The sequence below is a fragment of the Macrotis lagotis genome, chromosome 2 (genome assembly GCF_037893015.1).
Source record: "Macrotis lagotis isolate mMagLag1 chromosome 2, bilby.v1.9.chrom.fasta, whole genome shotgun sequence".
NCBI lineage: Eukaryota > Metazoa > Chordata > Mammalia > Peramelemorphia > Peramelidae > Macrotis > Macrotis lagotis.
Window position 1 is genome coordinate 324,216,596 of NC_133659.1, and position 120,631 is coordinate 324,337,226.

A 120,631-nucleotide genomic window follows, 5' to 3' on the forward strand; every position below is an offset into this window, starting at 1 on the left:
TGTGGGCAAGTCACTTAACCCCACTGCCTTGCCAAAAAAAAAAAAGGAAAGAGCTCAAAATTTTGGTCGGGGACATAACTGGGGGATGCTGCACAGTCCTGGAATATAGACTTGCTTTTTTGAGACATCCAGAGGGGACCTTCTTTGTTTGACTTAGCAGAAACTCAAGATAGCAGCAGTCCCTGAATCTGTAGCTAAGAAAGAAGAGCTCACCTAAGGGTAGGTGTTTGAGATATATCAGATGCTATGAACAACAAAGCAGGAAAGTAGGAAGTATCAAATGGAAGCATAGTGACAAGAGATAGAAGAAACCAGAACTCAGAAAGGAATACTATCCTTGGAATTATAAGACTCTCAGTAGAAGACAAGCATTGAGGATCTCCACATGGTAGGTGCAAGGGAATGATCCACTCATTGTATGCTTGAGGTGATATAAGTGTCTGAAGAAGGGGTTAATTTATAAGAGATTTTAATATGACTTCTGTTTATTTGTCATTATTTAAGGTTTGTGAATCTTGTGCTTGAAAGGGAAGTTGGTGACAACACAACTGGAGAGTGATAGAAAGTTTCCAGATTATTTGAATTCTGATAGATGATCCAGAAAATAAAAATTCCTTCAAAAATGTACTTTGGTCCTGTGACACAAGCTTTGCCAAACTTTTGTAAGATACCTTCTTTTTAAGAAATTGCCCTTTCATATAGCACAGCTTAGCACTGAAAGGAATAGAAAAAGTATCAGCAAAAAGAAAAACATTGAAATCATCTGGTAAAGGATGCTTATTGCTATTGCTTCTGTTATGACTGAATCTTTTGATGCTTGAAAAGAGAAGGAAAAGAATTTTGGTTTAATAAAAACTGCTAAAAATATAGGTAAGGAAATAGTTTTTAGATGGGCTTGAGTAGTTTGGGAAAGAAAATAACTCGTATATATATTAAAGTTTAAAATCATCTATAGGATAGAAGGCAATGACTTGTTTGTATCTGAATAGTCTAATGGTTTATAGGGGTTTCCTGGGTTTATTAAAAACTGGGGAAAAGGTGATCATGAAGGACTGGTTTCTAGACCCAGAATGCACAATTCTTGACCAAACTGAGATCTGATTAAATGTCTGGGAATTGTAGGTTATTGTGGTACTTGCATTCATTTGCATGCAACTCTTCAAACATTTTAAGGGTCAAAACTTACAAAATGAAAAATTATATAACTATCCAGAAACTAAGGAATGAATAAAACTGGTCCAGCTGGTTTTATAGGGGAAAAAATTGGCAAATTGTTTTGACATAAGTGAAAGGTACATCACTTGGTAACAGAAGACTCTAATTTAATCCTTGAAGGATATAGAAAGTAGAGGCCAAGAAGCTATCAAGATGAAGAGATTGAAGAATGGAAAAGAGAGGAACATTCCTTTTGGTTGAAGTTTTTGAACTGGATTCCAGTTATAGTCCTTGAGCTCTGCCTAGTTCTTGCATATTCGCCTTGCCTTGCCTGTTGTCTAGACCCAGGTAGGTAATTCGCCCATTGGACCCTGGAATCTGGTCACGCCTTACTGAGGGAAGGTGACCTTGAGTTCTTAAAGGTTGTGCCAAGGGAATGCAAATTCTAGCCAGTCCTACCAATCTCTGAAGACCTGTCTAACTGCTAATTGAAGAATAACTGAGCTTAGTGCAGAGATATTTATGGGGTCGAAGGATCATAAATTTATTTGGAAGAGATCCTAGAAGCCATTGAATCCAACTCTCTCATTATATAAATGGAGAAACCAAGGACCTGGGAGATTAAATGACTTTTATCAAGGTCCCACAGATAGTAATTGGTGAAGCGGGAATTTGAATTGAAGTCAGTGATTTCTGGTCGAGAGCAGTAACTGCAGTGACCTCAATAAATATATGTTGGATAAATGAATGGATCCATTAACTCAGATTATGAAGACTGAAAGGGACATTAGAAGTCTTCTATTTTGATCCCCCTCATTCTGTAGAGAGAAAATTGAGATTTAGAGACTCTAGATGACGTGCCTAATTCTAGTAGCTTCCTTCCATTGATTATCTGAAATTTATCTTGTTTATATATAGTTGTTTGTATGTTGGCTCTCCTGTTAGACAAGTTCTTTGAGGGCAGGGACTGCCTTTTTTTTTGTATTCCTCAGAGTTTAGAACAGTGATTGGCACATCCTAGGCACTTAATAGATGTTTACTGATTGACTCATTAAGGTCACACTGGCAGTGAGTAATAGAGATAGGATCAGAACCCTGCCTTCTGTTTCCCTTGCACTATTTCTTTTACCCAAAGAAAGGAAATGAGCCAGAGACCCTATGATCCTTATGATCATTGGAGATTGTAAAGAACCTTGGGAATGATGTAGTCCAAATTCCTCATTTGACAAAGGAAGTAAAGTCTAGGGATGGAAAATAACTTATCCAAAATCACACAAGAGGTGCTAACAGTTAATCCTAGGATTGGAACTTCAACACAGGTTCCCTAGCTTCCCAGCTAAGATCCTCTTATTCCTTTAAGGACCATTTATAGAAGTGTTACTATGTCCAAATATGATACAATGGAAAGACTCATATCATTATGGAATTTGAAGAGTAGGTTGATGTGGGTGGAGGTGGGGAGGGATGAAAAGGGAAGTCTTTCCAGGTTGAAGAGGCAAACAACAGATGTACTGTTATCTGCTATTTGTTCTTGGGTTCAGACAACTTCTCGCCTCCAAAAAAAAAAGTGGATTGATCAAATAAGAGCAATAGATACAGGGAAAAGGGTGGACAAAGAGGGAGTGACATTTTGATCCTCAAAGAGTCTTGTCACATAAAAAGGAAGGCTTTGAGGCAAAGTCTTCAAAGACTATCTGAGATTAGTTTCCTTTTTTTTTCTGTAAAAGAAACTGAAAAGCTAGTCTGGCTATAGTATACTGGGGCTGGGATTCTCCAGTCCTTCTGATCTCAGATCCCCAAAAGATATTTGCTGAAAAGTTAGTAAGGAATCCACTAGAGACGTTATATGGCAGAGAAGCAAGATCTCCCATGGAGGAGTCTACAAAAGTGCTTAGTGGTGAAGGGTGGTGAAGGTCACTGACCACAGGGTCATAAGAGACTTCAGAAGCAATCTAGTTCAAACTCCTCATTTTATAGACAAGGGGACTGAGAAGTTGTGATTTTGGGGCTTATATAAGATCAATCATAGATTTAGAACTGGAAGGGACCTTGGACAATTACCTCATCTGTAAGAGGGGAAACTGAGGCACAGGGAGATTCAATGGCATGGCCAGGGTCAGTTTTTCCTGGTTTTTCACCCTCTACAACAATTCATATACATCTTCACATTTAAAGAATTTTCCATATTCTTCTTTTTAAGCATTATTCCATTACTTTCATGTATCACAATTTTCTATTCCCAAATCAAAAGCTAATTTTAACAAATTTATAATTAAGGAAGAACTGTTACACAAATAAACAGGCAGTGCTGATAAGATCATGTTATATTTATTATACATGAATTTAAAACAAGCTATATGTAATTCATGTTTCCTTACAATCCTTACTTTCTGTCCTTTCGGTATTGCTTTTCAAATTGATGAGTTAAAAAAAAGTCCCTATTGAATCTTTGATGGCGACCTAGCCTAATTCCACTTCTGATTTACACACACAGAAGTACACAGAATTGGCAAGTACCTAAGATACTATCTAGTCTAAGCCATACCCTCAAAATAATCTCTTCTGTTGCATTCCTTCTCTATCTTTTAAAACTGAGGGGGGAAAAACACTTAGTGCAATTAGACTTCTATTAAAAACACTATTTTCTTCCCCACCATGTTTTTCTCATAATTAAGGCCTTCTTTATTGTTCAGTTGGGTCTGCCTTTTCATGAACTCATTTAGGTTTCTTTGGGTTTTGTTTTTTTGCAAAGATACATGATTTGCCATTTTCTTCTCAAGCTCATTTTCTAGATGAGTAAACTGAGGCAATCAGTGTTAGTGATTTGCTCTGGATCAAACAGCTACTAAGCATCTGAGGTCAGGTTTGAGCTCAGGTCTTCCTTACTCCGGGTCTGGCATTCTATCTGCTCCATCACCTAGTTATTCTGGAATTAAGGCTAATGTTAAGCTAACTCATTGTTCACAGTCAACAGAGTTAGACTACGCTTCATACCTTCTGGTTCCAAACATGCTGCCATAATGAAATCCCACTAGAGGCTGAGGAAGCATGGCAACCAGGGGTCAATCACATCCTCTCTGGCCCTCAGTTTCTCAACCAAAAATAAAGGAATTTAGGGGCGGCTAGGTGGCATAGTGGATAAAAGCATCGGCCCTAGAGTCAGGAGTACCTAAAAAAATAAAAATAAAAATAAAAATAAAAAAACAAAAATAAAGGAATTTGATCAGAGGATCTCTAAGATCCCTTCTTTCTAACACTAGCTTTACCCTAGTGTAGGGGTTCAAAAAATATTTATTAGCTCATTTCTAGAAAATCACTAATAAAAATTCTTTCAGAAATGACCCATAATCCTCTCACTCTTGAAACAGAACAAGTAATAAGAGAGCATCAGCATGATACTATCTGAAAGAGCATTAGACTTGGATTTAGGAAATTGGCTTGAATTCTGCTTAGAGGCTTACTACCCGTGTAATCCTGTACAAGTCACTTAATCTCAATGAGAGTTTATTTCCTTGTGGGTAAAATGATAGGGTTGGACTCAGAATACTCCACAGCTTGTTCCAATACTATATCAATCAACCCTATGAATAATAATTGTAATAGGGCTGGGGCTTGTCCAGATCACATAAGGAGGAGCCACCTATTTGAGAGATAGCAGGGAGCATCTTCTGGAAGGAGACATTCTAGGTTGACCTATCATGGGGTAAGGAGCAGCCTCTTTCCATTGGCCATGTAACTGCAATTTGTTGCATCTTTAAACCTATCTGATGGACATGCAGTTTCTTTTTTTTCTGTTGGTTTCTAGGGATGAAGACCTGCTTCCCTCACTGCATAGGTACCATTTAGTAAGCTAAATAGAAAAGAGCCATCTTCCCTTTCTCCTTAGAGTCTGTGACCCTAAGAGATAGGCTTGGGATTTTGGTTTTTTTTCATTTGTCTTTGTCAGTTCTGAGGGCAGGGAGTGGGGTCCCAGACCACTTGGGACCTAGAAGTCCAGTATTCCAGGCCAGAGTTTGCAACCAACCCAGTATGGAAGCCCTTTTAAAACCAAGGCCCTTGGATGCAAGCCTAGAGAGAGAGAGAGAGAGTGCTTTGGACTCAACTTGGTGGGATGATGGCTAAGTAGGAATTGAATTAAGTTTATGCCCTGCCCCCCCAATACTGGGTAGCATTGTTGGTCTCTTTCTTCTCATTAAACCTTTGAAGCAAATATTCTTTTTAAAAAAGCTATTAAGGGGCGGAGCCAAGATGGCCACAAGAAAGGATCCTGTCTTAGGCGACCACATTCAGATCCTGATCGCAGTCTAGGACCCCCATAGAACAGCAGGGCCCCCCCACCTCAGCCCCATGGCAGAGGGGGGTGCTTATGGTCATTCAGACCATTCAGACCAGGAGGGAGGACAGAGCCTCACACACTGAGACCCTTGTGGGAGTGTTCCAAAAGCTCAGGAAGCACCCCTAAAACCAGTCTCAGGCTGGAGAAATGAGTAAGCAAAGAAATAAGATGAATATTTTGAGAAATACTTTGCAAATGAGCCCAAGAAGGATCAAAATACTCAGTCTGAAGATAAGGAAGCACAAGCTCCTGCATCTAAAGACTCCAAGAAAAACAGAAATTGGGCTCAGGCTATGACAGAGCTCAAAAAAGACTTTGAAAATAAAATGAGGGAGTTAGAAGAAAAACTGGGAAAAGAAATGAGAGAGATGCAGGAAAAACATGAAAAGTCAGCAGCTTAGTCAAGGAAATCCAAAAAAATGCTGAAGAAAATAGCATGCTAAAAACCAGCTTAGGTCAAATGGATAAAACAGTTCAAAAAGTTATTGAGGAGAAGAATGCTTTAAAAAGCAAAATTGGCCAGATGGAAAAAGAGATAAGAAAACTCTCTGAGGAGAACAAATCCTTCAGACAACGAATAGAATTCAGGGAGATTGATGAATTTACCAGAAATCAGGAATCAATACTTCAAAACCAAAAAAATGAAAAATTAGAAGAAAATGTGAAACATCTCATTGAAAAAACAACTGATATGGAAAACAGACTTAGGAAAGATAATTTAAAAATTATTGGAATACCTGAAAGTCATGATCAGGAAAAGAGCCTTGGCATCATTTTCAAAGAATTATTACAGGAAAATTGCCCTGATATTCTAGAAGCAGAGGGCAAAATAGAAATGGAGAGAATCCACTGATCCCCCTACCAAGAAAGAGATCCCAAAAAACCAACCCCCAGGAATATTATAGCCAAGTTCCAGAATTCCCAAGTCAAAGAGAAAATATTACAAGCAGCCAGAAGGACACAGTTCAAATATCGTGGAGCTGCAGTCAGGATCACACAGGACTTAGCAGCAACTACATTGGAAGCTCATAGGGCTTGGAATATAATATACCGGAAGGCAAAAGAGCTTAGAATGCAGCCAATAATGAACTACCCAGCAAGGCTGAATGTCCTCTTCTAGGGAAAAAGATGGACTTTCAATAAACCAGGGGAATTTCAAATGTTCCTTTTGGAATGGCCAGAGCTAAACAGAAGGTTTGATCTTCAGATACAGGACTCAGATGAGAAAACTGAGGCAGAGTCTACGAAGGCCAAGCACACAAATGGGATATGATTTGTATCAATGAGGAAGGATGCCCTTCTGTGATGTCACTGTCTCATCATCCACTGTCTTCAAGTTGTATAACAACGGGAACTTGGATTCAGGAGACCTGGGTTTGAATTCTACCTCAAATACTTGCTAGCTGCAAGGACATTCAGGTCTCGGCACCTCAGTTTCCTTTTGGGTAACATAATAAGCATTGCAGAACTTAGCTCACAGTATTTCTGTATAAGGAAAGTTCTTTGGAAAACTGAAAAGCACTCTAGGAATGGGAATGGGAGGCAGTTGGGGTTTGGATCATCTAGGCCTTCTCAAAGTAAGCTCAGAAAATGTGGGCAGAATATGGGATTGGGAGGGTCCAGTCCTGGAAGCAAGTAGTCAGACTTGGCACTAGCTCCCCCAGGAACCATTTGACTGTGAGATCCTTGAGAGCAGGGACTGTTCTTTCCCCATTTCCCCAGTTCTTAGCACAGAGCTTTGCAAATACTTAAAAGATATAAGTTCATTTGCCTTAAATAGCAAGGTAAAATTGATGGAAGAGCTTTTAGAAAAGTGTTGGGAGACAAGCAAACTAAGGGAAAAGTGTGTGTGTGTGTGTGTGTGTGTGTGTGTGTGTGTGTGTGTGTGTATGAGAATATGTATTTTATATATATATATATATATATATAATTATATATATGTGTGTGTGTGTGTTTTAATGGGGGGAGGGGTAAATTGACGCAAGGCCTGCCATTGGCCCCTCCACTCAGACACCTCTGGGATAATTGAAAAGGTCACAATATAAAGCCTGATGATGTGGCATGATGTCCCTAAGGCAACAGTAACTTTACAGAGCTAGGTGTTTTCTCTTCACTTCATTGCTGGAGGGGTAAAATAAGGATGGAGTTCACAGCAGAAGATGGATTATCCTACCAATTTCATCAAGTTAATCTCTCATCACCTGACGGAGGGGAGTCGGATGGCACTGCCTTGACCCCCGCTGACTCTGAAAGTGGAAGTGTCCTTACAAAGGAAGATACCACACCAGCATCTGAAGATCAAGAAAGAAACTCAACCTCTGCAATAGACGACATGCTGACATGCAGGAAGAAAAAACGATGTGGACATGGAAGAAATAGATCGGTCGGAACAGAAGAAACAAGACTCCGAGCACTGAAAAAACCTGGTTTTGGACACAAAAGAAAGAGAAGATCGGCCTGGGAAGAAGCAAAACTGAAATCATGTTGTAAGTCTGATTTTCAACACAAAAGAAACCACTTTGCAAGCATGGAGTGAGCTTGAGGGGGCAAAGTGGGCCATGATGAAAATCTGGATTGCAGTACAAGATAAAATGGGTTACCAGCATGGAAAGATCAAATTTCTAATCACATAAGAACTCATAGGAATTGGAATAAACACAGAATTCAATAACCCCCTAAAAAAAAGCTATTAAGGGGCAGCTAGGTGGCACAGTGGATAGAGCACCAGCCCTGGAGTCAGGAGGACCTGAGTTCAAATCTGCCATCAGACATTTAATAATTACCTGGCTGTGTGGCCTTGGGCAAGCCACTTAACCCCATTGCCTTGCAAAAAAAAAAAAAGCTATTAAGCTGTTATAAATGAAAACCGTATTACTTAGATTCCCCCACCCTCAATGGAAGAAATATAATCAATGGGGACTCAAGACAATGAGGGCCCTGGGAGGAGGCAAAAAATGTGATATACCTGTGGGGGGAGAATAATAATCACTGTTACATGAAAATAATAGTTTGCATTTATAAAGTTTTATGATTGCAAAGTACTCTATTCACCATAACCTCTAATTAGATGGTAGAAACAATTATAACATTTCTATGGGGCTCAAAGCTTTCTTCAACCTTTGTTGTACCTGTTAAACCTGGAAAGTTCAAGTATAATGAGTCAAGGCTTTCATCGGTAGGAAGGAACTTCCAGCATGAGAATCTCCCTTGTGTACCCAGCTCATAATCGAAGTATGGCCTAGAATATATTTTACATCAAGTTTAATTCTCTCCGGTTATGAGTCTCAGAGATATTAACTTGTCTATAGTGACACAGATCTTTACCTCTGCCTTCTAGCTCCAAGCCTAGTCCTCTTACAATTATACCACCCAGAGGTCTCATTAGAGGCAAAGGAAGAATGAGGCAGAAAGAGGCAAGAGAAGAATGAGGAAGAAGAGGTAAAGGGGGAAAAAAAAGAACCTTGAGCCAATCATTTATCCTCCCTGGATCTCAGTTTCCCCAATTATAAAAGATGAGATTAGATAGCTTAGGGTCCACTCTAACTGTAACTCTCATCATCCAACATTCCTGGGCAAGTTAGGCACACAGGTCTGAGCAGTAGACCAACCAACGAGGTGTCTAATCTGGAACAAAGGCTGAGAGTCGGTGGGAGAGAAAGCAAAGGCACAAACTGAAGAATAGAGGCCCCTAGGAAGGAAAATTCTGCCTTGAATGCAGTGTGTGAAAGACAGGGGTCATAGGGCTAGCCTTCTCAGATTCGCTCACACACAGCAGAGGGAAGGGGAAAGAGGAGGAGGCAGGGGGGAGTTCAGCCTCCAGTGGCCTCCCCCCTTCCATCCCAAGGACAGCTGTCTGTGAGAGGAGGACAGGGTCACTGGCGGCCGCTCTAGGCTGTCCTTGCCAACATCAATGAGGCGGCCTTGATCTCTAAAGGTCCCAGCCCAGTCTGATTGTACTTTATAGAAGAAAGGTACTAAGCAGCATTAGTCATGGGAACTGGGGAAAGCCATGGCCTCCGAGCTTGGAAGAAGTCAGTTTAGGACAAAGGGAGGAAACTGCAGTCAAAGCTGCTTCATCTGTCATTCTCTCAATGGGAAATCTCCTTTAGCTGGTACTTGCATGCTTGGCCAATACCACAATGATGGATCCCAGTGGGGACACAAACAGACTGCAGGGTTCTGGAAGGCCTGTCTCTGAAACGTTAGCTAAAGACTTAGGAGCATTCAAGGCTAAGCAGATGATTCAATCTTGAAAAGGCTGAATGTGAATCAGAAGAACTGAGTTCAAGACTTAACTCTGCTTAAAAGAAAAAAATTATTTGTATTTTCAAGTAAAAGATTTTAAGATTATTTTAAAATAAGTTATTTTTACTTTTCAAGTAATAAGTAATTTAAGTATATGTTTCAAGTAAAAAGTATTTTGATTATTGAATTACATATTTTAAGTAATATTTTAGTTATTTATGTATATTTTTCAAGTAATAGCTTTTTTAATTTTTTGTTAAAGTATTTAATTAAATACTTAGTTTTCAAGTAATAAATATTTTTTAATTATTTAAGTAATGATTTTTCAAGTAATAAACATTTTAAAATAACTACTTATTTTCAAGTCATATTTTTAATTAAGGATTTTATTTATTTATTTATTTATTTTTATTATTTTTATTTATTATTTTTTTTAGGTTTTTGCAAGGCAAACGGGGTTAAGTGACTTGCCCAAGGCCACACTGCTAGGTAATTATTAAGTGTCTGAGGTTGGATTTGAACTCAGGTACTCCTGACTTCAGGGCAGTTCTATCCACTGCGTCACCTAGCCGCCCCACATAATAAGTATTTTTAATTATTTAAGTATTTTTAAGTAATAAATATTTTAATTAAATTTAAAATTTTCAAAATTAAGCAGGTATTCTTCTCATTATTTCCTTCCCCTTTTGAGAAATGAACAAACAAGCCCAAAAGACAAATCTTTCCATAATAGAGCTACATGCATAGCACAGTAAAATAGATCCCCATATTAGCCATGTCCAAAAGCTTTTTCCGATTTTCAAGTTCACTGCTTTGTTCCATCTTCATTCTTTTTGGATGGATCCCTTATGATTATGCTGAACAGAGCTACAAAATCCTTCAGGGTGGTTTTTCTCTATGTTATCTCCATATAAATTGTTCTACTCACTTCATTCCATATCACTTCACAAAGGTCTTCCCAAATTCCCCTGCAATTGGCTATTTCATCATTTTGGAGGGCACAATAATGTTCCTTTTCTTTCATATGTCCTGGTGGCGAGATTGGTCCAGTACAGGATAACATTTGTGCTGTCACTCTCCCTTTGTGACCAGGTTACCTCCTTTTCCAATTCCCTATTTCCTTGGATCACAGGGCCTGAAAGGATCCATCTGGTCCAACCTTGTCATTTTACTGATGAGGAAATTGAGTCCCATGGAGGCAAAAAGACTTCCCCAAGATCACATAATAAGTAAACATTGTTGATTTTTATTTTCTGATAAAATATTATTTTATTTTTTCCAATTAATTCCATGGAAGATAGTTTTCAACATTCATTTTTATAAGATTTGAGTTTCAAATTTTTCTCCCTCCCTCCCTTCCATCCCCCCTCCCAGACAGCAAGCAATCTGACAAAGGTTATACATGAGTCATTGTGTAAACATATTTCCATATTAGTCATACAACAAGTAAATACTGAAGGTGGGATTTGAAACCCTTTTCACCCCAAGCCTACTTATATTGTTTATTACAATGCACTTTATTTTAGGTTTTTTGCAAGGTAATGGGGTTAAGTGACTTGCCCAAGGCCACACAGCTAGGTAATTATTAAGTGTCTGAGGCCAGATTTGAACTCAGGTACTCCTGACTACAAGGTCTGTTCTCTATCCACTGCACCACCTAGCTGCCCTACAATACACTTTTTTTTTTTAGATTTTTTTTGCAAGGCAAACAGGGTTAAGTGGCTTGCCCAAGGCCACACAGCTAGGTAATTATTAAGTGTCTGAGACCGGATTTGAACCCAGCTACTCCTGACTCCAGGGCCGGTGCTTTATCCACTACGCCACCTAGCTGCCACCTAGCTGCCCCCTACAATGCACTTTTTAAAAAAAATTTTATTTAAGGAAATGGGGTTAAGTGATTTGCCCAACAAGGTCACACAGTTAGGCAATTATTAGGTGACTGAGGCTACATTTGAACTCAGGTCCTCCTGACTACAGGGCCAGTGCTCTATCCACTGTGCCACCTAGCTGCCCAACAATGTACTTTTCTCCAGTTGGTAAACTTATGGTAGAATTACAGATATAAAGCTGGAAAGGATCTCAGAGTCCATCAATTCCAACCCTCTCCTTTTAAGGAGACAAATAAAGTCTTAGGGAGGTTCATAGGATGCTAACTCTTGAGCTATAAGGAATCTCAGAATAAGAGCTATAAGAATCTCATGTAATCCATCCCTTTCATTTTAAAGATGGATAAGATCAGGAGTCATTTGGGGAAATCAAATTGCTTGGGTCTTATTATAGAGTTGACATCAGAAAGAACAATAGTGATCTCTCTCATATGTCCTTCAGTGTCCAAATCAGAGCCAGGGCTGGCTAGAGAATGGATTGACCCAGTTCAACAGTTCTCCCATAATGTCATCTATTAACATGAAATGATATGTTCTATTCACACAGGCTTTTCACTTTTTCTTCCCTAATATTAATTCTCCAAAGACCATTTTCTTTTTCTCTTTCCCTTCCCATTTATTTCTTCCTTCTTCTTTCCTCCCTTACTCTTCCTCTTTTTTTTCTGTCTGTATCTGTCTCTTTATGTCTCTATTTTCTGTGTCTCTGTCTCTGTCTGTCTGTGTCTCTCCCTCTTCCTCTCTCTGTTTATAAAAGTATCAATAGTCCAGCTTGAGACAGAAAGTGTACACACTTTCCGAAGCCAGAGTCTGATATTCATTGCAGGTTCCAAGGGATTAACATAAATGACAATGGACAATATTTTTCAGCCATTAAAATACCTTCCTGTCAATGTGCAATTGAAAAGTCATTTCTCAGAAATAGAACCCAGAGGCCGTTTTGAGAAATAATAATAAATAAGGGACTTGAAATGGGGCCGAAACTGTGCAGCAGATCCAAGCAGAGAATATTATTACATGCAAAGCACAGTGAAATAGGCACAAATTCCCCAGATCCTTTCACTGCCCCCATCTTCCCTTCCTTCCATCCAGAGGAAGGTTATTTGGTTGGCTTGACAACCTTTGGGGAGCTTAGCTGGTCTTCATTTATGCCTTCACATCTCAATCCCCAGTTTTTGAGCCAGATGACATGTGGTTCAGAAAGTTCACTCTCCCCTGAGTGGGGTGGGGTTCTCTGGTTCCATTTTGCTTGTGTGGCAAAGAAGAAACCCTGGATTTGGAGTAAGAGAGCATGGGTTCATGTCCAGGTTTATTTATCTGTGTGATTTTAGGCAAGTCACTTTCCATCTCTGGGTCTCAGTTTCCTAATCTGTCAAATGGGAGGCGAGAGCTTGGAACCAAATGACTCCTCACATTCCTTCCAACTCTCAGTCTATATAATCTCAATGAGTGGAAAGTTTTCTAGGTCTCTGCCTTTATTTTCTCTCCCTGCTGTGTTCCATTCTAGATTCAGAGTTGAAGGATGTTAATAAATTAGGGAATGTCCAAAGAGTAGTAATGATAAGAGTGAAGGACCTTGAGAGTGGTCTTGGAGGGCCTTGGAGGATCACTTGAAGGACCTGAAATCTTTAGCTGAAGAAAAGACTCAGAAGAAATATAACACTTGTCAAGTTTAGTAAAGAGAGGGCAACTCAGTGCTGCCATAGTGGATAGGGTGCTGGGAAGACATCTTCCTAAGTTCAAATCCAACCTCAAACACTTACTAATTGTGTGACCCTAGGCAAGTCACTTCACTTCATTTATCTTGGTTTCCTCATCTGTAAAATGAGCAGGAGAAAAAAATGTCAAGCCACTCCAGTATCAGGACTATAACTGTAGTCATGAAGAGTTGGGCCCACCTGAGATCACTGAATACCAATGAAGGGGTGAAGGGGGGTTCCATGGGCAAAGAGGATCATATTTGTTCTATCTGGTCTCAGGGAAAGTTAGGGGAAATGGGTAGAGATTATAAAAAATGTAGATTTAGACCTGAATTAAGGAAACTAATAATAATAATAATAAATAATGACTCACGTTTTTATAGTGCCTTAAAGAGGTGACAAGAATCTACAAAAGACCCAAAGAAGAAAGATCTTAACATCACTGATAACCATGCTGGTATAGTTACTGATGGAGAGGAACATCTTGAGCTAGATATTCCCTGGAGCATTAAGTCAAGTGAACCTTGGGAAGCATTGCTAACAAAAAGGCTAGGGGAAGCAATGGGCATGAGCTTAGAGAGGGAAGGACAGAAAGACCCGGTGCCTTATGGTCCATGGAGTCCTAAAGAGTTGGACTTGAATGAACATGTCCAAGTGTCATATCTTATTTGATCTTCACAACAACCCTGGGAGGTAGATGTTATTATCTCAGGAAACTGAGGCTGAGAGAGGAAAACTGACTTGCCCAGGGTCACACAACTGGTAAGCATCTGAGGCAGGATTCATACTCAAGTCTTCCTGACTCCAAGTCTAACACTTGTGACATTTAGTTGCCTATAAAAGGTACTAGATTTTCCTTCCTTTAAGGTCTTCAAGCAAAGATTAAACAGGAGGTGGTGTCATAAAGGAAATTGTCACCCATGCACCAGTTGAACTGGACGGTGTCTGAAGTACCTTCCTACTCTGAGCATCTATAAGCCTTCAATACTGTGGAACAAAATAAAAAATAAAACAAAATAAAAAAATAAAAAAAATAAGGTAGAAAGGTAGTGAGGAATAATGGCCAGAGTTCTGGGCTTTAATTCTGGAGAACATGGTTTCAAATTCCTCTCCCAGTTCTTAAAAGCTGAATGACCAAGGAAAATGGCAACCTTTCTTTGGTTCTTCATCAGTAAAGTGCAAATAATAATACCAGTATCATCCACCCAAGGTTATTGTGAGAAACAAAGGAAATCACCTTTTCAAAGTATGTTGCAAATTTTAATGTTCTTTAGAAATTTCTATTGTTATTTATTAATGCAAGATGGAAGGGTCTGGGGAAAAGAGAAGTAGAGGGCTGTAGGAAAAATGAATGAAGGGTGGCTAGGTGGCGCAGTGGATAGAGCACCGGCCCTGGAGTCAGGAGGACCTGAGTTCAAATTTGACCTTAGACACTTAATAATGACCTAGCTGTGTGACCTTGGGCAAGCCACTTAACCCCATTGCCTTGCAAAAAACCTTAAAAAACAAACCCAAAAATGAATGATTGAGTCTGGACAAAATTCTAAAAAACAAAACAACCTGAGACAAGAACCAAAGCAAATTTATCATTTATAATTTGCTTCTTCAAGAACCAAAATTTAAAAAGTATCAACTGATGAAAAACCCACCCCAGCTACAGCTCTAATGCCTTCTATTCCCTAAGCCCCTGTCTGTATATTTGAACATTTTTTTTGTTCAACAGATTTATCTCCTGTAAGTCCTTGCAAGAGGGTATGATTTTCACCAACATATGTCAAAGTCTGTACCCTCCTCCCAAAGTCCTTTGTTAGGGGACTCTCTCCTTATTGATGGAAAGGAATGTCACTTCCTGGAGCATTCTCTCTTCATGTAGCCTCCTCTGACCTAATTGATGAATTCCTTCTAGAGCTTTCATTTTGGGGAGGTGGCCCAAGTTGGCCATTTTTTCTTCCTCTGCCTCAGTTTCTGGTTTCCTACACAAACAGTTCCTCCATGAGAATGTAAGCTTCTGAAGGGTACACATATTTTTATCTCCAGATTTTGTTCCAGTGTCTATATACAATAAGTATTGATTGACTGAATGATCTCTTAGGTCACTTGCAATTCCAATTACCATCATTCTCTGCTTACAGGATCTCTGAATCCTTTTTAATCTTTACGATTCATCAACAATGATAATTAACATCTATATAGTGCTTATCTCATTTTAAGCTTATAACAACCCTGGGAGGTGGGAGCTACAATTATCTTCATTTTTTTTTTTTTGCAGGTTAAGTGGCTTGCCCAAGGCCACACAGCTAGGTCATTATTAAGTGTCTGAGACCAGATTTGGACCCAGGTACTCCTGACTCCAGGGCCTGTGCTTTATCCACTGTGCCACCTAGCCGCCCCCAATTAGCTTCATTTTACAGATGAGGAAAAAGAGGCAAAGGTTGTGATTTGCCCAGGGTCATACTACTAGGAAGTATCCAAAGCCAGATTAGAGCTAAAAAAATTAAAGTCTTTCTGACTCCACTATCCACTGTCCTATAAAACAATAATTATAACAACAATAAAAGATGGGTTTATACCTAATAATTCAATTACAAAAATCAGGAATTTTAACCACATGCTCAGTAGTAACTTGTCCTAGGCCTTTTTCCATCTCAATTCCATCAGATGAAAAATGAGAATAAGAACATGATCACCAATAATAATCTAGATTCACTTTTTTTTAAGTCTTAAATTGCCCTTAAATTAACCAATTATAAGATTAAATGTCACGTCTACCCCATGGGATGTTAAGTTCCTTGAGGGGAGAGACTGCTTTGTTTTTGTTTCAAAAACCACAATTACCTGTCATAGTGCCTGATACCTAGTAGATATTTATAAATGTTTGTGGATTGATTGATTATGTTTGAATAGAACTTTTAGCATGTGCAAAACATTTTCTTGTCCATTAATTTATTAGATCTCCAAAATTATACAAAATATAATTAGGGCATATATTCCTGTCTCTGTGATACAGATAAAAAAACTAAGGCTCTGAGAGGAGAGGATTTAGATAACGTCATACATCAAGCATCAGAGGGAGAACTCAAGTCCAGATCCTGTTCCCTGTGAGTGCCTTTTTCATTAGATAAAACAACATGAATCATGATTTTTTTAAACTATTATTTGCTTGTTTATTTATTCCAAATGGGAAGTTTTTGGAGTGCAAACAAGTTTCCCTCTTTGGGTTTGCAATTCATCTAATTTATACATTCCTGGAATTATTACTTATATAATTTATAATATATAATATGTATATTATATATTATGTGTTTATTATATATTACATATTATAAATTTACTGGGTTCCTGAAATTTTAAGTGAATCACCCAGGATTACTCAGCTGGAATATGTCGGAGATAGGACCGGAACCCAGGTCTTGCTTCCATACCTCTTCACACGAATAACTGTCTTACATTTTGAGAAAATGATAGTTTCCACTAAGAAGAGACCCTTGGCCATCTTGCTGCAGAGCATGGCCTAAGAGGTTAAAAATCCCAGGGCTGGATTTCCTGCCCAGAGTTGGCCTCTGGACATTTGAACTCATTTTGCACCATGCTGTCCCTTCCCAAAAGAGACATCACATCAGCCATGCTGAAAGCATATCCCCAAGGAGGCTAAATGAAAGCAGCCCAGACCAGAAGGGCAGAATTTGACCTCCTGCAGCTGTGTGCAGGCTTTGAGTGACCAATGGGGTGGTCTCCTAGGGAGGACTGGAAGACCGAGCAGTTGAGGTGGAGGAGGTGGGGCAGCAGGGGCAGCACGTAGCTGCCGAGAAGCTGGACAGCTCCTCAGATCCTACCCTTGCCCTAGTGCGAACCTCCTCCCCTCCCACCCCTGCTTCCATGGTTCTCTAGTGTTCTTGTCTGGGAGAGGAAGACCCTCGGGTTGGTCGAACAATCCAGAAGAATTTCACTTAATAATTAATTATAACAATAATATAATTATAATTATTAATTAATAATATATGATTGTTTGTAATATAATTAATAATTAATAATAACTGTTATTATTATTATTTAAAAGGCCCATAGAATACCCAAGAAGCTTTCACCTTTGCAATCATCTAAATTGCAGGAAGGATCAAAAAACCTCCTAAGCACCACAGACCATAATCTATGTAACTGTGGTATGAGAGGGCAGTTCATATTTGTTCATTCTTGGGAACAATTATTATGTCTGAAGGGTTTGTGAAGAATGAATGAAAAAGCCTTTATGAAAACAGAAACTAGGTTAAGCCAAAAGGTAAGACAATTCCTGCCTAAGTGGTGGACAGGAAGAGGAGTTTTGGTTTGGAACGTTGCTGGAAGAGTGAAAGGTGTCAGAGAGGAGAAGAAAGATAAACCCTTGCTAATAGCAATTGCCATGCTGTGGTGGTTGCCCCAGGTTTCAGACAGGTTTCAAACCCTGAGACTTAAATTTTCTGCCTTTGCTCCTGCATCAAGGTCTGGAGAATGGGGCAGGGAGGAAGAGACAGATTCCTAAAACTGGCTGGGTTCACTTGGTTGTCTATCCTGAATCAGACTAAGTTGGAGTATTTCTGCCTGGGGTTTGCCATCAAAGAACTAAAGAGATTTTTTTAGAGATCAAAGAGTCCAAATTCAAAAAGAATTCATTAATTACTCACTGATGTGTCCAACACTATGTTGGATGCTAAAGACATTAAGACATTAAAAAAAATCAAGTGAAATGATGCTTGCCTTCAGGGGTACCATTCTAAACACTCCTCTTTGTCTTTGTATTATTCCCAGCACCTGGTACAGTCCCCAGCTGTCCAATATGTTCATTTAGAGAATGATTTTTATTGATATTTTATTTCCCCCAATTACACGTTAAACAATTTTTAAAATTCATTTTTTAAGATTTTGAGTTCCATTAATATTTAAATGACTTTTGAACTAGGTTGAATAAGAAAATGCCACCCAGGGACATAGATGGGTTTTTTTATTAAATATTTTATTTGTTTTCCAATTATATATAGTAGTGGTTCCTACCTATCATTTTTATAAGGTTTTGGATTTTACACCTTTTCCCCCACCCTCCCTTCCCTCTCCCCTTCCCCCCAATAGATGTTTTGAACTAAAACCAAATCTGTCTGTTTTCTTAAGTAAAACTTGATATGTTTTCCCCCTTCTCAAACCCAACCAAACTCCATTTTCTCTCCAATGAGACCTGCAGGATGCCAGCTGTTCAACATCTCCATTTCTGTATGTACATAGTTGTGAAATTAATATTCTATCTGTTCTGTGACTGGGAAATGTATTTCCTACCCACTTTCTTCATGGAATCAATTGTTCCTTCACCCATAAAACATATGTGGCAGGTGTGAGTTTGGGGATTTGTGTTCCATGTCATTTCCTGATGCCAGGTTATAAAATCAAACTACTTAATTGAGGCAGGTGGGGTTTGGGGTTTAGGGGTACCAGGAGAAGGGAGGAAGGGAGCAGGAGAAACTTTAATGAAAAACTGATCATCCGTCTTCTAAGCCAGAAGCAGCTGTTTAAGGTACTCATTCCAGAAAGTTTAATCCTTATTAAACAGTTGCCTTTAAACTAGAATCATAGTGGGGAGGTGAGAGGAGGGTGTATTAGAAGAAACTTTGGAGTCATCTAGAGTTGGGAAAAGCTCTCACTCTCTGTCTTTGTCTCTCTCTGTCTCTTCCTCTGTCTCTCTGTCTCTTCCTCTGTCTCTCTCTCTTTCTGTCTCTATCTCTGTGTGTGTGTGTGTCTTCTCTATCTCTGTCTCTGTCTCTGTCTCTTTGTGCAATGAAATGAGAACACACAGATCTCCTAGTGCTGTTCTCAGCAGTATAAACTGTTCCAGCCGTTCACTCATCTGTTCCATGGGACTTTCACATGGCTCAGCTAGTCTTTGTGTTGGCAGCTCAGCCTTTCCTCCCCTGCCCATTCAGTCTCAGTGGTGGTGACACCAACTCCTCTCCTTCTCACTTCCCTCCTCTGCCTGTCCACAACCCCCATGTCTTAGGTCTCTAAGACCTTAGTCATGTTCTCCTTCCTCTCCCCATATTTACTCCAGTGCATCTTCCTTGGCAAGGTCTGTTTTCCTCCTCCCTTAGGAATAGAAGAAACTGAAATCTTTTGGATCCAGTAGATAAACATTGGAGAATTCTTTCTTTGATAAGGCATCCAGGGGCAGTTAGGTGGCACAGTGGATAGAGCATTAGCCCTGGAATCAGGAGGACCTGAGTTCAAATCTAGAATCAGATACTTAATAATTGCCTAGCTGTGTAACCTTGGGCAAGTCATTTAACCCCATTGCCTTAAATACATAAAAAAAGAAAGAAGGCATTCAATTTGAGATGTCCAAAAGACAGTTGGGATTGCAGGATTGGAGCTCAGGGAGGAATGGAAGAAACATTGGTTAGGGATAACCTCAGAGAGAGTCTAAAAGCAAAGAGTTGTGGAATCAATTGAAAAGAGTTAGTTATGGAACCGGAATACTGTTTACTGGAACACCATTGAAGAGTTCACTCTCTTTTACCCTTGTCCATCTGGGAGAGAAGGAAAGGAGAGTAGGAAACTGCTCGCTCCTCTCCCTTATCCATAATGTCTCATAATAGAAAATCAAGGCCATAGGCCATACAAGGCCCAGCAAACATCAGACCCAGAGAGTTCATCTGCACAGTCAGTAAGAGGAGTCTGGTTCTTGGAGTAGGATCCTGCTTGGAAAGTACCAGTCCCAGAGTCGAGACTCCTTCTGGTTATCTACAACCAAGAAGAAGAGCCAGTCATTGTTCAGATCAGGAGCAGTAACAAGGATCCCAGCAGAGATGGCATGCCACATGGAGAAGAGCACAAGAATTTCATAAGAAGAGGGCCCTGTGGTAATAGAATTGCAACTTGTCTTGGCCACTTGTCTTGGCAGCTAGGTGGTATAGTGGACAGAACACCAACCCTGGAGTCAGGAGGGCTTGAGTTCAAATCTGGTCTCAGACACCTTGCCACTTACTAGATGTGTGACCCCGGGCAAGTCACTTCACCCTGATTATATCACTTCCAGGGTCATTTGATCCATATCTGGCCACTGGACCCAGATGGCTCTGGAGGAAGAAGTGAGACTACTAACAGCACAGGACTCCCTCACTCAAACCTAATTCACATGCATGTCATGGCATGGCATCATGGTCTTCAAGAATGAAGGATAAACAACAAACAACAGCAGCCTTGGCCATTTATTCATGTTCTTTCCATGTTTGCCTCTACATGTGTGGAATCTATGGGTATGGACACTCTTCCCAATGACACTCTGTGCATTTGTAGGAGTTAGCCTCAGATATGTGGAAGAGATATTTTTCTTAGTACTGTCCATAATATGCCATTTCAACAAATGTCTTTTCTTTACCTGATTGTGACTTCTGAATGACCAAAGACAAAGTAAACAAACACACCACTAGGGACTCAAGAGTTGAAGTTTTAAGAATACAGATCTGCCATCACTGATGGGACCCAAACTAAAAGTACAAATGGGCAGGGGGGAAGCAAAAGAAAAATGTTGCAGTGATGTATGCATGTCCATAGGTATGTATATAATACATGTTATTTCCTGCTTCAGTATGAGATCAAGGACTGTTTCATGTCTGTCTTTGTATTCCCATGCCATAGGTGGAGAATAAATGCTTGGTGATTGATTGATTGATTGATTAATTAGTGACACCACTGTTTGGGCTTTTTATCTTGTTCTGGTTTGCCCATTCTCCTTTGGAGGAGATAGATGGGTAGTTCAATGAATAAGGTCTATATCTTCTTCCAGTTAGGGTATGAAGTTGACCACCCTGGGTGACTGGCTCATTACCAGGAAGAACTGGAACACTCTCTCCCCGCCCCATCCTGCCCCACTTTCCATCTTATTCCTCCTGTTCACAACTCAGCAAGAGGGGAGACATGCAGGGATTTGTGATAAATGAGGCATCTTTTCCTCTGCTACTAAAAAGAGAGACACTTATTGGAATGGATTCTCAGGCCAGAATCCATTTCCTCTCCTTTCCCCATTGCTGAGCAAGATGCTTTTCAATCCTTAGTTACAAGAGGGTGCCAGGTAGACTCATGACTGACTCCAAAGACTACTCAGCAGTCAATTATTGATGGTGAGTGAAATAATAAGGTCAGTTCACTGACAGCTCAGAGTGAAGGGGAAAAAAGGGGGAAAGAACTTGGATTCTCCACTAATAACAAATATCCAAACCCACTTGGATCTGTGATAGAGTGCACAAGGCTGCCGACAGAGAAGAAGATATTTTGCCAACTTTATAAAAATAACAAAAACCAACTGGGAGGCTAGCAATGGTCAAGCTACACGATGACAGTTAGGCCACAAGAATTTAAGTGCTCACTGTTTGCTAGGAATGGATAATCAACACCAGAATACAAAGAAAGGCAGAAAACACTCTTGCCCTCAGGAAGCTAATGGGTAAGCCAACATGGAAATAGTTACTTACATATAAGATATAAATGGGGTAAATTGGAGGTAACTTCAGGGATGGAGACAAGCAAAGGCCTCTTGCAAAAGGTAAGAGTTGAGCCAAGTCTTGAAGGAATGGAGGCAAAGATGAGGAAGGTGAGCATTCAAGCATGGGGGACAACCAATAAAAAGGCATGGAAAAGGAAAGGGAGGGTCTTGCTCAAGGAATCACAAGGCTAGTTTCATTAGAATATGTGGAAGTACTAAAGTGTAAGAAGATTGAAAAAATAGGAAGGGCTTTAAAAGTCAAGAGATAATTGTCTTTTTTACCCTGGAGGCAGTAGAGAACCACTGAGAATTTATCCTATAGGGAGGTGACTTGGCCAGATTTACACATAAGAAAAATCCCAAAAAGTTTGAAGACTCTTGGGGACAGTCCAGACATAATGTGAGAAGTGTCTGCACCAGGATAGTGACTATGACAGTAATAATTTAAACCTCCCTATACATAATATCTCTATCTTGGAAGTAGAATAATTTAGCCACATGAAATTGTAATTCAAGAATTCAAGAGGGCCTTATCTTCAATCCCTTAATTTTACACAAGAGGAAACTGAGATACAAACTGCTGAAGTCATTTGTTCAAGCTAATATAGCAAATCCTACCACAGGTCAGGGAAGATAACTGATACCTTCCACTTCCCAGCACAGTGTTTTTTTCTAGATTACCTTTGTAATATAAAATATTAGTTCTAGAACAGACCTTAGAACATGGAATGTCAGAATTGTAATGGATCCTAAAATGAGAAGGGACTACAGAAAACAATGTCAAAACTGGGAGGGACATTATAACGTGTAGAATGGATCCTAAAATGAGAAGGATCGACAGAAAACATATCAAAACTGGGAGGGACATTATAACATGGAATGGTAGAGCTGGGAGGTACCTTAAAAACACAGGATGTCAAAGTTGGGAGGGACCATAGACAGATAATGTCAGAAGAGAGAAGGGACCTTAGAACACAAAATGTTAGAGCTTGAAAGGGTCTTAGAACATATATCACATCTCTCAGGAAAGGAAAGTGGAGCCAAGATGGGAGAGTATAGGTCAGGATTCAGATGAACTCTTCCAACATTTCCCAACATACTATTTTAAAATAACTCCTCAAATCAAACTTTGGAGCAATAGAGTCAACAAAAAGTCAGTGAGACATTTTGATAACCTAAGACAACTTAGGAAGTCAGTAGAGAGGTTTGTAACATCTGGGTCCCGGGTGGGGGGGGAGGGTGTTGGGCAACCCTGAAGCATAGTAACAGAACTGATGGTGGGCCTTGGAGTTAATTGCTATATAGACACAGGCTCTTCTAGAACTCTCAGCCCAAAGACCTTCTGGGACACAATTCCTGGGCAGAAAGGAAAACTAATGATAACTCACAAAGGAGCAGAGGACCTGGTCACTGTTCCAGGACAAAAAGGATCACTAGTACTTGCAGCTGCAAGGGAATGGGGTTTCCTTCTGGGGTAAAGATCAGAGACAGATCATTAGAGTATTGAGCACATCTCTCCCTGAATCACACCATCTTAGAAACATCAGAAACTTGCAAACTCCCAGAACTAGCTCTAAACATGGCAGCACAAAAAAGGCTGAAGCTTGGCACGATGCCTTCCCACTCTGAGGTGAACAGAGTTCACTTTAACATAAAATGCAAAAGTGAAGAAATGGGCTAGGAAAATGAGCAAACATTTTTTTTTAAAAAAAGAACTTTACCATAAAAAGCTACAATAGAGGCGGGGAAGAGCAAGTCATAAACTTAGAAGATAACAGTGTAAAAACAACTACAAGCAAAGTCACAAAAAATGCTATTTGGGCCTATGATTGGCAAGAATTCCTGAAAGAGTTAACAAAAGAATTAAGAGAGGTAGAGGAAAAATTAGGGAAGGAAATGAGAGTTATACAAGAAAATTATGAAAAGAAAATTAATCACTTGGTAAAAGAGGCACCAAAAAAGTTGAAGAAAATAATCCCTAAAAATTAGTCTTATGATAAAGGAAGTATAAAAATTTACTGAAGAAAAGAATTCTTTGAAAAACAAAACAGATCAAATGGAAAAGGAGATATAAAAATTCCCTGAAGAAAAGAACTATTTAAAAAGCAGAATTGGCCAGATGGATAAAATGGATACAAAAGTCAATGAAGAAAATAATTCTTTAAAAATTAGAATTGGAGGGGCAGCTAGGTGGCATAGTGGATAAAGCACTGGCCCTGGAGTCAGGAGTACCTGGGTTCAAATGTGGTCTCAGATACTTAATAATTACCTAGCTGTGTGGCCTTGGGCAAGCCACTTAACCCCATTTGCCTTGCAAAAAACCCTAAAAAAAATTTAAAAAATTAGAATTGGATAACTGAAAGCTAATGACTCCACAGGACTTCAAGAAACAATAAAACAAAGTCCAAAAGAATAAAAATAAAAGAAAATGTGAAAAATCTCACTGGAAAAATAATTGATATAGAAAATATATTGAGAAAAGATAACTTAAAAATTATTGGACTACCTGAAAATCATATTCAAAAAATGACCCTAGAAATCATTTTTCAAGAAATTATAAAGGAAACCTATCTTGATATGTTAGATCAAGAAGGTAAAATGGAAATTGAAGGACTCCACCAATCACTCCCTGAAAGAGATCCCAAAATGAAAACTCCCAGAAATATTATAGTCAAATTTTAGAACTCCCAGGTCAAAGAGAAAAATATTGCAAGCAGCCAGAAAGTAACAATTCAGATATTGTGGTATCATAGTCAAGACCACACAAGATTTAGCAGCTTCTGCATTAAAGGAGTGAAGGGCTTGGAATATAAAATTCCAGAAGGCAAAGGAGCTAGAATTGTAACCAAAAATAACCCAGCCAGCAAACTTAAGTATAATCCTTCAGGGGAAGAAATTGGTATTTAATGAAATAAAAGATTTAATGATGAAATACCAGAGCTGAATAGAAAACCTGACATTGAAACCCAAAACTCAAAGAGTATAAAAAGGTAAATATAAAAGAATAATCATAAGAGACTAAATAGTTATTTATATTCCTATGCAAGATGATGATACATGTGACTGATAAGAATTTTATAGTTATTAGGTGAGTTTCAGGGAGTCTACATAGACAGAGGGCATGAATATTGAATTGAATGAATATGAATTCTATTGGGATGATTTCTGCCCAATTCCAAAATAAATTAAGGGGTAAGAGAGAGAGAGAGAGAGAGACTCAGAGAAGGGAGAAGAAAAAGGTAGAATGAGTTTTTCTTACCTAAAAGAGGTATGGAAGGAAGAACTTTTATAGTAATGATGATCAACTATGAAAGTCTTGGTTACTCTGATTGATATAGCAATATTTCAAGAAAATTTCTAAGGACACATGATGAAAAAAATACTCTCCACCTCCAGAGAGAGAACTGATAAGCTGAGTCTGAAATGAAATATGTTTTTCTCACTGTCTTTATTCATGGTTGGGGGGGATGAGTTGTGATATGGCTAATATGTCTTGCATGATTTCATATGCATAATTGATATCATATTGTTTTGTCTTCTCAGTGTGGGAGAAGTAGGAAGGAAGGAGAGAATTTGGAACTTAAAGTTAAAAAAAAGAAATGTTAAAATAAATAAATAATAATTTTAAAAATATAAAAGGTAAGGACTTCAGAACGTGACTTTTGAGAATAAAGCAGGTTAGATCATGGAATGTTGGGGTTCAAAGAGACCCTGGAACACAGAGTTACTCAGAGGCTCAGAGAATTCTTTGAAAGGATGACAGAACCTGAACACATAATGTTAGAGCATCAAATGTCAAAGCCAGAGGGACCTTGGCACATATCTATCTATCATTGTCCCCAGTCCTTGCTCATACCGGACCTACTCCTAGAATGTGCCTTGTCTGCCAGGGACTTTCTGGATCTTTATTTGCACAGAGAGATTGGGGTCAGAGATTCCTCTGAGAGCTAGAATAACATCTGAGAAGAATACCCAGGCATTTCAAGTGGAGGGAGTCACAACCAATAGCATGGGACAGATGGGGTGAGATGTAATAAGGAAAAATTTTAGAAGGAAATTAATTATAAACACATGTTGAAGTAAAGGAGATGGCCAAGACCTACAAATGTATAAGAAAAGGAAAAGAAAAGATAAGACCTGGTATTTTATTTAAGAACCAGTAACCAGTTGGAGGATGGATAAGATGTACAGTGGATAGAGAGCTAGACCTGGAGTCAGGAAGGTCTGTGTTCAAATTCAGTTTCAAACTCTTATTAGCTGCATGACCCCTACACAGCTTCCCTCATTGTAAAATGAATTGGCCAAGGCAACCGCAAACCACTCCACTATCTTTGCCAAGAAAACCTAAATGGGCCATCAAGAATTAGACACAACTGCACAACAACAATGACAAAACCACTTTCGAGGTCAACAGCTCCCGTAACCCAGTTGAGTTCAAGAAGTATGTTTTGGCCTAAGGGAAATGATTCAGATGACTAATTTTAGTTCACAAGTATATGATTAAATTCATTAAGAGAATCAATTTTAGAATGCCAGGGACCTTGGAGATCCACTTTTCCAAATTCAGGTGAGAAATAGGATGTCTTTCAGAGGGCCATTCTACCTCACAACTCTCCCAGATCTTTTCTTCCCACCGCACCATACTGCCTTAAACAGAGGCTACTTGGGCTTCCTTGAGTTTGACACTGCACCTTCTGTCTCTGCATCTTTGTCCCATGTTGCAGATTGAGCTTCCAATGCACTCTTTAGTTTAGATTCTATATTGGGATGAAGTAGGCACTTGTGAGTCACTGAACATTTAACAAAGGAGGAGGTTGGCTCTACTTTGCCCAAACACAGTCAGGATATGCCACAAGCTAGGATAAAGCAGCCCCCTCACTATCTGTCTCAAATAGCAATTCCCATGGTCTTCTTCACCCACCAATCGGAGAGATCTGGAGTCCACATAGCTTGGGTTTTTTCTTTGCCCTAGGTTAGAAAAATTGCATCAGAGAAACAGAGCTCAATCAGACTTCCTAGGAGGAAGAAGCTTAATTAGGAAAACTACTAAGAAAGATGGAGCCAAAGGAAGTTGTGTGTGGGGAAAGAGTTGAAAAAAGGGAAAGCGAGCAGAATTAAGAAATTGTTGCCTCACAATAAATACCCCACCCAATTTGGAAAGTACCTCTGCTTCTTAGTATCCTTGGTTTCCTTCAAGACACAAATCAAGGACCCACATTGACATGATTTCCTGGTCCCCTCATCTGCTATTGCCTTCCCCCTCAATTTGCACTCAATTTGTATATTGGCCGATATCTCTCTCGTTGGACTGTAAGCTCCCTGGGGGCAGTGACTATTCTTATTTTTGTCTGTATATTGTTTAATAAAAGCATTTTGATTGATTTATTGATGACACAAACTAACAGTCCAGACTGTTGGTGGGCATTCAATCTAATTCAATCGTCATTTAACAAAATGCCTACTGTGTTTCAAGAACAGCTAGGTGGCACAGTTGATAGAGAGTTGGCCCTGGAGTTCAAATTTGGGCTCAGATACTTACAAACTGTGTGACCCTGAGCAAGTCACTTTATCTTGTTTGTCTCAGTTTCCTCGTTAGTCAAATGAGCTGGAGAAGGAAATGGCAAGCCACTCTGGTATCTTTGCCAAGAAAACCCCACATTATAGAGCTCTGGCCCTGGAGTCAGAATTACCTGAGTTAAAATCTGTCCTCGGACATACACACACTTAATACTTCCTTAGCTGTATGAACTTGGGCAAGCTACTTAACCCCATTGCTTTGCAAAAAAAAAAAAAGGGAAGGAAGGAAGGAAGGAAGGAAGGAAGAGAGAAAGAAAGAAAGAGAGAAAGAAAGAAAGAAAGAAAGAAAGAAAGAAAGAAAGAAAGAAAGAAAGAAAGAAAGAAAGAAAGAAAGAAAGAAAAAGAAAACCCAAAAGGGGTCACGAAGAGTCAGTCAGACATGGCTGGAACAATTGAACAAAGGATAAAATGTGACCAGGTCCAATACACTGAAGCATACAAGTGAAGCAACTCAGGCACAACTTTATAGCCAGAAACATGCAGGCCTTGAGTACTAACTACAAAGACTTTCCAAGTTCAGACCTGCCATTCTCCAGGCCTTCACAACAGTAATCATAAAACCCATTCAGATTCCATCAGACCTCAGACATAGTGCAGATTCAGTTCTAGACCACCACAATAAAGGCAATCACATAAATTTTTTGCCTTCTCAATTTTTATAAAAGTTATGCTTATATGATATTACTTTCTTTTAAGTGTGCAATGTGTATATCTTAATTAAAAATACCTCAGAGCTGAAAATGCTGACCATCATCATCTGAGTCTTCAGTGAGTTTTAATCTTTTTTCTATATTTATTTATTTATTTATTTATTTATTTATTAATTATTAGTTTTTGCAAGGCAATGAGGTTAAGTGGCTTGCCCAAGGTCACACAGCTAGGTAACTATTAAGTGTCTGAGGTCGGATTTGAACTCAGGTCCTCCTGACTCCAGGGCCAGTGCTCTATCCACTGTGCCTCCTAACTGCCCCTGGAGCCCTCTTTAAATATTGGCTTTGGTAGGAGTTTTTTGCTCTGATTTCCAGTCCTCCCCTCCCATTAGAGGGGCAGAAGCTATGTGAGTATCAAAATGATTGCAATCTCTATGATAATGTCTGTTTCAGCATTTGAAATCATGGTTGGTCAGAGTATTGATCTCAAAGGTATTTATTTCTACAAGGCTATGATAGATATTGTTCTCCTGGTCATACTCCTTTCACTCTGCATCAGTTCATTCCAGTCTTCGTGGATTCCTCTAAAACCACCACCATTTTTTATATCACAAATAGTGAGAAAGATCAAGATTAAAAAGAAGGAAACTTCCCTGGAGGTTTTCAGGCAGAAGCAAGGTGATCACTTCCCTGGGATAGTTGAAAGAAGGAATTCTTGGATGCCAAACTATTATTAGCAGCTACATGAAAGAATGCCCTCAAATCACCAATAATAAAAAGAATGCAAATTGAGACAGCTCTGACTTTTTACCTCACATCCTTAATATTGGCAAACATGATAACAGTCTGAGTCAATGTTTAAATAGCAGTAAGAAGACAGACACACTAATGCAGTATTGGTACAGCTAGGAATTGGTCTAATTATTTGGGATATCAATTTTTTAAAAAGAAAGGATTCTTGGCCAAACATCATTATAATGAGTCCCTTCTATTTCTATGGTTCTTTGTTCTCTGGGCTTGAGCCATTGCTTAAGGTTCAATGTCCCTGGCAGGACTCTCTGGACAGCCAATGGGCAAAATGAGAGATGGGAAAAGAAAAGTGGAGAAACTGCTGAAAGGGGGAAAGAAAGGTAAGATTAAGTCTTATTTCACTGCAATTCTGCTTAGTGCCAGCACAAAATATTCCATAAGTGGTTGCTCAATTAAAGCCTAGAGAGATTTATTGGGAATGAGGGGGTTGGGAGAGAGGACTAAGGAAGAATGTTTGTGCAGGAGTGGATGCACAGATGACATCACCTGCCAAGAAAATCAGTGATTTTCAGTGTTCTTCCCAGTAGACTCAACCAGATATACCCCAAGGAAAAAACTCCAGAGCATTGTTCTTGCAATAAACCAAAATTATCTTGGTCAGGAGAAGAGAAGAATCTATTGAAAACCAGTTACAAGGGACTGATGAGGTCAAAAAAGACATTGTCCTCTAGGTCATACCCAAAGAGAGAGGCCTACAAGCATGCCAGACTTCATAAAGAGCAGCCTTAGGCCCATAAAAGAAATGAAAATTAAGAGTGTTGTAAACACTTCTCTATAAATCTCTGGACAAGTGAGGCAGCTCCAGGGAGAACCCTTTAAGTAGAATCTGTAACTGGGAAATGATGAGCTGTGACTCTCTACCAAAGGAGTGCCAAAGTTCGGCACTCACAATTCTTCAAGTCAATTCAATTACAGCTCATTCAATAAACATTTATTAAGCACTAACTATTTGCTGCACAGTATACTATCCTCTGGATATTCAAGGCCAAAAAATAAAAATAAAAATAGTCCCTGCCCTCAAGAAGTTTCCATTTTATTTGTATTCTCTGGACTTATACTGAGTCTATATATTAACCAGCTGGACCTGGCAGCCTCTTCTCCAAACTTGTTTTTCATTGATTTCCATAGATCCCAGGAATGACATCAGCATCCACCCACCTTGGAGTTTGGGGACAGGATCAGGACAGAGTCATAACAGAACAAAAAAATGAAGGGCTTCTGAGAGAAATTTATTTTGCTTAGCAATCTCTATTTTGCTTAATCAGTTTATTCATACTACCTGTGCACTAACTCTGAGGATCCATGTACCTGAATATCTCTGAATAACATTTGGGATGTATTATTAAACTGTTATTTGATCTATGCTCTGAGGTGGATTAGTAAAATGACCTTGGACAAGTAATTTAATCTAAATTTCAGCTTTCTCATGCATAAAATGGATAGAATAATATCTTCAATATCTATCTCTAAGTGTTGTCATGAGGATCAAAATGAACACAAAATTCTTTGGAAACCTTTGTTGTTTGAGGGCCAAACCTGCGATTTCATTGGTGTGAATAGCTCCCAGAGACTTGCCTAGTGTCACATAGTCAGAACATATCAGAAACAAAGTTTGAAACCAAATCTATCCCACTCTGAGGCCAGCTTTCTGTCCATTATGATATAATGTTGTCCCTTGTCACTTCTTCCAATATATTAAGTTTCTATTCCATTCAAGTGCTGCAATCTGTTTGGCCATTATCAATGGGCACCCACTTTGCTTTTGTTTTTTATTGTCATAGATAGCTATGGATATTTGGATACAGTAAGACATTCCTTTATATCATTGATTGACTCCCTTAGGATATGTGAAGTTTAGTGAGTTTTCTTAAATAGTGCCAAATTGTCTTCCAGAATGGTTGGCCCAATTCACAACTCAACTAACAGCATCTTAGCAACCAAATGCTTCCAACATCCACTCTTCTTTCCATTATGTGATGCTGAGTCTTAAGAGCCTCCTCCAACATTGCACAAGACACAATAGGAGACACAAAAAAGCTGTGTGATTTGGACTCTGCCTTCTAGGATTTTACAATCATATAGATATGACATAGGCAAAACAATTAGGATGGAGTAGGTGACCCCAGAATGGAGAATTAATAAGAGACTGAAAGAACCACAAAGTGTAAAAACAAAAACTTTGGCTTCACTCTCTAATACAACTGGAAATCATTCAGATAGTATAGATCCCACAGAAAAGAATCCCTTTCAAAAGACTACAAATCCTTGAGCAGAGTTACAAGGTTAGAAACCTATGCAGATCCCTTGAGTACAATGTGAGACACACCAAAATGTGAAGGGCTGACCATCTATCAACACCAAATTCATTTCTCTTCCAAGAGTAATCAAAACCCTTAGAGTAATAAGGCTGGAGCCAAGGTCCCTGGGGTGGAAAGTGGGACTTTCCAGAGGTAAAGAAACTAGCTTCATCGCTATGGGTTCCTGTGAATCCATAGTAGTTTGGTACATTCTTTCTGTAGGATGAAAAAAAAAAGCCAGATATGCTTTGTAACCTTGAGTGTCTGCCCAGAAGCTGAGACCCTTGAACCCACATCTGTAAAGACTGAGACACAAATTACATCCTGAGAACCCCAGGGAAGTCTGAGTGGGACAAAATGAGCCCAAAAGAACCATTTTTAAGAACCTCCTAAGTTTGAATTTATTCCGTATAAACCCAGAACCTGAAGTTCTGGACCATAAAGAGAGAGCTACCTTTCAGACTTCTTTTCCTCTTCTTACCTATCTTTCCAATCTTATTAGACATTACTTTGAAATCCTGCCAGTCTTCTCTCCTTCCATTCTTTTTTCTTTCATTTTCTTTCTTTATTTTTTCCTTTTCTCTTCATCTTTTCTATTTCTTTCTTTTTCTTTTTCCTTTCTTTTCCTTCCTTTCTTTCTTCCTCCCTCCCTTCTTCCTTTCTTTCCTTCCTTCCTTCCTTCCCCTCTTCTTACTGCCTTTCTGCCTTTTTTCCTTCTTCCCTCCCTGTCTTCCTCCCTCCCTCTCTCCTTTTTTCTTTTTTCTCTTCTCTCTCTCTCTCCCTCTCCCTCCCTTCCCTCCTTCCCTCTCTTCTTTCATCCTTTCTTCCTTTGTCTCAGCCACAAAGATAGCCCATATGTTGATTGTCATGCTTGTCTAGCAGGTCATCAGGTGTTTTCCCCTCCCACAGAGGAACCCTATTCCAGCTCAGGTCTTTATTACACTGGGGCCAAATGTCACGGAAACTTCTTGACCTTGGGGCCAGATGTCACAGAAACCTCATTGTGAACCCCAGAGCCTTGGAGCTGACATGGCAAAGAGAAGGCCTGCCTGGATCCCATCAAAGGATTTGAGATTCTTCCCATCTTTATCATGCTTTCCACCCTCACTCAGGATTAGAAGGATTTTGTCCCAACCAGACTCAACCAACTCTGGCAGAAAAGAGATCTCTGCTCTCCACAGGAATTTCACACATCCATGACCATGGGGAAACCAGAGGGAAAAGTGCTGAGGGGAAAATCCATGACCACTTTTGGCCTTCTCTGACCCAGTTCTCTCCACCATAAGCAATCAGTCCCACTGTGTCATTTGCAGCTGTTTTGGAGCAATTTTCTCAGAGCAATGTAGGAAAATGGTTTCTTCTGGATTCCTCCCTACTCTTTCCAAATGCAGAGCTATAGATTTTATGAGGAAAAGTTTCATAAACATGTCTGCCACACGGATATCACACTCTGGCACCACACAGTTTAGTTTGGCAGTCCATGGAGTGGCTCTGGGCACACCTGCAATTCGTCAACACTGTCCTAGGTTTTGGAAGCAGTGACTGGGCAGAGAGAGAAGGGAGCAGGAAAGGGGGGAGCAGGGGGAGGGCAGGGGCATTGCTTTAATGAGATACACCTGTGGGACCCCTGCTGAAAAACTCTGGGTGGCTTTTTAATGGAAGTCAAACATTCTGACTAGGTTTCAGTTTCCTTCTCAAACACAAAAGGAAAAGAGGGGAGAAAGTGGGGAGAGAGAAGAGAGAGATCTGGACTTAGAAAAGAGACAGAAAACCAAGGAAACTTCAAGAAAAATGACAGACAGTAGATAGAACAACCATTCCTGGAATCAGAAGGACATGAGTTCAAATCCAGCCTCAGACACTTAATAATTGCCTAGCTATGTGACCTTGGGCAAGTCACTTAACCCCCATTACCTTGCAAAAATAAATAAATAAATAAATAAACAAATAAATAAATGAATCAATGAATAAATAAATAAATAAATGGATGGATGGATAAATGAATAAATAAATAAATAAAAGAAATATTTATTAAGCTCCTAGTACAGGTCAAACACAGTATAGGCATTGGTGATACAAAGACAAAAATGAAGCACACCCTGCCCTCAGGGAATTCTAACAGGAAGACAACACAAGCATAGATAAATAAACACAGAGTAATAAAAATATCTTCTAGAAGGAGGGGGAGGGAACTGGGAAGGACTGAGTAAGAGATTGCACCTGAGTGATCTTTTAAGGAAGTTGGGAATTTCAGGTGTGGTATATGAGGACTCAGCTAGGTGGCACTACAGTGGATAAAGTGAAAGGTTCACTTCCCTGAGTTCAAATCTGGCCTCAGACATTTACTAGTTGAGTGACCTGGGCAAATTACTTCACCTTGTTTGCCTCAGTTTTCTCATCTGTAAAATAAGTTGGAGAAGGAACTGAAAAATCACTGCAGTATTTTGCCAAGAAAACCCCAAATTGGGTCATAAAGACTCGACATGACTGAATAACAATAATGTGAGAACAAACAACATTCTGAGACCAAGATACCACTTAGACAAAGACATGAAGGCAGATAGAACGTTGTACTTGGGAAACAGCTATTAGGCCAGTTTGACTGGATCAGAGAGTTTTTTTAATATGAACAATTATGAAATACGAATGGAACAAGATTGTGGAGGTTTCTTTAATGCCAGGTTGAGGATTTTGTATTTTGACCTAAAGACAATAATAGTAATGATAGCTTTAAACTTTCCAAAGTACTTTATGTATTTTATCCATTTGATCTTCGCAACAACCCTGGGAGGCAGATACTATTAGTATTTTACAACTGAGGAAGAGAGAAGTTAAATGACTTGTCCAGGATCACATAGCTCCTAAGGGTCTGAAGGGGGATTTGAACTCAGATCTACAGCTCTGGCACTTCTATCAGTTACATCACCTACATTCCAATGAAAAATTTCAACTAAAATACTGACAGAAGTATCTCTATCTGCTGATGGCATGACAATTTGCTTAGGAAATCCTAGGGAATCAGCAAAGAAACTAATTGAAATAATTGATAACTTCTTTAAAAAATAAAATAAGAAATAATTGATAACTGCAGGAGAACTGCATACTACAAAAATAAACCCATAAAAATCCAAATTATTTCTTTATAACATTAATTATACATAGTTTTGGAAATAATACAATAAAATAATCACAAAACACCTAACCTTTCTTAGAGTCAATCTAACAAAAGCATACTCAATATAGATATAATTTTTAAAATTTCTTAGTGTTCATGGTTGTACCAGCAAATATTAAAATAATACCAAAATTAAGTTATAGATTTAGTGCTAATCAATCTGTGAAGAGAATACTATAGAGATGACTAAAAGGTGAGAAAATTCATTTGGAGAAATAAAATTGATAGAATAGCAAGGGAAATAATGAAAAAGGGTGGGAATGAAGGAGATAATATCACTTTCATACCTCAAATCCTATTAGGAAAGCTATAATCATCTAAACTATTAATACTTGTTTTTTAAAAGATAGATCAGTGAAAGACTAGAAAAATAAGAATAATAAATAATTTAAACCAATAACCCAGTGTTTAATAAATTTAACAACACAAATTACCTAGAAAAGAATTAAATATTTGACAAACTGGAAACTGGAGAACAGTCTAAGTCTAGCAAAAATTAGGTCTAGATAAGTGGTTTCAAACTCATAAGGATCCCAGTGGGTCACATATTGATTTGTTTAAAATGTATATTACTTGTTTTATTTTGTTTTTAAAATTTTATTAAATATTTCCCAATTACGTTTTAATCTATTTCAGGCAATACCCAGGAGGATTGTGGGCTACATGGGGCCATGTGTTCAACATCTCTGGTCTAGATTAATATTTTACCCCACATGCCACAATAAATTCAAAATGGACAAGTGACTATACTATAAAAAGATTGTGCAATAATAAAACTTTAGAAGTGAGGCAAATAATATACATTTCATGGTTTTGACTAGGAAGTGAATTCTTAACCAAATAAGGTATAGCAATAATTACAAAAGATAAAATAAATAATTTTGATTGCAAGACATGTTTATGCTTGTGAATAAAAATTAATGCAACTAATATAAGAAAGGAAATAATCAAATGAGGAAAGTATTTGCACTAAACATTTCTCTCAAACATTTGTGAATAAACAAAATTAATGCAACTAGTATAAGAAGGGAAACAATCAAATGGGGAAAGTATTTGCATCAAACATCTCTCACATTGATATAAAGTATATATGAACAATTAAAAGAAGTATATAAATCCTTAAGTTTTCTTGTACATGGCCTTGGGCAAGTCACTCAACCCCATTACCTTAAATAAATTAAATTTTTAAAAAGTTTTCTTGTACAAAATGACTAATATGGAAATATTTTACTCAACCGTGTATATATATATATATATATATATTATATATATGTATATAATATATATATATATATATATATAAAACCCATATCATATTGCCTACTGTCTTGTAGGGAAGAGGGATTGAGGGAGGAATAGAATTTGCAACTCAAATTTTTATAAAATTTTAAGAAATGTTTTATCATGTAATCAGTTAAAAAAATAAAATATTATTAAAATATTATTTAAAAGTATAAACCTAAAAGTTAATTCTGGATAAATAAGCATGGCTATGAGCAAACAGATCTCAAAAGAATAACTGCATATCATTAGCAGCTCCATAAGAAAGAATGCTTCCAATAACTAATAAATAAAATAGTAAATAAAAATAATTCTGAAGTTTTACCTCATATTCACCAAATTGGCAAAGAAAGCAAAAGATGGAAATAGTACTGGAGGAACTACAGAAAGAAAGGCACATTGATGTGTTATAAGGGAAGCTGTGAATTGTTCCAATTATTATGGAAAATTATTTAAAATTATACAGAAAACGTAACCAAAATGTCTGTATCCTTTAATCCAGATATTCCACCTATAGGTATATAAAACAGGGAGGCCAATGACAAAAATAAAGGCCCCAAATACTGCAAAAAAATTTGTAGCAGCATTTTATTTTGTAATAAATAACTGAAAACTAAGTAGATATCTATTAGTTGGGAAGTTGGTAATAAAAAATATAGTACATAAATATAATGGACTATTACTGCACTATAAGAAATGTTGAAAATGAAAAAGAATTAGAAGATTCATGGATTTCTGTGATTTGATGCAAACTGAAAATAGCACATCCAAGATGACAATCTAGATATTAGGGTAGAAGTAGATTGAGTCAATCAATTACCCCATATCCATAGCTCGGATGCTTTAAACTTCCATGGAATCAATGGAAAGTACTTTCACTGAATCAATAACCAAACTAATCCTACTAAGTTTGTCCTAGGTTAATTGATTTAGAAGAAGAAGGGTCTTTGGGTGAAGTAAGAGATCTTGCTGGGGAAATGAGACTAGAAGGAGCAGACTTGGTAGGAGCAGTGCCATGTAGTCACCAGAAAATACTGATGATCCTTCACACCACACATGTTTTCTCTTTCACATGTGTTCCTGAATGTGTGTTGGGTTCTACAAGTTCCTTATTTGCATCCACTCTTCTGGTTGATGGAATGTGATTTCGCAGAAGAGTTTACCTCCAGAGTAATGTAGGAAATGTTTTATAGCTACTTTCCCCATTTCATAATGACTTTGTTTTAAGCTAATTGCATTTTCTTTTTGACTAATAAAAGTAAATACATCCACTGGGGATTGTGAGCTATGGATTTTGGTGGTTACAGATCCACAGAATCTTTAACTTGGGGTAGCCTTGTTTGAGGGATCTATTCTTAACCTTTGGAATATTATAACAGTGGCTCTCAAAGTCTGGTCTGTGGGTCTGTGGGTATCCTCATGGAGATTTTTAAGTCAAAACTATTTTCATAATAATACTAAGATGTTATTTGCCTATTAAAGTACTCTTTTCCAACTATGTTTACAAATATTTAAAAATTTTTGTTTTATCTATAATATGATAAATCTTGAAAAATATACACAAGGTTGTGCTAACTTAAATATATGATATATAACATATAGTATATAATATATCCAAGGGTATTGTTAAATTTTATTGTTAAATTTAGTTGTTAAATTTTCAATGTAAGTATTTATACTTCAGAAATCCCAAAACACACCAAAACAAGGCTTGGCTTACTGTTTTGTTGATAAAGTCATGGAGAAAATGTTAAAAATGTAGATTAAATTTTAAAGTGTATTATGATTTCTTAGTTGTTTTACTAACACACTCCTAGATATAACCTACAACACAAAAGTTCTTTTGGTCTTCAATAATTTTTAAAACTGTAAAGGGGTCCCAAGACCCAAAAATTTGAGAACCACTGGCACTGTGGAATGAATATGTTATTTGGAGTGGAAAAGTTTGAAATATTGGCCCCATTATTTATTTCCTGGCTAATCTGGATGAATAGTTCCCTATCAGAAACTCAGTTTTATCATCTAAAAAATGAGTTGGCAATAAATTATCTCTAAGGTCCCTTTCTGTGCAGTTGGGTAGCATCATAGTCAAGAGAGTACTGGGTTGGGAGTTTGGAAGACTCATCTTTTTGAGTTCAAATCTGGCCTCAAACACTTCCTAGCTGGGTGATCCTGGGAAGTCACTTTACCCTGGCTGCCTCAGTTCCATCATCTATAAAATGAGCTGGAGAAGGAAATGGCAAACCACCACTTTTTTTTAAATGACCCTTTAATAAAGCAAATATAGATTTTTTAAGGTATTTTAATTCTTTTATTTATTTAAGGCAATGGAGTTAAGTGACTTGTCCAGGGTCACAAAGCTAGGCAATTCATTGACTGAGTCTGAATTTGAATTCAGGCCCTCCTGACTCCAAGGCTAGTACTCTATCCACTGTGCCACCTAGTTGCCACCATAAACCACCACTTTTTTTTTGCCAAGAAAATTCCAAAATGGGGTCATGACGAGTTGGTCACAACTGAAATGACTAAGAATAATAACAAAGGTCCCTCCCCACTCTAAAGTTTTTGAAAAGGGAGAGCAACAGGAACATAGAATGAGGAGCTGTTGAGATTTGAAATAAGCATGTTCACCGGAGAAGTTAAATAATTTGTCCAGGGTCACACAGTTAGTGTCAGAGCTCATGGTTAAGAAGTGAAGAAATTCCCCATTCTCTACAGGAATAAAGAATATAAGAAGAATAACCAGGATGTTGGAATTATATCTTTCCAGTCAACAGTTATACATTCTGGATATGAGGGATGAGTGATTAAATTAGCTTCTCCTCTGTGGTCAGGAAGGATGCTAGTTGCTTTAATGTCTCTGGAAGTCAAAGCTATCTGCATTGCCAGTCTCCTTCTAAGTTCAAGTTGTCTTTATATCAAAGGCCAAGGATGAAACAAAAGGGAAAAAAAATCACCATTCAGTCACAGTGTACAATAGTCTTTGAACTGAATTTTATAGTGGTTTCCTCAAACATGGAAAAAAAATTTTCATGAGGGTTTCTACAGATACATGTTTTAAAACATAAAACATAAAAATGTTTCATTCAACTTAAAAATTAATAACAATGAACATAAAATTGCATTAAATAAAATATGTATGCCTATACACAAACACATAGTGAATGTATTAAAAGAATCAGGCTCAAGATTCAGAAGGAACTGGCCCTGAATTCAAATCTTATCTAAGACACATGCAGGTTTTGTGACCCTGGACAATTTACTTAATTTCTCAATGACCCAGGTGTCTCCCTCTAAGAATACAAATTTCAAAGAAGGTGTCAATCTGCATGGTTAGAGGTAGTTCCCTCATTTGGTGAATTCCCTATAGCAATGAAATCATTGTCCTATCCTTTATACAAATGCACACACATTTACATACGTATTTATAACATGGACATAAAGATACACACATAAATGTATCTATCTATATCTATATATCTATGTAGATATAGAAATATATACACATACACACATAAATACACAGATACAGAGCAAGAGAGGAAAGGTAACCTAAAGTCTGGCTTTAATAAAAGATATACAGGTTGACAGTATGTGTTTATTTTTTCCCAGACCTATAGTCAATCATAAAAGGGATCTCAGAAAAATGAATTCAGTGACTTTTGGGGGGAACATTGGCACAGTCAGAAGGCAGGGTCTTTAGTAGGTGGGGATTTTCATTACTTGTCCAACAAAAAAGTGTTTCAAGTCATGTCCCATCGAGAGCAGAATGATTGTTATCAATAATTTCATTAACTGTATATATTAACATTTGTATATAAGATAGATATAAGATCTAGGGACATAGGAAGGCTGTATTCTAATTCTATATATTCTAATTAGTGATAAAGAAGAAAGGAATAACAGATGGGCAGAAAATAGGAAGAGGGTGACAGAAACAGATAGAAAGAGGGGTCAAAGAGAGAAGGGAGGGAATGAGAGAGAAAGAAAAACAGACAAAGAAAAGAGGAAAGAGAGGGAGAGAGAGAGCGCAACACAGAGGGACAAAGACAGAGAGAGAGAGAGAGAGAGAGAGAGAGAGAGAGAGAGAGAGAGAGATCAAAGTACATAGAGAAAACCAGAGAGATGGACACACCAGTGTTTGTGTCTTTGATGTCTTTAATGTCAAGGACTGAAAAGATGGGTAAATATTGCCAGAATTTGTTATTAAAAGTGCTTTCATTCCCACCTAATGTTTGGAAGTCCAGGTTCTTGAAAACCCAATAATAATAATAACAATAATAATGTTTGTCCTTCATTCTCAAGACCATAACATCAGGGAGGTGATGTCATGACAAACACATGAAAGCCCAGGTGTTCTTGGAGACCTAGATTAAGAGAATTCTGGGAAGATTGTAGAGTGGGTCAGAAAATCCCAGCTTCTCAAAATTTCAATGCAGAACATTGAAGTGAAAGGTGAACTGTTAGAGCAGCAGAAATAAATAAAAGTCTGAGTAAAGCATATGTCCTTCTAAGGCTACTTTTGAGGACCTGGGAAAAGACACCCAGGGAAGATGAAATGCAAAAATGGTGTTTCAATGAATCAACCAAAAAAACAGTCTAAGGGGGCAGCTGAGGTGGGGAAAGGAGACAGCTTACTAGAGAAGATTGAAGGGCTCTTCACTGTTAGAGGTCACCAGGCCTAGGTGTCCTGTGCCAGACCTAGAAAATTCTGAACAGACACACTAGGTCCTGGCAGCAGGTTGGGGCAAGGAGGAGTGAATCCATGCCTGGTGATTGTAGTAGCAGGGGGGAAGGGACCCCTGGCTGTGGCCATCCAGGGTAGCAAAGAGTTCAAGTTTGAAGTGGAAGGACCACAGGAAGGAAGAGCATTTACAGGACAGCACAGCTAAGGGTCTACCTGTGATTTTAGGGCTGTAGAGGAGTGCTCAAGGTTGTGCCCTAATAAACTCAGAAAACAAGAGTAAGAAGGACCAGAAGAGTGGCTAGGTAGTGCAGTGGTTAGAGCACCAGCCCTGGAGTCAGGCATACCTGAGTTCAAATCCGGCCTCAGACACTTAATAATGACCTAGCTGTGTAGCCTTGGGCAAGTCACAACCCCATTTGCCTTGAAAAAACCTAAAAAAACAAAAGGACCAGAGATCTCAGACGTCATTCCCCATAATTTGATATTTGAACCTGATTTTAATAATAAGCTACTAAAAATAAAATAAAACAAGATAGTAAGAAAAATGAGTAAGTGAAGGAGTAAAAACCTGATCATGGACAGTTATTGTCAGGATAGAGCAGATCTGAATTCATATTCAGAGTAAGATAATGAAATTTAAAAAGTCACTTCTACTTCAAAGAGAAATGTCAAATGGTCACAAGTCTAAAAAGACTTTTGGAAGAATTTCAAAAGAACTTCAAAAATCAAATAAGAGAGATTGAGGAAAAATGGAAAAAATAAAAGAATCCAAGAAAATCAGGAAAATTATGAAAAGATACTTAACCAATTAGAAAAAGAGATACAAAAAAAGAACATAACTCCTTGAAAATTAAAACTGAGCAAGGGATAGTTAATGCTTACGAGACACCAAGAAATAATAATAAAAAATCAAAAGAATGAAAAAATAGAAAAGTATGTAAAACATCTCATTAGAAAAACAACTGATCTGGAGAACAGATCAAGAAAAGACAATAAATACTGTGAAGCTACAATCAGGATCACATAGGACCTAGCTAGAAACTTCTACATTAAAAGACCATAGGTCTTGGAACATTATGTTTAGAAGAATAAAAGAGTTGTGGATGAAACCCAAAATAACTTACTCAGCAAAGCTGAGTATTGTCCTCCACAATAACAACAAATTGACATTTAACAAACTGAAAGACTTTGGGGCATTTGTGACAAAGAGTAGAACTTAATGGAAAATTCAGCATCAAAGATCCCCTAGAAATATAAGGTAAACATTAAAGACCAGTTATAAAGGACTCAATAACTCTGTTTCTTATAGATGAATATGAAAACACTGTCATTATTATTCGTGTGGTAATAAAAGGCTTGGTCTGAGATGTGTATGATGGGGTGATTTAAAAAAATGGAAAGAGAAGTAAAAAGGAGTATACTTTTTATACAAATGAAGCATGAAAGAAAGAACTGAGACAAAGCAAACAGGTTGGGGTAGAGGACTAGTATAAGTAGAACCTCATGACAATTGAGTTAAAGAGGGAACAACTTATACAACTATAAATTTATAAAGAAATAAGGGGCGGTTAGGTGGCGCAGTGGATAGAGCACTGGCCTTGGAGTCAGGAGGACCTGAGTTCAAATCTTCCCTCAGACACTTAATAATTACCTAGCTATGTGGCCTTGGGCAAGCCACTTAACCCCACTGCCTTGGCAAAACAAACAAACAAAAAAAAACACAACAAAAAAAAGAAATAAGGGGGGAAACAAAATAAGAGAAAGACTTTTAGAAAGGTGTATAGGATAAGAATTAGGAGGATGAGGAAGAGAATAAGGGAATCTTAAAAAGGGTGTAGATTAGGGAGGTAAACAGATGTTTAAGGAGGGGTAGGGTAAAAAGAGAGATTGAGAAGGATAATAGTGCAGATGGAGGGAAAAATACAAATAGCAATTATAACTTTGAATGTAAATGGGATGAACTCACTCACAAAATAGAAATAGCAGAATGGATTATATAAGATCTTTAAAAAATTTTTTTTTAATTTAAGGTAATGGGGTTAAGTGACTTGCCCAAGGTCACACCGCTAGACAATTATTAAATGTCTGAGGCTGGATTTAAACTCAGGTCCTCCTGACTCCAGGGCCGGTGCTCTATCCACTGAGCCACCTAGCTGCCCCTGCAGAATGGATTAAAAATCAGAATCCTACAATATATAGTTTACAAGAAACACATTTTAATCCAATAGATATACAGTTATAATAAAAAATTGGAGTAGAATTTATTATGTTTCAGCTGATAAAAAAAACAGGGGTAGCAAACATGATTTCAAAGAAATATAATGTAAAATAGATTTAATTAAAAGAGATAAGCAGGAAAACTACATTTTGATAAAAGGTACCATAGAAAATGAAACAATATCAATACTAAACCTATATGCACCAAATATTACAATATTTAAATTTTTAAAGGAAAAGTTAAATGAATTGTAGATGGGAAAAGATAATTATACTATAATAGTAGAGGACATTAATCTTCCCTTCTCAGAATTAAATAAATCTAACCAAAAAGAAATAAAAAAATAAGTCAATTAAGTGAATAGAATTTTTTATAAGCTAAATATAATAGATATTTGAAAAGAACTGAATGGAAAGAGAAAGAAATGCATGATTTTCTCAGCAGTACATGTTACCTTTATAAAGACTGTTCAAATATTTGGGCAAAAACATTTTATAGTTAAAAGCAGAAATATTAAATGCATCCCTTCCAAACCTCAATGCAATAAAAATTACATTTAATAAGGGACCACAGAAACACAGAAAAAATCTAATTGGAGAGTAAACCTAATTGTAAAGAATGAGTGGGTTAAAGAACAAATCAAAGAAACAATAATTTCATTAAAGAAAATGATAATAATGATTCAACATATCAAAACCTGTGGGAGACCACAAAAGCAGTAATTAGAGAAAAATGACTATCTCTAAATGCTTGCAACAGCAAAATATAGAAAGAGCAGAACTAGAAAAAGGACAAATTAAAAATTCCCACTTAAACACTATATTGGAAATTCTAAAAGTTAAAGGTGAATTAATAAAATTGAGTGTCAGTAAGTCATTGAATTAATAATTAAAACTAGGAGTTGGTTTTATGGAAAAAAATAAAATAGATAAACCCTTGGGTGATAAGGTTTTTTGTTTGTTTTTTAAGGTTTTTTGCAAGGCAAATAGGGTTAAGTGGCTTGCCCAAGGCCACACAATGTCTGAGATCGGATTTGAACCCAGGTACTCCTGACTCCAGGGCCGGTGCTCTATTCACTGGGCCACCTAGCCACCCCTTGTTAAGGTTTTGGGGGTTTTTTTGGTTTTGTTTTTGCAAGGCAAATGGGGTTAAGTGGCTTGCCCAAGGCCACACAGCTAAGTCATTATTAAGTGTCTGAGACAGTATTTGAACCCAGGTACTCCTGACTCCAGGGCCGGTGCTCTATCCACTGCGCCACCTAGCTGCCCTCCACTGCACCACCTAGCTGCCCCCTTGTTAAGGTTATAAAAAAATAGAAACTAAAACTAAATCACTAGTATTAAAAATGAACAGGGTGAATATGCTACTAACAAAGATGAAATCAAAGTGATTATAAGAAATTACTTTGTCTAATTATATACCAATAATTTTCACAATTTAAGTGAAATGAAAGACTATTTGCAAAAACATAAACTGCCAAGATGAACAGAAAAGGAAACAATATTTAAATAAACCTATTTAAGAAAACAGAAATTGAACAGCCCTTAAATAAGCTTCCTAAGAAAAAAAATATCAGAACCAGATGGATTTGCATGTGATTTCCAACAGGCATTTAAAGACTGGCTAATTTCAATATTAAATAAATTATTTGGAATAATAGGAAAAGAAGGGATCCTAACAAATTTCTTTTATGAAACAAATATATTGATACCTAAACCAGGAAGAGTAAAAAGGGAGAAAGAAACATATAGACCAATTTCATTAATGAGCATGGATTCAAAAATCTTAAATAAAGTACTAGCCAGAAGACTACAGTAATATACCACATATTATACACGGTGTCCAAGATGGGGTTTAAGTCAGGAATTAAGGAATGATTTCATACATGGAAAACTATTCATTTAATTGACCACAGCAATAATAAAAGCCACACAAAAAAAACCATACAATTCTACAATAGCTGCAGAAAAAACTTTTGATAAAATGTAACACTCATTCCTATTTTTAAAACTTCAAAAGTATACTATTTTTCACTTTTTAAAAATTTGTTTTTATGTTTTTTTCTTTCTCATAGTCTTTTTCTCTTTTCACACACACACATAAACAAACACAATGTGTGTTTTTCTATGTGTGAATGCATGAAAAGGAAGCCATATTTCACAATATGACTAATATGAAAATATGTTAAACAGAATTGTTTATGTACAACTTAGATCAGATTATTCGCTGGCATAGGGAGAGGAGAAGAAAAATGTGGAACTCAAAATCTTACAGAAAATGAATGTCGAAAACTATCTTTACATGTATTTGGAAAAAAATAAAATTGAAATTGAAAAATAGATATAAATGGATTTTCCTTAAATTGCTAAGAAACATTTATCTAAAGCCCATCAGTAAGCATTGTTTGTAATGAGAGTAAGTTAGAAGCCTTCCCAGTAAGATTAGATATGAAACAAAAATGTCCATTGTCCCCAATATTATTCAATATTTCATTAGAATTTCCATCTATAAATAAGAGAAGAAAAAGAAATAGATGGAATCAGAATGGGCAATGAGGTAATAAAACTATCTCATTTTGCAGACAATATGATGCTATACTTGAAAAAAACCTCAATTCAAATAATAATTTTAGCAAAGTAGGAAGATAGAAAATAAACCTACATAAAATCAACAAAACTTTGCAAGAAGAGATACCACATTTGAAATAGCTATAGCAATATAAAGAAACCCAGGAATTATATGAGCAAAATTATTTTTTTAAAAACCTCTTTTTATACAAATAAAGTCACATTTAAATAACGGGTGAAATATTAGTGCACATGAATAGGTTGGGCCAATAAAATAAAAATGATAATTTTACCTATGTTAATCTAGTTATTCAATGTCATCCAAATTAAGTTACCAAAAAAAATATTTTACTGAGTTAGAAAATAATAATAACAAATTGCATTTGGGAGAACAGAAGGTCAAGAATATGAAAGAGCAAATAAGGGGGGGAAAGGTAAAGGTAGGAGGCTTAGAGGTACCAGATCTTAAGCTATATTATAAGGTCAGAATTACCAAAACTATCTAGTAATGCCTAAGAAATAAAAAGGTAGATTAATGGAAGAGAGTGGGACATACAGGGGCAGCTGGGTGGCACAATAGATAGAGCACCAGCCCTGGAGTCAGGAAGACCTCAGTTCAAATCCGGGCTCAGACATTTAATAATTACCTAGCTGTGTGACCTTGGGCAAGTCATTTAACCCCATTGCTTTGCAAAAACAAATAATAACAATAATCATGAGTAGATATAGATTATACAGAAGTAAATAACTATAGTAATCTTATGTTTGACAAGAATAAGGATAAATTTTAGGGATAAGAATTAATTATTTGGTAAAAATTCTTGGGAAAGTTGGAAAGTAATCTGGCAGAAATTGGGCATAGGCCAATATATTATACCATTTACCAAGATAAGATCAAATGGACACATAACCCAGATATTAAGGAAGTTAATGCAAAAAAATAGAAAAACATGCAATCTATTACCTGTCAGATTTATGGATAGGTGAACAATTTATAAATAAAGAGAAAGAGAGTAGACTGAGATGCAAAACTGATCATTTTGATTACATTAAATTAAAAGTTTTCATATAAATAAAACCAATGAAGCCAAGATCAGAAAGAAAGCAGAAAATGGGGGGAAATTTTATAGAGAGTTTCTCAGAAAAAGGTCTCATATCTCAAATATAAAAAAAAAAAACATTCTGTGAAATCTAAGTTGTTGGGTTTTTTCCCAAGGCAGTGGGGTTAAGTGGCTTGCCCAGAGTCACACAGCTAGGTAATTATTAAGTGTCTGAGGCCGGATTTGAACTCAGGTATGCCTGACTCCAGGGCTGGTGCTCTATGCACTATGCCACCTAGCTACCCCCATTCTGTCAAATCTATAAGAATATGAATTGTTCCTCAACTGATAAATGGTCAAAGGATATGAATAGGCAATTTTCCAATTAAGAGATCAAAATGATTTTTAGTCACATGAAAAATACTCTAAATCATTATTGATTAGAGAAATGCAAATCAAAACAACCTTGAGATGTCATTTTACACCTATGAGATTGGCTAAAACAATTGAAGGGAAAAACAATAAATGTTGGAGGAGATGTGGAAAAATTGGGATGCTAATACATTTGGTGGAACTATGAACTGATCCAAACATTTTGGAGAACAATTTGGAACTATGCCCAAAGAGTTATTAAAATGTCTATCCCCTTTGAATCAGCAAAAATACTATTAGGTCTATTTCCCAAGATGACTAGAGAAAAAGGAAAATAACTTATATGTTCTTAAATATTAATAGCAGTTCTCTTTATGGTGGCAATGAACTAGAAATTAAGGGAATGTCCATTATTTATCAATTGTGATAAATGATCATGATGGAACACTACTATACTATAAGAAATGATAAGCTTGCTGATTTTAGAAAAACATGGATTTACATGAAATAATGAGCAGTGAAATAAGCAGAACCAAAAGAATGTTGATTATAGTAATTTTTTTATGTTTAAGAACAACTTTCAAGCTATTATGAATCTAAGAAAAGAGATGCTATCTTACTCCAGAGAAAGAATTGGTAACTAGAAGTATATATAATATGGTTTTACATATACATACACATGCACACATAAACAAACACAATCAACGTCTGTGTTTTTCTATGTGTGAGTGCATGAAAAGGAAGCCATCTCTAGGGCAAAGGAGAAAGGAAAGGGAGGGGGAAAACAATTTAAAAGTGCATGGCAGGCAGCACAATGGATAGAGCACCGGCCCTGGAATCAAGAGGACCTGAGTTCAAATCTGACCTCAGACACTTATTAATTATCTACCTGTGTCATCTTGGGCAAGTCACCCATGGCCTTGCAAAAACAAAACCAAAAAAATAAACAGCAAAGAATAGAAGAAAATATAAAAGAAAGCAGAATAACTTTGAAAACAATGAATAGTATTTATATATAGTAAACTGTAAATTGCAGATCCTTGGTTTCATGGTGGATCTTTTTAGGTTGTGCTATGTACATGGAAATGTTCTCTTTTTTTTATCTTCATGTATTTAAGTTAAAATTGAAATAAAGATTTTTTTTAAAGTCAGGCAATCTAGGATCATGAGTTAGTTTTGTTCCACCCTGGTTACTTCATCTGAATCAAATGATCTCTAAGGGCTCTTCTAATTCCAGATCTTGAATCCTTTGATAAAATCATTTAACATCCCTTGGTCTCAGTTTCCTACTCTGCAAAATCAAGAGGTTGGACTAGATGACTTTTTTTCCTTCAAGCATGAAATCTATGATCCCACAAAATCAGACTAATAAGGGGGGGGGCAGATCTTACTTTCCCAGCTGATTCCTTTGATTGTACCCCATCACTGGTCAGATTTTCTCCAGATGGAATTTCCATTCCCCTTCCCAAGTCAAAATATTTTAGTTCTGTTTTTCTAAACACCCCAACTGGGAAACCCTGCAAATGAGGTTTGGTTCCTTAGAATTGTTTGCTCATCTGTTCCAGTCTAGTCAGGGATAAGCATCAATAGGGCCTGAAAGGAGACTCCCAGGACTCAGTAAGCCTGGCATCCCCCTGAAATGTAGAGACATGAAACCTAACCAGGACACATGAGCCAGAAAAGGCTGTCCTGAGGTTTTGGCCTTTTTGTCATTTAGGAAGGAGAAGGCCCCCACAAAGGGAAAATCCCCATCATCTGCCTTCTCTGTTCCTGGTTTCTTCCTTATAAAGAGCTACATGTTCTCTGACAATCTTAGCTGACTCATATCTAAGGGTCCCCTCTAGGCAGCCCCACCTCTGATGAACAGCTTCCTTTGCTCTGGTTTTTTGGTAATGTAGTTAGCAGAATTTTTATCGGCTTGCTGTTTCAAGGCTTCTACAGAGTAGGGGGAAGGATCATATTCAGGGTTCTTACAGAGAATGGGCAAGAGCACTGTTTTCAGAATCAGAAGATCTGGGCTTGGACATAGTCCTCCTTCCTAGCTGTTGGACTTGGAGCAAATCATTGATCCTCTGAGCCTCAGTTTCCTCATCTGTAAAATGGAGAGGCAGTAGGGCACAGTAGAAAGTGCCATACCATCTAAGTTCCAATTCCAGTAGTAGGAACACTGGTTCCAAAGTTAGAGGACCTGACCTCAAGCTCCACCTTTTCCATTTACTCCTTGAGTGATTTTGAGCAAGTCACTTCACCTCACTTGGCCTCAGTTTCATCATCTGCAGAAAAGGTATAAGTCTAGCACTTATAATTACTAGGTTGTTGGGATAATCAGATGAAGCAATATGTGAAACACATTGCAAACTTTGAAATGTTATATTTATGTGAGATATTATTGTGATTATAATGTAGCATTATAATATAGGTATTACAACGTAACATTACCTACATTGGATAGTGCAACTTCACTTCATTTAAATCCAATAAATTCAGGCTAGGTGATGCAGTGGATAGAGCACCCGCCCTGGAGTCAGGAGGACCTGAGTTCAAATGAGGCCTCAGACACTTAATAATGACCTAGCTGTGTGGCCTTGGGCAAGCCACTTAACCCCATTGCCTTGCAAAAACCTAAAATAAATAAATCCAATAAGTTCACAAGTCCAGATATTACTATTGTGATGCCATTGGTCCCCTGGAAGAAAAAAGTTCAAACAGCAACAATAATTTAAAAACTAAAATGAGGGGCAGCTAGATATCGTGGTTTTTTCTTAAAGTTAGTAAGGCCTGAGTGGAAATCTTCCTTTAACTACTTAACAGTTATATGACTCTCTCAGCTTCAGTTTCCTTACCTGCAAACTAAAGCTAAGGGCATCACCTGTATCCCAGGGCTGATCCTACATGTACAGTGCTTTGAATCCATTTATGCTATGTGATCATCTATTACCGTCCTTTGAGATCCTATATCTACACTGCCATGAACCCATATATGCTGGGATCCTATATGTACAGAGATTTGAACTCAGCTCTACTGAGATGATATATCATGGTGCTTTGAGATCATGTATGCATCATACTTTGAACTCATAAAGGCTTTGAGATCATCTATTATCACACTTGGGGAACATATATGTAGAGTGCTTTGAGATCATGTGTAAATAGTGGTTATTACTATTAAAATGTTTGTTTTTTTTATTTTATTTAATTTAGTAGGTAGGTCCAAAAGAGTTGTCTGAGCTAACAAGAGGTAATGAGATAGCTTGTATACATCAGTGTCAATTTAAACCTAGGCCTTCCTGACTCCAAATCTGGCTTGGACTTGCAACATCAAAGATTGTCTACTACGTCCCCAGGAGTGACATTTTAGCACAATTCCACATACAAAATATTTACCCAACAGACAAGGAAGAGAGAATCCATCCCCATTTTTAGCTAGCTTATATAGTGTGTGATTGTGTGTGTGTGTGTGTGAGAGAGAGAGAGAGAGAGAGAGAGAGAGAGAGAGAGTTCATATAGTGAAAGACTTATCCATTGAAGAACCAGTTCCCCCCCTCTATTTACTAAAGAATTTGATGAACAAAAACTCCCTTGGAAGCAATCATTGCCAAAGGCCAAAGGAAACTAGTCTGCGTTTCCAGAGGGAGACAGCAGATGGTGCCATTTTCTAATTTCAGTGGGCCGATCAAGTCTTTGTCTGACTGTCTATGTTCCAGATCTCCGAAGGTTTGCGCCCTTATATCTGTAGGAGGGTTTTGAGTTTGAGATGTGTCTCCCGATGCCTCTGCCTAAAAACTACCACATTTGAAATGGGGGTAATACGGGGGGAAGACACAATGGAAGCAGCTGGCCACACTGACCATGTGACCCTAAGCAAGTCAATTCACCTCTTGGTATCTCTCAGTGACTCCTTAAGTTTGGGAATAGTACTGAACTAGGAGAGGGAATTTCTGCCCATTAAATCACATATCTGGACCAAAATACAAAGGAGTCCCGATCTTGCTCCTGTATTTTTGCAACCCCTGAGCTTCTCATAATGCTTAGCACATATTAAAGAGTTTATTGTTGTTTCCTATTTAAACTACTACTAAGAATTATTGTAGTTGACTATCTAACCAGGAGTCAAGATGATGCAATGCTCAGAGTACTAAGATTTAGGTCATATTTAGTATCTAGGCCAGTCATTTCTTTTCTCCTGTCATCTGTTGGTAGAGTTGTGAACTGATCCAACCATTCTGGAGGACAATTTGGAACTGCATGCAAAGGGCTATAAAACTGTGCCTAACCTTTGACCAAGCAATTCTTCTACTAGGTCTGTATTCCAAGTAGATCTTTTTCTTTTTTTTTTTTAAGATTTTGCAAGGCAAGGGGGTTAAGTGGCTTACCCAAGGCCACACAGCTAGATAATTTTTAAGTGCCTGAAGTCAGATTTGAACTCAGGTCCTCCTGACTCCAAGGCCAGTGGTCTATCCACTGCACCACCTAGCCTCCCCAAGGAGATCTTTCTTAAAGGATCTCTATGTATACAAATATTTATAGCAGCTCTTCCTGTGGTGGTAAAGAATTGGAAATTGAAAGGACATCCATCAACTAGGGAATGGCTGAACAAAGTGTGATTATAGATTGTTAAAGAATACTATTGTGCTAGAATGACAAGCAGAATGGTTGCAGAAAAAGCCTGGGAAGATTTATATGAACTGACACAAAGAAAAGTGAGCAGAACCAGCAGAACATTGTACTCAATAACAGTAATGTTGTATGAAGAGAACTGTGAATGACTTTGCTACAATGATCCAAGACGATTCAGAAAGATTTATGATGAAAAATGCTATCCACTTTCCAGAGAAAAACTGATGAAGTCTGGTTGAGGATTGAAGCATAATTTCTTCATTTTATTTTTCTTGCTATTTTTTCTGGCAACATAGGTAATATGGAAATATGTTCTGCATGATTTCACATGTATAATTGATAACACAGTTCCTGACTTCTCAGTGGGTAGGGGAAAAGAGAATTCAGAACTCAAAAAGCTTTTAAATGAATGTTTAAATAAATTAAATAAGTAGTTTTTTTAAAAAGTCATGATGCTACTTTTCATTTCAATATGATGTTCCCATGGATCTGTTATTTCATCAAAATGAGTCATCCCTCCACCGGAGCAGATGGTAACCCAGATCATGCCTACTCATTTTCTATGATTTTTGTCCAAATCTTCCAAAAATCATCTGTGGAGGATCTATCTACCCAACTAGCTGGAGGCCTTTCTATCAGTTAAAAATATGCAACGTGTGGTCATCAGTATAGCCCCCTGTCTTCTGTTATCCCCTCTTCTTGTTATGTGACTTGTAATTATCTAGAGAAGCAACCCACATAGAGATCTGAGCTGGCAAATGCAGCAGGCACAGCTCCTGAAGCCATGCTTACCAACAAAGTCTTTGTCCCTGTCAAATGATTCATAATCAAAAATAGACAAGGAATCTAGCAAGCAAAATGAAAAAGACACTCAGTAAAGACCTCAGGACCCTTCTATCTGTTTTGCAGCTGACACTTCTTCCTATATGTGTTTTCTCTCCCATATTACAGTGGTTCTTAAATTCCATCTGTGAAGTTATAGATATATGTATCCACATTTACATACTTAAATACATATACACATATGTATTATGCATATTTGTGTATAGTTAACTGTATTTCAATGGGCAGCTAAATGACACAATGCTAGACATGGAGTCAGGAAGACTCATCTTCATGAGTTCAAATCTGATCTCAAACACTTAATAGCTGTGTGATTGTGGACAAGTCACTTGACCCTGCTGGCCTCAGTTTCCTTATCTGTAACATGAGTAGAAGAAGGAATGGCAAACCACTTCAAGATCTTTGCCAAGAAAACCCCTAAATGGGGTCCAGAGAGTTAGACACAAATAACAACAAAATGCATTTCAACATGTTTTAACCATATGCATTTTATTTTATGCTTTTAAAACTTTATTCTGAGAAGAGGTTCATTAGCTTTACCAGGTTGACTGCCAAACATGGCCATGGCGCCTAAAAGATTAAGAAACATTATCCTGGGGGCAGCTAGGTGATACAGTGAATAAAGCACCTGGAGTCAGGAGTTCAAATCCAGTCTCAGACTCTAGATACTCAGTAGCTGTGTGGCTTTGGGCAAATCACTTAAACCCATTGCTTCCCAAAAACCAAAAAAGAAAGGAAGAAAGAAAAAGAAGGAAGGAGGGAAGGAAGAAATCTTAACTTGAAAAAAATTAGAATAAAAAAAAGAAAGAACCCTTACCCTATTTCAGTGTAAGCTCCTTAAGATCAGGGTCTGTTTTACTTTTCTTTTTTTTTTTAATTTAGGGGCTTTTTTTCCAAGGCAAATGGGGTTAAGTGGCTTGCCCAAGGCCACACAGCTAGGTCATCATTAAGTGTCTGAGGTTGGATTTGAACTCAGGTCCTCCTGACTACAGGGCCAGTGCTCTATCCACTGCACCACCTAGCCGCCCCCTGTTTTACTTTTCAATTTGCATACTCAGTACTTGGTACATAATAAGCCCATAAATGCTTTTTTTATTCATTCCATAATTATAATAATAATAAATAGCTAACATTTATATATCACTTTAAATTTTACAGAACACTTAGAAATACTATCTTAGATTTTTTATTTTATAAATGAAAAAACTGAGGCAGACAAAGTCAAGTGACTTGCTTGCATCACACAACTAGTAAATATTTGAGGCTGGATTTGATCTTAAGTTTTCCCAGCTCCATGTCCATCACTCTATCCACTGTTCCATCTCTGTTCATCAATGGGTAGGACCAGGTGACCTGAGTCCTCTTCCAGTTCTGAGCTCCCTGAGTTAGAAAGCATGGTCTCAAGTCTTGGGTTAGGGTGGTTGCATGACACTGGGCATGTCATGTCATCACTATCTGTAGAATGGGCATATTTTGAAGGCATTTGAATCAATTAAGCTAATGGATAGTTTCCAGTTTCCTTTTTGTTTATTGTCTCCCTACCCCCATTAGATTGTAGGGGTTTCTTTCTTATTATTTGCATCCCTAGTATTCAGCAAGGTCTTTGGCATATAATAGGAAGATAATAAATGTTTATTGAATTCAATTGAAAGCAAGGGCTGAATGTGGCCATTTTTCTGATAATGCTGTTTTATACAAATTAGTCACTAGGTGGCAGACTTTGGCAAGCTAAACTTTCAACCTACTCCCCATAGCTATCAAAATGGGCTGTCAAAGTTTATTTTCAAATAGGGATGAACAGCCACGGTTAAGGAAGTAGCTTCAGGACCATCCCTTAGAGAGATGTGGGATGATAAACAGTACCAACCACTAGCACTATCACCATAATACCTAACATTCATACATCACTTTCACTTGTGTCCTATAAATGGACTCATTTGATCCTCACAGTAACCCTGTGATGTATTATTACTCCCATTTTACAGATGGAGAAACTGAGTCAGCTGTTAAGCGACTTGTCCAGAGTCACATAGATAGTAAGTATCTAAGGTCAGATTTGTCCTTGGACCTTCTGAATCCAAATACTAGGTTCAATCCCTTAAAACTTACTGTGAAATTTTTTTCATTTATTTATTAAATTATCATTTATTTGTTTGTTTGCTTGATCATTCATTCATTTATTATTTTATTTTCCTTAGTTATATGTAAAAAATTTTTTTAACATTTATTTTTTAAAATTTTGAATTCAAAATCTCTCCCACGAGGCAGCTAGGTGGCAAGGTGGATAGAGCACCGGCCCTGGAGTCAGGAGTAACTGAGTTCAAATCCAGACTCAAGACAGTTACTAATTACATAGCTGTGTGACCTTGGGCAAGGCACTTAACCCCATTGCCTTGCAAAAAAGAAAACTCTCCCTTCACCTTCCCTCCTTGAGAAAGCAATCTGATATCGGTTATATATAGATATTCATGTAAAACATTCATGGATTTTTTTAAAAATAGATCAACTGTTTAACAGGTAAAAAGTGAGCTTCAGGTGCACCTTCCCAAAGTCACACAGCTATGTAATTATTAAGTGTCTGAAGTTGGATTTGAATTCAGGTCCTCCAGGGCCGGTATTCTATTCACTGAGCCACCCAGGTATCTCAGGTGCAACAGAAAAAAAAGCATAGAAGGTCACTTGGGAGGCTGGAGGGTCAAAGCTCAATAGATCTGACAATGGCAAAGGAGCTTGGGGGCCAGAGCTGTGGCAGAAGCCAGACCTGGTGGGGATCTTCTTAAGGGACTCCATCAGGAAACTGAAAAGAGAAACAAGGTAGGTTGAAAAGCTGAAGGAACAGAGCCCAGGTACAAGCAGACCTAAGCAGAAGTCAAGGGCCAAGTGATGTCATCAAATTGAAATATTGTTGTTTGTCCATCCTTCTTGGAGGGAACCATGACATCAGGGAGGCAATGCCATGACTTTGATATGAATTGGAGTTCAGTGAGGGAGATCTGTGCTAAGTCACCAGCCTCATTTTCTCCTTCAGGGCTATCTGGGTCCTATGGCCAGATATGGATCAGGATGACTGGAGATGGCCCTGGATGCAGTGGGTCTTTGGAAGCTAAAGTCTTTAAAAGTTCTCATTTTGAGTGATTGGGCAATACTCATTAATTAATACTGATTAATAAGGGATAAGGTTTGTCAAGTGAGTGTAGCATAAGCAATGAGGATACAAAGAAGAACAAAGCTAGTTCCTGCTCTCAAGGAGTTTATATTCCAATTAGGAAGGCAGCATAGGGACGGCTAGGTGGTACAGTGGATGGAGCACCGGCCCTGAAGTCAGGAGGTCCTGAGCTCAAATCTGACCTAGTTGTGTGGCCTTGGGCAAGCCACTTAACCCCATTGCCTAATATGAGGCACTATTCCTGTTGTGAGATTTGAATTTGTGATTTCCAGCTAGGAAATTCTCTTTCCTAAGGCACAAATGTAGATTATAGATTTAGAGTTACCTCCATCTCTGAGATCTAGGTATATGTCCAGGGTCACAAAGAGGAAGTAGTTCACCACCCCCATGGGTGGTTGATTGTCCTCAGTCCCTTAAAGACACAGAGATTAGGGACCTGGGTGACTGGGAGGATGGTGGGATATCTGAAGGAAAGATTTCAAAGACTCATAATTTTGAGATGTCTATGGGATGTCCACAGGAAGATATCCAGTAGGCAATTGACTGGAGGGAGATTGAGGCTGACTATTTAGATTCAAGGGAGTCATCTGCCCAGATATATCTGAAACTATAGGAATTATCCCTTAGAAAGAGGGGTAACAGCTAGAGTAGGTTCTGGGTTCAGGTCCAGAATTCTGAGAACTTTGATATCTTAGTATGGAAAGGATTGTGATCAAAACACTAAAGTTTCCTCATCAGATGGTCTCTAAAGTCTCTTCCACCTTTAAATCTATGATCCTATGATTATCAGGAATGAGATTTCCAGAAAGATACTGATTTTCCTTTAAGTCCTAATTAAAAGTTCCCTTTCTACAGAATACCTTTCCTAACTTCTCTTCATTCTAACAATGTCTTCTCTCTCTCTTGTTTCCTATTTATATCATATATAACTTGACTCTGTTTATTAGTTTGCTCCTTGTGATTATGAGTTCCTTGAGGGCAGAAACTATTTTTTGTCTCTCTTTTTTTTAATCCTCTAGGACATATTAGGTGCTTAATAAATGTTGATTGAACAAGGATTGGATAAAAATAGAGTCTAAGGCAGAGCCCCAGCAGATATCCATCTCTATTGTGGCTGCTATTTGTTCATTCTGGAAGATCATGACATCAGGAAGGTTATGCAAGGAGGACATGCAAGTGAATTGCATTTAAATGGGGGGGGGGGGGGTGCTGTGCAAAATCACCAACCTCCCTTTCTCCTCCAGAGCCATCTGGGTCCAGTGGACAGACATGAATCAGGTTGACTGGAGATGGCCCTGGATTCAGAGCAATCAGGATTAAGTGATTTGCCCAGCTAGTGTCTGAGTCTGGACTTTTACTCAGGTCTCCTGACACCAGGGTCAGTATTTTATCCACCGCACCACCTAGCTTGCTCAATTATTAAGGTAATGGGATAGGAAATCCTAAAATGGAAAAGGATCTAGAAAAGGAAATTGAGAAGTAGGTGGGGGGGGCACATGAATGACTCTTTGTGACTCCCTTTGAGATTTTCTTGGCAAAGATACTGGAGAGATTTGCCATTTTCTTCTCCAGCTCATTTTGCAGAAGAGGAAACTGAGGCAATCAGGGTAATGTGACTTGCTCAGGGTCATACAGCTTCCAAGTATCTGAGGTCGGATTTGAACTCAGAAAGCTGAATCTTCCTGATTCCAAGTCCAGGGCTACTGCACCAAAATTCGCCTAAAATTTAACAAAAACCAAAGGCCCTTTTAAATCTTCAAGACAGTCTAGGTTTCTGGGAAGGGAAGGTCACTGAAATGCTACCGAGAGGATATAACTTGGTGATTATAAATTAAGTGGAAGTTTCAAGTGTTTTCAAACTCTAAGTCAGAGAGCGTCTGGAACAGAAACATTGCACTGATGAGCAGTAAGAACTCAAAAAGTCAAGTTTTGAGAACTCTCGGTGGAAAGTGCTACCTATAGAAAAAAAGGGACTATGTTCCCCTTAGGTTTTAATTCCCTCATCTGGAAAAATGAATGAATTGAATTAGTCTCTAAGATCACTTCTAGTCCTAAATCAAAGATCCTATGCAGTTTAATGATGAGATATTCAGAATAGAATGCCAAGTATTAAAGCTAAAAGGGCTGCATGGGCAAATTCCTTCACTTCATTCATAAAATGAGGACATTGGCTTCTCTCTATTTAACGCCCCTAGAGCAGAGGTTCTTATTCTTTTTCCTTTTTCTTGCATCATGGCATCCTGATTTGGCAGTCTGGTGAAGTTTATGGGCCCCTTTTCAGAATCACGTTTTAAAATAAGAGAAAAGTTAACCTTTATTCAGTTAATGCTCATGATAATAAAGATGTAAGGTTTTTATTGTTTTGTCTTTCCTGTCCAATCTTGAGATGTGTCAATAGATTTCTCTAGTGCTCAGATAGGAGGGGGCAAGGATCCCCTTCCGGCTCTGAAATTCTCTAATTCTAGGGGAAATGGAGGAAGAACTCATGTCCTTTTACATACTACTCAAGACCCCCAAAGGATCACCTATTCAGCTATGGGAGGAATCTCTAAAAGATCATTACCATCCAAACTCTTCTTTTTAAAGAGAAGGAAATGAAGGACATGTCAAGTTGTGATTTTGGTTTGAGAGATTATAGGACCATAGAGATAAAGCTGGGAGGAATCTTAGAGATGATCTAGTCCAACCACTGTTTTACAGATGGAGAAACTGAGGCCCAGAGAAATAAAGCAACTTTTACAAGTCACAATGAACTAGGATTTGAATACAAACAGCTTGATCCTACATTCAAGCTTTCTTAATAATAAACCCCATGCAGGATCCTGGTATCAGAAAGACCAGAATTCAAACGTGACCTCAGAACCTTACTGTGTAACTGTGGGCATGTCACTTAATCCCAATTAGCTCCAAAATAATAACAAATAGACTCCATACTTTGGTGTTGGTTCACATAATCTCACAAATAAAACAAAATGTTTGCTATGATAGTAGATTGTCTAAGTTACAGCATGAATTTGAGGGATTGGTATCATCATTCAGCAAGCAATTATCTTGTGCCTATTATGTTCATGGAGCTCAAGTAGGCACTGAAAGGGTCAGGGAAGAGTGGAAAATGTAGTCCCTACCCTTAAGCTTCCTATAAGCATGATTCAGTTCAGAAAAATGTAATATGTAAAAAAAAATTAAACACATTTATAAAGTTATGTTTATAAACATAATATGCATATTATCTATAAAGTATTTAAATGGTATATACATATATACAAGCTTAAAACTATTGGTTTCTTTAAAGTTAATTTGTGTATGTTTAGCCCATCCCATTAATTGTGTCTGAGAGTTCATGATCGCATTTGGCATTTTCTTGGCAGAGATACCGGAGCAGTTTGCCATTTCCTTCTCCAGATCATTTTCCAGATGAGGAATCTGAAGCAAACAGATTTGAGTGACTTGCTCAGGGTCACACAGCTAGTAAGTGCCCTAGGTGAGATTAGAACTCAGGTGCTCCTACAATCAAAGCCAACTCTATAATCCACAGCACCACCCAGCTCATCCTCCTAAAAGCTCAGCCCTATTTTCTATTCTTCCCCTACCCCATTTCAGTGTCTACTGCAAAAAAACAGTAGGCATGTAATAAATGTTTGCTGAATGTATTCAAGTGAATTCAAACAAACACTCTAAGAAGCAGGCTGGTCTCGTGGATGGAATCACCCTGGGTGGGTTCAAAGTCCCACTGGCTAGGGGACCTTGGGCAACTGGGTGTCATAGTAGATAAGAGTATGGGACAGAGTCAGAAAGAACTGAATTCAAATCTGGCTTCAGACACAGCTAAAACCCTATGCACTTCACTTGTGGTCAAGTTTCTTTGTTTGTAAAATGGAGATAACAAAAGCAACTCCCTCCCAGGGAGGGGAGCAAAGAATATAATTGGGAAAACCTTAGCAGTGCTGACAGATAGCAAACACAATATAAATACCAGCTATTATTATTATTATTAATCACTTAATGCGCATGGAAACTCTAAGACTTGAATGAAGATGGTTATCTACCGATCTGAAGAGAGTTTCCTCATCTGGGATTTCTCTAAACCAAAGAAATCATAGGTCTCATCTCCATACCTAACATGTCAAGGACAATATTAGGCAAGGCAGAGACAAAGAGCCAAGTCAAAAACAGAACAGTTTACCAAGTTTGAGGAGGAAAGGGGACCTCCAAGGAGAATCCAAGGAAACTGGTTGGAACTTTGTAGCAACTAAGGAGTCTAAGAGTCAAAGATGAAGAAGGAGGGCATTTGAAATATGGAAGACTGAGGTCTTCAGATACCTGGCTAAGGAATTGTATTGTGAAGGAAGTATATAAACAGCAATGAATTCAGAGTCTGTATCAGCTACCTTCTAGCCCTCAGTTTCCTCATCTGAAAAATGGTTAAGTTAGACAGGGTGACCTCTAAATCTATAATCCTCAGTGAGAGAACTGTGGATAGGACTAGACTTGTGATTTCATTGGTATAGGTAGAATCTCAAGTGAGGAAGTTCACTCTACCAGTCCAGATTGGCAACTGTTAAAATAATGATCTTAGGCAGCTAGGTGGCATAGTGGATAAAGCACCGGCCCTGGAGTCAGGAGTACCTGGGTTCAAGTCTCAGATACTTAATAATTACCTAGCTGTGTGGCCTTGGGCAAGCCATTTAGCCACATTTGCCTTACAAAAAAAAAAATAAAAAAATAATGATCTTAGATCACAAATTCTTAATCTCTGTGTGTGTGTGTGTGTGTGTGTGTGTGAGATGTACCCCTTTGGTAACCTGATGGAAATGTTGGACCCCCTTCTAGAATATTTTTAAAATCATAAAATAAGATAGGTAGTGTTACAAATAGAGAATTGGGCCTGGAATCGGGAAGATCAGAGTTCAAATTTGACCTCAGATACTTACTATTTGTGTGACCCTCAGTAAGCCACTTCATCCTGTCTGCCTCAGTTTCCTCCTCTGGAAAATGATTTGGAGAATAAAATAGCAAACCACTCCTGTATCTTTGCCAAGAAAACCCCAAATGGAGTCACAAAAAGCCAAGCACAACTAAAACAATTCAACAATTATCAAAATATTAAAGCGGAAAAAAATCCAGTTAAAAACCTTATCCTAAATATCTGGGTCACCGAGGTTAAATTGACTTCCCCAGGGTCAGATATATGGCAGAAATGAGACTTGGAAGACAATAGAGAAGGGAAGGGAATAAGCATTTTTTTAAAAAGTCTGCTATGTCCCAGGCTCTGTGTTAAAGGCGTTCCAAGTATCTCATTTGATCCCAAATCCTCCTTGGGTTTCAGGTCAGCTCTCCACTCTCTAAGCCATGCTTCCTCTCTGGGGAGGAAAAGAACAAATAAGTGGCAGGATCCCAGTCAGCTTTCCAGCAAGTGATTGAATACTCAGAGGCCTAGAGGATAGCCACCACTACCTTGAGCAGCTCATTGTTGAAAGGCAAAATCACTTTGGGCCACACCATCAAGGAGGCCTGCCCCTCAAGCAAATAACAACTCCTACCACACCCACAAGTACAAAGCTCCAAAGTGTTTATTAAGAATTAAAAATACTGTAAAGAAGCCATACAGTTCATTCACAGTCAACTAAACGAACATCTGAAATTACTCCCAATGGAGGAAAAACAAAATGGCTTTAAGGAAGGACAGGACAGGACAGACCATCAGGAATAGGGCAGCTCGGGGACAGAGCAAACAATGACATGAAATGCAGTGCATACTTTTTTTTTCCCATTGACAGACAAGGAATCCACTGTTAGCAGATCCCCAAGAGTATCATTTTTTTAAAAAACTTTTAAAAAAAAATAGGTTATAGACATTTGGTCTGCATACCTGAGGGATCGCCCCATTCCGCTGTGCTGCTCCTGGGATATGATTCAAGACTATATCAGACCCCTTTCCTGGGCTGCTAAGTCTAAGAGTTATCTGATAACCCATCTAGAAGATTTGGCACAGATGGGTTCAGGATTACTCAGTGTGGATGCCCCATCTTGGCATTGGAAGCCTTCTGAGTCTTGCATAGTTACCTTTGATATCACTAGAGGATGTATAGAATGGGGGTGGGAAGAATAGGGATGAAAGAGAAACTATGAGAAAGCACCTATGGGAGGTAAAGTAGTTTAAAAAAACCCAAAAAACTAGGAATTGTAATAATTTTTTCCCCCTAAATTGTGCTGATGTTTCTGGTTTCCAGCCAGTTTAAAAGTGGAAGACTATAAGTGACTGACATCTCATGGAAAACTTGGGCCTTCCCTCATGCCCATTAAAAAAAAAATCAAACCAAAAAACCAAATTTATTTTCCTTAAGGACAATTTTAATTTAGCATTCTTTTTTTATGACTTGAGTAAAAAAAATGGTGGCCAAGATGGTCCTTTGAGGCTAATAATGCTAATCTGTTCCTGTTTATTGTCACCTGAAATCATTCTCGACCTTCTGTGAGGTTTGAAAAATCTTTTTAGCAGAAACCTTGGAATCCTGAAGATGGGGGCCCTTCAAGGAGAAAGCTAAAAGTCAATACAAAATAATGAAGCAATCATAGCCCTGTTTTCATAAGTATAGCCTACGAATGGCAAATAAATTAAACAGGTTGGCAAGGGGGCATCGGAAAATGCCCAGGGGCTTCCATGAGTGCCTATTGCTCCTTACAAAAAGGGATAAATTTTTTTCTTTTGGCCATGAGAGATGGGGGTGGGGTGGGAAGGGGGGACTTTGAAATTCCACACCAGCATCGATAACTCGTTTAGATTTTTTCATGAATTTTCTCAACTTTCACAAATAGTCGATCCAGATCACTCCTCAGGTCATCCAATAAACTTTTTGTGGCCTCTAAATTATTCTCATTGGTTTCAATTTTCACTGAGTAAGCGACCAGACTGTCCACAGCAGTCCTAACCATTTTGAGGTCTGATTCCAGTTGGTTTAAGGAGGACTTTAAGTCATCCAGGGATGCCAGTTTTTCTAGATAGTTAGGAGGGAGAGAACTGTCCTCCTGGTCTTTTTCAAGCAGAGTGTGGACCTGTTTCCGCACCTTCTCAAGAGAGTCCACGGCACTGGGAAGTTCACTCACGCTTCTCTTCAGGTCCTCCACATCGTTGTAGAGGGAGAGCTGAGACTCCCCCAGGCTTCTCACGGTACTCTCAAGGCCATCTTTATCCACATCCAGCAGTCCATGGGAGGCTGTGATGCCTTCAAGGTGCTCCTGGAGACTGGCCAGCTGATGGTCATGATCTTCACTCTTGGAAAGAAGAGATTCCAGAGTTTTCATCTGTTGAGAAGTTGCCGTCTGAATGGTCTGGAGGCTACTTTCCAGATGCTCAAATCTGGAATCAAAATCATCACTCCTCCTCTGAAGAGAGTCTAAGGCCTCTGTGTTCTTGAAAATGTCATTCTCTTCTTGGTGGTCAGAGTTTGCCTTGACCTGGCGCACATCTTCTTCCAATCTCTTTATCTCATTGGGGAGTTGGGACAAGGAAGCCTCAGCCTGAAGAATCTTCTCCCTCAGGGATTGCAATGTGAGATGTTCACTGTCAGCAGCTTCCCGGAACTTTTCTTGCTCTTGTTTCAAGCTCACCAATTCTTTGACTTCAGTGTAGACATCAGACTCCATGGTCTCCATGGAATTTTTCAAAGACTCAATATCCTTATCTCTGGATCTCACAGAGGTCTGAAGTCCATCCACCTTGTCCTTCAGGGCCTCTAAGTCATCTTTGTACCAATCTGTCTCCTCCAAGGAAGCGATCTTGGCTTTCACCTCATTGATTTCCTTCTGACTCCTCTTCTGGACATCAGTGAAGATGGCAATGTTCTCATTGATGGACTTGGTGAGCTCTGTGAGTCTCTCTTCCACGGTGTGCTCCAGGGAGTTGAAATCCTTTTCCCTGGCATCCTTGACGACGTGGATGCCATCCGAAAGGTCCTTCAGGATCTCATTCTGCAATTTTTGCAACACTTCGCTGATACGATTGATCTCATTCTCCCCCTGTTTGATTGCCTTCTCTGTCAGTTCTTGCTTATGTTGGGAGTTTTTCAAGATGGACTCAAAACTCACAAATGTAGACTGCAGAGATTGCACCTAAAAGAAAAAGGCAGGCTGTTAATTCCCAGGAGAAGCAGATGGATTGGAAAGAGGACAATTTACATCCACCACAATCTGGTAACCTATCAGCTCTATATAGGCTAGTGATCAATCAACTAGAATTATAAAGCCCTATGATGTGCCAGGCTATATTGGTGCCAGAATCCAAGATGGGCCAGGTTGGTGGTCTTGGGACGGATGAAAATAGATCAAAATACATAATTTTGTAATGAAATTTGTCATTAGTGACTCAGCAAACACACATACCCCACCTCTTCTGATGCCCCTAACAACATGGCAGAGAAAGCCAGTTCTAGAATCAGTTCTAAGCCTAAATTCCAGTCCTAATTCAAGTCAATAGGATTACAAAGGAAAGCAATTATATTGTAATACAAGAATTTGTGTGTGTGTGTGTGTGTGTGTGTGTGTGTGTGTGTGTGTGTGTGTGTTTAATGAGATCATCAGTGAGATGCCCAGTATCCAAGACTAGGGAGATGACAGGTCCACTGAATTCTGCCCTAACATTGTGAACGAAGTACTAGGTGTCCCAAAAGTCTTGGTGTACTTTTATACTACTTGCCTTAATAATAGATTTTAAGTGATTAGCATAAAACTGCCCTAAGCTATTAAGCTATTCGCTTAAGACATATTATTTAAGCAAATAGCATAAAACTGCACTAAGATTTCAGGGACATGATATATGATATGCCACTACTGGACAGGGATGTGTTGGATGGCACCTGAAACCTGAGCCAATTTTAAATCTTCAGGGGGAGTGTTTGTTGTTGTTCATCCTTTGTTTTGACTAATAATATCAGGAGAGTGATGTATTAACTTGTACATGAATTGGATTTGAGTGAGGCAGAGCCACACTTAAACAGCTATGTTTATTAATACATGTGGAAAGGAGACCCGGTGGTCACACTGCTAGCTAGCAGCAAAGTCATGATGGGAAGCCAGGTTCTTTGGATTTTTGCTCTCTCACTACCCTGATCATCAGTCTCCCCTTGAGATGCATAACCACACAGCATCTGAGACCACTTTTGATGATACCCTACATTCTCTCTTCCCTTTTTCCATTTCCTTCAGTCAAGTTGTGGCCAGACCTGAAGCTGCTCTGAACTCCATCATTCATGAGTGCTTCTGGAACTTCACTGATATATAATGGGGAGAAAGAAAAAAGAATTTTTAAAAAATTCTCTGGTTAAAACTACTCATGGTTAGGAGTTAGATCAGATGTCCTCTGGTTTAGGTTTTTGCATGGCAATGGGGTTAAGTGACTTGCCCAAGGCCACACAGCTAGGTAATTATTAAGTGTCTGAGGGCAGATTTGAACTCAGGTCCTCCTGACTCCAGGGCAGGTGCTCTATCCACTGCGCCACCTAGCTGCCCCCCAGATGTCCTCTTAAGGACATCTCATGATGTCCCTTTCAGTTCTAAATTCATTAGATCTCATTACCTGGGTACAAATTTTGGGACTGTTACTATCACTCAAAATCCCTGGTTACTTCAGTCAATTAAAACATTACAACTTCAAAGTAGAAATATGAAATGAAATTTCTTCCCCTTTTTGCAAGGTGAGGAACTCTGGGTACAGAACATTTCATTTAATGTCAGAATTTTTCCATATGTTACTTAGTTTTATTGCAATGCTTTTTTAAAAAAAATTTTTGTTTCATAAGGAATAGCTGTCTGAGTGCATCAGGAGAGGGAGGAGAGCTATATTGGGATGCGAGCGTGCTTTCAGAACAAAAGTTAGCAATAATTTTTTTAAGGAATACTATGTGGAGTGGAAAGAAGGCTAGCTTTGGAGTCAGGTGACTTGAGTTCAAATCCTAGACCAGGCTACCTATGTAACCTTGGCCAAGACAATTTCCTAGTGTAGGCCTTGATTTTCTTATCTGGAAAATAAGGAGATTGGATGAGAAGAGCTCTCAGGTCTACCCAGATTTGAATCTAAATTTATCAAAAGGTCATTTGGTCTCTCCATTTCCAGACCAGAGTGTAAAACCCTAGGCTACAATGCAAATGTAACCCTTTGTCTGGAGAAAAGAATGCATGGATGAGTGGATGAGGGTAAGGCTCTTCCCACAACTACAAGCTCATAGTAAATGTGAGCCTATCTAGTGGAAGATTAAGGGCACATCCTCATAGGCCAAAGGTAAGTTACTATTATTAAATTATGAGAGCATTAATAGATTGCCTAAATACTGCGCCACATGGGAAACATGACAATGAAGTAAAAAAAAAGGACTGGATTTCTTATCTATGAGCCTGAGATTGAATTCAGTCTTGGATATCAGCTGTGTGACCTTAAGCAAATCACTTCATCATTTTGAAATTCAGTTTCCTCAATCAGTAAAATGGGGGGGGGGGGGTGGAGATAGCCCTAGAAGGAAAGGATTAGTTCCTTTCATTTCTAATTCTATGATCCTATGTCCTGGGCTTAAATATTGAGTCTAGTACTTACTACCTGTGTGATACTCAACAAGGCACCTCCCTTGTCTGAGCCTTAGTTTCTCATTCTGTGAGAGGAGACAGTATGATATGTAGTAGAGTCTGGACTTGTAGTCAGAAAAATCTGAGTTTAAATTCAATCTCTGACATTTATTAGTTGTGATCACAGGTCACTTAGCCTCTCTCAGGCTCAGTTTTCTCAACTGCAAAATGGGGGTGATTGTTCCAGCACCTACCTCCTAGGACTGTCAGGAAAACACTGGAAATTGGAGGGGGGGGGGAGAAAAAGAGAAAGGAAGAGAGGGAGAGAGAGAGAAAAAGAGGAAGAGGGGGGGGGAGAAAGAGAAAAAGAAAGAAAGGAAGTTCTGATTACAGTCTATTAAAAAACTCCATCCAAAAACCCAGGCTGTCTAAACTAAATCTATTTCCCAATACCCATTAATAGGTGTGTATTGAACAAAGGCTTCTCTCTGATGCCCTGCACCCCTGAGGTTTCATCTTCCATTTTACACACCAAGCCAAATGAGAAATTCTCATTTAGAATCTGGATGGGGAGATCCAATCAGACATATCTGAAGAAGTGAGTTTCTATCCTGAGCACTGTCCTGAAGGTAGGCCATTGATAAGACTGGCCGGTGGCAGGGGCTCTTCTAAGTTTCTGTGACTTCAAACTTCCCCACCACTCTTGATCTACAAGAGACTCAGCCGTGGTTGCAGCCAGACCTGAAGCTGCTCTCCATCAAGGCTTCCCTTTATTTCTCGGCTGGAATGTCCGCTACTGGGGGGGGGGGGGGGGCATAGGGGTTATTTTTAGCTTCAGGGGACTGGGAGTTAGAGCAGAACAGGAAACATCCCTGGCAGCCAAGGCTACGAGTCAAACAGCTGTGTAACTGGCAGGATTCCCTGACTAGCCTCATCCTGAGCAGGTCCCAAGGCACCAGGAGACTACTGAAAAAATGTTCCTTCTCCTATCCCATCCATTCAGTCAATCGGCAATTATTAAACACCTAATATATGTAATACACAGTCCAGGGTACTGAAAGGAGATAAGAGACAGAGAGGGAACTGATGAGACTTGGGGTCCAATCCCTCATGAAGGGGTTTTTAACCTCAGGTCTGTAAACTTTGTTTTTAAAACTGTATTCCAATATAACTGGTTTCCTTAATAATCCTTTGTATTTTATATGAAGCAATTAAATGCATTACTTTAAGAAGGGGTTATAAATTTTATAGACTGTCCAAGGTTAAGGCACAAATAGGGTAAAGAATCCATGAACGAGGGGAGATGACCTTGGACAACTCCACCTTTCTTGATCTCTAAAGAGCTCTACTAATAAATAGGTTTATTTGCCTGAGGCTTACAGAATTTCAGAACTGGAAAGGACTCAAGAACCATCAAGGAACCATCCAATCTTGGGTAAAAGCATGCTAGTGAAGGAGAATCTATAATCTCGAGGAAGTGGAATTTTATCCCACAGAGCTGAGAAATTCCATTTTGTAATTACCCCTAAGCCCAAACAGTGGAAGGGGAAGAAGAGAGCTCTGGGTGTGACTCTGACCCCTGACCCCTTTATCTCCCTGGGTCTTTGTTTTCTCTTTTTTTTAGGTGATTAGACAATGACATGAAAGGTCCCTTGCAGCTTCTAAATCTGTTAACTCAGCTAAATTCCTTCCACTTTGAAGACTGTGATCCCAGGTCCAAAACTCAGTCTTCTTCTGTCATTTACAAGTTATCTGACCTGAGCTATAAGGTCTTCATTTCCTCATCTGTATAAAATGACACAGTTAGACTTAGTACCTAGATCCTTTGCAGCTCAAAATCTATGATGCTCATAACTACCCCAATCTCTTAATGGGAAAGAAGTAGTACCAATCCCACCCAGGCAGTTCTGGAAGAGAACAGAGCATCGAGTTTCAGAGAACCTGGGTCTGAATTCCAAATCTGCCAACATATGCTACCTCAGGTAAATCACTTCCCTTTTGTGTCTCAGCTTCCTCATCCATAAAATGAAGGCCTTGTACTAGATATCGTTTCAGCATCATCAGCATTCAGAGTACCTTCCTCCCAGGGAAATTATGGGCTAAATCAATATCATTGAATGCCAGTCAGCATGGACCAAGTAACTGCCTTGCCAGACCTTTAATTCTACTTCCTGGCTAGCTGACCATGTTGATTTTATAGGACTTTGGTTGCCATCAAATTCATCTTCCTATATCCCTCAACCTTGCACCCTTTCTCTGGGGCTCCTGTTCTGATAAGAGGAACTTTTGTCTCATCTTGTCTGGAAGCAGACCTCCATAACACTTCCCCACTATATTTCCTCACCCAGAGTACAGTTTCCTTTACAACTTTCCTTTATAAGTGAGTCCTCCCCCAACAGAATGTGAGCTCTTTGAAAGCAATGATTTGCTTGCTTAGCTGTCTGGCATATGCAGATACTTAATGCTTTCTTTAGTCAAACATCCAGGGGTAGCTATGTGGTGCAGTGGATAGAGTACTGGCCTTGAGTTAGGAAGAACTGAGTTCAAATCGACCTCAAACACTTGACACTTAACTGGCTGAGTGACCTTGGGCAAGTTACTTAACACTGCTTGCCTCACACCCAGGGCCGTCTCCAGTTGTCCTGATTTAGATCTGGCCACTGGACCCAGATGGCTCAGGAGGAGAAAGTGAGGCTGGGGACTTAGTACAGCCCCCTCCCTCCAATCCAATTCATGTGCTCGTCTTGGCATCACCTCCCAGATGTGGTGGTCTTCTTCAAAAATGAAGGACAAACATTATTATAATTGTTAGTCATACATCCATCTCCCTATCGATTCCTCCTCTCCATCCATCTATCCACTTATTTATCCACCTACCTATCATTTACCTTTCTAGTCACCTATTTATCCATCCAACTATCTTATCTACTATCCATCCATCCACTTCTATTCAACTATCTAAGCATCCACCCATCATTTATCTATCCATTCAACTAGCTAGCTATCTATGCATCTACCTCTCTATTCATCTATCTATCCATCCATACCGATCTACCTAATTATGTTCCAAATACTATGCAAGTTGCCAGGGGAGACACAAAGTTAAAAGTTAAAGCAAGGTCCCTGTCCTTAGGCAGCTTACAGTCTAGTTAAGAGATAGGGAACAACTAATTCATAATAGCTTAATGAGATATAAAATCCTCTGAGAGGTCTTGAGGCAGGAGAGGAAAGTTCAGGGAGAGATCATTGAATAGGAAAAGGTGTGGGCTAGGGGTGAAGAATGATCAGGGAAGGCTTCATGGAGGAGGCAAATGTGCTATAGGATCTCAATGAATGAGGTCATGTGATATCATGAAAAGAATCCTAGCTCTGGGGTCAGAGAATCTAGATTCAAATTCTCTTTTGCTTGCTCCAGCTATGACTAATATGGGAACTGGTTTGGCATGACTGAACACATATAAACTTTATCAAATTGCTTACCATCTCAGGGAGAGGAGAGAAAAAAATTTGGAACTCAAATTTTTTCAATATTAAAAATTATCTTTATATGTAACTTGGGAAAAATAAAATCTTTAAAAAATAATAGTAGAAATTTTAAAAAAAGATTTGTGTGATCTTGGGAAAGAATCTTATCAGTTTCCTCCCCAATCCTATGAAGAAGTTGTCTTTCAGTTCTAGGTGTATGATACTCTGATCATGGAATGACATGAGGGGAAAGATTTGGAGCTCTTCTGAGCCAACCACAGACTCTCAAGGTCAGAAGAAAACTCAGGCATCATCTCATCCTTGCCCTCCCAGCCGATAATTCCTTCCCTGACATTCCTGACAAGACACCATCCAACTGAGATCACTAGTCTCACCACCTGAGAGGGGCACTGAGAGTTTAAGGTAATAACAGCAGATGTTTCCAGAGTTCTGAAGTTACAGCACTTCACAGATGGCATTGCAGCTAATATGGGTATGGATAGCAGCAAGGTGGTACAGTGGGCAAAACACTGGACATAGAGTTGGAAGGACTTGAGTTCAAATCCTATCTTGTTCTCTTACTAGTTATGTGACCCTGGGCATGTCACTCAACCACACTGTGCCTCAGTTTGCAAATCTGTAAAATGGGGATAATAACAGAAGCACCTATTTCACAGGGTTGTCATGAAAACCAAATGAAGATATGCCTAAAGTATTTTGCAAAATTTAAATACATAAATGTTCACTATTATTATAATACTTATTTTATAGAAGAAGAAACTAAGAGATTGAATAACTTAGCTATGGTCTCATAGTAAGCATCAGGGTAGGACTCTAACCCAAGTCTTCCCTCCTCAGAGCCCAGTACTCAAGCCTCTAGAAATGTTGTTTTCTCAACTGGTTTTAAAGATTAGATGAAAAAGGGATGGGAGGAGAAGGTCTAGGAAGGAAGAACAAGTTAAAACAAAGGTAAAGACATCTGTCCAAATTCGGTCCATGGGGCAGTGGAGAGAGGAAAGAGAATGGTGGTGTTGGGGAGTAGTGAGAGATCTGCAGGGGAGCTGATCAAAGGAGGAGATGATCAATGGTCTCATTTGGTTGACAGATTGAAAAAACTATTGCTAAAAGACCCAGAAAGGGTGACTTCCGAAGACCAGTCGGATTGGGGAGAAAAGAATGATCACTGAATCTCAATTCACTGATTTCTTGAAAGCAACTGGAGAAATGACAAGATTCCCCAGCGATGCCCTGCTAAAAAATCTGCTAGTGACAGATGTGAACACAGGTCTTCCTGGCCAATTCTGAGACTGGCTCTTAAGATGTCCCTACCACCTCTTTGGATGCACCATCTCCCAAAGATGAAGTGTTTCTCAGCACGCTATTCCAGCTGGAAAGGTTTAATGGGTTAAACATCCCTCTCTGTGATGTGGTGGAGAGAGCACTGGGTCCATCAAGTCCCATCTCTACCTCTCACATGGGGTTATCTCCCATATCCAGCACACATTGTCCGCATGACACTGGAAGAGTGACCTAACCTTGCTGGGCCTCAGTTTCCTCATCTGTAAAGTGAAGAAAGAGCTAAGCTAAGATCAGATGAGTCACCCAAATCTATGGAATATACAGATCAACAACTCCAGAGTGCTGCCCAAACCACATTAAAATGTAATTGGGCGATATTTAACAAAACTACATTAGACAATACTACAGTTTTTTAATCGAAGTCAATATGCATACCACAGGAATCCTTGAGATTGTTTCTACTAGAGTTTGACTAGTTCTAAGATTCCTTCCATTCTATGCAACCCTTAAAACACCTAGAAACAGTAATGGAAAATAAATAAAATAAGCATTACATGCTACTTCTATTATGTTGTCATTGAGTTGTTTTTCAGTTGTGTCTGAATTTTTGTGACCCCTTTGGGAGCTTTTTGGCAAAGATGTTGAAGTGGTTTGCTATTTGCTTCTCCAGTTCATTCTACAAATGAAGAACCAGAAGCAAACAGGGGTTAAGTAACTTGTCCAGGGTCAGGCAGCTAAAAAGTGCTGGAGGCCAGATTGGAACTCACAATGAAGAGTGTTCCTAACTCCAGGATCAGCACTTGATCCACTGTGCCACCTAGTTGCCCCTTTTACATTATAATCACATGTCATTTCATTATGATTGTATTATTGATAAAGAACATTATTTATGTGAATTTTATAAATGAACCAATATTTTATTTATATATATATATATATATATATATACATACATACACACACATATTTTATACACACACACATACACATATTAAAGGGCTGTACTGGAAGAACTCTAAATTTAATTTCAATTCTAAAATTTCAGAACCTTTGGGAGGAAAGAAGTCCTTCTGACTATAAAGGCCAAGGACCTAGGATCAAATACGTTTCTGACTTTTACACTCTGGGCAACAAGGGGCAAATCAGTCTTGGGTCTCGGTTCCCTCAACTGTAAAATAAGGGAGTTGGACTAAATGATCTGAGGTTTCTTTCAGCTAGCTTCCCAATTCTGGGTTCCCAGGTAAGTTTAGGATGCCAGGAGAGGACAAGCACTGGATCCACTCTGACTTCTTAGTCTGGGACAGCTTGGGTGGGGCCCAGGCTGATGACAAGCCTGGCCACCTTTCCCCAGCCCTCCTGAGCCATTCTGCAGACTCAGCTGTTTCCAGTCAATGAAGAATCAGCTCAGAGACTGGGAATTTCCTTCCAGGTCAAGGCTAATGTTTTGTGACAGGTTCCCTTTGCTAATCACCCTTCGGCTGACAAAATACTACTGTAGCCCCATTCAGAGAAATACCTTTTGAAGACGTGTTTCCCCCACTGCTGTCTAAACAAAGACAAAGAGGGGTTCTGTTTAGAGGGAGAAGATTGGGCACCCCCCAACCCTACCCCACTGGGGCTGCCCAGAGAGGCTCTGCAGAAGGCCCACTTGGCTGGATCCCTATCCAACCAGAGCATCCCCCTTCCCTGAAAGGGCTAAGATGATCCGATCAGCACCAGGGACACTCCCAGACAGAGCCAGATGCCAACTTCTGGCTCACTCGCCAAAGCAGACCCCGGAAACAAGCAGGCTTGCTGTACTCTGAGTGAAAAACAGGTTCAAAGCTCTCACATTTATTAGGAGATGACCATGGACAAGACCCTTTATCTTGCTGTCTCTCAACTCTCAATGACACAGTGAATAACATACCAGACCCAGAGTCAACTCAAATCGGGTGTCAAGACTCTTACTAGTTGGGGGACTCTGAGCATGTTGTTTAACCAGTACAGCTGCCTCGATTTCCTCATCTGTAAAATGAGGATAATAACAGTCCCCAACCTCAAAGTCATAGAGAAGGGTCCTTTTTGTAAATCACTTTTGTAAACTTTAAAGCACTAAATATATCAAATAAAAAAGACACGAGAATTATAATCTATCTCCAAAATAAATTCTTAACGTAGAGTTCTAACCAAATCATCCCAACTTACAGAGGGGGAGATAAGGGAGAGTCCTCATTCTAGCATGAAATATAAATTTTTCAGGGACAGCAGGGTGGCGCAGTGGATAGAGCACTGGCCCTAGAGTTAGGAGGACCAGAGTTCAAATCTCGCCTTGGACATTTAATAATTATCTAGCTGTGTGACCCTGGAAGTCACTTAACCCCACTGCCTTGCAAAAAAAAGAAAAAAGAAAAACTAAAATACAAATTTTCCTATTGGATATTCAAAACCTTTCCAATCTATTTTTCCAAGTTTTAAATTATACATCACTCCCCTTCCCAGACTCTACAAGTCAACCAAACTAGACCATTAGGTCTTCCTCACATACTCCACTGCGTCCAATGGCCACACCTTTACTCATGCTGCTTCCTGTGCCCCGTGTGGCCTTCTGGAGACTCTGGAGCCTTCTTCAAAGCGCCCCCCCCCCCAAGCCCTTCTCCACTTCCCCACACTTCCCCACATTAGCTTTTATATACATTGTCTATTCTTCTGTCACCTTTCATTTTCTTCCTATAAACTTTGTATCTATTTTCGAGGTCACCAGTGTCACCCATAGAATGTAAGTCCTATGAAGGCAGGGACTGTTATTCTTTTTTTGTCTTCGACCCTCTCCTATAATAACTCACACATGGTGAGATCTAACGAAATGCTTGTGATCACCAGTGATAAATTTGAAGTTTCCTAATCTGTAAAATAAAGATAATAGCTAAAGTACACCAGGCTCAAAGGAGTTTTAACACATCTATATAAATATAGATATACATATTTAGTGCTTAGGATCCCAAGATAAATAATGATTACTATTATTTATATAGGGGTTTAAGATGGTGCAATGTATAAGAGCTCTGGCCTCAGGCATTTACTAGCTGTGTGACCCTGGGCAGTCACTTCATCACATCTGCAGGGGGAAAGATCAACAACCATCCAGTGCTTCCCAAACCATAATAAACTGTAATTGGGGAAATATTTAACAAAAAATAAAAATACAATTTAACATAGACAATACAATGGAGAAGGAAATGGCAAACCACTCCAGAATCTGACAAGAAAACCCTAAATGGGGTCATGAAGAGTCAGACACGGCTGAAAAAAAAAGACTCCCAACAAATTAGAGTTCACATAGCATCTTAGAAATATTATCTCATTTGATCTTTACAACAACCCTAGGAGGCTGATACTAGCTATTATTATCTTCATCTTACAGCTGAGGATACCGAGGCAGACAGAGGCTAAGTGATCTAATCCCTTCCTTTTATAGATGAGGAAATGGAAACCTAGAGAGATTAAATGGTTTGCCTCAGATCCAATTGGTAGAAAGTTCTTAGGATCATAGATCTGGAGCTGAAAGGGGCTTCAGAGGCATTTAAGTCTAGTCTCATTTTACAGAAAGGGAAACTGAGGTATAGAGAGGTTCAGAAAGGATTCATAACATACAGTGCCTTAGAAGTCCTTCATTTTATGGGAGAGTAAACTGAGACCCAGGAAAGGGAGATATGACTTCCCCAAGGTCACACAGCCATGGAGCCCACTTGCCAAACTTAACCCACTAAGTCAGCTCTACTGTTGCCGTGGAGAGAGAAGAGGGATGATGCCCTGGGGCTGCCTTGCTTGCTGCCCTATTTGGAAGGAGAAGGAAAGGAGGAATAGGGGCTGTTACCTTGTGTATGACGTCTTGTAAGCCCTGGCCCAATTCCTCTCTCTGTCTGGTGAAGCCCTCATTCCGGAGCCGGATCTGATGGACTTCCTCCAAAACGTTACGGACATAGTAGACAGAGAAGCCGGCCCCGGCAATGAGGGTGAGGTAGAAGAGAAAGTTGAGAACCTTTGCCAGCTTGCCAAAGAAGGAGGAAGAGGAGGAGGAGGAGGAGGCCACTGAGGATTTCCCACCACCTCCCCCACCCCCTCCCCGACTGCTGCCCTTGGGGTGGGCCTGTTGGTTCTGTTGCTGCTGTTTGGGCTGTTGGTTCTGCTGTTGATTCTGCTGCTGTTTGGGCTGTTGGTTCTGCTGTTGATTCTGCTGTTGTTTGGGCTGTTGGTTCTGCTGCTGCTGTTTGGGTTGTTGGTTCTGCTGCTGCTGCTTGGGTTGTTGGTTCTGCTGCTGTTGCTTAGGTTGTTGGTTCTGTTGCTGCTGCTGCTGTTTGGACTGTTGGTTCTGCTGCTGATTTTGCTGTTGCTGCTTGGGTTGTTGGTTCTGCTGTTGCTGCTGTTTGGGTTGTTGGTTCTGCTGTTGCTGCTGCTTGGGTTGTTGGTTCTGCTGTTGCTGCTGCTTGGGTTGTTGGTTCTGCTGTTGCTGTTGCTTGGGTTGTTGGTTCTGTTGTTGCTGTTTGGGTTGTTGGTTCTGCTGCTGCTGCTGTTTGGGCTGTTGGTTCTGCTGCTGTTGTTTGGGTTGTTGGTTCTGCTGTTGCTGCTTGGGCTGTTGGTTCTGCTGTTGTTTGGGTTGTTGGTTCTGCTGCTGCTGCTTGGGCTGTTGGTTCTGCTGCTGCTGCTTGGGCTGTTGGTTCTGCTGCTGCTGCTTGGGCTGTTGGTTCTGCTGCTGTTTGGGTTGTTGGTTCTGCTGCTGCTGCTTGGGCTGTTGGTTCTGCTGCTGCTGCTTGGGCTGTTGGTTCTGCTGCTGCTGCTTGGGCTGTTGGTTCTGCTGTTGTTTGGGCTGTTGGTTCTGCTGCTGCTGCTTGGGCTGTTGGTTCTGCTGCTGCTGCTTGGGCTGTTGGTTCTGCTGCTGCTGCTTGGGCTGTTGGTTCTGCTGCTGCTGCTTGGGCTGTTGGTTCTGCTGCTGCTGCTGCTGCTTGGGCTGTTGGTTCTGCTGCTGGGCTGCCTGCTTGGCAGGCTGGGGCGACTGCTTGGGCTTGGGCTGCTGCTGCCTGGGCTGCTGCTGCTGCTGCTGCTCGGACTGCGGCTGCTGCTGCCTCTTTGCCACGTCATCGGGGCCGCCCGCCGGGTGGGCGCCCTTCTCGGAGGGGGCGGACGAGCCCTGGCCGCCCTTGGAGCCTCGCTGCTTGGCGGAGGACATGGCCGGGCCGGGGCCGGGGCCGGGGCCGGGCCGGGGGTGGCTGGGGGACTGGGGGGCTGAGTGGGATGGGGGAGAGGGGGAGCCGGAGCGCGCCCGCCGGCCCGCCCGCCCGCCCGCCCGTCCGGCCGCCCGCCTGCTCGCCGGCCGGGTCGGTCCGCTCGCCGGAGCGGCCGCCTCCTCCTGCTGGGTCCCGGGGCGCGGGGGGGCACCGGGGGCCCCGAGGGCACCGGGGCGCACGGGGACCTCCTGGCCGCGCTGCCCACGGCGAGAGAGGAGAGCGAGCGAGGGACGGCCGGAGGGAGAGAGGGAGAGAGAGAGAGAGAGAGAGAGAGGGAGAGAGAGAGAGTGTGCGGGGAGAGAGGCAGAGCGAGAGGAGGAGGAGGAGGAGGAGGAAGGAGGCCGGCCGGGAAGAAGGAGGGGGCGCCAGCCGCCGCGGGCCCCGCCCCGCCCGAGTGGGGAGAGACTGCCACGCAGGCTAAGCCAGCCGCGCGCCCCGCCCCGCCCGGCCCGCCCCCCGCACGCCCCGCCCGGCCCGCCCCGCCGCCACGACCCCAAACGGGGCGGGGGAGGGGAGGGGGAGGGCCGCGCGTGGGGGGAGGGGGAAAGCGGGAAAGAGCAGCCTGGCTCCCTTCCCACCGGGCGTGTTCCCGGCCTGGCCCGCGCCCCCGGCCCGGCTCCAGCCCCGGCCCGGCTCCGCCCTGCCTGCCTCAGTTTCCTCCTCCGAGGATGAGCCGGGAAGGCCATGGCCAAGCCCTCCAGAACATTCCAAACGGCCCGCGGAGAGTCGGACCGGAGGGAGCGGCCCCCCGCTGGAGCCCCCGGGAGCCCGGGAGGGACTCCGGCGCGGGCATTCTGGAACCCCGGCTTGCCATGGGCAAAGCCAGCGAGGGTCGGAGGCGAAACCCGCCGGAGGAAGTGGGGGGAGTTCAGAAATTCTTGGCTGAAAGGGAGCAAAAGGCCACCTGGTGCCCACACAGACCAGGAGGAACCGGGCCTCCAGGAGGCAGCGTTCCTAGGATCATGCACTCCTTCAAACCCTAGGGTTAAACCCCAGATTTTTACAGATTAGGAAACTGAGGCCCCACTGGGGGCACTTGCGAGGCCGGATTTCAATCTCAGTTTCGGGCTCTCAGACCTAGGATCATTTGACCACTAGATCCTGCATGTAGAAGGGACCTTTGAGGGCCACCAGGCCCTTCCCCTCCCCCATTGCAGAGCCTTGGGAAGACCGAGGACTTCTTTTGGAATTCCAGCTCTGCCTACCTGTATGACCTTGGGCAGCAGGTCCCAAGGGAGGCCCGTCTCTCCTCCAACCTGTTTCCTCAGCTGTAAAATGAGGGGTTTATTAGATGATCTCTAGGACTCCTGTCTCTCAAACTATCCTCTAAGGCAGGCTAGAGGAGGAAAAGGGACTCACCCACAACCGTCTTCTGATTTCCGAGTCAATCGAGGCTCCATCATCTGGCCTTGCTCTTGCTTCCTCAATCCTTTGGTGTAAACAGTGGTCTCAGAAGTGCTGATCACTTAGCAGGAGAGAGTTGACCACCTTCTCCTCTCAACAGGGGCAATTTTTATGTGTTCTTTGGGAACAAAAGAAGCTGCTAGCCTGATGGGGCAGGTATTGCCAGTCATAAGACTACAGACTTTTTGGAACCATCTAGTTGGATCATCCAGCCCAACTTCCTCTTTTTTTACAGATGAGGAAACTGAGATCTAGAGAGCCTCAAGGTCAAACAGGTAGGAGGTGACTGAACTGGGATTCTAACCTGGATCCTCTGATTCTAAATCTAGGCTACCAGATTGTGCCGTGATGCTTCTCTTTTCTTATTTGAAAGAGATGGGACTCTTTGAGCTACTTCTGAGGTGGGAGCAAGAGACTGTAAGGGCCCCCTCTTTAGGACAATTTCTTTTTTTGTTGTTGTTTTGGTCCTTTGTAGGGCATTTGGGTTAACTGTGTGGAGACAGCACCTGCCCTAGAGTCAGGACCACCTGAGTTCAAATCCAGCCTCAAACACTTGATACTTATTGCTGTGTGACCTTGAACAAGTCACTTAACCCCATTGCCTCACTGTGACATCTAGCTGCCCCCAATATCTTTTTCGGTAGTTGCCAGTTCTGGCCCATGATACCTACAGTTCCCACTACCTATAACTACTCATCAATAAACATGTTTGGGGAAAGGATTAGAGACCAGAAGTCACTGTCAATTAACTAGGATTTATTTATGACATAGATCTGGAGTTTTGGAGTGGAAGACCTGAATTCACATCCTGCTTCTGATACCAACAGTCTCCTTTTCAGCAATAGGTAACATTTCTGCATTGGCTTTCAAGTTTGCAAAGCACTTCCCTTGTTATTTTATCTTTACAACAACCCTGTAAAAATCACTAAGCCTTTACATGCCTCATTTTCCTCTTCTGTAAAATGAGGGGAGTACACTAGATGACCTCTGTACTAGATCTATAATGCTACAAGAATTTAGTCAAGAAAATCAAGGGGTACAAATTCTGCCTTAGAAGTTAGTGTTGCCATACATGTCCATTCTCAACATTTCTTTGTGTATATGCAATTTATTGTAATAAAACAACAAAAAAGTTTGAAAAAAAAAAGAAGTTAGTGTTGCCACAAGCAAGTCACCACCTCCCTCTAACTCAGCCTTTTGTTAGCTGGATGGCCTGGGCAAAGTGGTTTCACCTCTGAGGGCCTCAGTTTTATCATCTGTAAAATGAGGCTTGCCATGCCTACTTCATAAGTTATTAAAATTTAAATGAGCTAATGTATGTGAAAGTACTGTGGAAAATATTAAGCAATATGACTATGGAATATTAGTGAGTGGAGGCAACCTGATGAGAGAGAAAGATGATTGGATGCAGAGTTAAACTTTGGCTTTGCTTCTTACTGCCTCTATGGGGTCCAATTGAGTTATTTTCTTACACTGAGATTGTTTCCTCATCTGCAAGTGGGGTTGGCAATATTTGTGAAATGCCCTCTCTCCGCCCCAATTCTAGCTACTGTAGATTTTGGGGGAAGAGGAGGAAGTGGTCATATTTAACTGGAATTATCAAAGAAATTGTGATATGCCTCTTGAACCCTAGTATCTTTCTACATCCAGCCTGCCTCCTCCCAAAACCTCATTCTGCATGTGATGGGATAACATGCATGGAAATACAGACTAGATCACTACCAACACCAACTCTTTCTCCCTCTCCCTTTCTCTCTCTCTCTCTCTCTCTCTCTCTCTGTCTCTCTCTCCCGCTTTATCACTACATCTCATTCCTCTCCATGCAGCATTTTGTACCTTCCCTGCCAAGCCCTAACCTCCTGTCATTCAAGCTCTCTATTATGTTTTATCATTTTCCCATTAGAATGTAAGCTCCTAGAGTTTTCTGCTTGTATTTGGATTTCCAGCCCTCACCCCAGTGCCTAACACTTAGTGAATGCCTATTGACTGACTGGCTCTTTTACTAGTCATGAGTCCAACATCAACTGGAAATAGTGTTGGACACTCTATTGCCTTACCTCTTTTTTTTTTGTTTTTTGCTTTTTTTTGCAAGGCGATGGGATTAAGTGACTTGCCCAAGGTCACACAACTAGGTAATAATAATAATAATAATAATAATAATAATAATATCTGAGGTCAGATTTAAACGCAGGTCCTCCTGACTCCAGGGCCAGTTGCTCTATCCACCTAGCTGCCCCTATGCCTTACCTATTCAAAGAGAGAGGCTCAGCAGACTGAATTGTAGCCTTTCATAGTGAATTCAACGTAGCTTATATATACTGTCTGGGGACTACTTGAAACTAAGAGAAGAAGCAACTGTGTGATAGATGCTTTATTGTGTATGATTTTTATTGATTCTCTGTCAATAATAAAACACTATAGTTAGCATCTAGGCATACTTAGTTGAACCCATAGTAAACTGATTTCAGTATGCTAAAGGCACTGTAACAGAATTTGTTGGTATGTAGTTCATGGAAGAAACACAAGGTTTTGCAGGTAATATGAGGGCTCAGAACTGATTTAGACTGGATAAATCCATACTAACCACTCCCTCTAGGCCAGAGGTTTTCGACTTTTTTTTTATGTCATGTCTCTTCTTGGAAGACTAATGAAGCCTGTGGACTCTTCCTTAGAATCATATTTTTTTAAATATAGGATTACAAAAAACAATAATATTGAAATAATTATCGAAATATATTACAAAAAATGTGTGAACCCCAGGTTAAGATCCCCAATCATAGAATGACAAATAGGTAAAGAGAAGCAGAAGTGAAAGACAGATATTTGTCCACTCTGAGAATACAGAATTTCTGTGCAATGGAAATGAAAACTGAGATTTTGAAAATCTTCTGAGCCTTCTTTTTGAACAGGATCAGGTTAGTGATTAATAGCATCACCCAGTGGTTAAATTTGTATCACCTACTTCATGGAATTGTTCTGAGGAATTAGCCTTGCAAAATTTAAAGTGCTATAAAAAGGTGAGTTTATATTACTGTCAAATATTCAGCACTATAGTAAACCCAGTGAAAGGCAGAAAATGAATTACTCAAAGTTTCACATTTGAATGTGAAAATGCATCTTTGCTGAGGGATCCAGAATTTAACCATAAAACATTTTAATAATGGGAAATGAGGATGAGATTAGCCTTAACGACCCTTTTCTACCTCATTATGCTCATCTCTAAAATGGGAAGAATAGTACTTTCATTACCAATCTCATAGGGTTGTTTGTAGGTAGATAACTTTTGACTCAATGCAAGGAAAACTTCCTGACCATGAGTCACTGTTTCAAGGTGTGAAAGGAAGTCTAAGGAGGTGGTGAGTTCTCTATCAATGAAGATCTCCAACAGGATCACTTAAAAAGAATTTTATAAAGAAAATTCCTATTCTGCTATGAAATGGAGTAGATGACCTCTAATGTCTCCTCCAATTCCATAGTTATGAAAGGGGTTTTTTTAAAAGTTGATACATGATGCAAGATATTACCAAGGTAGAAAAGGTCATCTAAAATAAGAATTCTTATCTTTATCAGGCTATCTTGGCAATATTACTCATTTTAAATTCCTTCTCACTGCTTTTGATTTTACAGAATAATCACTTGCTAAAATATAGAGCAGACATTGTCAATCATTCTATAAACATTTATTAAGAAATACTCTGTTCAATGAACTGATGCAGAAAGGTTGTTTCCAAGATAAACAAAAGATCTATGGTCTCTAAAAATTTGTCATCTAATTAGGGTGATAAGACACATACACAGATGAAATAGAATACAAATTAGAATATCACCTACGGAGGGCAGTGACTTTGTCTCTGGCAAAGAGGGAGGGTAGAGATCTCCAGCTCTACCAAGCCCCTTTCAGTCTATCTCCTAGGGTGATGTATATTGACCACAATTGGCAAGTAGAAGTTGAAAGGAATTATTTGGGTACCCTAAGTGAAACTGTGTATTGAACTCGGGGACAGGTGGCTCAAATAACATCAAAATTATTGGGGAAAAAAAAGAGATTTCATTTGAATTTGAGGGTTTCTGCTAGCTGATTCTGGATCTGGGAAAATAGGAAAAGGCTGAGATAATTCCTGAAACTATGCGCTAAAAAGGGCTAAACCGCACCCCCCACACACACACCATGGGTATAGAAGAAAAGCCATCTAGTAGCTTGCTTTGGAAGTCCAGCAGCTAGCAACAGATGACCCACAACTGCAGAAGACAGTTCAATGGAAACCCTAGCCAGCAGCTTTTGGTATCACATGACTAGAGGATGATGCCAGAAACCCTAAATGGTATAAGGGGCAAAGCAGCATTGTTAAAAATGGAAAAGGAGTCTGCCTGGGCTGCAGCCCAGAACACAAGTCCTTAGCTCTGTGTGTTCTTTCAGGCAACATGAGTTCCCTGGCCATATGTGACCATGCATGTTCTTTCACCAGCAAAGCTAGGAATCTTTGGTTTTGTTTTTGTTTTTTAGGTTTTTGCAAGGCAAATGGGGTTAAGTGGCTTGCCCAGGGCCACAAAGCTAAGTAATTATTAAGTGTCTGAGACCGGATTTGAACCCAGGTACTCCTGACTTCAGGGTCGGTGCTTTATCCACTGCGCCACCTAGCCACCCCAAAGCAGGAATCTTTGGAAGAGAATATCCATGTGTGGGGAGTAGGGGCTCATTTAATTTATTATTTCATTTTTCATTTGTTTTATTGTTTCAATATCTTTTGCTTCAACTTATGTGACTTCATGTATGTCCAGATGGAAGAAACTTTGGTAGGGGCCTGAGAACTATGATTTGAATAAAGAAAGATTAACCTAAAATGAATCTGTGTTAGTTTTTAGGTTGGGAGGAAGGGAGGGCATTTGTGAGGAACCTGACAGTGACATGATACATGTAGAAGAAATATAAAGCTCTGGGAAATCCAATGAACAGAAAGATTACTCCACCCTCTGACTTGTGAAGATAAAGACATCTTCCCTTCCCCCTTGACCAAGGGCTGATGTTTCCCTGATCTTGCTTAAGCCTTTGATAGGGATTCCTACTTTGAATAGTGTTAAGATATTTTTTTTTTTAAATTAAGGTGTCAAAAGGAAAAGTAGACATGAGAAAGAAATAAAAAAAATGGGCCTTAGGTTCAGTCCCTGGTCCTAAATTCAAATATCACCTCTGCACCTTAGTGCTTGGACAAGTCACTTAAGCTCTCTAGACCTCAAATTTTCTCATTTGGAAGAATTTATTAAATATCTATTATTTGCCAAGAACTGTTCTAAGTGCCTTACAAATATCTCATTTGATCTTTTCAATAACCCTATTGCTATTACTACTCACATTTTATAGTTGAGGAAATCAAGGTAAACCCAAGTTCAGTGACTTATCCAGGGTCATATACCTATTAGGTGTCTGAGGTTGGATTTGAACACAACTCTTTCTGATTCCATATCCAGCATCACCTTACTGTCTCCCAGTTCTGGGTCTTCCCCTTGATCACCTGATTTTGGGCAAGTCAAAACATCCTTAAATCTCATTTCCCCCATCTATTAAATGAAAATAATAATACTCTGTACATATCATAGGGTTGTTATGATGACCAAATGAGATAAACACATATGTGAAATTATTGTACAGACACAACCTATATCAGATAAGATGGTAGAAAAATGTGGACCTCAAAGGCTTGCAAAAGGATGAATGCTGAAAACTATCTTTACATGTAATTGGAAAAAATTAATTAAAAAAATTTTTTAAATGTGAAAGTGTCTCATCTGTAAAAGATGACCAGACTATATCTAGAAGGTCTCCACCAGCTCTAAATTCTGGGAAACTAAGGACCCAAAATGACCCAACTAGACATTAGTAGATTCAATCCCGGATCTCCAGATTTCAAGATATTTACTAACTGTATGACCCTGTAAAATGGGAATAATAGCACTTACCTCCCAGGATTGTTGTGAGGATCAAATTAAATATTATCTTTTTGGTTTTTTAATATTTTATTTATTTTTCCAACTACATGCAACAGTAGTTTTTGCCAATCTTTTCTGTGCAAGGTTTTGATTTTTACGTTTTTCTCCCTCCTTCCCTTTCCCCCACTGAAAGAAAGCTATCTGACATGGGTTCTACATTAAATTAAATTTTATTTTTAAGCTTATTATTTTCAAGTGCTGGTACACAGTGTGATATGTGTCAGTTATGAGGAGGAGGATGATGATGATGATGAAACCATATAGGTCTACTTATCATCTGAGACTATCAATTCTATAATTTTAATAGCAATATTTTATATTCATATAATGTTTCACAGTTAACAAAACACTTTCAACATATATTATTATCATCTCATTTAATTCTCCTAATAACCTTGTGAGGTAGCTGGAAGAGTATTATTATCCCCATTTTACAGATGAAGAAAATGAGACTCATTGAGGTTGCAAGTTGCCGGAGGGCAGTAGTCAAATGGAAGAGCTAGAATTGGGAGAAAGTTCTGTGTAATAAAACATTGCTCAAGATGGAGTCAAAGGACCTTGCTAGGAATCCCATCTCAGTCACTCTCTAGGGATGACCCTGAGCATGTCATAGGTGGGTTTTGGTTTACTTCCCTATAAAACTGGGGGTGGGGGGTGGACTAGATGAATCCCTGTGCTGGGTGCTGAAGATACAAAGATAAAAGCAACCAGTGCTTGACTTCTGAGCTCAGATTCTATCTCTAAAGTCCCTCCATCACCAAATGGATGATACTATGATCCCAGGACCCAGGTCTTCTGAATCCTTGTCCAGAATGTCCCATTGCCTTCTCTGAGCCATGGGAAGCCAGTGCTGAAGTAGGTAACTGACTATGCCTATCTGGATTCATAAATATGGTCACATCTCCTTTCTCCTCCCCCACCTCCAAGAACTGAGAACCCTTCTTATTTCCAAGTAGTTTTGGTCCAAATGAACAGCTTTTATATTTGCATACCAATGCTCTCTGAAGGCAATCTATTATAAAATGGACTGGATGTGATGGACAGAGATCAAGCCACAAGAAAGCCTCCTCCCTGTCAGGGGATGATTTTCTAGGTCAGTAGCAGCCTGGTTTGGAAGGGCCAGTGACCCAGAAGGGAGGAGGAGTAAAAGGGGAGTCTGAATCTTTGATTGTCCTGATTGGGGGTGGGGAGGAAGGAGGAGAATAACAGGATCCTGCCTCCAACCCAACCTCCACAGCTGTTGGGGAAGAAGGCAACTCTCAAAGAAGAAAAGTCCATCATACTCACCAGCACTACCACCAACCAATGGACTGTCACCCAAAGGCAGATATGCTCATGACCATTGACTTATCTTCTAGCCTGGGCCCCCGGCCATCATCTAGGGAAGCAAGTCATGTAGAGATGAAATCAGTTCTATGAACAACAGTTTATAGAATTCTTCCCAAGTTTCTCAGAATTCTTCCTTTGCCTTATTTCCTCACAGCAGAGGACGAAAAATTGGCCTTCACTGCAGAACCAGAAAAAAAAGTTATTTGCAACAAAGTCCCTGACCCTGGCAAATATTTCAATAATTGATTATATTTTGACTTGATATAAAAAAAGAAAAATTGCCTAATTGTTATTTACTATTCCAGAGAGTAATTATCTGCCTCTGGAGATCATGAGCGCCCCATCAATGGACATCTTCAACAAGGCTAGATAGGATTTTGTCTCAACGGAAATGACACTAATGAAGACATATTACCATCTGTTTTACTTTTATGCCTTAAGGACCTTTCCATCTGACACAGTTGAAGTCTTTTTGTATGTGTTGATCCCCTAAATGTAATCTCCTTCAGTGCTGGGAGAATCTGGCTTCTCTCTGTTTCCCCAAGTGCTTTGTATAAAATAAGTGCTTAATTAATATTTTTCATTTATTTACTTATTTATTTTGTTATCCATCAACAACCATTTCCTCCAGGGATGGGGGCAGGAGGCAAAGTTTTCATCGTGAGTAGTAGGAACTAAGACAAAGGAAGAAAATTCAGAGAAACTTTGGAAGAGGTCTATGAACTGTTGTAAAGAAAGAAGAACCCAGAGTACAAGATGATGAACCCAGTAAAGTATAGGTTACCATATGAACTCTGACTGATACAATGACCAACATGACTTCAGAGCACTTAGAGCAAAGTATTCTTTGGGCAGAGAGTTGGTGGACAACAGGGGCAGAATATGGTGTACATATAGTCAAGTGTTGATTTGGTTTTCTTGTCTTAATTAATTTATTATAAGGGAAGATTCCTTTGGAGGATGGGAGAGGGACAGTGATTGTGATTAAGTGATCAGATTTTTTGTTTATTTGTTTTGTTGATTTTTTTATTTTCTATTAACAGAAATGTTTCTCCAAATATTTGAAAATTCATTTGAATTGAACATATCGTATTTGAAATATTATGTAGTTTTCCCATAATACTATCTGACCATATGTGATAGGATTTATTTTTTTATTTTTTATTTTTTAATTTTTGCAATGCAATGGGGTTAAGTGGCTTGCCCAAGGCCACATAGCTAGGTAATTATTACGTGTCTGAGGCCGGATTTGAACTCAGGTACTCCTGACTCCAGGGCCGGTGCTCTATCCACTGTGCCACCTAGCCGCCCTAAGTGATAGGATTTAAAAAAAAAACCCAGAATATCAACAAAATATTTTTAAGTGTTCACAATGAAAAGCTAATGCATTGGGAATTTCCATTCAGATCTAGGCTGCAGGTAGGTGTTCATGTTTAGTTGCTGATTCTTCCTGATTCCATTTAGAGTTTTCTTGGCAAATATATTAGAGTGGTTTCCTCTTTTCTTTTTCCAGTTCACAGTTGAGGAAACCAAAGCAAATAAGATTAAGCGAATTGTCTAGGGGCATACAGCTAGTAAGTGTCTGAGGCTGGATTTGAATTTAAGTCTTCCTGACTCCAGATCCAACTGAACTACCTAGTTTCCCTGTCTTGGTGTAGCTAGGGGTCCTTTATAGGCTGGGATGACTGGTTAGAACAGGGTACTAATGAGGCTAGATAAGGTCACAAGTTCTTTCCCCAAATGGACCAGTTAGGTTACCTCTGCCCCTTCCTACCCCTCCATATCTTTCTCTCTTACAAAGAGTCTACACAGAATTTTAGATGGTTCAGTATAAATACTTCCTTCAGGAATGGAAAAATCCAGTTCTTTTTTTAGTATTTGAACTCATCAAGGGAGCAAGATTTGGCATCACTTAACCCCATTGCCTTGCAAAAACCAAAAAGCAAAAAAAAAAAAACCTGGCATCAAAAGATCTGGTTTCAAGTCTCACCTCTCATGCTGACCACTTATGTGACCTCGGGGAAAGTACTTTCTGAACCTCATAGTTCTTATGTGTACAGTAAAGATAATAATCAGCCAAAGGTGTGGGCTTTCCCATGCACACTAGAACCGCTGGAAAAAGCATTGATAGACTAAGTTCCTGATATTCAGCAGAATAATAATAATAATTAGGGGCAGCTGGGTGGCACAGTGGATAGAGCACTGGCCCTGGAGTCAGGAGGACCTGAGTTCAAATCTGGTCTCAGATTATTACTTAGCCGTGTGGCCTTGGGCAAGTCACAACCCCACTGCCTTACAAAAACTAAAAAAAAAAGAAGAATAATAATTAGTAGTAATAATGATAAGAATAATATAAGGATCTGTGATTGCAAACTATCTACTTGGTAGGAGATGGGTACACCAGGTTTCTATTGCTGGAAAAATTTATTAGCCACAGAGACAGAGGGAAAGATCTCATGTGCACAAATAATCATAGCAGCATTTTTTTTCTTGATAGCAGCAATGGACTGGAAGGTAAGATGGGGGTTCATCAGTTGGGAGAACAGTTGAATCAGCTGTGTCCTTTGAACTGGGATGTAAGGGAGCTCACATTTTCTTAAGGTTGTTAAATTTTTAGTATAAGCACTGTACACTTCAGAAATTGGCCAACATTTCACATGACCACTTAATTTATTGTTTTGGTGGTTGTCTAGAATTAAGAAAGTGAAGAGGAAAATGTTAAAAATCAATAAACATTTAGGTGTCTACTAGATGCTAAGGCCTAAGGCTACAAAAAGGCAAAAGACTCTTTTGTCTCTACCCTGAAAGACGTGTGTACAGGAAAAATAGGAAATAATCATGACAGGAAAGCATTGGAATTTAAGGGGTTTGGGAATGCATTCCTGTGGAAGAGAGGATTTTAGTTGGGACTTAAAGGAAGCCAGAGAGGTCAATAATAGGATTGGAAAAGGGAGAGCATTTCAGGTGTGGGGATGGTCAGAGAAAATGCTTGGAGCTGAACAAAGTCACAGCCAGGAAGCCAGGGACACTAGATGAAAAAACAAGTTTTGGGGAATAGGGTATAAGAAGACTGGAAAAGGAGGCAGGGGCTCGAAGGGCTTTGAATGCCAAGGAGAGGATTTTTCTATTTGATCCTGGAGGTGAGGGGCAGCTAGGTGGTACAGTGGATAGAACATCGACCCTGGAGTCAGGAGTACCTGAGTTCAAATGCGGCCGCAGACACTAAATAATTACCTAGCTGTGTGGCCTTGGGCAAGCCACTTAACCCCATTGCCTTGCAAAAAAAAAAAAAAAAAAAAGAATTTCACAGATCCTGGAGGTGATAGGGAAAGATTGGAGTTTACTGAGTGGAGGGCAGTTGATGCTCTGAGCCCTTCAATTTAGTAAATCACTGGATGAAAGATAAGTTGGAGTAGAGAGACTTAAGTCAGGCAGACTCCTCCAACTTCAGCAGGCAGATTAAACTTAAAAATTGCATCCTGTGGACATTTTTTAGTTGGTCAACCAATTGTTAAAGATTTACCAACAAAACATAATAGAATCTTATTCATCTCATATAGTATTCTTACTGAGGTTAAAAATAATTATAGTTAGCATTTATATAGGGTGTCCCAATCGTTTTGGTCCAGTTTGAAGTTTTAATATAAGCCTAATATATTATTATTTAATGTATCATATATAAGCTTAATATATAATAATTTAGTGCATAATTAATAATAAATTATAAGCTTTAATTTAAGCACCTGTACATAGCACTTTCAAGTCTGAAAAGCCTTTTAAATATGCTGTGTCTTTTGAGCTTTCCAATTGCTTTGTCAGATTAATGCCATTATTTTATCTATTTTACAGATGGAGAAACTGAGGCAGACAATGATTATGTGACTTGCCCATGGTCCCACAACTAGTAAGTATCTGAAGAATTTGAACTTGGGTCTTACTGACTCCAGATCCAGCAGGTTGTCCTCTACTGTAGGCTGAATATAGGTAGGACCCCCATTTCCCAGGCAAGGTAACTGACTTAAAGAGATTAAGGGATTTGTCCATGGTAATATAAGGGATAGAGTCACATAAATGATTAACTCTTCCAAGTTGAATTTATCTGTGGTCAGGATTATATGTAAAGGGCATGCCTTTGAGTAGCTTGCAGGTGTCTGAAATTCTATAAATACCTTTAGTGAAATGAGAACTTTCATGCTTGGGAGTTTGTTTTGTCTATCTCTGTGACAATCCTCTTACATTCAGCTTTCTTTCAACCTCTGGACCCCCAATTTTGTAGATTATATAGGGAGGGAATCATTAGCCCATGTTCCTTCAACAAACTAGTTTAAGTCAATTCAACAAACTTTTTTTTTTTGCAAGGCAAGTGGGGTTAAGTGGCTTGCCCAAGGCCACACAGCTAGGTAATTATTAAGTGTCTGAGACCCAGTGCTTTAACCACTATACCACCTAGCCGCCCCTTCAACAAACTTTTTTAAAGCATCTTTTAATCATCAATCCTTCAACAAGGCACTAGGCACTGTGCTAAGGACTGGGGATACAAAGAAAGGGGGGAACTAAAATAGGGGAGAAACATACAAAACATGCAAAAAATTGTGTACGAACAAGTTATAGACGGGAGAAATTAGAGGTAAAAGCATTAAAGTTAAGAGAGAAAAGCAATAAATAAACAAGTATTTTTTTGAAGTGCCTACCATGTCCCATCACTGGGGTTACCAGCACAAAGCTTAAAACTCTCCTTAATTGCATTGAGATGTCTTCAAAGAAAGCTATGGAAGGATTCTAAGAGGTGGAATAAAGAAAGAAGATCATTCCAAGCCGAAGGATACAGTCAGTAAGATGGGAGTTGGAAAGTCACCTAAGGGAAGGTTACTTGGCTGGAACAAGGAGGGCCTGATGAGGAAGAATAATTGATGTAGGAGTGGAAAAGGAGAAGGGCGATTAACTGCCGGAGGCTTTAAATGCCAAGTTGAGGATTTTGTACTCCCATCCCCCCTAAATGATAGAAATTATTGAATTCCCCCCCCCCCCTTTGTGGGGGAAAGATATGCTAGAACTCAGATTATTCCTCCTGCCTTACTCTGCTTGTTAAAAGTTTCTTGGGATATTTATACTCTATTGTTTTAACCAATCATTCTAGCCTGGATATGAATGTCACTAAAAACCACTGCTCGGCCTTGATCTGAATGAGAATTCCCACCACAGTAGGTTTGCACTTCTTCAATATAAACACTTACAAATATCTTGGGGGGCAGCTAGGTGGCACAGTGAATAGAGCACAGGACCTGAGTTCAAATTCAGCCTCACACGCTTAATAATTGCTTAGCTATGTGACCTTGGGCAAGTCACTTAACTCCATTGCCTTAAATAAGTATGTCTAAAAATAATATGACATTCTTAATTGTTTTTTTTAACATTCTATCACTTAACTATAGTCACTGCCTCCCCTCCATTGGAAGCTTATAATAAATAAGTAAAGGCAAAAAACCCCAAATTAACACTTGACCATTTCTGAAAATGTAGACTACAATCTGCCCCTGTTGTTCTTCCAAAAGTGCTCTGAAGTCACACTTGGTCACTTAATCAGTCAGAGTTCACATGGTTCCCAGGACTTTACTGGGCTCATCAGGTATATTGTGCTCTGGGTTTCTTTCTTTCTTTCTTTCTTTCTTTCTTTCTTTCTTTCTTTCTTTCTTTCTTTCTTTTGGCAATAGGGCTAAGTGACTTGCCCAAGGTCACATAGCTAGGTAATTATTAAGTGTCAAAGGTGGCATTTGAACTCAGGTCCTCCTGACCTCAGGGCCAGTGCTCTATCCACTGCACCACCCAGCTGCCCCTGGATTCTTCTTTCTTTGCAACATTTCATAGAACTCTTCCAGAGTTTCTTTGAATTCTTCCTTTGTCTTAGATCCTACAACTCAGGATGAAAACTTTACAAGAAACACCGCCCCCCCCACCCTGACAATCTCTAGAGGGGGATGGGAAATGAATGAAAATAGATAATGGACTGAATGAATAATTGAAGGAATAAAAAAAATTATTAAGCTCTGACTATGTACAAAACAATAGGAAATAACAAAACCAGGTAGTCCCTGAGCTGAAGGAGCTCACATTTTAAGAGGGGGAAACAACACACAGGAAGACAGTACGTAGACATTTCAGCTGCATAGCAGATGGAAAGATCACATGGTCCTTTGGATACAGTGGCAAAGCAGAGGGTTAGGGTTAGGTTGCCCCTTCTTTAACATCATTTTCAAAGATTAAACCCTAACCTTCTCTGATGATGAACCATTTGACAATGCTAATGCTTTAGGAGAGAGAAGTTTCTTTTCTGGGTCTTTAGCAGCTGTGGCTGCTGAGGCAGTGATGTCTTTACCACATGCAGAGGAAGTTGCCAAATCGGATCACCTGAAGGGTTGCTGCTCTGGAGGAAGTTTACAGGGGCTGACTGGGCTGGAAGCAAGGTCACTGCTCTAGGGGCTAATCCTATGGGCAATCTTGGGCTCAGGGTTCTGAGATGTCTCCACAAGGGTCAAAGAGGGCACAGTGGATGAGATGTTGGCAGGAGCACATGCCACCTTTTCTCCCTCGGACTCCTTGCTGCATAAGAAAGATTCATTACTATGAAAATTTGTCTAGGAATAGTCTTTTTTTTTAGACTGATTTTTTTAAATTTCATTGATATTGTTCTTTACTTCTCTGCTCCGTTAATGCTAATGATCTATCCTTAAAAATAAAAATTAATTTAAAAATTTTAAAAATAAAAAAGGTTATAACTATATGATTCTTATTCTAGCTGGTCTCAGCTAAACTTGTTGGATGTTGGGATTAGCTTCATGACCAATTCCAGAGGTGGGTCATAGGTGCATATGTCCAAGCCAGTGTTTGTCTATTAATTCAGTAGCTGGGATCTAAGGGAGGCTCCATATTTTTCTCCCTGTCCTAGGAACTATTCCAGAATTGAAGACTTCTCTAGCAATTTTTGAAACAAACTAAAAACTGGGTTTAAAATGGGAGGGATTCTCAGAAGTGGTAGTGAGGAAGGAGGGAAGGAATGAACTGTAACAGGGCAAAATAAAAAATTTGAAGGTCTTTCTGCTTTTCATCTAAACTAGAATTTAATTATTTGTTCATTGTGGGGGAGGGGAGTGTTGTTTTTGCTCTCTTCTAACCAAAAAGAACTATGTACATTTCTTAATCTCCCATCTCCATGTCTTTGCATTGGCTATGTCTCATGCCTAGAATTCTCTGTGTCCTAACCTCCATCTCTTAGAATCTCTGGCTTCCTTCCTTCATGATGAAACTTAAATGGAACCTTCTGGGAAAAGACTTTCCCCTCCACTCCCCCTACTTACCCTCCAAACTTCTAGTGTTTTTCCTTCCAAGATTTCCTTGGATGTATTCTCTGTATGTTGAATGTATCATCTCCCCCATAAGATCAGAAACTCCTTGAAGGCAGAATTCTGCTATTTTTTTGGTAGCTTGCATATTTAACATAGTGACTAGCAAACATTTAGAGCTTAATGAATACTTGCTGATTGATCAATTTTCTTTTTTCTATTTCCCATTGTCTACACAGTTTTTTGAATTCTTCAACTCCTGAAATCATTCACCAAGACATCCCTGCTAGTATGGAAACACCTCTGGCCTCAACATTACTCGAAACTGCTCCACCTCGAAGATAGTGAAATCTGAAATTCCCTTCTCTGATGACAATCTCCTGTTTTTCCACTCCTTCCATTCACTTGCTCCTCCCATATTGGTCCTTAAGCTCTCAATGTTATGGAGGAGTACAGTATTCACTGGATATTAGAGGTAGAACTGGGAGGGAGCCGAGAGCAGAGAATGTCAGAGACCAGAAGGACCTAAGAGCAGAGATGATCAGAGCTGGAGAGAACCTTAGAGCACACAATGCCAGGGCCGGGAGGGACCAGAAGGCTGTCCGAAATATCTCGACTCCTCCCCATTCTGCTAGTCTCTGAGATCGGCTCTGTCCTAATTTCCTTCCCTACCAGCCTTGACCCCATAATCAGTCACTTACATAATGTCTGTGGCCACAGGCTACTGGCATAATTCACCAAACTGTACCAACTCTGTCCAGGACATATCTGGGTGACCAAACTTCAAATAGGACCTTGGTACTGCACCCAGGGTTTTTATTCTATTATTCTGGTTTTCCCTGAGAAACAACAACTCCAAGTCTTCTCTTAATGAGCATCCGGTTCTCTCTTCACCCTCAGTAGAGATGAGCTTTCAACTTGTATGGAGTAAGGACTTAAGGCTATCTGACAACTTTGTTTAACTTCTCTCCTATACTCATTGAATCACAGAACCTCACAGCCAGAAGATATCCTCAAAGGTTGTCTAATGTGACCTATGGATGAGTCGGAAACTAATTACATGCCCAACAAATGGGTATTCAGTCTTTGTTTAAATGTATCAAGTACCTAGCTGTGTGGTCTTGGGCAAGCCACTTAACCCCATCACCTTGCAAAAAAAAAATAATAACCTAAAAATAAATAAAGGTATCAAGTAAGAGAGAGCCCACTATTTCCCAAGTCCCCCGTTCCCTCTTTTTTTAGTATTCCTAATTATAGATATTTTTCCTAGATTATGCTTAACATTGCTCCTGGTTCTTCCTTCTAAACCAAATTCCCCCTTTTTAGTAGTTCTAATTGTAGGTGCTTTTCCTAGATTAAATTTAACTTTGTTTCTGGTTCTTCCTTCTGGGTCAAATAATCTAATACCTTTTCCTCCAGAAACAATTAAAAGACACATAACCAAGAAGATAAATCTTTTGTTTTTCCAGGCAAAACATCCTCAGTTCCAAATAGGAAGGCATCCCAACACACTTGTCTTGGTTGGCCATCAGTTGGGAAATGGCTGGACAAGTTGCAGTATATGATTGTGATGGAAGCCCTCATGCCTAGAAGACACTTTCTCTTCACCTTGTTTCATTCAAGCTCAGCTCAAACACCCTCTCCAACATGGAGCTTTTCCTAATCCTCTCCCCAGGTTGTTACTAAGGTGGCCTTAGCCTGTTTCATGTAGATATATTGCATATACCTCGATATGTATGTGTTTTGCCCCCCAATAGAGCATAAGCTATTCAAGGGGAATTGTGGTATAGTGGCGAACTTGCTGGTATTGATGTTTAAAAAACCTAGGTTAAAATCCCATTTCTGAGTACTTATGGGCTCTTGGACACTAAACAAGACATTTGACCTTTCTACACCTCAGTTCCCCATTCTATAAAATAAGTCATTGGAAAGTCAACTTGCCCCTAGAGCTCTAGAAAAGCTTCCTCTTGTTGCTAACCACCAGCTGTCTTTTCCCCTGGTGCCACTGTTTAGTCCAGTTAACCCCAGGAGAGTCTCTGAAGTTGAAATTCATTTGCCTTATATCTCCAAGTTGGGAAGTTATGAATTATAAAAATCAATATTTCTCTTCATCTCTGATCTAGAGCCCCTCGCTATGGCCTGACCCTGCAGCAGAGGTTATTTTCTCGGTCCTCTTCTGTCTCTTTGTCTGTCCTTGGCTTCTCCATTCCCAAGGTGAAACAATATATAACTTGGCCAATAAGTCAAGTCCAGTCCTTCTGAGATGGCACAGGGTGCTTGGCTGATGCAATCCTCACAGGAGCTTTCATGCACAGTCATTTTATTTCAAGGTCTGTTCAACCTAATCTTTGATTGGCTGCATCGCCAGAATTGGGATCCATTTAAAAGGAACTAGTTGATCCAAACCTGTCCCTTCTTTTAGTCTGATTCCTTCTAAAACTGGGAGGTATTCCAGGAAGAGAAGAGAGACAGTACTGTACAAAGAGAAGCCTCGGGCCCTATGCATCTGAAACCAACATGAGGCTGATGAATAGGGACTTTGATTTTTTGCCACATCATCTGTTCTTTTGCTTTAGGTGAAGGAGAATGGAGATGGGGCTCGAGGAACCCAAGCCAAGTTTATAGCCAGTCCAGAACTGGTGCCCCGAAGAGCAAAGAGTGCCCATTAGGACCCCCATCAATAGCTGAGACAAGCTCATTCAGCAGCCATGCCAAAGTTTAGTAGTCAACTGAATCCCCTATCCCAAGAAATCAAGGGGAGGAAAATGTGCCCCACAGAGATGGGGGGGGTGGGGATTTTACTTAAATTCTGGCTTTATTAATGTAAATAACCCTTTGTAAAAGCTAGTTAGAATTAACTGGTAAAATGGAAATGAGGCACTAAAGGGCTGATATTTAACAGTGAGAGAGTCACATTGGAATACTGACTACTAGCCTCAGATACCTTAGGGATACCACAATTTCTGAACAGTATCTCTAAGACCCTGAGGATTTAATGGATTTAATGGAGCTAGGTAACCATTCCTGACTACATATACAAATGAAAAATTGTTACGATCTGATCAGTCTTTTGATATTATGCTGACAAAATACTAACTAATGAGAAATATAAATAACCATTAAAGAACAGAGAAATTTGGATTGAGCCTGCTTGGATTTAGACTCTCCCAGCCAAGCTGCCTCTGCTCACCCTCCCTCAGTCTCCATCCTGACCCTTCCTTCATTTTCATTCTGCCAAATGTTTCCACTTAGCCCCACACTCCCAGCACATTTCCTCTGCCGGGGAAGGAGAAGGCAGTGCAATTTCCTATGTAATCATAATCATAATCATAATCATAATCATAATCTCAACAATAACTAGCATTTATATAAACCCTTGCATTTGAACCTCAAAACAACCTTGTGAGATTTATGAAGGATTTATTAAGCACCTATTGTTTGTCAAATACTGAAGATATAAAAAGAAATGGATAAACAGTTCCTGCTTTCATGGAGCTTACAATCTAATGGGAGAGACAATATGCAAATGACCATGTACAAAAAATATGCAAACACACACACACATATGTCAAGATAAACTGGAGATCATTTCAAGTAGGAAGGTAAGTGTAATTATATTACCCCTATTTTATGGAGGAAGAATCTGAGGATGAGAAAGTTGAAGTGACTGTCCTCAGTCATGGTTCTTAAAGTGTCTGAGATGGATTTGCAATGAGGTGGTTCTGATTCAGATTTTGTGTTCTATCCCTCTTTAGCCTATAGGTCGTAAAAAGCTAACAACTTCTGTCTAGATTCTGAAGGTTTCCTCCTCAATGTATGCATCTCCATGGCAGAGAGAGAAAAAAGAGCTGTACCATGATGCCTTTCATTTATATCTTTATATTGTCTATCGCAGTGTCTGCCACTTTTTTGGTTGATATTCAGTCATTTTCCAGTAGCAGCTGACTCTTTGTGACCCCATTTGAGGTTTTTCTTGGCAAAGATCCTAGAGTGGTTTGCCATTTCCTTCTCCAACTTGTTTTTACAGATGAAGAAACTGAGGCAAACAGGGTTAAGCAATTTGGTCAAGGTCACATAGTGTCTAGGGCTGAATTTGAACTCATGAAGATTAGTCTTCCTAATTCCAAGTCTAATATTCCATCCACTTTGCCACCCAGTTGCTCTGCCTGGCAGATCGTAAATGTTTTATAAAAGATTGCTGACAAATACTCGAGACTTGAGGCCTAAGTTTTATTTTTGGCAAATTTTCTCAGTGTTCAGGTGTGTACAAAAATAACAGACAATTTATGATCCAATTATAGAGTATTATATACAAATATTTGTTTTATATCTTAAAGCCTAGTCCAAATCCAGAGTAATGACCAAAATGGAAGACAGGAGAAAAAAGAGTGACAGATGTTTGATCATTTCTTAGGATCACTTCTTAAACTACCTCTAGCATCAACTCTTGATGTGTCTCCTACCCTCCTACTCTGCATGTGTTAACCTTAGGCAATCCTCCTGAAGTTGGCTTACACGCTACCATTCTGTTCACGGAGATCTTGAATCACCTTTCATGAACTAGGAGGGGGAAGGTCAGTATCAAACAGGGTGATCAGGGAAAACTTCCTGAATGACATGGCCTTGAATTTCACTTTTAAAATGGACAGGAATTCAATAATCATTGCAGAGGAAGGGAAAGGGGTACAAGAACAGCAAAGAGTTTGAAATATAGGAAGTAAACTACTTTGGCTTAGAATGCTGGGTGCTTGGAAGGAAGCAATATAAGATTATTGAGCCTGGAAAAATTTTCTGGTTCCAAGTTATTTGGAACCATGAATACCAAAATGGAGGAGTTTAAAATTTTCTCCACTGGTAATGGGGAACTACTGGAGACTTTTCAACAAAGGAGAGGCATGACTAGAGATCAATGATCAAAGAGATTATTCAGGTAGTGGTTTATAAAGGATGGTTTGGAGTGGGGAGAATGGAAGCAGGAATACTAGACAGGAAGCTATAGCAGTGGTTTATAAGCAGTTGATTTTTAGAGGGCCAGAAATGGAGTCTTGGAAATGATACCACTGAAGAAGGTATAGACAGAGTTGGGGGAGGAGTCAAAGACAGTCCTAAGGCAGCAAGCAAGGGAGACCAGGCAAGCATGGGAATGTACCACTGAGAGAAAGAGTGAAGTCAGAAATCTCAGAATTTTAGCCCAGTTGGTCAACTGCTTAGAGACTCAGCTCATCTAACAGTAAAAAGAGGTTTCCTTAATCATAGTAAGGGAAGGACATTCATTGAAGGGAAAAGAAACAGCATTGATTCAGTTGAGGATAGCTTTTCCAAACTGCTGGTTAGTTCCAGAGAGGGAGGAACCAGGTGATTCAGGACACCAGGAAGCCATTTCTACAGTAGAGCCTTCAGACCCCTGAGCCAATTCATTAGACAGGATACTTTCAATGCCTCTAAAGGGGAAGAATTAGCCCAGCTCACCTGGAGGTGAATCCAGGCAACTATCTCTCCTTTCCTACCTAGTCGGAGACATCATCGTAATCAAAAGAGCTACCTAGAATTTCTACAGCACTTAAAGGGTAGTAAAACACTTAACAAATATCATCTCATTGTATCCTCACAATCTGGAGTATTGTTATAATTATTGATGATAATAACAATAATAAAATAATAGCTAGTATTTATGGAGGACTTGAAGGTTTGCAAAATACTTTGCAAGTATGATCTCATTTGTCAAAATCTGGGGAAGTAGCTGCTCTTATTTCTGATGATAATAATAATATAATAACCAATAGTAAACATATTAAAATAACAGCCAGTATTTATGTCATAGATTAAGGTTTGCAAAGTGATTTAAAAATATTATCTCATATGATCCTCACAATAGCTCTGGGAGATAGTTCCTATTATTATTCCCATTTTATAAATGAGGAAACTCAAGCAGCAGAAGTTAAGTGAGGGACCTTCACTAGCTAATGAATGTCTTGAGTTTGAGTTTGAATTCAGATCCAATGCTCTTTCCATTGTGCCACCTAGCTGTCTCCTAGTATTATAGTTTTAGTACCAGAAAGGGAGCACAAAGAACCTTTATAATCCATACTCATTTTTTTTAAGATGAGGAAATGGATCCAAGAGTGTAAATGACTTGCCAAGTGCCAAATAAGTAGTAAATATCAAAGGCAGGATTAGAACCCAAATCCCCTGTACCTAGGAGCTCTTGCCCTAATATCACATAGATTACATTTTAGGTTTCAGCAAAATATTGTGAGGCATCTGTGGACAACAAAGACATCAAGTCTGAGAAATAGTATGTGAGTATGATTTGAGGGTATCCAGACTCGAGTTTTGAAGATAAAACAGGGCACATCCAACAGGCTTGAGAAAAGGTTAACTTACACACTCCTTTCAGTCACTGCCAATCAAGTGGTACTTCCAGAGAAATGTACCACCTACTCATATAATGGCAGCTGAGAGATAATGTGGAGTAACAGAAAGAACTCAGGATTTGGAGTCAGAGGTTCTAGGTTCAATTCAGATCTCATCTCTTACATTCACTAGTTGAACTGTATGACCTTGGAAAAGTTTCTTAACATCTTTGGGCCTCAGTTTCCTTATCTGTAAAATGACAGAGGTAGACTGGATCATATCCAAGGTCCTAACTAACTTGAGTCTATGTGTTGGTGGTAATGAGTGCCACAGTCACACCATCAGGTTATACCAACTAGTGGCAGCACTCTGTTAAGGGAAAGGGAATGATGTCTGCTCACTCATAAGGTAGTAAATACTGTAAAACCCTTCAGAATGTTCCAATTCTCCTGGTTCTCATCTTTACTTTTCCTGAGGCAGGATTGGTGAGTCAGCACCTCGGACAGTGCTCAGCACAGAGTAGGTGTTTAATAAATGTAAAGCTCTGAGGCAGATGGAGGCTAAGTGACTTACCCAGGATCACACAGCCAGAAAGTGACTGCAGTCTCAATGCTCTCTTCACTGTGCCAACTCTGCCTCTAGCACTGGCCTTGAAGTCAGAGGTCTAGGGAACATAACCTGTATCACTTATCGTTCTTATGTGCTGAGGGTAAGTCACTTTATCTCTCTGTGCCTCATTTCCCTCATCTGTAAAATGAAAGGGAATTGACCAGAAGATCTCTTCTCTTTCTAAATCTGTGAATCCGTAAATGCGCTCTGGCTTATTTATGTTCTTCCTTTGGAGAAACACTATCTGGATTGTTTCAACAGAATTGAGTTGTGAGGAGAATATTGGAAGAAACTGAATTACCCCTTGCATCTGTTCACTGACCAGATACTATAGAGAAGGCATTGTGTTAGGTGCTGGGTATATTGAAAAAAGAAGAAATGAGAGTTTATGCCATGTAGGGGCAAGAAGGCAGACATAAAATATGGTGGTATGCTTTAGGATGAGTGATAACTAGCAATTCTGGGCCCTGGGGCAAATAGCAACAAAAGAAATGTAAAGAGGTCTTTTCAAAACAGCTTTTAAAGACAAATCCAATTGTAGCGAGAGGGTGGGAAGAGATTTGGGAGATCTTAGAACATAAGGCCCTGTGAAGATAGAGTAGCTGGGACATTTCCCCCAAAAGGAAGAGAAAAAAAATCAGTATGTTTTCCCCTGTATCTGGCAGATGCAGCAAGAAAGTAGGACTAAAACCCTGGGGAAAAACAAGGTTTGGATGGACTATGAAAGAGTTCACCTGGGGTGAAAACCCTTGGGTTGTTGTAGGAGGAGAGAATGAAGTCTGCCAGCTAGAAGCTTCCTTTTTTGATTAATCATTTTTACTATGTAAGCTCAGGTGTTTGTACCCGAAGAAGTAATCCTTTCTGTCAATGGCCCTCTGGAATACCACCCCACCCTAGTTATGGCTATGACTATAAAGTAAGAAGGAAGGAGGGATCTAACAATGAACTGTAGGAGTGGGAGACTAATAACATTGAGGAGATAAGGAGAGACTTTCTGTAGGAGGTGATACCAGATTAAAGGTTGTAGGTACCTTAAAAAGAGATAAGGATTCTGAAAAGCAGACTTGAGGAGGAAGTTCATTCCAGACTTGAGTCATGGATTATGGGAAGGCACAGAGGTTGGGAATGGAATGTCAGTTGGGGAATAGTCACTAATTTAGATTGATGGAAAAGTGAGTGAAGGAAAGTAGAGTGGAAAAAAAAAACAAATCAGAGAACTCTTTTATTTATTTATTTAGTTTTTAGTTTTTTAGTTTTTGCAAGGCAAATGGGGTTAAGTGGCTTGCCCAAAGCCACACAGCTAGGTAATTATGAAGTGTTTGAGGCTGGATTTAAACTCAGGTCCTCCTGACTCCCAGGCCGGCGCTCTATCCACTGGACTGCCCCCAGAGAAGTCTTTTAGAGTCAAATTATGACTTGTTAAATTCCCAGTTGAAGATGTTGTATTTTATACCAAAGAAAATAGGGAACTACTGAAGATCTTTGAGCAGAAGAGTGATATACTCGGATCTGTGTCTTAGGAAGATTTTTTTTTGCACTTATGTGACCTCTGTATTGGTTTCCCCTCTCTTTTTTTTCCACCTCTCTCTTTCCATTGGTGAAAATTACCATGATTTCAATTATAATTCCTCTACAGATGACTCCCAAGTCAATTCATCTAGCCCTAATCTCTTTCTTGGACTTCAGCCTCCTGGGCATCCCTGGAAGAGTTTCAGAGATCGATGCTTGATTCTGCATTATTTAATATTTTGGCCAGTGCCATGGATAAAGATATAGATGAGGTACGCATCACATTCAAAGGTGTCACAAAACTGTGAAAACTAGCTTAATATATTGGATGAGAAGGGCAGCTAAGTAGCACAGTGGATAGAGCACCGGCCCTGGAGTCAGGTGTACCTGAATTCAAGTGTGGCCTCAGACACTTCATAATTACCTAGCTGTGTGGCCTTGGGCAAGCCACTTAACCCCATTTGTCTTGCAAGATATATATATATACTGGATGAGAGATTCAGAACCCAAAGGGATTGTGTTAAATCTAAGAAGGAAAAGGAAAAAGGAACCAGGATTTATTAAGCAGGTACCATGGTATGACAAATAGTATCTCATTTGATAGTCATCATAATTATGTGATGGAGGAATAGAATTTGGAATTCAAAACTTTAAAAAAATGTTTAAAATTGTTTTAACATGTAATGGGGGGGAAAATAAAATATTGTGTATGAAAAAATTAAATCCTGTGAGGTAAGTATTATTATTATTATTAATATTATTATTATTGTTATCTTCATTTTCCAGTTGCGGAAATTGAGGCAGGCAGAGGTGGTTTGCCCAGGATCACATAGCTATTAAGTCTCAAAGGTCACATTTGAACTCAGATCTTCCTGACTCTCTAGAGCCTTACTACTCTATCAGTTGTGTCTATTGGAGTAAATTCAATAAGGATACATGGATAAAATCAACCTTTCCAGATGTAGGAGAAATGTTTGGATAGGAACTTGTCATCTGAAAAAGATCTGAGAGTTCTAATGGACTACAACTTCAATACAAATGAAGAAAAATGATGTGGCAATGAAAAGAATCTACCAAATCTTCACAGAATAAGGAAATGATAGTCCCTTAGTATTCTGCCCTTATAAGACATATTGAAAGATTGTTTTCATCTAGGGAAGAGCATTGATAAGCTATAGAGAGCCCAAAACAGAGTCACCAAGATAATAAAAGGGCCTTCAATCCATGTCCAAGAAAAATCTGCTGAAGGATCTAGGCATGCTTATCTTGATGAAGAGAAGACTCCAAGGAACAGAATAGCTGTGTTCAAATATTCAAAGTAAGTATTAGAGGCAGTCCATGTGGTCCCAAGAAGGAGTTGAAGAATAATTGAAGGGAGTTACAAAGAGTTCAATTTAAGCTTCAAGTCAGACTTAAAACTGTCCATATGTGAAATGAGTTGCCTCCAGAGATAGGTCTTCAATCGAGGTTGACCAGAGGTTGGATGACCAACTTGTTGGATATTTTATACTGAAGATTCTTTTGAGGGTACACTTCCTTCTGTTCTATTCCTCCAAATGGGCATTCATATTCACAGGCCAAGTCCCCAAAAGGTTTCTGATGACTATTATCCTCAGGAATAGAGCCAAACCAGAGATTAAGCTTCTAGTATTATAGCTCTGAACCCCCTACTGGTATGTTTCTATCATCAATCAACCAGTTGGCATCAATTAGGTATTCCAAAAGAGTGTTTACTGAGAGAGTAGAGCAAAAGCATATATATATATATATATATATATATATATATATATATATATATATATATATATATATATATATATACATATATATATATATATATATATATACAATGATAAATAAAAGCGATCTTTCATAATTCTGGGGTGTACATTCCCTTTGCTCACACTAGGTCCCAGTGGAGAGTGAACACAAACTGCCAAAGTATTGAGGCATACATGGGAAAACAAATGAGGCACAGGGATGCCTTAAACCACAAAAACCTTGACTATGGAAGTCCTTTTCCCCCTTTGGAGTCACTGTATAAGTTCCCCTTAGGTCTAGTTCTCTTCTGGACTTTAAGGATAAATTCCTTTCTAGAAACTTTTCTCCATAAGAAGGGATCATGGTTCCTGAATTTTCTGCCATCCTCAGATGGTAATTTTTTCACATCTGTCCATAATCATTTTCTCTATCATCAACTGTTACCACTTCAATGTTCACTGATACTGGTTCTTGTAAACTCTGCTGGTAGGCTCTTTGATGGCTCTCTTGAACTCACACAAATTCTGTCTGGACAATTCCATTGTTTGAGTTCAGCTAACAAGAGGAAAAAATAAGTGCAAAAGAAATAGATACCATGTGCTCAAGGGAGGAGGATAGAGCAGTCACTTTCCACCCATCCCCATCCCCTAACCAGCAGCTCATAGCAGATCTGTCTTATTCATTGTCAGGAAGGAAAACTACTGCATGATCATCTTATGATCCCTTTTGTATGCAAACTCAGTTGACTCAACACCAGTTGAGTCATATTTAAAAGACTTTTCATCTTTACATAGTACCAGCTGCTCACTCACACACCACTGGAAACAGGCTTCCAAATTTCCATATGATGGATCAGAACCCACTGAGGAGAATCTGAGCGTGCTCAGTATAAACCATCAAGAACAGCAAATCTGGACATGCTATCAGGGGTGGGCCCCATTGGCAAATCCACATTACAATGGTTTGAACTAGTTAGCAGCTGAGCCCCTACCTTCTTCCAATCTTTAAATATTACAATTTTTTGATGTCCTCCTGGAAGTCTAGTAGATCTCTCAAGCTCAACAGGTCCAAAATGGAGCCCATATTCCATCCAAAATGAACCCCTTCTTCAAATTTCCCTGTTTCTACTGATGAGACCACCTTATTTCAGTCACTTGGATTCACAACTTTAGAATCATCCTAGTCTCTTACTTCTTCCTCAATCACCATATATCACCAGTTGTCATGTCTTATAGGTCTTACCTCTCTAACATTCCTCTTACTTGTCTACTTGCCATTTACACAGTCTCCATTTTATTTTTGAATCTCATTGCCTCTTACCTAGTGTCCTTCAATAGCCTCCTAAATGATCCCCTAGCTTATAGCCCCCTCACCCTTCAATTCTTCTACCCAACAACTGTCAAATGGATAGTCCTAAAACACAGATCTGATCATTTAATTCCCTCCTCAAAAATAGCTCCCTATCAGCTCTTAGATAAAATATAAAAATGCTCTTCCTGGTATTTAAAGCCTTCTACAATCAGACTCCTACCTACTTTTCAGTTCTTAGTTCTCTATTTCATTCATTCCCCACTGCAGTCAGCCTTACAACACACAATATTCCACTTGTGCCTTTGTATCAACTATCCCCCCATTCTTGGAGTACACACACTTTCTTCTCATTTCTCCTCCAAAAATCCCTCCCAATCCTTAGAGCCTAATTCAGGTAAAACCATCTTCATAGGACTATTTCAGTTATTGATGCTCTCTCCTTCTTGAAATTTCATAACTTTGTTTAATATTTTGTATTTACTTACTATGTGCATCTGGGATTCTCTCAAAGAATTTAAGTACCTTGAGGGCAGGACTTAAGTTGCTTTTGTCTTTGTATCTCCAGAACTAACATGGTATCTGATACAGCTCAATTGAATTGAATGAATTGGAAGCTGTAAATGAATTACAAAGCTGTTTTAATAGACCAGAAGAGTCATACTAAGGGCCTGGATTAGGGTGGCTGTTGTGGGAATGAGACGGGGATGGATGCAAGAGATGTGAAGAGACAACCAACCCAGACTTGCAAATTGATTGGCTAAGGGAGCACATGTTTCTTCAACTGAAGGTTGATGCTAAAGTTATGAATCCAGTTGACTAGGAGGATGGTGCCAACCTTGATAGAGATAAGGGAGCTGGTAGCAGGAATGCATTTAGGGAGGAAGATGATGAGCTATTTTAAACAGATTGGGTTTGAGGTATCAATGGGAAATCCAAGAGACAGCTATCAGGATCTGAAGGCATGATCTGCATAAAGAAGATTCATTTTCACAGGAGTAAATAAAAACAATGTTGGAATTGTGTAGACGGGGGGAGAAAGGACATAAGACAGGTTTGGGGAAGGAGATGGATAATGATTTGGCAAAGGAGATGGAGAAGAACCAGTCAGACTGGTAGGGAAAAAGAAAAATAGGAGAGAGTGGTAGCACGAAAGAAAGAGAGAAGTATTCAAGGAGGAGCAGGTGGTAAATGGTGCTAATACCTTTTGAATCAAGGAGGATAAGGTCTAAGAAAAGGTGATTGGGTTATAATTTCACCTGAATGGTGAAATTAGGAGCCAGATGGCGGGACTAGGTAGTGGATTACCAGTGAATGGGTAGGTGGTAAGAAAAACAAGAATAGAGACTGGACCCATTTCACTGGTATTGATAATCCTTGAGTGAGGAAACTCACTTTATCAATTCAGGTCAGCACCCCCTCTGCAAGTTATAGTCCTAGAAGTTATCTTGATCACTGAAGGATTGTGACTTGCCTAGATTCTCACAGCTAGTGTATTAAGTGCAAAACTGGAACCCAGGTCTTTCTGGCTCTGAGACCATCTTTCTATCCACTACCCAAGCTGCCTTCGGTAAAGAAGTGGGATCAATGAATATAGATAATCCTTTCTAAGAGATCAGTGGTGAAAGTGAAAGTGCAAAATGATCAGATGCCAGAGACAAGAGAAGACTTTAGATTGATATGAACAGGAAGGCAGAGAATAAGGAACTAAGGTAGAGGCAGAGATTGAAGATGTTGGGGATATGGTGTTTCCTTATCCTGTGTTAGCCATGTGTGTGCCTTGCCCAAGAGCAGTAGCTTTATCATGTGCCCAGAAGGAGATGGCTACAATAGTTTTTCCAAATGAAATATTCATCAATCAACTAATTAGCATGGATTTAATGCAGACTTTCTCCATCCTAAATTCTGAAGAATCTTGTCATTTTCAAAAGTGCCCTGATTGTGTTTTTCCATTCTCTTCTCCGAATTTTTTAATAAGATGCTTCAGGGGCAGCTAGATGGTGCAGTGGATAGAGCACTGGCCCCGGAGTCAGGAGGACCTGAGTTCAAATTCAACCTCAGACACTTAATTACCTAGCTGTGTGGCCTTGGGCAAGCCACTGAATCCTATTTGCCTTGCAACAAAAAAAAAAAAGGTTTTTCAATGATATTGTTGTTCAGCCATTCTCCAATTGATGGACATTCAACTTAATTTCCAATTCTTTGACACCACAAACAGGGCTGCTATGAATATTTTTGTACAAGTGATGTTTTTACCCTTTTTCATGATTTTCTTTCTTTTTCTCTTCCATCCTTTCTTTTTATTTTTTCATCTCTCTCCTCCCCTTTCTTCTCCCTCCTCTCTCCTCTTAATCTCTCTTCTCTCTCTCTCTCTCTCTCTCTCTCTCTCTCTCTCTCTCTCTCTCTCTCTCTCCCCTCACCACTCTCTCACCTCACCTGCTGGAAAAAGAAAAGAAAAACAAAGCCCCTGAAACAAAGATACATAGTCAAGCAAAGCAAATTCCTCCATACGACTCATCTTAAAATTTAAATTCATTCTTTCTTTTCCAATCATTTGCAATTTTAGCCCCTTCATTATTATTACCATCTTCTCATTTATACCTGCCATCTTTTGTGTGTCTAAGCAAGAGAGTGGCTGGATCTGGATTCAAGATCAGTTCTAATTCTAACAAGCCACACAACTTCAGGACAAGTCGCTTAACATCTCAAAGTCTCAAGTTTTCTTACTCATAAAATGAGGGAGATCATAGCAATTACCTCACAGGATTGTTGTGAGATTGACTGAGAACATAGGTAATGTATTTTGTGACCTTAATGCACTAGAAAAAAAGTTGGTTGCTCTAGAAGCTATGAAATTTTTTCCTTTCCCCTTTCCTTCTTAATTCAAATCACCCTCTGGACAAGAGTCAGCCTTGACTGTTTTTCATGATGTAATTAAAGCCTTGTGAGTGAAAAAGCCTCCCCTCCTGAAGAACTGTGAGTGTGTAGGGGGTGAGAAACCCACTACCTAAGATGTTCTGGGCATGCTCCAGACCCCCTCCCCCTCCCAATCCAGACAAATTCTGTTCTCTCCTACTATCTTCTTAGCCCATTTGGGTTATTGGCTCCTTCCCATGTCCCACTTTTTCCTGCCTTCTTATTCTTAATTGGTAAATAGAGGCTTGCCCAGATCAATCAATCAATCAAAGTGCCTATGTGATAGACAAGGGATATTGGAAGCAAAAATGAAGCAATGTCTGCCCACAAGGTGCTTCCATTCTATTGGGGGGATAAAACACACACACACACACACACACACACACACATTGAGGGAATACATAGACACAGATAAGTATTTATAAAACACGCTGGGTTGTTTTGGAGGTTTTTGTTTTTGTTTTTTAATGCATAATGGGATTTGGATTTGTGATTTCATTAGTAATAAATTCCCAGTTGAAGGAAATATCTCTACAAATGATGTTCAGAACATTCTTTGCTTGGGGTATCCAGGAATTGCCTGGAACACTGAAGTACAAGGTTATACATCAATATGGATTTAAAGATGCTGAAGTCACCACTATCCACTGAACCACACTGCTTCTCATGGAAAACCTATCCAAAATACAAGACAATTTGGTAGGATACCACCATTGGATGATGGAGAGGGAAATCAGGAAAAACCTTCTGTAGAGGATGGTACTTGAACTTCAAAAGAGAATTCTAAGAGAGGAGAAGAAGGATGGCATTGCAAGCCTGAGGCACAGCCAATGTAAAGACAAGGAGATGGGAAATGGGACTGAATGAATCACGAACAGCAAGAAAGCCACAGAGGGAGTAATGGTCTTTACAGCTAGTTATGAAAGGCTCCTCTATGGTCTGTTTTAACAGGAGATTTTCATTTATCAGCAATGAATGGAGGGAAGGAGCCCAATAAGGCTTTATGGAAAATTCTGTCAAGTCCTGTCTGTATATTAAAAGCCATGTTCAAGGTGACAACAAGCAGTTGGCCTCCTTCAACATTCCAGTTTTTTCTCCAGAACATTTCTTCTACTCAGAGAGATCAGATTCAGGCGAAGGGAAGCTGTCTGCCTGAAGAGACCTTGGACTTTGTTCACTTCCTCTGGCAGTTCTCTAATGCACTTTTCCTGTAATCCTCCTTACTCTTTCAGTGATCTGGGCTTGGACCTTATTACCTACTAACCTGTAAGGCCCATGTGTTCCTCAGAGCTAGTCTTGTCTCCCCCCAGTACAGAGCACTCTGGCCTAATCAAAGTGAAAGTTCAATTACAGTTTGTGGAATGAATGAATAATATACCTATTTATAGGTATATAGAGTAGTCTCCTCTGGTCATGGCCAGTGGTAGGAGCAAGGAGAAGTTAACAAGATTCAAGGGCAAAAGAGGTGACAAAGCAGGTGACACCTCAGAGAAGTTGAAACGGTCTTTGCCTTCTATAAACTTACAATCCAAATATCTTGGGTAGAAGGAATCTTGTATCTCAACCACATGTGCACACACACATACATGTATGTACCCATGACCCATGTTTATGTGCATGTCTGCCCATAAGTAATATGTGATATATACCTGGGTGTCTACATATGCTTGTATGTATGTGTATATGGTATTATATATATATATTGGTTTTGTTGTTCAGTCATTTTAGTGGTGTCCGACTCCATGTGACCCCATTTGGGTTTTCTTGGCAAAGATCCTGGAGCAGTTTGCCATTTCCTTTTGCAGCTTTTTTATAGATGAGGAAACTGAGGCAAACAGCGTCAAGTGATTTGTCCAGGGTCACACAGCTAGAAAGTGAGACTGGATTTGAACTCAGGAAGATGAGTTCTTTTTTCTTATGTTTTTGCTAGGCAAATGGGGTTAAGTGGCTTGTCCAAGGCCACACAGCTAGGTAATTATTAAGGGTCTGAGGCCGGATTTGAACTCAGGTACTCCTGACTCCAGGGCCGGTGCTCTATCCACTGCTCCACCTAGCCGCCCCAAGATGAGTTTTCTTAACTCCAGACCCATTTCTCTATCCACAGTGCCTCCTAGATGCCTCTAAATATAATCTTATATATATTTAATTATATAGAATATATAGATATTATATACACATAGCAATATATATACATATGCACACAATCATGTATGTTATAGATACACATGTGTGTTGTGCCAATGTATAGATGTTTTAATACACACACATGCCTACATACACACACACACACACACCCTGGAGAGCTGGCCACTGAACTCCAACCTTATAAAGATGTACAAAGTGCTCTACTGTTGCAATCCCCATGAGGACTTCGTACAACATCCAGGTATTTTAGGAGGTCTGATTACCACATGAAGAGGAAGAACTGTTCAGTTGGTCACAAGTGGAGAACTGAGGATGCATAGAAAGGGTTTTAACCAGATGATTCCTATCTTTGGGATTCCTGCTTGTATCCCAGAGAAGAGAGCTAGAATCCTCCAGGTGGGAAAAGAGGTGACCTTGATTTTCCACCCCAGGTTGCTGATACCTCATCAGGAATGTGGATGTTATGACTATTTTCTGTCTGTCTTGTGCCTATTCTTTCCTGTTCTTGGGTGAAGCAGTATCAAGACCCCAAAAAAATTCATGTCAGATTTTGCAGACAGCCAAACCTCGTAAGAAGTTGAGTCTTCTTTTCAGTCTTCCTTGACTGAACACAGAATGGAGGCTCATAGATTCATTAAATGTGAAAGCTAGGAGAGAAAGGATTTAGGAACCAGTTCCCTTAGTTTAGAGATGAGAAACTATGACCCAAACAGAAGTGATTTTGGAACACCCCCAGTCAGAGCTCTTTCCACCCTGCAGATTTGTGCACCCCAAAAATACATAAATCAGAATTGGGACCATTCTGTTTCGCATTACCTGGTCATTCCATGTCCAAGCTCTTGTCTACCCAGCCTGCCTTCAATAATTCCCACCCTGAGATGTTCCTCCCATTGACCCCTTGACTCTCCCAGCACTTTAACACTGGGTTCAAATGTGGGATAGTCATATCTTATCCTGTCTTACAATGTCCCTCAAGAATCTGCAACTGCTCAGCTTAGATGCTCTTAGTTGAGCAATAAGGGACTTGACCCAGAAGAGTCACTTGTTGTTAAAATGCCTTCTGGAAAGGTACTTTGAAGGCTATGTTTTATGAGACTGCAGATTCAGGGCTGGAAGGACCTTAGAGACCACTGAATGCATTGCCATCATATTATAGATTTAAAAAGCCCTAAGGCCCAAAGAACAGTCTTTTGTTCAGAGCACATAAGTTCCAAGTCCCAAATATAGAGTCTTAAACTTAAATCCTCTTAATCTAGAGTTAGTTTCTTTTCTTTAAGATTTTATTAATAACCTTTGCATTTACATCATCTAGATTTATCTCTGTACCCCTCCCCATCCCGACTACCATCCTTGATCCCACAAGGCATTAGATCTCTGATGTCATGGCCTTCTTCAAGAATAAAAGACAAGGGGCAGCTAGATGGTGTAGTGGATAGAGTACTGGTCCTGGAGTCAGGAGGACCTGAGTTCAAATCCGGTCTCTTAATAATTAACTACCTATGTGACTTTGGGCAAATCCCTTAACCACATTGCCTTGCAAAAACCAAGAATAAAGGACAAGCAACTATAAGAGCCATCACTTAAAATAAAAAATTTGCCTGTGTTTTCAGTCATACCTTGCCTGTTTCCCCACTTTTGCTTAGAAAACAAATACAAACAAAATTATTCATTGTCACTTTTTTGTTTTTTAATTTTACTCATCAAGTTAATTAATTAAACATTCATTTCAATGCACAAAGTATAATAAGTTTGTAATTGCTCCCTCCAAGTCTCCATCAATATTCATTTTTTTGTCCATTCTCATCCAATTATGTTAAAATATGCTATTGAATAGGGAGTTTGTGAGAGTATATTATTTCTTGTATTTATTACATAAAAAGTAGATCACCACACCCTATTTAAACAGTCAATTAACAAAAGTAGAAATTAGATGGGAATAAATCCTCGATCAATTAGATGCAGTGAAATGTTTTCATCACTGGATGAAAGCAGATGATAGCACATAAGACATGTTTTATGATTTAGATGTATATATATCTCTTTGAACCTATGTGTAATAGAGCAAGCTAATTTGTGACAGTGATGTCCAGTTAAGCATCAAGAGTTTCTCTGGGGCAGCTAGGTGGCACAGTGGATAGAGCACTGGCCCTGGAGTCAGGAAGACCTGAGTTCAAATCTGACCTCAGACCTAGTTGTGTGGCCTTGGGCAAGCCACTTAACCCCATTGCCTTGCAAAATCCTAAAAAAAAAAAAAAAAAAAAGAGTTTTTCTCTAGTGACATGAGTTTCCTCCACAGTATCATGAGAAGCCAAACCATTGTCCTGAGCTGGAGAAGGGGAGAAGTAGAGGAATGAGTATTACACTTACCCTTTCTTCCCTCCCCTTCCCGCCATGACTATGTCTTCAGAGCCTGAACCAGTGACAAACAATTCATCCAACTGGGAGCTGAGATATAATGAGAACAAATACACTTTTGGGATTCTATCAGACCACCAGTTCTTGGAGGTACCCCTAAAAACAACTTCATGAGGACTCCAGAAAGCGAGAAAAGGATCTCCAGTAATCAAGAATTGTAAACCATCTATGTTCTCTAAATTTGAGTCCACTTTCCTAAGAGACTATTTGTGTACAAAGGAAGAGTATGCCTCCAGTGTGGGTCAGAGGAGATGTTCCTGTAACAACTGCTTTTGCTGAAATCTAATTGATGTATACTGGTTGACTAATATTGTTGAGTCTACCACTTGGGGACTCGTGAGTGACAGTACTAGAAATATCAACCTCTCAGCGTTATCCTTAGAACCCTGGGAAGATGAGTCAAACATCCTCTGGAGATCCAACCTGTCTTTGCCGGTGAGAAGTGGGAAATTAGCCCCAGAGGGATTATACTCAGTCCACTATCTGGATAATCAGTATCTTTTTCAAAAAGGATTTCAAGGTTGAACTTTTTTTTTAGGCAATGCGGTTAAATGACTTGCCCAAGGTCACACAGCTAAGTAATTATTAAGTGTCTGAGGCCGGATTTGAACTCTGGTCCTCCTGACTCCAGGGTGGGTGCTTTACCCACTGCACCACCTAGTTGCCCTTGGGGCTGAACTATTGATTGAAATTGATATTTGATAAGACATTGGACTGTGTAGTAAATTAGAAAATGCACATGGGGCTCAGGTCAAGAAACCTGGGTTCCAATTCAACTTCTCCCCATATCTATGTTTTCACTTTTGAACAAATTCCTTCTCTCAATGTGGCAGAATGGAAAGTATGCTGATTTGGCATCTGAGGACCTGGGTTCAAATCCTTTCTCTGCTACGTGACACTTGTGAAATACCTCTCTGGTCTTTAGTTTCTTCATCTTTCAAATAAGAGAGTTGGACCAGATGACCAGCTCTTCCCTTGAATCTTAACTTCCTCATTTGTAAAATGTCAAACTCTGTGCCCAAAAACCAGATTACAATGAAATTAAGAAATGTTTAACAAAATAAAAATAAAATACAACATGTTGTTGTTTAGTTATATCTGACTCTTCATGGCCCCATTTGGGATTTTCTTGGCAGAGATACTGGAGTGGTTTGTCATCTCCTTCACTCATTTTACAGATGAGGAAACTGAGACAAATAGGATGAAGTGACTTGCCCAGGGTCACACAGCTAGAATATGTCTAAGGCCAGATTTTAACTCAAGATCACTCAATCCACCATGCCATTTATTTCCCTGTGATACAACACAGATAATGTTAATGTGTGTTTTTCTAAGTCAATATGCTGTGGATAGAGATCTGTTTCTATCTGAACTTGACCATTGGGCTAAGTAACCTTTAAGATTTTTCATTCAGTGCTAAATTCTCTGGAACAGAGATGCCAAGCAGGAGGCCTGTGGGCCAAGTGGGACTCATAATACTTTAGAAAACAATTAGGAAATATTTAACCAAATGAATAAAGATATAACATGGATAATATTTCACTCTAAAACTAAGTCAATATGTAACCTGCAGAGATCCTCATGTAGTGTAATGGCATTTCTGAGTTTGATATCACTGTTCTAAAGCAATCATTGAACATAGGATTTCCTAATGAAATAGTCTATTACTCTCATCCCTATGAATAAAAATCTTAAGAGTTATATAGAAAACAGGGTGGCTAGATGGTGCAGTGGATAGAGCACCAGCCCTGGAGTCAGGAGTACCCGACTTCAAATGTGGCCTCAGACACTTAATCATTACCTAGCTGTGTGACCTTGGGCAAGCCACTTAACCCCATTGCCTTGCAAAAACCAAAAAAAAAAAGAGTTATATAGAAAGTAAATGATTTTCTAGCTTGATTTGGGGGAATCAAACAATCGTTTTACCCTTAAAAGATTAGATTATAATGTCTTCCCTCTGAACAGAATGTTATCCATACCAATTAAAAATTATATTTGTAATTTTTTTGGCTCAGAGATGAAAATATTTTTAATAATTTTTGCCACTTCAAGCTAAGAACAATGAATTTATTATTAGTTTATTTATTTATTTTTTATTATTCATGCCTATGAATAAGAGGCATGAATAGGCCATCTAGAGGAAAGTGGTATTTACTGCCTTGTGCATCTGGGTGAATTACCATAACCTAGTCCCTTCCTAAGGATAGCTAAGGGGGCACAAGGGATAGAGAGTCAGACCCGGAGTCAGGAAAAATCTGACCACAGACACTTACTACTGCGTGATCCTGAGAAAGTCACTTTACCTTGTTCGTCTCAGTTTCCTCATCTGTAAAAATGATAGGGATAAGGAAATGGTAAAGAACTTTAATATCTTTGCTAACAAAACCACATAAGGGGTTGGACTCAACAACACCAAGCCCCTTCTGACCTTACTGGTCCTTCTACCACTTGACTCCCACCCACAATGGTTTCCTTGTGTCTCAACTCGAAATTTGCAGGTGTCTCCCTCTAGGAATGCAGTTTAGCAACTCATGACTTAAAATCTTAGTTGCTTAGGGTCTAAAGAGAGTTAAGAGGTTGATCCCCAACTCAGGTTTTCCAACATCAAGGCCAACATAATCTCTAGCCTCCACTCCAAACCACCTTCCAAATTGCCCACTACTACCACTTCTCTGAACTCCCCATTCCCTAATAAAAACTTCTGACAATTAGAACCACCAGTAATGTTCAGTATCAGTTCAGTAATCACCAGTGATTATAACAAACTACTAATATCGTTCAGTCCAATTCAAAAGGGATCTATTGAAATGTCTACAATGTGCCAATCCATAGGAGTGGATCATCACAATACTTTTTCTTAAAGCCAAGAAAGAATTAGTCTCCCTCTTGCTCCTCTTCTCTCCCAATTTAGTACCAAGGCTGAGCTGAGTTAACTAGCCTACCCCAGCTCAATGTTCCAGGAGGTTTTACATTTGGATTAAGGGGAATATGTCTTCCATTTTGGGGGAAGGGCACCAGATGCTGATGAGGGAGGCTAAGCTATTGGCTGTGAATTTTCAGTGGTTACTATGTAAATGACAGGGCCAGTATCCCCTCTGGTTGATGCAGCTGGTTGGGATGGTCTTTTTGGTGGATTAAGAGAAGTGGGTTTGCTAGGGGGATTATTGAAATCATCTCCTCCAAATGCTTCCCTTGCCTAGTGACAGATGCTGCCTGGTTAATGGGGCAGGAACAGATGAGGAGACTGTCTGGGATTTAAAAAAAGAAAGCAAAAAAAAAAGCAGTGGGTTAACCTCATTTTGTTAGAGAACCTTCTAAGTGATGCATGGAGAATGCAGTTTAAACTACTACCTTCTGTACTATCTATGTGTAAGTTTTTCCATCTTGACTAACTCTATACGGATACTGTCCATGGGGTTTTCTTGGCAAAGATACTGGAATAATTTGCCATTTCCTTCTCTATTGTGTATGTCCCCACTTTACTGATGAGGAATTGAGGCAAATAGGGATTAAATGACCAGGGTCACACAGCTATAATAAGTGTCTGCGGCTGAATTTGAACTCAGATCTTCCTGACATCAAGCTTGGTGGTCTATATACTGCATCACCTAGCTGTAACATCCTGGGCAAATTACCTTTGTAGGGTTTAGCTTTTGCTACCCTCTATGGGGTAGGGGCAGCTAGGTGGTGCAGCGGATAGAGCACTAGCCTTGGAGTCAGGAGGATGGGAGCTCAAATCCAGCCTCCAATACTTGACACTAACTGTGTGACCCTGGACAAGTCACTCAACCCTGTTTGTCTCACATCCAGGGCCATCTCCAGGCGTCCTGATTCATATCTGACCACTGGATCCAGATGGCTCTGGAGGAGAAATTGAGGCTGGTGACTTAACACAGTCCTTCCCCCCCCCCCCTCCACTCAAATCCAATTCAGATACTTGTCATGGCATCACCTCCCTGAAGTCATGGTCTTCTTCAAGAATGAAGGACAACATGGGGGTGATGATCAACCCTGATGGACCTGCTCATTCCATCAGTGCAACAATCAGGGACAATTTGGGGCTCTCTGCAATGGAGAATACATCTGTATCCAGAGAAAAAATTATGGACTTTGAACAAAGACCAAAGACTATTACTGTCAAATTGGGGGGGGGGGGAAGCGTTATATTATTATGTAATTTTACTATCTCATACTTTATTTTTCTTCCTTAAGGGTCTGATTTCTCTCTCATCACATTCTACTGAGATCAATGTATACCATGGAAACAATGTAAGGAGTACCAGACTGCCTTCTGTGGGAGTGGGGAGAGGGAAGCAAGAATGGAGGAAAATTATAAAACTCAAAATAAATAAAATCTTTCTTTAAAAAAAGAATGAAGGACAAAACATACATACATACATACTATGTGGCACTACCTCATTATAGAAATATCAGCTATTATTAGATAAGGATTTATTAGTTGATATTTTTGTGAAAAGGAGCTTTTTCATTTCATAGAATCACAAATCAATGATGAGAAAGGTAGGTGGTGCAGGGGATAAAGTGCCAGTCCTGATGTCAGGAAGACCTAAGTTGGAATTCAGTCTTAGATACGTTGCAGCTGTGTGACCCTGGACATGTCCTTTACCCTCTGCCTCAATTTTCTCATCTGTAAAATGGGAATAATAACACCTACTTCACAGGATTGTTTCAAGGACCAAAGGAGATAACAATTTTAAAGCACTTAGCATAGGTCATATAAATATCACCTACTGGAGTTGGATGGGACCTTAGAACTCCCTGACTCCATCTTCTCACTCAGTGTATTAACCCTTGAATCTCTACTTGAACACCTCTAGTGATAGTAAACTCATTACTTTACAAGGCATCCCATTTTATTCTGATGGTTCCCTCATTCTTGAGAGTGTCTAAGTTCTATGAGAGTAGGGCTGGCTTCATTCTTTGGAATTTTATCTTCAGTTTTCAGAATTTGCTAAGTGCTTAATAAACATTTATTGATTGATTAGAAAGTTGTTTCTTATATTTTTGAGTGATGTCACATGTATAATTGTATCACATTGCTTGACTTCTCAAGAGTTAGGAGAGGGTGGAAGGGAGAGAATTTGGAACTCAAAATTAAAAATCTGTGAATGTTAAATATAATAAATCTTTTTGATGAGAGGGAAGAAGGGGAAGGGAGGAGAGAAGGAGGAAGGAAGGAAGAAAGGAAGGAAGGAAGGAAGGAAGGAAGGAAGGAAGGAAGTTAGTTGTTCCTACTTTTGATTACAAACCTGCTTCCCAGAACTAGTTCCTCTTCATATGGTGACCCTTCAGACATTGAAGGGAGTTATCATGTCCGTCTGTCACCTCTCCAAGTTACTATTGCCCCTTCCTCCTATGACAGCAGCAGTGTGATACAAGGAATAGAAACTTGGCCTTGGAGTCAGGAAGACCTGAGTTCAGAGCCCCACCTCTGACCTATCCTGGCTGTGTGACTCTGGACAAATAACTTAACCTTTCTGTCTCAGTTTTGGGGATGGGGGTGGGGGTGGGAGAACTCTCTAAGGGTGGAAATTGCAGAGAAGGTGCTGACCAGCATTGTTACAGTGCCAGACTGTAAGCTTCCCTAAAGCAGTGAAATCCCATCTGATCCCCCCAACAGTCCCTCCAGACTTCCTCATTGCTCTCTTCTGGGAGGCAACTTTGCCTCCTCTGGTCCGTCCTGTTCCTCAGTAGAAGGCACCCTGATGCACAATGTCCTCCTAGCAGATTTCAGAACATCAATATTTGAGACTGGAGGGGAGTTCTCACCCTGGGGTCTGGAGGAACAGTATCTGAGAGTGGAACAGAACTTCAGTGTCCTCTGGTCTGAACCAGGCTCCAAGATCTTCCTGCCATTAAATCTAACTGCTCTCTTGGCAACTTCCCCAATCATATTTGTTCCTATCCTCTGAGCCCAAAGGAACAAGTCCAGTCAATCCTGCCTCCATCTAGCAGCTCTTCCCATCCTTAAAAACAGTCCTCTCCCCCTCCTGGTCCTCTCACTTTTGTTTCTCCTTCTAAAACATGCCAAATTCCTCCACCCCATCCTGATCTGCCATGGACTAGAGATTTTTCACCATCCTCATTGCCCTCCTCTGGACCTTCTCCATCTTCTCAAAGTCCTTAAACCATAGTTTGCTGAATGAGTGAGAGCTGACAAGGGTTACAGTCAGATGAATACTCTCCTATTCCTTTTTTCTTTTCTACAAGGCAATGGGGTTAAGTGGCTTGCCCAAGGCCACACAGCTCAGTCATTATTAGGTGTCTGAGGATGGATTTGAACTCAGGTCCTCTTGACTCTAGGGCCATTGCTCTATCCACTGTGCCACCTAGCCGCCCTCCTATTCCTTTTTTAATGTAGCCAAAGATTGCATCAGATTTTTATAATAATGATAATAACTGCCAACACTAGTTTATATACTGCTTTTCAATTTCCAAAACACTTTACCAACATTATCTTATTTTATTCTCACAACAATTTTGAGATGTAGGTGTTATTATTATTATCATCATTATCATTATCCCTATTTTACAAGTAAGAAAACTTAAATGGGCAGAGAGTTAAGTGACTTGCCCAGGTTCACACAGCAAGTATTTTAGTCCCAATTCGAATTCAGGGCTTCTTTACTTCAGGTTCAGAATTCTATCACTGAACCACCTAGCTACTTATATCATACTATATCTGACACAGCTAGTATTGGAGTCCTGATTTGAATCCAGACCTTCTTTGTTTCAGGTTACATTTCCAGGATACATTTCAGGTTACATTTCAGTCAGCTGAAACCCCCAAATCATTTTCAGAATAACTGCTGCCTATTCATGACTCCCTTTGATATTATTTTTGTGAAATTGGTTTTTTTGGTCCAAGTGTGAGCTTTTACATTTATTCCTATTGAATTTCCTCTAATTAGATTCACCCCAATGCTTTGGGATCCTGATTTTCTCATCCAGTTAGCCAGCTTTCCCAGATCTATTCCATTCTTCAGATTTGCTGAGTACACCATACCAGGTAATTGATAATAATGTTAAATAGCATAGGAACCAAGTCCAGATCCCTTAGGCACTATTAACTATTAACTAAACAATTAACAACTAAATGTTCCAACTGTCCCAAAGACTTCTGAATGCAGTTAATTGTTTGATCCATCTCTCCATCTTCTCTACAGGAATGACATGAGAAATGTCAACTAAAGCTTCCCTAAAATCTAGGTAGACTTTATCCACAGCATTCCCTTCATCTGCTAGCTATCCCCCCCCCCCTCAAAAGTAAAGTAAAGTAGTCTGGCATACCTGTTCTGGATGAAGCCAAGCTGGCTCTTTCTAATCACCACTTCCTTTTCTAAATGTTTGCCAACCATCTTTTTTAATGATTCACTCTAGAGTTTTCCCAGGACTCCAAGCAAAGTTTATTGCTCTATAGTTGGCAGATCCTGTTCTCTTTCCTTTTCTGAAAATTAGACCCACCTTGTCCTTCTCCTATCTGGTAATGAGGTCCCTACTTTCCAACATTTTCCTGCTATCACTGATTGGGATGGCCATCCCAGTGGGCAGTCCTTTCCTGGCTCAAGGATGTAGCTTGTCTGGGCAGGTGACTTGAATTCATCAAGTACTAGGTACTCTCTGGGTATAGAAGGAAGCGCAGAAGAGCACCCAGTTAAGTAGGTAATTTTCTTGTCATCATAATAAATTCATGATCCATTTGAAAAATCCATTCATAACCATACATAATAAATAAAGTTCTGTTTCATATTCAATCTCCTTTTCTATTTCTCTTTGAATATTGAAATGTTGGTGTTTGTTGATGTCTGCCAAGCTCAAAATAGTTTTTAAAAAAACTAACAGCTGGGGCCACTAGGTGACTCAGTGGATAAGCACTGGCCCTGGAGTCAGGAGTGCCTGGGTTCAAATCTGGTCTCAGACACTTAATAATTACCTAACTGTGTGGCCTTGGGCAAGCCACTTAACCCCATTTGCCTTGCAGGGAAAAAAAAAACTAAAAAAACTAACAGCCCTTGCCCTCAAGGAGCTTACTTTCTTTTTTTGCTTGTTTTCATACAAGGCAAATGGGGTTAAGTGACTTGCCCAAGGTCACACAGCTAGGTAATTATTAAGTGTCTGAGTTCAAATTTGAACTAAGGGTCTCCTGAATTCAGGACCAGTGCTCTTTCCACTGGCACCTAACTACCCCCAAGGAACTTACTTTCGATTGTAGGAAAAGGAAAGGAAAAGGAAAAGCCCCTGTGCAGAAAAGGAAAAATAACATGTATATAAAGTTTACATAAAGTAATGGGATAGATATGCATATGTATTTACATAAATATAGCAAATGTTGACTTTCCCTAATGTTGGGTTGGGAGGGAGGGAGACAACTGAGAACTCCAAATGTAACAAAAAATAAATAAATACAAGTTGATAAAATAAAGTAATGGGGGATTGGGGAAAACCACACTAAAACAGGAGAGATATGGGGCCACTAGGTGGTACAGTGGATGGAACACTGGCCCTGGAGTCAGGAGTACCTGAGTTCAAATTTGAACTCAGACACTTAATAATTACCTAGCTGTGTGGCCTTGGGCAAGCCACTTAACCCCGTTTGCCTTGCAAAATCCTAAAAAAAAAAAATTAAAAAAAAACAGGAAAGATAGCCTTCCTGCAGAAAGTTGGCACTCTCCCCTGGACTCTCTCTGATCTCCATCTCCTTCTTCTGGTTCCTGTTCTCTTTCCCATTACCCTTTCTCCTTCCCCCACTTTGTTTTCTAGCAGCCCTTGGATATGGTGTTTGTTCCCCTTTAGAATGGAAGCTCCCAGAGGGTAGTGACTGACTTGTTTGCTTTCAGCTGTATTGCCAATTCTTAGGGTGCTGCTAGATACATAAATAGGTATTTAATAAAGACTTTCTTGGTATCTCTCTTTCTGTGCTTGTTTCTCTTACTCTGTCTCTTTCTCTTATTTTCTGTCTCTCTCTGTCTCTCACTCTCTTTGTGTCTATGTCTCTGTTCCTTTATCTCTCTGTCTGGTTCCCTCTATCTCTACCTCTGTCTCTGTCTCTCTGTCTCACTCTGTTTCTCTTTCTATGTGTTTGTGTGTGTGTGTGTGTGTGTGTGTGTGTGTGTCTTCCTCTTTCTGTCTCTCTTTTTCTGTCTCTGTCTCTTTCTGACTGCTTCTCTCACTCTCTATGTGTCTCTGTCTCTGTCTCTCTCTGAAATACACTCCAGGAATAGGGGATGATGACCCATGCAAAGATTTAGTCATAGAAGAGAGGACTCCTTGGGCTGCCAATAGCAAACAGAACTTTGACTGGAACAGTGTGAGGAGAGGAATGTACAGATTGGAAAGGTGGGTTATGAAAGGCTTCAAAACCCCAAAGAGACAGGTCATTATAATGACCAAGACTGACCCAAGAAGGATAGGTTCATAAACTGTACTTTACTGCCTTGATTGCAGTGATGGGGGGCTGTGGGTGTGCATTCCTGCATACACACTGTCAGAAATGGTTGGTCTGGTTTTTTTTCCTTTCCTTAGTTTTTATTTTTTGTTATGAGGAACAGCTTCTGGGGGCACAAAGGGGAAAGATATATTTGGAAATGAATGTGATCTAAAAACAAATGATATCACTAAAAATAAGAAAGGGTTATGGACTGAATTTTATTGGTACAGGTAACTTCCACATAAGGACAATCCAGCTACAAATACAGGTTGACCCCTTCAAGGGTTTCCTGTGTCACTGTGAGGTGGTGCGTGACCTGACCAACATGTGAGAGGCAGACATTGAACTCAGGTTTCTGTTCTCTACAATGAATTCTCTATTCGATAAACAAGATTATATTTTAGAAAGAAATAAAG

The 120,631-nt window shown here is 39.6% G+C and overlaps 1 protein-coding gene and 1 long non-coding RNA gene across 3 annotated transcripts; one reads left to right on the forward strand and one right to left on the reverse strand.

The window, feature by feature from the left end:
* Positions 1–7,497: 7,497 nt before the first annotated feature.
* Positions 7,498–50,759, forward strand: LOC141515307 (uncharacterized). 2 transcript variants are annotated; one of them, XR_012476298.1, is made up of 4 exons: positions 7,498–7,977; positions 16,327–16,417; positions 29,096–29,173; positions 50,691–50,759. It is a non-coding gene; the product is annotated as an uncharacterized LOC141515307 (long non-coding RNA). The 2 variants fall into 2 exon arrangements; XR_012476297.1 differs by lacking the exon at positions 50,691–50,759 and adding an exon at positions 29,982–30,195.
* Positions 50,760–52,228: 1,469 nt separating this feature from the next.
* CKAP4 (cytoskeleton associated protein 4) lies at positions 52,229–75,708 on the reverse strand. The gene is made up of 2 exons (XM_074226761.1): positions 74,288–75,708; positions 52,229–63,225 (listed from the first exon to the last, which is right to left on the reverse strand). The coding sequence occupies exons 1-2, from the start codon at positions 75,635–75,637 to the stop codon at positions 61,894–61,896; spliced, it is 2,682 nt and encodes an 893-aa protein (XP_074082862.1). The 5' UTR covers positions 75,638–75,708; the 3' UTR covers positions 52,229–61,893.
* Between the last annotated feature and the right edge of the window lie 44,923 nt (positions 75,709–120,631).

What these genes read in the sequence shown, in the direction of transcription:
- CKAP4 (XM_074226761.1), bottom strand. Translation starts at nt 75,637, where the DNA reads ATGTCCTCCGCCAAGCAGCGAGGCTCCAAGGGCGGCCAGGGCTCGTCC. An exon ending in TACAAGACGTCATACACAAG is followed by an intron (nt 63,226 to 74,287) that starts GTAACAGCCCCT and finishes TTTTTCTTTTAG; the next exon opens with GTGCAATCTCTGCAGTCTAC.